This window comes from Ailuropoda melanoleuca, chromosome 14 (assembly GCF_002007445.2).
Source record: "Ailuropoda melanoleuca isolate Jingjing chromosome 14, ASM200744v2, whole genome shotgun sequence".
NCBI lineage: Eukaryota > Metazoa > Chordata > Mammalia > Carnivora > Ursidae > Ailuropoda > Ailuropoda melanoleuca.
Genome location: NC_048231.1, coordinates 79437230 through 79558420, shown reverse-complemented (window position 1 = coordinate 79558420; position 121191 = coordinate 79437230). Strand labels below are relative to the sequence as shown.

General features: G+C 42.2%; 1 protein-coding gene and 1 pseudogene across 9 annotated transcripts; one reads left to right on the top strand and one right to left on the bottom strand.

Moving 5' to 3' along the window:
• Window positions 1-621: 621 nt before the first annotated feature.
• Window positions 622-100016, bottom strand: C14H18orf25 (chromosome 14 C18orf25 homolog). 9 transcript variants are annotated; one of them, XM_034643211.1, is made up of 8 exons: window positions 99238-99787; window positions 96154-96229; window positions 64230-65014; window positions 43733-43915; window positions 33749-33875; window positions 24757-24929; window positions 1892-1982; window positions 622-966 (listed from the first exon to the last, which is right to left on the bottom strand). In XM_034643211.1, the coding sequence occupies exons 3-7, from the start codon at window positions 64942-64944 to the stop codon at window positions 1897-1899; spliced, it is 1284 nt and encodes a 427-aa protein (XP_034499102.1). In that variant the 5' UTR covers window positions 64945-65014; window positions 96154-96229; window positions 99238-99787; the 3' UTR covers window positions 622-966; window positions 1892-1896. The 9 variants fall into 9 exon arrangements, 7 of the variants coding, with proteins under 7 accessions (XP_034499102.1, XP_034499103.1, XP_034499101.1 ...); XR_004620477.1 differs by lacking the exon at window positions 96154-96229 and having other exon boundaries at window positions 692-706; window positions 833-966; window positions 99238-99784; XM_034643212.1 differs by lacking the exons at window positions 96154-96229; window positions 99238-99787 and adding an exon at window positions 99850-100016.
• Window positions 100017-119643: 19627 nt separating this feature from the next.
• Window positions 119644-120291, top strand: LOC105237122 (annotated as a pseudogene).
• Window positions 120292-121191: the final 900 nt, after the last annotated feature.

Genomic DNA, 121191 nt, shown 5'->3' with positions numbered 1-121191 from the left:
GGGTGAGGGGGTGGGGGGTGGGGAGAGACTCTGGAAGAAGAATACAAAATGACAGATACAAAATTAGTCCAAACCTGAAAATGTATCTAGAATGAGAAAAAAAAGCATAGCAAATTTACAAATGTTAAAAAGCTAAGAAATACCAAAAATATCACAAAATCCAGGAAAAAAAAATAACAGTTTAATGAATTTGCAACCAAATCCACCTATACTGTACGTTGCTCCTTTTTTTTTTTTTTTTTGGCTGCATACTGTTTGATGACCTCTGCTTGGGACCATTCTGTAATGGTCTTCCACAGAGAAAATGCAAAAATGTTCCAGTCTTTCCTCTAGCATGGTTGATCCAAATTTGTTTGTCTATTACAGATAGTTTGGTAAAGGTTCCCGGTCACACATTATTATTGGTATTGTCACGTAAATGTTTAGGATTGTTGCAAAACTTGGGAAAACTTCTATTAGTTTCTTTTGTATGTGAGCTATGGGAATTCAGGGCATTTTGAGTTTTCTTGTTCAGATCAGCCAGAAATTTAAACACAAAAAATCTGATGAACCCAATTGCACATGATCCCCACTTAAAAAAAAAAGTATAGTGTGTATTATGTTAAAAAAATTATTCATGACACTTGCAAAAGAGGGTAAGGAAAATTTTATTCAAGCGAGTTTCTATAGTGGGGTTTTGTAGTAGAGAAGACAGATCGGGCTCAACCTGGAATGGAACACAAGGAGGAAACGTGGGAATTTCTAGCCAAGGAGCCGGGTGAGGGTCAGTGGGTAGAAAATCATTCACAGGAGCCATCAAAGGTGAGAAAGGACTCTGGCTAAGCTGACTCACAGGACTCTTGCTGAGGGCAGGCCAGCATGTTCAGACATCACCTGGGTGCTGGTGGAGGATGACGGTGACCAGATCTGGAGGCTGGGGCATTCTGGCTCAATTGACTTAGGCAGGATTCTTGCTAAAATTGAACCCTGCAAACACAAACGTGGAAGCCCAACAGTCAGGGCCCAGTTGAGACTGAGTAGATTCCGGGCAAGGAGAGAACTTTGTCAATTACAGGATCGATAGAACCAAAGTTTCTGGGGCGCCTGGGTGGCTTAGCTGGTTAAATGTCTGTCTGCAGCTCAGGTCATGATGGGATTGAGCCCCCCTAGCTCAGTATGGAGTTGGCTTCTCCCTCTCCCTTTGCCCCTCAACCCTGCTCGTGCTCTCTCTCTCTCTCTGTCAAATAAACTCTTTGAAACAAAAACAAAAACAAATCCCCAAAGTTTCTGATTTTATGTATCTGATAACCAGAAGAACCCCTCATTTCAATCCTTATTTCTCCTGCAATACCCACATGTTCCGTAGCCCGGCCTCAGAGGACAGGCTCACGTTGCCCCGGCTGTCCCGATGCTCACAGTGAGCCACAGGAATATTCCCAAAGCCGAAGCCGTTTCTACGCTGATTACAGCTGCAAGTGGCTGCAAACCACATAAAGGGATCCCACTTAACTCTAAATGAACCTTCAACTCCACTTCCCCTTAGCTAGATCCCCAGCTACCCAAAGCCACTCCAACACCATCCATCATGAGAGGAGGTGACAGAGGGGGCCTCGGAAAGGAAAGAAGCAGTGGACTTGACCAATTACATTGATTATTATCTTACTTTTGCAAATTCTATAAAAACATATGGCCATGTGCACACATTGCTAGGGCCTCCCCCAGGACGCCATAACTCCCAAATTTACATTGACTGCAAGAGACCAATGAGACTAGCCCTGGGATCTAGTGTCCTGACCCCAAATTCCCAGGAAGGACTCTGAGTGGTCCAAGGTGGTCCCAGCCCCATCCCTGGCCCAGTCGACACTGGCCTGATGGGCAGATGTGTATGTCCTCATGACTCGTCTTGCTGTACCTGTGTTAGATGGCGGTGGAACAGTTTTCAGAGAAAGGAAAGAGGGGTTCAGCTCCAGCCCGACAGAGGTACAGGCCTGCAGGTGTGGAGCCTGGAAGAGACAGAAGGAAATGCACTCACAAAGCTGACTGAGAGGGATGCCTAGGTGGCTCAGTCGGTTAAGTGTCTGCCATTGGCTCAGGTCATGATCCCAGGGTCCTGGGATCGAGTCCCACATCAGGCTCTGGGCTTAGCGCAGAGCCTGCTTCTCCCTTTTGCTCTGGTGCTCCCCCTGCTTGTCCTCTCTCTCTCTGTCAAATAAATAAATAAATAATCTTTTAAAAAAAAAAGCCAACTGAGAAGGACCTTGCCATTCCCACACTATACTTTGTACCTTACTATTTTTCCATATGGTGGGAATTCCTTCTACCCCATTCCCGCCCTGGGCCTTCCTAGAACTCAAATGCCGTCTCCTCTCTGGTGGCGCCTTTGACTAATTAGTTCCTAATTGTGCCTAAAGGTACTAATTACACCTTTATCTAGGTTCACCTTATAACAGTCTCCTATAAGCACTTTCACTGTTTATAGCTGCGACTCTCTCCCCAGCCAGACTGTCATAGCGTTGAGTTCCTCTAGAGTGAAGCTATGTCTCATCTTTGCAGCTTCAGCTTGGAGCACAATGGCAGCAGGCACATGGTAAACGTTCAGGATATACTTATTGCAATGAAGTAAATAAGTGAATCCCTGTTGATCGTCTGGGGTTCAGTTCCAGCCCTCCTCCCACCGTAGTAACATTCCTGTGACCTGCCAAATGTTTGCTGCGTGCCTTCTGTGCACTCTGCCCTGCGTGGGGTGCTGAAGAAGGACCCCCCAGGGCAACCGCGAAGCAAGCAAACACTATCTTGAAATACCACTGGAAGTTCCATTCTCACCACTCCTACTCCTGAGACTCAGAACCTCTCGCCTGGATGTGGAGGGACCGACTAACTGGCAGTTTTGCCCTCACCTTCTGGTGTGTTCTGCGCTTAGCTCCGCAGAGACCCGGTGGCATCAGGGTGCCCAGCACGGTGTCTGGGGTACAACTAGAGCTTAAGAAATCTTACGCAACTGGATGAATGAATAAGCAAATGAGTGTCTATCCCTTGAATCCCGCCAGTCTCCCTATTCCAACACTGATTTTCCAGGAGTTCTGCAACTTTGATTATTGTATTGTGTCCTCTCATCCCCATAAATATGCTGTTATCTATCAGATTATCAGTCCTGAGTGCGGGTCAGCAAATAAGGTCATTACCATTGCCATTGCAATGACCAAATCAATCTAAACAATTCTGTCTGGCTTTCAAGGCCCTCCACAGTCAACCCCCACCCCTACACACCTGCCTAGACTACCAGTCCCTCCTCCCCACTCCCTACTCTATTGTTTCAGTAAAGAAAAGTATCCTCACACACGCTGGAGACACATTTACTTTACTTTAATATGACATTTACTACATGTTAGAATAAGTCAAATGTAGAAAAGTTGGAAAAATCAAAACAGCCCAAATGGTGAAAAGCGTCTCCCACAGAAGCATTACTATTTTCTTGCTATTACTTTTCAATGAATGTATGCTTAACTGCATACTTCCAACAAAACTGAGAGAACGGCGTTTTGCAACATGCTCATTTCCCTTGGCAATAACTAAAACGCATTTCTTTCTGCCTCCGGGTCTTCAGCTCTAGTTACACGAGTCTCAGAGTGAAAGGAACCACAGGGCCGCAGGGAGTCTCGGTAACTTTCGGAGGAGAACAAGGCTAAGAACCAGCTTCTGCTAGAACCCTCCCCGCGAATGGGAACCTCGCCCTCCCCGGAGCCTGTCCCGTCGGTGGGCGGAGCTACTTGGGGAAGGCTCCTTCCTTCTCAGTGAGCGGTGATTCCCACCGCCTCTCCAGCCTCTGAGCGCTGACTCTGCGCTCTGGAACCCTGCAGGAGAGCCTCCAGTCTCCTGGACAGCCTGTGCACTCCACATAGACTGCACCGACACTTTCTAGGCTCCACAGTCCTGAATTCCTCACCGTCTTAAAGAGCACTCAAATTCTGTTCACACCCGCCTCCTAGCTCATGCTATCAAACTGTGCCAATGGCGTGGGGAGGGGGGGATTACAGGTGTCTCTTAGTTACTTCTTTGTGGTCGTCTCTGTTTTCCAAATTTTCTACCATGAGCTTATGTGACTCCCGTTATTAGGGAAAAAATAATTTAGTGTTTAATGTGACTTCTCTACTATCCTGCTATGAATTGTTTTGCTCTTAATTGGAGGAATCCTTAGGTGCCAACGTGCGCCCTATTGGGCCACCCTCGCCATCATGTGCTTCTCTGGCTCCTCAGTGAAGAGCTAGAGCCCTGGGGGCCTGCCATGGGGATCGGCTCTCCAGGGTGACGTGCATCCTTTCATCCGGCTCCTGGGGAGAAGTACTGCTACAGACCCCACCTAACCATCCACCACCCTGCTCACGTTTCTCTCTCGTGTGCACATGGAGAGCACGGAAAATCTCATTGACTGCCTTGCCAAGATATGCTCTGCTTTTCCTAACATGCTGACAATAAATATGCTGAGTGAATGGGGAAAAAAATCAAAGTCACTGAGAGTTCGGTTTGACATGATTTAATGAACTAATTCCGGAAAAGCCTGGTTCTCTGTAAAGTGCTCCCAAGCCATCTGTCTGATAATTCTAAGACACTGCTGAGCGACATTAAACTTACATCCCAGCGATCATATTCCTCTCCTTTAGAAAATCGGGACACTTTGCTCCCTCTACCTAGTTAGTCCTTCCTCTCTTCTCTAACCCATCCTCCGAGTCCTGTCTCGGGCCATTGGGGACCATTCAATGGGTTCACCCTTTTCTGAACTGTAACCATTCACAAGCAGGCAGAACAGCAGCAACAGTGCCAGCGTCCACCTAGTAGAGCTGGCTCCATGCCAGAGGCGTTGCTGAAGGACTCTACACCCTTCATCGCAACGCATCCTTTAGGGTGTCCGGTGGCTCAGTTGGTTGAGCAACTGCCGTTGGCTCTGGTCATGATCCTGGAGTCCCACATCCGGGCTCCCTTGCTCAGCAGGGAGTCTGCTTCTCCCTCTGACCCTCCCCCTCACATGCTCTCTCTTTCATTCTCTTTCTCTCAAATAAATAAATAAAAATCTTTTTAAAAAACCCACAATGTATCACTGATTTCATCACTGGATCATATATTTGAATCTATATAATTGAAGTTTTAATCACTTGAATAACAGGTGCTATGGTGACCCCCATTTAGCAGATGAGGAAACTGAGTTTTGGAGAGGCTCAGATTCCCGAGTTGCTCACCATCCCTCGGCTGGTGAACAAACCCGGGTTTGTCTGGGTCCGAGCTCTCACTTCCTCACACCCGAGGCTTTAGTGTCCGTGTCATGCAAGTCAGTGGTCCATTCTCCTATTGTTTCTGGGGCTTTCGTCTTAATATTTCTGGTGCCTCTTGGGCAGCACCTAACGTGGCCACAGGCACGCAGTCAGCCTCCTGAGAGGCTAAGTGGTCTTGCTTGAGCCGCCCCTGGTCCTGCCCCTCGCTGGGTGCTGGGTGCTGGCCGCACCCCTCACCCCCACCGCCAGGTGCTGGGACAAGCTGCCTCAGAGGGGCCAGCAGGGGTGCAAAGAGGGCCCAGCTGTGGCCACCCCTCGCAGCAGGATTTAGGAGGGACCACATCACAGAAACAAGAGGGATGCGCCAAACCCCCCGAGACGCCAGGGCAGCGGACACTGTGAAAAGTTTCCATCGTCTTTCTCTCCCACTGAGCCCCTCGGAGCCAGGGCCGCTGCTGACACCTCAGATCATCTAAGTCTCAACAAGGCCCTCCTGGCTGGCAGCTGAATTCTGGGTTTTCCTCCCAACCCAATCAGGGGGGCTTACCCCCCACATCTGCTCGGCAAAACACCGGCCAGGCATCCTGAGACCCTCTTTCGGCTTCCGGGAGCTTCTATTGCCCTTGTCACTGGTACAACACTGACGACAGGAGTGAGTGGCACGCCGGTGACCGCCATCCCTCCCAGGACAGTGCATAAGGAGCAGAGAGGTTAAATGACTCGTCTGCGGTCGCACTAGCCAGGCAGGGCACAGTGGGACTCACGGCCAGAAGGCCGGTGTCCAGAGCCCGGCTTCTTCAGCACTAGATCACAGTCCCTCTAGAACCTTCTGTGGGCATCAGCAACCCCCTCACCCTCCACCCTCCACATTCCCCTCCAACTCATGTGCACTCACAAGCCACCACTGCATTGAAGGTTTCTGCCTACATGACACCACCTCCAGGAAGCTTTCTCAGATGCCCCCCAACTGCCTGCCCAGGTTTGGGTCGGGGCAGCGGTTCCCCTACTTCACTGTACATTGGAATCACCTGGGGATCTTTTTAAAAACCTGTGATGCCTGGCTCCCACGCCCAGACATTGTGGTTAAACTGGTGCCCTCAGATGACTTTCAAGTGTAGCCCTGTCTGGTAGCCACTGGCAGTCATTCTCAAATTGGGTGTGCACCAGCCTTGACAATGGGTTTCTGATTTTATACACCTGGGCTGAGGCCCGAGACTGCCTTTCTAACAAGTCTCCAGCTTCTGCTGCTGCTGCTGGCCTGGGAACCATAACTGGAGAGCTGCTGAGCTAAGGAGTACTCTGGGTACCCATGTGCTCCCAGAGGGCTCAGCGCTAATCATCACCTACGCCCTTGTCACATCTGTTGTAACCATCCGTGTGCTTCTTGGCACCTCTGCCAGGCCCGGGTTATCTTCAGTAACCGGGCCAACATACATTGGATGAGTGAGTCCCTGAGACACCAGGCAGGCTTTGCCCCATGATCGGCACTCTGCAGCAGTCCTTGCTCTGCATGGAAAAGAAGTGGTGATTACAACCCGAGCTGTCTTTTTCTGAGCACAGAGGGGTGGAGCCCAGGCCACAGATGGAAGGAAGGGCAGAGCTGGGATTCTGTGCGGCAGCCTGGCTCCCAAGCCCACACCTTTAACCACTGTACTGCGAGATCCTATTCTAGGTGACCCCAAATCTACCCCCTCTCCCCACCCCACCCCTATCCTCACTCCCCAGGCTTAGACTCCCGGTGGGTTTCAGATTACAGGTCTCCATCTATTGGTGGATGTGAGTAGCATTCTTACAAGACCAAATCTCAGAACTGAACAACCTAGAAATAGGGAGGGCACCCATGTGCTAGGGTTAAGTATTCCTTAGCAAGATAAACACGTGCAAAACCAGTACTGATGTAAAGATGTATGTCCAGCTGTGGGTCATGGTCAATAGTGTCTGTCAAACCCTCGTGTAGAGCCTCCACCAAACCTCCAGGAAGCGAGTTCGCCACTGAGCTGGAGACGGAGAAGAGCTAGGCTGCCCCCTGCTGGGCCCTTCCAGAATAGCACCAGGAGCCCTAAAACTGCCCCTTGGTGAGAGGGTCTGGCCCTTATCTGGGTGCGTGGGTTGGGGGAGGCAGTAGCAATTTCCTCATGACCCATCAAAATACAAAATAATTTTTTCATGAAATATGAATTCATTTTATTTATTTGTTATTTATTTTAAAGATTTTCTTTATTTATTTGACAGAGAGAGAGAGAGCCAGCGAGAGAGGGAACACAAGCAGGGGGAGAGGAAGAAGCAGGCTCCCAGTGGAGGAGCCGGATGTGGGGCTCGATCCCAGGGACCTGGGATCACGCCCTGAGCCGAAGGCAGACGTTTAATGACTGAGCCACCCAGACACCCCCGAATTCATTTTACTCTCCAAACTAAATACAGACCTCGTGGTGAGGGACAGTATGGGTTGCTGACAGATTGACCAGCGCCCTAGAAGGAAGTCGTGGAGGCCCACCAAATGTGTCCCTAATGATTCACCCAGACGAGAATCATTAAGACTCGCATTTTTTTCTTGTTGCAGAAGCAGGGGGATTGTGGCATCTAGAACAGATTAAGTAGCTACTCACGCACGTTTGCATAGATCCTGTTTCATTAAGTCTCTGTTCCTCCCTTCATTCTCCCCACTGTATAGATGGGACCACAGAGCCCGAAGCTCACCAGGCTAACACGCAGCAGCCAGGCCTCCCAACCTCTATGCCGACCCTCAATCCTCTTCCCACTCGAGCCTCTCATTGGCCTCTAGCCTTGCTCTGCCTTTTCACGTCTCCCTACACTGTCCCTGGAAGAGCTAATACCTTGAAGGTGAGACTATGATCTCAGAGAGCGGGGTTTTCAGGGAGTAGCTGCAGTGGGTTTGGGCATATATCGTCGAGGCCCCTACACCCCAACTGCTGAATCTGTAGTCTTCCGGAAAGCAAACTACAACCTTGTTGTCAGAGGCTGAACCTAAGAGGAAGCTCTCTTGTCTACTGTGCACCTCGACGGTTTGGGTGAAGCCTCAGGGCTGCGGAACTCAGGAGGCCTGAGTAAATAGGAGAAGGAAGAGGAAGAACAAGGTGCACACACAACGGCCCGCACGACCCAGACCTGCCCACGAACCAAAGGTTTGCTGTGAGGTGGCTCTGCAGGAGAGAAGGGTGTCACCTCCAAGTTTGAATCCGTGCAGAACAGAGAGCACATGGAGACACAGGAACCAGGAGGCAGAGGCGACCCCAAAACCTAAACCCCAAGTCCACAAACCTCTCGGGAGAGAATTCTGGATCTCCTTAGGCATTCCACAGAGAAGGGGAGCGTCAGCTGGCGTCCCAGGGGAGACTTCAGTGTGACAGTAGCCTTGTGCTCCCCTCTGGAACACACCAGGCCTGGAAAAGGACAAACTTCCCGAGGAGACCGTTCTGGGAGAGCAGAGCAATACAGAACACGGTACAATCCACAGCCATGTACAGTCTCTCATCAAGTAGTTCTTAATAAGCCTCCCGCCCCACACCTCTGCCTTCGAGGGGACCGGCTCCTAAACTTCTAAAGGACAAAAAGGCCCCGAGTTAACCCCTCAACAGGCCACACTCTCTCCCCTACAACGGCCTGTGTAACTGCTCCCACACCTGCCTCCTTCCAGCTTCAGAGGAAGGTCTTCCTTACCTGACCCAAGCTGGGGCCCCTGCGCTCTGGAGTTGGGTAGCACAGACGCCCAGCGGCCCTGTCTACCATCGGTCATCCCTGTCCCTATGTCCCCTGGTTCTCGGTCATCGCACACACACGGTGTTTGGTTTCCCGGGATCTTCCCAAACTCGTCCTCCTCTGTGCTGTTCCTGCCCGCTAGTCCCAGCAGCTCTGCCTTTCCTTCGCCTCCAAGCTCCCGGGAAGGCTCTGTCCTTGTCCTCATAACTGCCTTCCACTCGTGCCTCCCTCCACATCAACTGACTTCTGTCTCTCATGGCTGGCGGAACTGCTGGGCTGAATGAAGGTCCTTGTTGCTGAACTAGTGGCAGTACAGGCCCCGTCTTCCCCGACCCACCGGCAGCACGGACGTGCCTGTCCCTCGGGCCCATGAAACTATGGCCGTCACAGCACCACTCTCTCCCCGTTTTCTTCCTGCCACTTCGGCTGCTCCTTTGCAATCTTCTTAGGACACTTTCTCGCCCTCGTCACTATGGACATTTGGGGCTGGGTCGTTCTTTGTTATGGGGATCTGCCTTGTGCCTTGACCCATACTCACCAGATGCCAGGAGCAGTATCCGTGTCCCCTCTACCCCTCCCCACCCTCCGTTGTGACCACCAAAAATGTCCTCAGGCATTGTCAAATGGGCCCTGGTTGAGAACCACTGCCTTAAAAGGGCGCTTCTCTTCCACTGACCACTTACATATGGGTTTTCCCTGGGCCTGTGATTGTATCTGCCATCCAAGCTAACGTATACTTCTGCATTTCCCAAAGTGTGGCCCCTGCCTGTGTCCTCCTTCCTAGATGCCTCTTCAGCCCGTCAGATGCAGAGTGAACGCAGACTCTACTCCTGTCTTAGTCTGGATTCTCCCAGAAGCAAAGCTGAGATGAGGATTGGGTGCAGGTGTTTTAATCGGGAGGTGGTCTCAGGAAATGGGAACGAGGAACGGACAGTGAGAGAGCAAAAGAGGAAAAGCCAATGTAAGGTCCAGCATCAAAGTCACCACTGTGAGCAGTGGGGGCTCACTTCCACTGGAAATCTCCTGAGAGGCATACAGAATGGCTCCCAGAATTGTGCAACCAGAAGATGTAAGGCGGGGCTTTCGGCCCCTGGCCAGGGCACGTGAAGCGGTGGGGGGGGACATCTAGCCCATGGCTCCCACCCTTCATTGTTGAGGGCTGTCCCGGAGCCATTAAATCCCAAACTTCTGGGCTGCATTGAGCCATGCAAGCCAAACAGACCTCAGTGGCTTTGAAGAAAGTGCTAGAATAGACATGAGAATGACGCACTCCCCGTGCTTCAATGGGGGGTGCTGTCAGGAGTGGAAGCTCACCAACAGTGTCTACGACGGCTGCAGCTGAAATCAGAGGGTGACCAAGGGGATGGGATGCAGGGCACCCAAACGGTCTACCGCCGTCCACCCCTTGCCACCACTCCGACCCAGGTATGCCCCCCATGAAGCCCATACCGTCACGAGTCTTCAGGGCAGTGGCCAGTCTAATCTAGGGAAAACAGTGTGTACAGGAGTCAGTGGGAAGGGCCACAAGCCACTTACTGGGGCAGCAAGTCGAGGCCGAAACTGCTTATCGTTATCTTCCTTCTCCACCACCTGTTCTAGATGTGTCTGTCAGCTAGTCGAGGTTGTCGCCTGACAGGGTGACTCAGACCCACATCCCTGAACGCTCTGAGCTTCAGCGGGCTTGGCCTTGTCAGGCCATGGTTGTTGCAAGGAGACCTTCTCTGACATGGCCAGGCCTGGAACCCTGCATCCCAACCACCTCTCACCTGGTGCAAGTGGAACAGAGAGAGTGACAGAGAGAGGGACCAACCCGCCGTCGACCCTGGACTCCTGCACCCGTGTATTCGCGCAGCCCGGGACACAGCACTGTCGACTGGCTGTATTCTGATGACTGTGCCCGACCTCAGTGTCATCCTCGAGCTGGGACCGTCACGGAGTTTCTGCAAACTGTCCCATCACTCTAGTCGGTCCACGGCGTCCGACCATTTGGTATGTACCAGATCAGCCGGTCCTGCCGTCCTGCACCCGCTGTTGCACTTCGTCATGAAACGGGCCTCTTGAATCAGGCACTCTGTCAACGCTCCGATTAACGCTAGAGTAAGTATCAATCCCCAGGAGGATAGTGGCTCCTTCCAGGGTCAGCGGGGCCAATGTCATCAACTTCCGGCAAGCCGCTGGCTGGTCAAGGGCTCCGGGCCTCTGTGCCCACAGATCAGTCGGCAGTGGAAGTGGCCAGACCGCCTTCGAAAGGGAGCCGGTGCTGTTGGGCCCCTGCCTGGCCTTCACCCGTCACCATGGCTACCCTGTGCACGAGCTCATCACGCAAGCGCGGGGATGGCGGAGGACGAGGCTGACCTCCACGGGGCACCATGTTGTCCACCTGGCTGTGGGGTGCACCCTCTGTGGTGGGTGCATTCTGACAAGCATGAGTGTGAACACAAAGACCCACACCCCCCTGACCAACCATCCAAACCACTGGCCACTGCACAAGATACATATCCTTATAAAAGACACACTTCTCCCTCTGAAAGATGTCGATCTACAGGTGTTCTGCTTGAAGTTCTGCCCACTGGGAGAGGCTCCACGAACCAGTCTCGCAGGGCTACCCTGCCTGGGGCTTTAGTGAAGCCCGCGGTCCATCTCTGGCTCACACCAGCACGTTGAATCAGGCCTAGGACCTGTCTTCCTCCATCAGCGGATCACAAGAAAATGCTTGGCATGAACTGAGAGAGAGTCATCAATGCAACGAGACGGGGGGGGGGGGGGNGGGGGGGGGGGGGGGGGGGGGAGGGGATGACTTGGAGGTCTGGGGAAGAGGCATATGCAGCCAGTCTGTTTGTGCAGCTTACTTGTGCCCCAGGGCCCTGATGACACCTGATTCTAGATGTTGCCACTTTCACCTTCGAGTCAACTGCTTTGGGACCTGCCTGAATTTATAACATGAATGGTACAAAACCCGGCTCATGATGAACAATTCTGAGGTCTCAGTCCACCGATGTCCTGTGGTCAGGGCCCAAGAGCATGCTGGGAGCTGCTTTTCAAATGGGGACTAGAAAGCAAAGTCCTGCCCCCAAGCCTACAGGGTCCATGATACACCTCTCCTCCTGGGGCCTGCCTGAGACTCCATGCTGCACCCTTTGCCACCACGATACCTCTAGCACCACCGGACTTACTGGGCCGCGTGGCCCGCACTCAGCAGCTTGCCTGGTGGCCGAGCTGGCTCCAAGTCACTCGATGAATGGCCTGGATTAGTATTTCCAAATACACTATGCATGTGTCCCAAAGCCAGAGGTCCAGCAAGCGCTCTGTCTCCTTCCTAATAGCAGAGGGTACAAACGGCAATAACTTGTCCTCATCTTAGGGGAGGGTGACATGGGAGACCCCAAAGCCTCTGCTACATTCTCCAGACTTGACCCCTTTCTTGACCCCGTTTTGGCATTTCCTGCTCCGTGGGTACACCCACCTGGGAGCCCCTCCCTTCCTCTTCCTTCCTCACTCACATGCTCTGCACCACCACCCCAACTCTCTGTCACCAAGTCCTGAAGATTCAACCTCTTACGTTGATGTCCTCAGTCAGACCTCTCCTCCCTGTTCTTCCCACCACCTTGATGATGCAGCCTTCTTCATTTATCTGGTCAACCCCGCAGAACCTTCTTAATCCAACTCCCCATTTCCAATCTGGATTCTCTTCTAGTTCATGCACCCATTTTACCACAAGGGTGAGCTGCTTTCCTTCCGCCCCTCCGCACAATGCCTTAGTGCTCCCATCGCTTCAGATACACCTCGACCGCACTGACGCCTCTCACTGCAGGTAGGCTGAGGGGAAGGCACATGTTCTGTTGGTGGAGACCGTACCCAGAGTGTCTGTGGGATGTCAGCGAGGCATTCAAGGCCCTTCCCCGCAGGGCTCCCAACTAGATCTCTGGCTTACTCCCCACCACTCACCCCACTTCTCCCAACTGGCAGCTTCTCTGTTAAGTCGAACTTGCTTTCTCACCTTCATGCTTCATCTGAGCTTTGCGCCTACAACACACACCACACCCTCCACTCTCTACTTCCTCACACCCCACGGTTCCCACCCTCCTGTGAACTTAGCTCAGCCGTCACCTTCTGCAGGAGCTCCTTCCCTGTATGTTCATTCCACCCCGATGCTGGCCTAGGCAGCCTTCCTTCTGTTCCCACTGCACAGAGCTCTGTCTTAGCGCCTGTCAGGCTTTCTGACAATGATTTGTTACACCAGACAGAGCAAAGCTACTTGAGAATGAGGACTGGCTTCCAGTCACCTCCGTGTCTCCAGGGACTGGCACAGTGCCCAGCATACAGTGAGTATTTACTAACTGTTTGCTGAACCAGTGAAATTTGCATGGTATGGGGGTAGCAAACTGGCAGCCTGCAGGCTAAATCAGACCTGCAGGCAAGTTCTCTTTGGCCCACACACTTCCTGGCTGAGTGAGGTCAACTAGGATAGATCCAGGTTACAGGGCTGATGACACGGAATCGGCCTCTATTCCCTTTGGCTGACTGCCTAGCCAACCAGACATGTAGTCAGGCAATACACCAGACCAAGAATGCAAGCGACCACAGCACCCTAGGGTGTCCTGTCCCTTACGGCGGGGGCTCACCCGCAGCTTCAAAGGCTCAGCAACCAGCACAGAATGAGGATCGGAGCACCAGACTTACCCTGGTTCCCTGCTTTTTATCCCATGCGAAAGGACANAGGGGGGGGGGGGGGGGGGGGGGGGGGGGGCAGCACAGGCCCACCTTACTTTTATTTCTTCCTGTACAGATCTACGCAGGTTCTATCTTCAGCAGGTCTGACCATGGCCACACAATAACATACACAGATCAGAAATTTCACACTTGCATTTTAAAAATCCCGATTCCCTTTTTCTCTTGAAAAAAATCCACAGGTCTGGCAACATCAAGCCTGCGTCCTCTCATGCCAAGAGATGCAGCTTTCCCCTTAGACAAGGCACGGGCTCTCTGCACTCTGCCACACCGGCACCGGTCTGGCCCGAGGATTGCTTCCATCACCAGCCCTGCTTCGTTATCATTTGAGTCTAACTTCTAGTGCTTTGAATCATCCTCTGCTATTTTAAGATCTTCTCTGATTGCCCCTCCTCCTCTCCCCACCCCGTTAGGATCCAAAGAGGTGGCTGATGTTGGTAAGTCACACAGCTTGTGAGCAATGAAGGCAGGACTCAAATCCAGACCTTGGGGCTTTTTTTTCTCACCACCCCGTGCCAGTCAGCACACACGCGAACTGTTGCTTGCCTTCTTGAAAGTACTTCACCTGTTTCAAGACTATTGTAAGGATTTAGTCTTGCTGCTGGGAAATTGGTAGCAGCCTACAGCCGAGTTTTATTTGATCTACACGCCTCCTGGTTGAGCTAGCCAAATGACTGGAGCAGGGCTGGCAAGACCAAGGGCACGGCTTGGCCTTCCCTCACTCGCTCCTCATGACAAGCCTGTAAGGGTGGTACTACTGTCCCTACTTTCTGGGTGGCACAGAGAGGTCCGATGAATGCAGGACAGCTCATCTGATTACACACGAGGCTGGTTTGGTTGGTTGTTGAAATGATAACATCCTTCGATTGCTGTTGGCCAGCTGCCCCTGCCCGGAGCCATTCGAGTGCCTTCCCCGCTGCCCCAGTCTCTTCGTCAGGATCTGCAGGTTCGCTGGGACGGGCTAATCCCACACAGGCCGCAGCGGCCTGTGGCAGTCCTACTTCCAGCGCTGACTGGCTCGTGCCTCTGCCGCCAGGACTTGGACGATTTCATCGGAGGGGAGGTTCGCATTTGTAACGTCACAAACTAAGGTACTCTGCCAAGAGTACCTTCTAGCTGATTGCTAGAATTCAGTCGTCCACTTTGGGGTGTAGGAGACTATAAATGGATGAAAGAGGGGGTACTACCCTGCACAGCCTAAAAGCCAAGGTCCCAACACGTTTCCCGCCTCAGCTCTTCTAGGAACACCTGACTCCCAGCCGACTCGCAGTCGGAACAGTGACAGCGACTTGGAGCTCGTCACAACCACGCGGGGTGGGGACCACTGCGGCAGAATCTCACAGGGCAGGCACATGTACGCACGTTGAGAAACCGCCCCGAGCCCGCCCACCGCGACTCACTGCCCAAAGGATGCAGCGAGGGCCACTCAGGCGGGGTGTGGGCTGTCAGAAATGGTCCCCGAAGGTGTCGGCGAATTTATGGGCCAGGGCCATGGGCTGGGGGCATGCACTCGCACTTCAGAGGGGAAGAGCTGGTTTCTTTCACGATAAACTTCACCCCCAGTGGCAGATCTGATCTGCACAGAAACCTCAGGACTTTGCAACTCTCTTCAGAGGGTAGGTCCCCCCCAAAAGCTGCATCTCGGGGACAGGGCAGTCTGCACTGAGAAAGTTGGGCCCGCTTGCCTTCCATTCCTGTCACCTTGGACTCCTGGGTCCCTTTTCATAGCTGGGTTGTAACTTACCTAAACCCAGTTTCTGCAGATTTTATGGCACCCCTTCATGCCAAGAGAGTAACAGCTTAAAAAGCGTGGTCCTCTCAATTCCAAAGGATTTGGTTTTTTTTTTCAAATAACATATTGAAGTACCATACACATACCATAAAATTCACCCTTTTAAAGTGTAATAATTCAGTGGTTTTTAATATATTCAGAGTGGTGTGCCATCACGACTCTAGCATTTTAGAATATTTTCTTCACCCACACAAAGAGAAACTTCTTACCCATTAGCAATCATTCCCTATTTCCGCTTCCCCTCCAGCCCCTGGCAACCACTAATCTACTTTGTTTCTAGAATTTGTCCATTCTGGACATTTCCCATAGATGAAAGAATACGTGGGCTTCTGTAATTGGCATTGGCTATGCCTTCAAGGTTCACCCACTGCTGTACCATCTATCAGTACTTCATGCCCGTCTATGGCTGGATACCCAGCTGCGCGGCTCGATCACGCTGCTTACCCCCTCACCAGCTAAGGGCCACTTGGGTTGTTGCCACCTTTCGGCGACTATGACTAAGGCTGCTATCCTCACTTGGGTCCAAGGTTTTGTGTGGACTTAGGTTTCCATTTCTTTCGGGGGTATACTTAGGATAGGAGTGGCTGAGTCGTATGGTAACAGCCCAACGGTTTTTCAAAGTGGCTGCACCACCTCACATTCCCATCGGCAACGTACGAGGCTCCCGATTTCTCCACTTCCTCACTGACATGTTATCTGACCTTCTGATTCTAGCCATCCTCGTAGTGAATTCACTGTGGCTTTGAGGTGCATTTCCCTGATAACTACATCTTTTCATGTTATTGACCAACCGTATGTCTCTCTTAGAGACATAAATCTACTCAGATCCCTTATCCATTTATTAATTGATTTGTCTTTTTATTATTGACTTGTAAGGGCTCCTTATTTATCCTAGACACAAGTCCCTCACCAGACAAATGTTTGCAAATATTTTCTCCCACTCAGTGAATTGTCTTTTCCCTCTCTTGATGGTGTCCTTTGAAGCACAAAACTTATTCTGATGAAGTCCAACTTACCAGTTTTATTTTTCTGTTGTTGTTTGTGCTTTTGGTGACATATGCAACAAGTGCTGGGGGGTGGGGGGATGTGTCGAGGACATCTAAAAAGAATCAGCTTCAGATCTTACCCAATCCCACTAATATCATCTGGGGAGTCCTAAGGAGCTTTTGTTCTTTCTACTTGAAAGAGGAGAAAAAAATTTTAATTTTATTATGAAATATTTTAGATATATATAAAAGTACAAAGAATAACATACATCTGTGTCCCCACTACTCAACTTAAGAAGTTTTACCCATAAATTTGAAGTCCCTGTTTCCCCTCCTGCCCTACCTCCTCTTCTGGAAGCAACCATTACCCTGAATTTGGTGTTTATTATTCTCATGAATTTCTTTATAGTCTTACTACACATGTATGTATCCTTCATCAATATGTAGTGTTTTGTCCTTTTAAGCTTCATATAGAAGGCATCATGTAACACGTAATCTGAAACTTTCCTTTTTCGACACTGAGATTTATCTATGTTGATAAAACTGCTGTAAGTATATGAATATAGATCTAGCTCATTCATTTCCAGTGGTTAAACATTGTATAAATACACTTTTTATCCACCCCATAAACAGCCATGTTGAAACAGCCAAAAACTGGGGAAAATGACCCTAGATATTTTTGAGAACATAAACTAGTTTCTCTAGAACCACGGCTTTCCTTATCTTTTTGACTGCAACCCACGGTTAAAACAAAATTCGCTTTATATCTTGACCCTTTGCATACATACATACATTTACGTGTAGGTGTGTATCAGCATATAACAAAAGTTTCATGTAACAATACTGTTTTCTGCTGTGTTGTTCTATTCCCTTAAATAGATAAACAAAAGATGGTTTACAGACACTGAAATTTCATGACTTCCCTATATAGGCTACCACGAAAAGTTTAAAACCTGCTCAAGAGTATTATCCCGAGGTGTGGAATTTGTGGGTCATGAGACACCTCAGTCAGCTCAGGACGCCATGGCAAAATACTATTAAGAGTGGGTGGCTTCAACAACAGAGACGGTTCTCTCACTCCATCAGTTCTGGATGCTGGACGTCCAAGACCAGGGTGCCAGCACGGCTGCATTCGGGTAAGAGCCCTCTTCCTGGCATACAGACAGCCTCCTTCTTACTGTCCTCACAGGCAAAGCTCAAGTCTCCTCCTCTTAAGAATACTAACCCTACCACAGGGACTCCCATGTTATCTAAACGTAATTACTGCCCACAGGCCCCACCCTCCAAATATCCTCAGACCGGGGAGCAGGGCTTCAACATATGAATTTGGGGTAGGGCTGGGGGGACACAAACGTTCAGTCCACACATGAGGTAGACACATATTCAGTTTTACTAGACAATTCCACTGTTTTCCGAAGTAGTTGTAGCAAATTACGCTCACACAAAAAGACAAGCAAGTTACCACTGTTCCGCGTCCTGGTTGGATTTAAATGTATTCCTGATCCTGCCTGTGGGAAATGGCATCCTGTAAAGTATGTGTTTCCATAATTAGTAGTGAGTCCAACCAAGCACCTTTCCTATGCTTACTGGCCATCTGTAGTTTCCCGTCCCACAAACTATGAGACAGGGAATCTATCCATGGAAGAAGTTTCCATGGTCACTCTGGAGCCTGCGCTTGGATGTGTACTCAAGCGTGTGGTTCTGATGTTTAAATCTTTGACCACTTACCTAGGAGAAAAGGGAATCAATCAAACATTACATTCTCAGGAAGACTTCCAATTCTTCTCGGGCCAGAGCAAAGTAGAATCAGCAGCAAAAAGAATGCAGGAAAACCAGGTGGAGAAAAGAGGTTTTGTTTTCCTTAAAGCTAAAAAGTCCTAATTTGGACCATAGAAAAAAATCTGTTCCTGCAAAGTCTAGCCACGCAAATCTGGAAAAGTTGTTTTTGTTCTCAGTCTTCCAATCTGCAAAATTAGGATAACAATCTGTACCGCTTCTTACTCCCATGTGGGAATTCTGAAATAAACATTCTTTTAAAACTCTGAAAATAAAGAGATTGTCTAAAGTCAAAGTTCTGTGAGCGTTACTCATCCAATGCCTTCCAAAAGCCTAAGTAAGAGGACAGAACTGTAGTCCTTTGAACAGCTTCCTGGAGTGAGCCGCTCTCCTGAATTCTTGCCTGAAAAGCCTGGCAGTTTTGCAGAACAACAAATGATCCCCTAAAAGAACACAGCCCTATCTTTCAGCCTCAGAAAAGACATCTAAGAGGTTCTTCATTTAACAGGTATAGAAATTAATTCCCTTAGGTGGTCAGATGTTCTTTCTAGGGTCTCCTCACCTCTGGCTCAGGCTTTTTATACACTAGCCACCACACCCTCCCCACTGGTCTAAAGGCCCCCAGTGTTCCATCTTAAGGTCAGACTTGCTTGCTTCAGACTCCATCACAGGTGTGAGGAGTGAACAATACTTCACCTTCCCACTCTTAGGATGGAGTCATCATGGAAAGGAAACAGAAATGACTCCTCTCAGGTGTCAGTTATCAAAAGCATGAAGGAAAAACCTGATATCATATAGCTTCTTTCACCAAAGAATAAGAAGCTGGAGCAATATAATTTACAAGCCAGGGGTATTCCCAACCAGCAGGCCAGGATCTCTGAAATCACATGGGTTGCTGCTGCCACATCTCCCTTCGGAGGTTTGGCTTCACTGCCAGCACTCACGCTGACCCTCACTCACCCACCCCACCAAATGGGATCGGAAGGCTAGGCTGACACAAAGAAACAGTGACTCCTCAGCACACAAAGGGATGCCTGCCTAAAACCACCTCCATCTACAAGGCCTGCGCCCGTGCAGGGCGGCAACACGGCAGCACTGAACTGAACAGGGACACAGCCGCAGCGGCAAACGGGCGGATGCTCTTCTGCAGCTCTGGTGCGCACAATCAGCATCTGTGTCTTTGTCCCAGCTCACTGTTCCTTCTGGTATTTTCTACTGCTTTCTTCTGCTCCAAGCAGATTTTCCCAGCCAAGGCTCCACTGTAGCCCAGACACTTCTCAGACTCTGTGACTCGGTGGTGCTCCCAAACGTGGAGTCAAGGAAGTAAAGAAGATCATACCTACCAATGACCTAGGAAGACCACTCCTTCCAAGATGAGTAACAGAGTTAAAACAACCAAACCTAGGGGCGCCTGGGTGGCTCAGTCGGTTAAGCATCTGCCTTCAGCTCAGGTCATCATCCCAGGGTCCTGGGACTGAGCTCCGCGTGGGACTTCCTGCTCGGCAGGGAGCCTGCTTCTCCTTCTGCCGCTCCCCCTGCTTGTGCTCTCTTTCTCTGTGTTAAATAAATAAAATCTTAAAAAAAAAAAAAAATCAAACCCAGAAGAAATTCTCTTTACTCCAGCTGCAAAATTGGAGCTGAAGAGCTATTTATATATTTGGTCAAGATTTATCTAGAATTTTTCTCAGGAGTAAAGTTATAAATAGCTGTCATCTACCGTGAAAAACACACCAATAAGGCAAGGCGAGGCCAAAGGCCAGCCAAGTGTAGAAGGAGGAAGGTAGAAGGAGATTAAGAACTAGCCACAAATTATTTTACTTACTCATTCTACAAAAGCAGCATCCAAGGGCACAAGGAATCGAAAGCAATCGAAACAGTTTTCTTCTGGAGTCCAAGAAAAGTCGAGTTTCTCACAGGCACTAATATGTCTAGGTCTCAGATACAAGGTGGTACACAGAACCATTCCAGAATGCTGAAAACATTTCCCAACTGTTAACGGTGTATTTCCTCATTGTTAACAGACCCCTTTCCAGTGCAAGCAGAACTAAGAATTCCTGAGGAACATGAAAAGATCCAGGAGCGGTATTTCAGTAAAGACAGGCCTCAATTTCCCCAGTTCCTCGTTCCCCTTTACATGAAGACAAAGTCATGAGATGTTAATATGGTAGTTCCCGTAATTTTTATAGCCAAATAAAACCCTGAAAATAGAACCAAATTAAAGGACAAGTTCTTTGGGCTGTTTTGAAGCACCCTATATGTGATATGACGTTCAACCACGGGCAAAGTGCATGCAGTCAGGCATGTGGTGCTGGTCCCTGGGAAGCAACTATCTGCTGAGTCTTCTGCCCAGGAGCAAAGGCACCTAGCGCTAGGAAGCTTTCTGCTCTCTTTGAAATCTCACTGGTCCTAGCTGGAAAGGGAGGCAGGGGTTATAGGAAAGCCAGTGCAAAGCTACTTTTATCTAGATCTAATACAAACAAAGGCCACAGGCAAAACATCTTGGGAGTACGACACAGCTCTTGCTTGGAAAAAGTCAGTATACCAATAAGATCTGTTAACAAAATATAACTCACTTTCACATCCAAAAGCTAACTTAGAAGCTGCTCCAGGCACCATCTAATTAACTGAAGCAGATAGAAAAAAAATCCTCAGAAATTATCATTGTTTAAATACACTCTATTTTATTTTGTCTTAAAATAGTTTAACCTTTATGCTACAGACTTATTTCAAAAAACAGAAAATCTTATCTTGCACCAAAAAATATATATATAACACTCTGTTTTATTATTTTTTTCTCCAAAGACCATTAAATACTAAATGGAAACAAAAACTAAATAATGAATGTAAAGAAGAACCAAATTTTGTTTTAAAAACTAGAGTTGCACATTTTAAAACATTAATTCTAAGCAATGATTTGTCGTCACTGCATCAAGTCCATGCTCACACTCCAGCAACAGCAGACCTGTTAACCACCAAGTGCATTGGTTCCTAGCCATACAATGGCTAACATTTCATTTTCATGGTAAGAGGAGCAAAAGGCTTCATAGGACCTTTGTACTCTTTAAAAAACAAAACAAAACAACAACAAAAATATTTCCTAGTTATCCAGTGATTTTTCTTTTAAGATCACTACCCTTTAAAATTTGTTAAAAGAATAAGATGTAGTGTTTTAAATAAAATGAAAAATACAACAGCATTGGACTAAAATACGTGATTATTTTAAACAGTGCACAATCTGAGGAAGTTTGGTTAGGGCGCAATCATTTTTATATATACATGGAAGTCACATCATACACATACTGGAAAACAGAAATCAGGGGCTCCTTGCATTTAAAAAAAAGTTTAAACTAAAAGACAAAATTGTGTCCCAAGCTCTTTCAAAAACCTTGTGACACAGTATAAAAAGCAGACAACAAATTCATTTTTAAGTTACCTATGGTGCTAATCTGCTAAAAGTAACAGTGAACAACTGACTAACTGAGCAAATCAGACGGCTCATAGTCACAACTGAGAATCATAAAAGCACAATGTTCAGTTTTAATGAACAATGGAGCCCACTCAGTCTGGCCCCTTCCATCAGAATGAAAAGACAGCTACTGGTGAGCAGCACGTATGCGTTCTAGGGCAGCCTGGAGGATGAGATAGCCAGTTACTGCTCTGTGGTTCAAACTGCAGGGTGGGGAGGGACTTAACCGAATTCGTGCCACAATCCAATCTGTGACCCAAGCGCACCACTTTAGCAAAGATATTACTTTGAACAGTGTTCTGTGAAGCATAAAGAAGTATTTACGCTACCAAATGCAACACTTTGGTTAAGAACAATCCCTCTGAAGGAAATTTCAAATGTCACAGGAGTTGTTTTCCACAGAATATTATCAGTAAAATAACCTTTCCAGAAACCACACCCCCACTCTTCTGGATCTGGCATTGAAAGAAGAGTTGAAACAGAGTCTCTCTACAGTCAGTAGGTGGGAAAATCCCAACCCTGTAGGGGAAAACAGCTGACTGTCTCTACCATCCCGTCCCCTCCCCCTTTTGCATATTAATTTCTAAATCCCTGCTCTGGTGCATCAAGTCAAGTAGTCAGGATGCTGAAACAGGGGCAGGTGCAGGAAAAGTGCAACCTGGTGTAAAAGCAAAAGGCCCCTCAGAAGAGCTTGGTTATGACTCCGCTCGCTGCTCCCAATCCACAGTGCACACAGCACACCCGAAGAAATTCTCTGTAGAGGGCAACTATTAGGGGCTAAAGAAAGTATGTCGTGGGAAATCACCTGCTGTGCGGAACTGGACGAAACACACTATTAATGTAAGAATAGGTAATGCAAAAACATTCTTTAAAATGGGGCTCTGCCCGGATGCTGGGGAAAAAATAAGCTGCAAAAACTTCAAGTCATATAATCCACTCTATTCTTTTCCCAATGATTTTCCTGGAAAACACAGACCAGAAATTGTACATTTCTGCTTTGTCTAGCATTTTAATTCAAGTCAAAAACAACGTGTAACAGTAAAATTCAATAAATTAATCCTAAAGTAAAATATGAAGGTCCAAGGATACACCAGTAGTGAATCTGCAGAAGGTCCTATCTCGCTCTGGCCTCTGGATCTTTGGTTTTTGTCTAGAATTGTGGCCACGTGAGAGACTTGATATATGAGGTGCTAAAACTGGAGGTTCATGATCTTTTAAAAGCCTGATCTAGTAAAAGTAGATTGACAGGAAAATAAAAAGTTGATGAAGAACAGAGGCCAGATCAAATGAGATGCTATCAGAGAAGATCAAAGAACACACACTTATATCCACTCCCATGGAAGAGGTATATGGAAGAACTAAAGCAGCAGGAAGAAGGGTCAAGGACTAAATGAGTCTTTACAAAAAAAGAAGAAGAAGAAGAAAAAAGAAGAAGAAGAAGAAAAGGCCAGGCAGGTAGAGCCAGGCCGACTCTGACGCATGCGCACACAGGGGTATTCCCATTTGTCTTGGTGGTCCCACTGTACCTACCCTGCAAAGTGCCTTATGCAGGACAGGCACTGGTACATGTGTGTCCACTGAATGACAACTAAAAATGGTAGTTCTCGTGCTCTTATGATAAGGAAGAGCCACCAAGGCATTTGGGGAGGGAAGCAAAGGGCCACAGCAATGTTACATGGCAAATATGGAAACAAAAAAAAAAAAGCAAACCAAAACCACGGGAAAACAAAAGACGAGGTCTTCTAAGCCAATAGTACTTCACTCCTCCCTGTGCACAGTACATAGTGTTCTAACTAGGTATTGCTTGTAAAAGAATTCACTAGTAACTACAACATGTTATAGGAAAAAAGGTAGTAACTAATGCCACATAACTCCAACACTGGCATTTCCTGAATTCCCTGAAGCTCCTACCACCCTTTGCTTATTTAGATACTGTAAAACCTACAGTGTCATTTATGTGCTTTGCATCTGGTTTCTTATGGTGCATTTTGATTTTTCCACTTTTAGATGGTAGAGGAGAAAAATACCCAAATATAGCATCAGGTCTATTTCAGCTCAAGTGTTAAACTGTTGTTGTACCCCCTTTATGGAGAGACCAGCTATGAAAGAAGGCACTGTCTTCTCAGACTTGTAAGTGCCCACATCTTAGAGGCGAACACAACTTTTCATATTCTACCTAAGTAATAGGCTTCTGTGTTCTCCCATTATTTGAACAAACCAGGGGAAAAAAAGTTGAGGGAGAGGGATTTTTCTACTGATCTCTCACTACTCTCCTCACATGCCCAGAAAACCTCATGGTGGGTATCTATCTGAAATGCCTCTGCCCCAAAAGCAGACATTTTCCAAAGAGTTATGAATTATTGCGACAAGGAGACCAACTAAGTCACCTTAGCGGTATTTATAAACACAAAGGGCCATATCAGTTATTTGTGTTGTGGGAAGTCAGCCAGGAGCAAAGTCAGGAAACAAGGCAGAAGACTTAAGCTAAAAGAAAAGTAATACTTCTGTCTCCTATTTTTAAGGACAGATTTTCAAATGCACATGCCCTACTAGGTGCCAAGAAGGACCTGACTAAATGTGTGCAAATGCCCTAAGGTAGGAGTGCCAATGGGTGGGCTGACAGTGGTCAAGTCTAGATATTAATTTTATTACACAGAAAAATAAATACAAGATTCAAAAACTGAAATCCATTTTCACCTGGTAATTAAAATATCACTCTACAAGGAAGGCAGAGTTTCCTAAGATCAAAAGTCACCAAGTAAAATGAAGCTGTCTAATAAATTCATCATTCTCACATTCCTACTGAGGGAAAGAAGAAATCCTTTTCTCTGTGCTAAGTTATTTTCCTAAGTGACTTCTTTTAATTAAAAAAAAAAAAAAAGGAAGAGGGGGCAATTTTCCATGAGTTTCGATTATACAAATGCCACAAACAGCTTCTGAGGCTGAAGCTATGACAATGAACTTCCATGTCACAAAGAGGAGGAGGAGGAAGTGGAAGGGAACAGTGCAGAGGAAACACAGTGACATTGTATTACAGTAGGTATTTACGTCTGCTATCCTCATCCAAGGTAAGATCCACAACTTCTGCAGGTGAAGCCCAAGTCTGCTGGGGAGTCACAGCAGTCCATGACTGTGTTTGCCGGGTGCTGACATACTGCGTGCCAGAACCGTGCTTCCACGACGAAACACTCTGAATCACACCTCCTCGAGGATGAACACACCTGCAATTGAGATGGAGAGCAAGAGCACAAGCATGGTTAATCCCACCACAGGAAAAACAGAAGGGAATATGGCTTCAGGAGCACCGACTGATACTTTTACAAAGATAAGTTTACTGTGTGAGTTCACGAGACTCACAACCAATACCCTTCCCTTCTTCCTCCCTCTTTATCTCCCTTCCCGCCTCTCTCAATTTAGCCTAAAAATGGACAAGAGTCTTGTCTCAGTCAGAAATTCCCGAGTTATGTCTAGATCCGTTACTGAAATGGATAGGTAACATTATGTTTCTCTCAACACAATTAAACCTCTGTGGTCTTCAGGACAGGGCAGAATATAAATCCAGAACAAAATTAAGATACCCAAGCAATCTTAGTCTAACCAAATGAAACAGGAAAGAAATACAGGTACAAGCTGTTCTCCCAAATAAGTTCTATGCCATCCTGGGAATAATACCTTCAAAGACAGTAATACTCCTTTACAGACTGGATTTCTAAGTAAGTACTAGGTCACGCACGCATAAAGGATCAATTTTCCTTACCTTGAAGGTCACAACAGAACACCTGGCTCATTCATCTGAACTGCTTATGTGTTTCAGTTCAGGGTAAGTAACAAGGCTGAAGGTGCTCAGTTAAGGTCCTCTAAAAGTATTTTATCAGAGGGACAGAACTGCCTTGCTGATAAATCTCACCGAAAGTTCACTGGAAGAAAACTGTTTCTGAAACACTGACATAATGAGTTCCACATTCCAATCAAATGATAGAACCATGAGCCTCCAGATGAATCACTGAGTGGCTCTGGATTCGGAAGAGAGGAAGGCAGGCTGCTCAAGCTTTCGTTGCTACTTTTGTCCTCACATGTGAATTACTGACCAGATCCTATGTAATGTATGTGACAGAGACAGCTGGCAGGACTCTAGTCGCGTACACTACTACAGTGGGTCTTGAGCAGAGGCTCTAACAGGCTGCGTACAATGAGTGGTGCTGGGTCGCTGGAGAATTCCAGCTCTGACCCACCGCTACCTGCACTACCAGATGCAAAAGAACATTAGGGTAACAATGGACAAGATTCAGTTGCAAAACTGCTGAAGGACTCTTAAGATCCTGCAAAGAGGCCTTGCTCCTACAAAGGTAGCCTGAAGTTACTCCCTTACCAAGAGAGGCGCCAAAAAACAGATCCCCCAGGGCCAGAGCAAGGGGCAGAATGTAGATCTGTTACCATACCAGAAGCCCATCATTTGTTCAGAATGGGCTAAGTAGCTATTAACCCAGAGGCTACTACATTTTCAAAGATTAGCTACTGAAAACCCTAAAGTATGAGACTTATATAAAGTCCAAAGGCTAATCCAGATCTGTCCAATCCATTAAGTACACGCAGATGAAGTGATCTTGTATTCACAGAAGAACGTCAGCCAAAGGAGTCCATTCAACATTTACAGAAATGGTTTTGATGACTGATGGCTCTAGCAAACTGAGTTTCTTAAGCAGTCTCACCTCGTTTGACAATCCCAACAGACCTATGAGGTAGATGTGGAAGTTACTATTCATACTCAACTGAAAGGGAAACTGAGGATTAAAGCGGTTACATGATTTGCCCAGGGTCACACTGCTTGGAAGTGGTGGGCCAAGAAGCTTCAAGCCAGGTCTGATCCTGAGTCCACTGCTTTTCACATCAGGTTGTCGCTTTACAAACGTGTGTATTAAATTAGGTAAGGCAAAACACAGTGAGTGCAAAGCAGAGTGCAAGTGTAGGCTCAGATTAACAATTTAAAAATATAAAGTTCTCCAATAATTCAAAAGCTCATCTGTACAAGGACTAAAGGAGGCTAGAACTTAGCAGAATTCAGAGAATGAATGGCTACAGAGAGAATCCATGTAATCTTTGGCAGAATTCCTAGAAATATCTCCAAAATAAAAGAGGTATTTAGTCCCAACTGTTACTCTGCACTGCTCCCTAAGTAATCATACAAAGGAGTGGCTTTAAAAAGGATCTGATCCAGGGCTCCTGGGTGGCTCAGTCGATTAAACGTTTGCCTGTTGGTTTCAGCTCAGGTCAAGATCTCAAGGTTTTGAGACCAAGCCCAGTGTTGGGCTCCCAGATCAGAGTGGAGTCCGCTTGAGAGTTTCTCTCTCCCTCTGCCCCTCCCTACCCACGCTCGCTCTCAAATGCACTCTCCCTCTAAAATAAATAAACCTTTAAAAAATAAAATAAAAGGGATCAGATCCAATCTGCCCATTTTACAGAAGAGAAAAGCAAGGCCAAAAGACAACTGCACAGGGTCTTAAGCAAGTTAAGCATAGGACCCCAAAAAAGGCCTCCATCGGGGAGTTTATTTTACGGCTAAGCAACTATGCCTTCCTCAGACTGTACCTGAAGCACTATACTATGTCTGATTGTAAGGAGCACTGCCTGGTCCCTGGGAATCATTCAATAAACAGCAGAGCAGATTCTAGAATATACTCACAGTAGGAGAGTAAGAGATGTAGAGACAGTATATACCACTGAGGAATGGTGGACAGAGAGAGGAGAATAAGGAGATGAGGCACTTCAACTATCTGAATTAGATCACTTCTGTAATCATGTTACAAATGATTCCAGTTACTGGAAACCAACTTGGACTACTTTAAGCAAAAAAGAGAATTTATTGGAAAGATACCTGAGCACCTCAAAGAACCTAAGGATGATGGCGTTAACTAGGTCTCATTCATTTGACTCAAGCCTCAACCCTCTCAGTCTGTTTCTCTCATTTCAAAATTTCGGATTCCCTGGATTATGTGATGATCCCATCTTCAGTCAAAAGCTTTCTCAGCTCCTATTTAACTGCAACTGGAAGGTCAATTCCCAAAGAAGGGAGAACCACCATGGAAGAACATGGCTACTTCACCTTGTACAGAGATCGCAAGAGCAAACTAACAACCACAAATCAGTTTATGGAGGGAAGTTTCAGATGATCATTACTACACAACAATCACAGCTACTACCAAATGGAATAAACTGCCTTTAGCTCAAGGAAGTGCTAGGGTATCTGGGTATCTGTCAGGAGTATTACAGAGTATTCTAAGATGACTTCTAAGGTTAGCACTGACTTTAAGATTTTGAACAATACAGGCAAAACTCCTTTTAGAAGGCAGGCTAGTAGTCAGGGGGGGGGGGGGCACAATGGTGGGAAGGTTGTAAATGGAAGATGGCACAGGAGGGACTTCTGTTTCTTGATTGGAGTGCTAGTTACCGGAGTGTAGACAGTCTGCAAAAACTAAAGTGTACGCTGAACACTTTTCTGTGTGTTATAAGCCAATAAAACATTCCAGACATTTTTTGTGATTTAATGATCTCAACTGTCTTGAATAAAATGGTAGCTAAGAGATGGATGAGGCCAGAACAAGGCTTTAACCACATTTCCTTTTAAAGTACAGGGCAAAAAGACTCAAGCTGGTAAACAAAGAGTGCTGGAGAAACATTTCAACTATTTTATAAGACGGTGTACATAACTTATAACAGATTGGGAGGGAAAAAAATTTCAGAAGGAAAAAGGCACCAGAACATTGTCATCAGCCCCACAGAGTTGCCCTATAAAGAAGGATAGGAGAGGCTCAAATTTTTGGTAAGGCCACAAAGTACAGTTTCATGGATTATCACAAACCCCTTTTCTGTATGATGAAAGACCTGGCGTTGAAACATACTCAGCCGTTTTCTAACTGATCCAATCCAATTCTAGTGCAGATGCAGGCTGTGTTTTCACAAAGCATTTAATCTACATATGATGGGCAACCGGCATAAAAAATTACCTAGAGTCATATTTTGAGTCCTATATCCAAGAAAATGCTTAGGACTCACTTCCCCCCCAAAAAAACTATTTTCTAAGTAATAAGTTTTGATAGGATAATTTCCTGCTCTTCATATACTGAGACTAATACAGGAGAGACTTCACAGTGGAAAAGAAAAAACACAGAAAGAGGACAGGTTCTGATGGTCAGCTTTTGATATAGTTAACTTACTATCCTAAGAAAACAACATTAAACATTAATCATTTTTGCTCTCATTTACAGAGCATGAACATGACCTCTTAGATAACATTCCTACTTATTTTTCCTAACTGAAGATGAAATGAATCCTTGGCTTCAGAGAAATGCCTGTCTGTCTCCCTTGCTTTTTTTTTTTTTTTTTTAAGATTTTATTTATTTATTCGACAGAGATAGAGACAGCCAGCGAGAGAGGGAACACAAGCAGAGGGAGTGAGGGAGGAAGAAGCAGGCTCTCAGCAGAGGAGCCTGATGTGGGGGCTCGATCCCATAACGCCGGGATCACGCCCTGAGCCGAAGGCAGATGCTTAACCACTGTGCCACCCAGGCGCCCCTCCCTTGCTTTTTTAAGGTTAATATTTGAAACTGGTTCTAGGAAGCAATCAGTCTTAAATGCAAAAGGCTTCCAGCATGAGTTGTTCTGTTGAGGGATGAACCAACATTAAGACAAATGACCACAAGACCAAAGATTACAGTGAAATGAGGTAAGGATCTGATTATTCCCAAAAGCTTCACGGGACAGGTATCAAAGAAACTGTTCCAACAGTTCCATAACAGAAAGATCTGTTCTATATGCCTTCATTTTCCTAGGGCAATTACCAATGAGGCTGGTAGAAGAAATGGAAAAAGGACAAAGGACAAAGACAAATACTGGCAGAGGGCCATAAATTAAAACTTCTGGCAAAATTAAATGGGTACAGAGGAACTAGAGGTGCTGGAAAAATATGTATCTCATTGGCAAAGAACATCTTGTGAAAATGGGACTGTCCAAAATTAACATCTACAAATGGTAACATTTAGGTAACATCAGGAGTTAATCACAGCAATACAAGGCAGCCATAAAAGATTCATTCAAACCATTAGTTCAGAAGGCATGCTTTCTAGTCTATGACTAGAAGAAACACGGAAACTAAGAGAACATATCAAAATCTAAATTTAAAGAGAAAAGATATTAATGTGCAAAAAAAGAAAAACTGTTTAAAAAAAAAAAAAGACACATCATAACTAGAACTACTGAGCCAATGTGAAACAAAATGCTTCCAATATGGAAAAATGGCAACGCAATTCAAGTCCGAGCAACCACAATCCCAAAGAGAACAACTCAAGAACCAAGTCTGAGTTTTAAAAAAACTCTCAGAAAGCCCACAGCAAGGTAGAATATCAAAAGAAAAAATAAGAACAGGACACTAAATCCAAACAAACATCTCTGCATGCAAATCAAATTAGAACAAAAAGATGTGGATCAAAACCTAAAACCTTTTTCCAAGCGATAACCCTGCCAGAAGCCCATCAATACTTCATAACTGCAACCCTAGACCTGTAAAAGAAATAAATTCCAGATGAGATACAGGCAGCCAAAGCGGTCACTCCGAAGCAACCAACAAGAAAGCTTCTCCCCCCACCTGCTTCTCAGATTTTTAATCTCAAATGTTTGAAAGATTGTCAGGCCTCCTCTAAAGTAAGTACTGGAAAAATGTCCAGAAAGACACAGAAGAGCCAGTGAGACTATTCAGTCCTAGACCAAAAGACCCAAATTCTGTCCCCTCAGAATGACACAGGAGTCAGTTCAAAGTACTCAGACAAAACCTGCCAACAGCACGTTCTATCATACAGGCAGTATTCACCACCATTGAGATTTCATAATCAATTTGTCGCTTCTAAGATAGCATTTCCACAGGATTCAAACCAGAGGGTCAGAGTAAAACACATCTTGATGATTCAGAGCCTGTAAGGAAAAAGTCCTTGAAAGTAACATTACAGCGTGTTGTTTAAAATGTAGCCAGTCACTTGACTTAGCTCAAGAGTGGAACAAACAGGTCTACAGAGTAAAATGACAATCTGGATAAAAGACCTATTAAGTATGGAGACGGGTGTACTACAGATCGAGAGGGAGAGAGGGAAAGAGAGTGAGTGTGTTGGCGGTGGGTAAGAACTTAGAATTTCAATTTCCAAGTTTTAACAGAAATATAATGATAATTTTAACTCCAGATACCAAAATGCTGGTAGAAAAAAAGAAGCTAAAGAGTTTATGATGGAAGAAAAGTTGAACAAAGAAGCTAAGAAGACAGGTGGCTCACTCTGTAACATTTCTAGGCACAAGTAAACAGTAAAGAAGGGAGATCTGATAGAAGTTAATAGAGAACTGGACCAACTAGTATGTCTCAGACAAAGAGATCAGGTAAGCAACACAGGTTATTACCTACTCTTTGCTACTTCAGTAGGAACACATGACTAACAGTAAATTAAAACATGAAATGTAATTCAAGAGGAAGTTGGTGAATGGATAATGTGCTCCTGGCACAACTGAAGATAATTTACATCTATCAATCTGTTAATAGGCAAGATAAGGTTTATAAGTAGGGATTAAATAGATAATTATGTCTTCTATATTGTAAGGAATAGTGAAATAAATAATGGCAAACATATACTAAAATAAAGGAAAAAATCAGAAGCTCTATCCTCTCATCTGAGGGTAAGTCAGCATGCAGGGAATAGATGAAAAAAGAGAACAGGAAAACATTCTTGATTAAAGCAGAAAAAAAAAAAGGAAAAAGAAGGGCATTAAGGAAAGACTGAAGAATGAAAATTCTTTCCCACCAGAATAGGGGAAATAACCATTAAAAACGGTAAAGAAAAAAGGAAGCAGGGGCGCCTGGGTGGCACAGCGGTTAAGCGTCTGCCTTCGGCTCAGGGCGTGATCCCGGCGTTATGGGATTGGGCCCCACATGGCTCCTCTGCTATGAGCCTGCTTCTTCCTCTCCCACTCCCCCTGCTTGTGTTCCCTCTCTCGCTGGCTGTCTCTATCTCTGTCAAATAAATAAATAAAATCTTTAAAAAGAAAAAAAAAAAAAAGAAAAAAGAAAAAAGGAAGCAGCTACGCAATCATACTTATGGCATAAACACAGGACAGAGGAGGAAGTGTTTAAATCTGATAACATCTGAGAACTGGCCACTTTGGGGGAGAAGACATGTTAAACAATGACTTAACTCTACATCCTTAAAGTCCCAACAGGTATGACCTGAAAAATGCTCTCAGAAACTAGGATCACGGGGCGCCTGGGTGGCACAGCGGTTAAGCGTCTGCCTTCGGCTCAGGGCGTGATCCCGGTGTTATGGGTTCGAGCCCCACATCAGGCTCCTCTGCTGTGAGCCTGCTTCTTCCTCTCCCACTCCCCCTGCTTGTGTTCCCTCTCTCGCTAGCTGTCTCTATCTCTGTCAAATAAATAAAAAATCTTTAAAAAAAAAAAAAAAGAAACTAGGATCAGTTCTCATTAAGACTCATTAAATGTAGCCTCAATTTACAGGCCTGTGTATTTTGCCCGCACTCTCCACTCGTAAATTCGCCTTCCATATACATGACAGAAGAAATACTGGTGAAGTTTTATTACCTTCCTAACCAAAGAGTAAAACCAGATCCAAGAGCCAGATGATGTAGATATTGTGTCATATACCTACTTGGGGCAATCAGGAAATCACAACTTGTAGCCCAGGAGAAAAGTTGTTTGCTATGTAGAATACAGATATTACAAAGTCTAAATTTTTGTTCTGTGTGTGTGTGTTAAATGTTCCTGAGGAGTACCTCTGAGAGGGCTATAACTAATTCTTAGGATTATCTTAAAGCAAGAGTCAGTAAATTTTTTTTTCTACAAAGGGGAAGATGGTAAATATCTCGGGCTCTGAGGGCTATAATGTGTCTGTTTAAACTTCTCAACACTGTCACTGGAGTGCAACAACAGCCACAGACAGTATGTAAATGAACAAGTATGGCTCCGTTCCCATTAAATTTTATTTATGAGTAAATGCATTTTACTTGAATTTCTTTTCATATAATTTTCACATGTCACAAAACATTCTTCTTCATTTGAACCCCCCCCCCCCGCGGCTGACCCTTCACTATTTAAAATGTAAACCAGTCTTAACCCAAGGTTCATACAAAAACAGGGAGCAGACCAGATTTTACCCATGGGCTACAGTTTGCTCACCCCTAATCTTTTTTTTTTTTTTTTTAAGATTTTATTTATTTGAGAGATAGAGTGAAAGAGAGAGCACGCGAGGGGGGAGGGTCAGAGGGAGAAGCAAACTCCCCATTTAGCAGCAAGCCCAATGCAGGGCTCGATCCGGGGACTGCGGGATCATTACCTGAGCCAAAGGCAGATGCTCAACCAACTGAGCCACCCAGGCGCCCCTCACCCCTAATCTTAGAGAATGACAAATTTCAAAATTTTTTGTAATACTACACAAAGTTGATATCTTGTGTCTTTTTTTTAATTCTAAAAACAGAACTGCCTGAGTCACATGAACATCACTAGAAATCTAGGTTAGGAACAGACCAAAGGAACTCACAAGTTTTAATGAAAGACAGGAAGAGGTACTTTAGGAAACCAGCAATAGAGGTACGATGTCAGATGTGTATTTCCTAATTGTTTGCTCCCAGTATATTTCCAGATAAAATGAAAGTTAAGAAAATATGAATGGCAGGGGGAAAAGCAGGGTGATACTTATGCCGTAAGAGAAAAATCTGTCAGGCTATCTAGACATTTGCTAAAAATAAAAGAGGAAAACATCAGTTCTATTTCACATATATGTATGGTTGAGAAGTTCTTGATATAAGATATTATGCAACACATTCTGAAGCTCGTATCATGTCTAATCAAAAAGCATTTTTTAAACCAAAAGAAGCTGAGCAATAGCTCTCACCATTCATGCCAGCCGTGCCATGAGGATTACCATTTTCTTCTCACTTGGCTTCTCGTTAAAATCACATTCACATTTAACATATCAGAATGTTCCACTTAATATCCTACCTTGCATGTTCCTGGACTCCCACAATCTCCACTTCACTATCTGAAGAGGCAATATGAATTTCTTCATTGAGAGGTGCATTGCCAGCCAATGTCTTGTCACTTGCTAGGAATCCTGGATCCAAATGACCTGAAGAGAAGGGGGAAAAAATAAGCTCTATAGTTCGACTTCTTAGAAGCAGGACGAACAACTCATTGACAGATCTCCCATCAAGGTTTAATCACAGAAACAGAATTGCTGTACAAGACCTCACCAGAGCGAAACAGTCAAGTCTCTCACTCTCTATTCCTTTGGAAGAAGGAAAAAAAAAAAAAACTCTGAGTACTTCAGTAAATAGGTATATATAAACTGTGATAACACTCTATTATATTTTATTCCACAATGCTTTTTGCATTCAACTCCTGTCTGCTTTTAAATGACCTGTATAACAGGTTTGTCACGACCTACAGGGCAATGGCGTTCTCTACTGCTTACCGGTGAATTTTAATAAACAAAATTCTAAACCAGAAACGTTCACAGGCATAAATGGAATAAATAACAGAAATCCTCATTAATATCATATTTATACTGGAATGCTTTATGAAGATTTAACAATTTTCTTTAAATTTTAAATAATTTTAACAGTTTTTCTCAAAAGGAATGTAGAGTTGACAAAATCTAAACCCAAAACCACATCTAAAAGAAAAGGCTAGAGGCAGATCACAGTTTTTGTTCTGAGCAACTGAAATATAACCTGTACGTTGCTGACAGTTCTTACTACAGAAAGAAACCGCATACTCTGGAAAAGCACAATTTGCGGCACTGGGGCATGTAAGAACTTTTTCACAAGGGGCCTCACAAAGCATCTATTACACGGTGCAGTAAAACACACTCTCTACCTCACTGAAATCATGAGCTTCATAGAACTCTCTCTCAATAAAGGCTAAGAGCATAGCATCAAAGTACACAGCAATACAAGCAATTCTAACAAGAGTTAAAATAATTCAGCCTATGTACCCAGCTCTTAAATGTACTGGCCTTTATGAAACTTAGAATATCTAGGAGTTATGAAATAAACTGAGTTGCAACAGGTACAAATTTTTAATTACTCTTTAAAAGGTAATTTTATTTAAATATATTGTCATCTGACACAGTATTGTGTCTCTATAATTAAAAAAGAATCCTTGGTGATACCTCATATAAACTAAGCCACGATCAGTAAGATTTTACATACACAACTCTCCTTTCCCCCTCCTTCATCCCTTCACATCACTCACTCAAATGCTTCAAGGTCACTGTGAAACCTTGTACTTTCATACTCCTGTGAACTTTTAGTATAACCCTTTTGGAAAGTTATAGACGGTCCTAAAGCAAAAGCCGCCTAATTTTTTATCTTTTGAACTTGGTAGTTCCATCTCTGAGAATTTAGCCTAAGGGAAAAAACCTTAAATAAGCAAAATGCAATGATGTCCAAAGATAGTGATTGCAGTCTATGTAGAAACTTGGAAAAGTGTATGCATAACACAAAAAGGGTCACATATGACACTATAAAAATATTTTGGTGCTGGGTGAAAGCAAGTAAAGAGTAATCAAGCTTGAATATAACTGTGGGTCTTTTTTTTTTATCAATTCTTTATTATTTTTTTTCTTCAGTTGTTTATGATACATATGAGAAAACAGGACCACAAAGCTTAAAATGGCTTCTAGATAGAAGTGGCGATTGAGATATTACAGTCTGCAAGGGCTAACTTTCTGTATTAAAGAACAGCAAAAATAGGATTCTAAATATTGGCCGTGAGTAACTTTGAATCCAATGAGCATATGAAAGGCGGCATTCACCAGACAAAACCCAGTTTTGTTACATCTGGGGTGGTTGCTTAAATGGGAGTATGTATGGTTAAGACTTGATTTGGTAAACTCAGATTCTTGCTCTGACCCTAATACCTTGCTCGTGGCGAAGTCTTTTGTCCAATTTCTAGTTCAATGTTGAAGTTACAACTATTATCACACACACTGTTCCTACTGCACTGCTAGGAAAGAATATAAATTGATAGTCTTTTTTCAAACCTTCAACTTGTCCACATTCAATCTTCTGAGCAGCCTGGATTTGTGCAACTATAACAATTGACCTCATCTATTTGTTCCTACAATAAATACTTGTTTATGACAGGCTATGTACTAGGTGCTAGGAATACTATGGAGAACACAGACAGGAGGTAGATGGTGTCTACCCTCAATGAACTCACGATATACTCAGGGATTATAAAAAGCAGTCCATGACACTATGACTTGAAAACTGCTCTGTTAGAGAGGTAAGGAGTGCGTTTAAAGACACAGAAAAGGGAAATTTCCCAGACTTGGGAAAAATCAAGGACACTGCACTCTTACAGAAGAGTAGGAACAGGTGAGGGGAAGTAGCAATAAGGAACACTGTGTTGTCCTTTAGGATATAAAAGTTCAGCGAAACGGGTAATGAAGTAAAAACAGTAATGGGAAAGGAGACTGGCAAAGTCAGCAAAGCTCAGATCATGGTAAGGAGTCTGGACTTGACCTTGAGAAGTAGGAAACCACTGAAGTATTTAAGCAGTGGCATGATGTGGTTTTCCATTTTTAAAAATTTCCTTTTGGAGTGTACAAATGGAACTAATATCAGAGCAGGGAATATGAGAGGCAAGAAAACCAGTTAGATGGCTATAGTTTCCTGGGTAAGAAATGACTACGGCTGAACTAATAAACAAAATGGGGGGATACTCAGTGTACATGTATATACAGAGGCTTAGTAATGCTGGGAATCAGGCAAATCAACAAACAAACTTAGGAAAAAATAATGGCTAGGTTTCTGCTTTAGGTAACTGGATAGTTCCAGCGCTTCAGGGCACCCATGAACAGATGAGGGTAGTTGCTCAGGACATGATGATGGCGTGCCTCTAAGATGTCCAACAGGCAGCCGAGGTGCTATTCTAAAGCCCAGGACAGAGGTCTAGGGAGGAAAGAGTCCTCGGCAGTAGGTGGGAAGGGAAAGGGCAGCAGAGGCATGAAGGAGGCCTAGAAGAGAACCCTGACAAACACCAATAATTAAGGATGAGCAGATGAAGGGGAGCTCACCAAGTTAAGTGAGAGGCAGGAAGAAAACCTTAAAATATGAAGCCAGGACACCATGGAATGAGCATTTCTAGGAAGAAGTGCTTATCCATGCCCAACACAGAGGTCCAGTGAGAAGAGGGACTAGGTGGAGTCCACTAGAATCAGCAATAAGATGACCATACATATAGCTTGGCAAGAAGAGCCTCAGAGGAGTGATAGGCCTACAGCCAATGTAGCAAAGCAAGCTGAAGAATAATAGAAAGGAAGGAAGAACAGACACATTTTAAATAGTCTGGCTATGAAGAAAAAGGCAATAGGATAGTACTGAGAAAGGAAAATGGGTTTGAGGGAAAGGCATGTATATGTATAAAGAACTTTAAAAGATGGGAGAGACCCGGCCATATTTGGAAAAAAGGCAGAGAAGAAACAGGCATGACGGCAGAAGGCTGAGGCAACATGTATCTGTGAAGAATGTGGCAAGCCCACGTGCAGAGCACAGGTGTGGGTGGGTAGCAGGGTGGGGGTTCAGAAAAGTGAATGAGACAGAACTGCCTAAGGAAAGATGGGATCTGCTGGGCAGCACTGAGAGCCAGGGTGAGGCTGCCGATTAGGAAGCTAACTCCACCCTCGATTCTGCCGCCATTTGATTTTCTCCAGCTATGCTAAGCAGAGTGATACAGGTTCCAAGTGTGCGCAGGGATCGGACTTGGCCAGCTGGGTGCAAGAGGAAACCCCGCTGTACAGGGAGATGGGCTTAAACGTGCTGGAGCGGGGAAGAAGTGACGCTAGCAGGGGGGCTGGCAAAGGGCCAGGTGATGGGTCAGTGAGGCAGAAAAACAGTATAAGGGGAGTAACAGCCTGAGAGTATACAAGAGCACCCGTGGAAAAGGAGAAAGCAAGAGGAAGAGGTAGGAGGAAAACCAGTGATTATGAGAAGTAAAACATTGTAATTCCATCCTCTTGGCCACCCACCAACACAAGCCTCTGGGACCCATCCACTGCTCTCCTGTCTCATCCTCCACTCTGTTGTTATTCTCCTTTGCTCCAGCCACCCACTATTTACCTTCCTACAACTTTTCCACTGCCCCCTGGAATGCCAGATCCATGGAAAACTGCACTGCACTTTTCACCTCCCTGTGGAAACCGGACTCTCCTGAAAATGCCACCTACCCTGGAGTCCTCAGAAGCTGCTCCTGCGCCTCAGCTGGGGGACCAGAATCACTTACGAATATTGCCCTCCATCCTCATGTACAACACCAGCAACACCCACCTTCCAGAGCACTTCCAAATACTAACTACGGGGCAGTTTCACCCCTCCATGGAACATCACTGGCACCGGGCTTAGTTTCTCTCTCTTTCCACTTTAAGTCCAGCTACCATGATTACTTATACTATAGGAGTGCTCGTTATTTATGTGGACAACCAGCCCCAAATTCTCCATGCCTACTCTCTAAGGAGCCAAGCCTCAAGAGGCACTTAACACTCCCTGGGGTAGACTCATAACAAGGGGCTCAGCCCTTACCATCCTAAAAATAAACAACATAACTGAATTAAACCAAACTAAAAAGGCAGATTGTAGTAATCATGGTTGCTACAAACTATTCCTCCTTGATTACTCAAATCTTTTAAACAGTAATTAAGAAAATATGACAAGAATATGACACAATTAATTCTTAATATTTCTGTGCCCAGTTCTATCTCCATAGTTCTAATTTTTTTAATTAACTTTTCTATTTGAGGGTAGCCTGCAGTTCTAATTTGTAATTCCAACTTATGAAATGTTCTGTCTCAGTCATCAATATTTCTGAATAACCAGTCTTTACTCATTAGGCCCCTCATCCTGACCCTGTCACCCACAGAGCCTCATTTCAGATCTGGAAATATCACTTTGCCTTTGTTTAAAGAAAGGGGAAGAAGAAAATAATAATAAAGGGGAAGAAATGAAAAATTACTATGCTACTTTTGCTCACAATTTTACTACAGTGTCTTAAGAAAAACACAGTAACTACCGTCAATATTTAAGATTCTTCTAACTTTATTCATCCATTATAGATCCAGAAACTAGTAATTTACATACCACCTTCACATAATTACATCAATCCAAACCATTTTGGTAGCATGATCTGGGCCATAAAAATTGTAATCCCAACCTACTGGCATTTACAGAACTTGTGTGATGTTCTAAAAATGATCACTTAAAATCAGGATCTGTTCTTGCAGCCAGTCTAAAAATCAGTATAAAATAAAATAAGGGACACTGAGGTCAAGTGAGGGGAATAAATACAAATTTCCTGGTGAACGTTAACTCAGGAGACTAATGGTTGTGAGAGTTTTGCCAACATTTCTTGTCAGAGCCATTAGATAAAATGTGCCACTAAGATAACAAGTCAGCTGAGACCCCACCAAGTTTATGGGATGCCATGTTCTACAAGAGACACCAAGGCTTCCTCCAAGAATATATGCCCTCTTTGGTCTATTTCAGAGCCAGGGCAATTAGTCCTTTTCTCTCAATGTAACCCTCTTCAGTACGTCATATATTCCTTTGGGAGCTCCTACATACAGCTTCACCTTCTCTGGCCTTTGGGCCATCCTCCACTGTCATCCCTCCAACCCTGACCTCATAGGAATCCAGTGACAGAGCAAAGGCTGAAGTATACACAAAACTGAGTCTCAAAGATGCTCTGGGATCCTCAAATACTGTCAGTGGCAATAATCTTTCCTGTTCCAGGACAAGAATAAGCCCTGTAGAAAAAGGGTAATACCACAATTATCATATATTAAACTGAAAATAAATCAGAGCACTTATATTTAACTATTGGGGCAGCCGGCTGTCTCTGTGTAACTCTTTGCCTGTGTAGCTCTTCGGAAAGATAACTTCTTTCACTCTATCAGAAAATTCTAAATTTTTGTCCTCTCACTAAAGACCTTTTCGACACACAAGTCAGAAAGAAAACAGCATAAAAAAATATTAACTAAATTATCACGGCAAACATTTTCTTTTTGTCTTCCAAAGAAATAATGTAGCTACTTTTAAAATCACAAATCTACTGGGTAAGAACTGGTCCAAAGCCAATTTGCAGCACATTAAAGGAAATTATTACATACTGGATGACAGCGACATATTAGGTATAAAAAAGGTTAATATCTCAAGCCATTATTCATTTAGCTTGAAAACAAGTAAATTATTACCTTGTATTTAGTTTTTTCAGTAAGAATGTGAGAAACAACTTTAGAAACAACTTTAAAAGTAGGGGAAGAGAAGATCAGAAAACTAAAATCTTAAGTTCGTAAGAACTGTAAAAACAAGCGAAGCCTGACCAAATTTGATCTCCTTCACAAGACTGATACATTGACTTCAAAGTACTATTAATAGAAAGATGGCCATTCTGGTCTGATTATAAAAAGCCCTAGGCTAAGAACAGGAAACCCAAGATTTGTTTCTCTGCACTATAACTAGTATTCTGGACAATCAAGATCATCATCCCTATTTTAAGGATGGAAACATGTTCACAGGCTACCTTCTTGATAAGAAGGCTGATGGAAAAAACATATCATTCCTGTAGAAGTTTTAATTTCCTGGGGGGAGACGACACTCTAAATAAATTTAGTTTACCACAATTATAAGCCTTCCCTACCAAGAGTACTTCAGATTTCTGCTTGTCTTAACCTCATCTACATTTACGTTTACAGTGAGCAATAAGTAAAAATTAAGCCATTTTCCTATTTACTGATACAGTTTCCTCAACATATCCACACAAGAGCTACGTGGGAGTGATTACTAAAAACAGATTTTCCAGACCCCATACCAGATCTACTTACAGAATCCTCATGGAGAAATTCAGGACTCTGAATTTTTATAAGCACCCTAGGTAATAGAGCCCCATATCAGGCTCCCTGCTCAGCTGGGAGTCTGCTTCTCCCTTTCCCACTTTCCTTGCTCATTCTCTCTCTCTCTCCCTCTCAAATAAATAAATCTTAAAAAAAAAAAAAAGATCATTGTCTAATTGCCTGGAAAAAGAGGTAAGCTACTCTATCTTCAAGGATTGCTTACAGCATCCTAAAAGGAGTGGGGCTGCACACCTGGTCTGAGATGCTGCTACTGATTAACCCCTGAATAGTCTGTTCAGTGACTGGGCTTTTATTTTGTTGGGAGGGAGAGTAGGACAACTCAAATTAACCATTTGAACATTTATCTTAAGGGGCACTTGGATGGCTCAGTTGGTTAAATGTCTCCCTTTGGCTCAGGTTCTGATCCCAGAGTCCTGGGATCAAGCCCCCCATCAGACTCCCCGCTCAGCAGGGAGCCTGCTTCTCCCTCTCCCTCTGCCCTTCCCCCCACTCATTGTCTCTTTCCCTCCTTCCCTCCCTCCCTCTCTCTTCTTCTCTCCCCCTGAAGTACATAAATAAAATCTTAAAAAACAAAACAAACCATAAGAATGACCATTTCATTGATGCTAATAGTTCAAATCTCAAAACTATAAACTGGTAGGCAAGCATAAATTCTGTTAACGTTTTGCTGTGGCACTGTTAAGTACATTCAAAATTTGTGAGATGGGTTCCCACTATGACAATTATATCAAGACCAGAGTATATTAAGTTTTATTACTCACATACCTGCATTGTCAGATTTAGAAAAAAAGACTTTGAGCCAATATATGGTTTCGTAAGAAAATGTGATGAGGATCTGCTGAACAGTGACGATATACAAAAATCTACACACAATATGTTGCCCAATACACGCATATGTTCTCTACATATTATATCCTAGAGAAATTAATCACATGCATGTACCAAGAGACATGTACAAGAAATAGTAGCATCATTTGGAATAGCATCCTAAATGTCCAATAAAGAGAATGGGTAAGTCAACTGTGATATATTCATACAGTAACTACTAAATAGCAGTGAAAAATGAATGAACTAGAGCTATCCTTATCAACAAGAACACAAAATGTTGAAAAATGCAAGTTACAAAGGATTACCTTCAATGTAATATCAATTAGTATTAAAATATATTTGCTTACAGGTACATAACAAAGGCAGTAAAAATATAAAGAAACACACAGGAATACCAAACATCAAATACCAAATTCAAGACAGCTTTGGAATGGAGAGGGAAAAGGGGAACAGAGTTGAAGCCATGGGTGTTTTCCTTACATATTTTTATAATGTTTCATTTCTTAAGAATTTGTGACTGAAATTTTAAAAAAAATCAAAAATAGAATTAGGTACACAAAGGCTAGTTTAAACAATCAAGGTAACAATTGATTTAAATAATCTTAAAATGTGATGCTATCCCCAACACTGGTAACTTTAAGGGCAATTTAAGACCCCACACCCTTGCACTACTAGGTTGAATTGTCTGAAACTGCTGGGTTTGTTATAGGTCAAAAAGTCAAATATTAAAAATTCCATATGGCTCAAACTAATATTAAAATTCTCTACATGAAAAACAAAAGTAATCATTCATGTTCTCCCCAAGACTTTACTACAGTGATCTACATTTAACAGCAACACTAAGAAATAGGGAAATAAAAAGTAGAAGTAGAATGGATCACTGGTCAACAGAAGAAAAATGAAGATAAACTATCCAGTGTATAGAACAAATCATATAACTTAGAAATACATATTGCACAAAATGTGGTCAAACTACTCTCCTTTGATATAAAATATTACTGCTTAATTTTTAAAAGTACTTATATATATTAATAAATCCTTAAAAGATCCTTGTTGGGCAAAGCAAGTATTTATACATATAAAAATTGGAAGTCCAGAGGAGAAACACCTTGCTCAAGGTCAAATAGATAGTCAGCAGTCAAAACATATCTAAAACTAAAGTCAGGTTCTGCTCCAAAATTAGCTATAATAAATTAAGCAGAAACTCAACAAATAAGAGATTTTTATTTTGTTCCAGATTATGGAAGGAAGAATTAAGGGCAATGATCTGTGGAGCACTGTCTCCTTTTTTATTTCCTAGCTATTTCAATATAAAAAGTTCTAAACCCATTATTATTTTTGTAAAACCCATGAACATAATATTTTAAGGTAGTGATTAAATTATAAGAGTAGCTCATAAAAGCCAATGCAATTTATAATTTAGGAAACTATAATCGTTCTGTAACACTAAGTGAGAAAATACACACTAAAAGCACTCTCTCGATCCCCTCCCCCTCTCTTCTCAAACTTAAGTACTAATGCTTTAAGAAAAAGGTTTAAGTGAGAAAGAATTCTGAAAAAGTGTTGAGGAACACAATTAAGGAGACTTGGAGACAGTGGGCAATGTTTTCAAAAACAATGCAATGGGGTTTTTTTAGTGAATATATATCACTCTTCAGAATCATCACAGAGCCCAGATAAATTATGCAAGATAGGGAGAGAGATTTTCCTGAGATACCAGAACCAGAAACTGAAAGAAAAGGGTTGGCAAAGACAAACTTGAGAGCTACTGTAGAGGAACTGACAGGGACAGGCACACTGAGAAGCGGAAGAAAGTGCAGCCCTGCACAGGAGCAGTCCCCAAGGGCAAGTTTAATCAGCTCCTTCCCCAAACTGCAAGGTAAGGTGGAAGTACAGATTAAGTGAGGGAAGCCCCTGGAGAAGAGGGATGGGGAAGAGTATTAAGGCCATCTGGGTGGTTTTTAACGTGTATATAAAGCATTTTTAACCCAAGAAATAGGTCTACTGGAATCTACCTATGCCTACCATTATTTCTCATGTTTGCTTCCTTCAGATTAGGAAAGATGAATGACACGCTACCCACATCTCCTCTTCAGTGATAAATGGCACCCTGGATAGTCACAATCCTCTAATGCCAGATGTCTCTAGTTGGCCTGCTCTCAACGGCAGGGTCACTACAAGGAAAACAGCTGCCTGGACACATGCACAGTACACCATCAGAGAAGGGGGAGGGGAGGGAGACCAACCTGCCTCCGCATTCAGCTCCTCTAGAAGCCCGCTGGTCCTCCAGGTAGCTCCTGTGTCCTGGCCTCCTACAGAATTACTGCGCTCTTGAACTACTGCAGCCGCCAATAAATTGTCCACATTTACCACTTCTGGGTCAGAGCTGGTGTCAGACATATCATAATGAGCTACAACTGGAGGTCCATCTAGGGAGGAAAGAAAATGTATACTTGTATCTAACTTCTGGGGTGAAAAATACCCTCTAAACGCCAGCTGCCTTTATCTTATTATTCTACCTGGTCAGAAAAGCTGCGCTTTATACATCTAATAGTTTGTACATGATGTGAAGGTGGAAAAGATAACCCAAGCTTATAAAGATGAGGGACACATTTGAAAAGGAGAAAAGGAGGTTATGAAGAACGGAGGACAACAGTATACTGAACAAAGTTACACTGAGTTCTTGTCATATTTCTAAAGAGCAAAAGATTATGAAAAAGGGGACGACTCCACAGATAGAGTAAAACTGATTTTTTAAAGGAAAAAAACTGATGCAAACTATAAAAACTCAATTTATAGTTTTTAAGAGAACAAATCTAGTTCTTTCTCCTAGTAGCTAATACTTAAAAGTCACTAATAGATTCAGAGAAGAAAATCAAATACTTATTTTCCTATTCTAAAGAAATCAGGCTAATACTAACAGCTCTACCTGACTATGTCCAATAAAACCCTTTACAAATGTCAGGGATGTTATACATTTTATAACATTCTACAGAAAGACAATACTCACAAAATCCACCTTCGGGATTTTGCTTTGGATGTCTTGTTAGGGATATTTAAATTTTCTTTTCCCTGAGAAAGACAACCAGCTCACACTCCAAGGCGACGATATACAACCTCATGGGTTATTTTAGAGGAAGATATTAAAGTTCTCACTGGAAAATAAGAGATCCCTTCTACCTCCAAATCACCCTAACAAGCTGAAAAAGGCAGCAGAGTTCCAGAGTAATTAAACTGCAGTGACTCATGCTAAAATAACTCAATATTCATGCTTGTAGAACAGATACATGCTTTAAAATACTAATGCTACCCTTTTCCTAATGCAACAGCGAGAAGCAAAAATACAGTTTTCATTCAATTATGAAACACATCCCTTACTACTATCTCCATTTTAGAATAAAGTAGAAATCAAGGAATGCAGTTTCTCCCCCAACAGCTATTTATGAAGTGCAAGCAAATTACGTATTTCCATAAAGATTTTTTAAGATCAAGACTGTTTAACATTAGACACACCTATTTTATGAAACTCTTGACTATGAATACATATGCCAATGAATCATTAAAATAGAACACAATGAAGGATTAGTTTTAATACAAACATCCATTGTGCAAATTGTCACTGAACGAAAGATGGAACACATTTGGGGTATTTATCCCTTAAAGCAAAGTTCTCAAATCACAGGTTTATGTAGCAACATTTTTAAAATAAAAATGACCAAATAAAAGCAAATGAGTTGTTAAGAGCCACCGTATAAAGAACAGACATGTCACAATATGAAATTCTGACGATTATGACAATTTCTTCAGTTGACTACTTAAAAATTATTTCCAATTCTCCCAAAAGGGTAAATCAAGTTCATAAAATTCAATAGTGTGGCCTCAGTATCAGTTGTTAGTGGATTTTAGCTCAAATAGCAAAAAATCGGTTCATGTTTGATATTTTTCTTTTCTAAAAAAGAAAAGAAAGCTCTATCATTCATGGAGTTCTCGTCAGAGTTCAAAATGATTATTATGGAATCAAGATACTGTGTGATGTCCAAATACTTGGGTGCAGAAGATATGAGGGTCAAGTACAATATTGACTATTTGACCAAATGTTCTATTTTTAAAAGGGCTTTAGTTAAGTATTTTTTACAAAAAATTAGTGATTTATTTTAGATTTTATACCACTAGTACCATTCACAACCTCTTTCTCGCACATCACCCCCCCACAACCACCAAATTGAGGCATCAGGTCAACAGTCAAGTCAAAATTGTACCACTCCTACATGTAGAATCATGCAAAGAGTATAGTTGTATATGTACATGCAGAGTTAACATCACCTACCCATGGCAATAACTTGTCTGAAAGTCTTCATCAGTAGGAAATACAAGCATAAACTTGTTATCTGGCTTCATTCTTGTATCTTCCATATTTCCAAACAGCACACCTTATAGCTTAGCTTAAATTTAGTATTCATCATAAACAAAGACAGTAATATTTTCATATTTTAATTACACTTAAAAGTTAAATTATCAGTGTCATTTCTCATTTTCAATGTATCCAAAATGATGACAATACTATACAAACTATGGTTGCCTTTTTATCTTTCTTCCAACAAGAAACCACAATTAAGAATGTTGTGTTCTAAGGTCATCTTACACTTATCATTAGCAAATCAAGATTAAATAAGTTATGTTTAAAACACTTAGCATCAGGGCTTGGGCTTTAACCATTAAGTATTAGCTAACTGTTGGTGATAATCTGTGATAGTCTTTTAAAAGTGATTCTTGCTACACAGAATTAAGAGACAGGTAAGATCCTGTAGAAATTTTATCTATCTTTTAAAAGAAAGGGGGGAAAAAGCCACTGATGAGGAGCTAGGAAAATTCAGCACATTAATAACAGAAGCAACAATTTGACTCTATGCTTCCAATCTGACTCTAACAATTCATTACAGGATGGAATAAAGATGGAGATACTGTCCTCCCTCCCACGTGATTATTCTTCTATGCTGCTAAAATAAATGCACTGCTACTGAGATTATTTTCCCTTTCAAAAACATCCATAGTCCCTTCAAGCAGTTACACATGGAAACATTTCCAATTTAAAACTTAATCATTAATATAAGTACATTCCATGTTACAATATTTAAGGGTTAGCCAAACTGCACAATCTCCCATCTGCAAACCTTGAAGTCTGTCCCAATCTTAAAACACAAATTTATAATAATGATCTTACTAGCTTTTCTATAATCATTAAAAGCGTATCTCAAAAAGGTATATTTAACACAGTTAGCTGATAACTATTTGGTCTGTGGTTAATCAAAGTGCTGTTTTTCCTCCTGATTGAAATATTTTGAAATTTTTGCTGGTCGTTACGATTAAAAGTCAAGCAATCCATTGCCTTTTTTAAGAACATCAGTTCGTCCGTTTTATGCTAGAAATAGGTTTGTGCCCTCCCACTGACCTCCTAGCCTATAAACACCGTTCTAACTTTTCAAATAATAAAATACAGATGTGTCTGTGTCATCACACATTCCTGATAGAGTGAAGTTTACACTTTTATGGACCTTAAACCTTCTGTACTGTTGTCATCAAGTGTTTAATTTTATGAATTAGTTTTCTCAATCAAATATATTCTTTTTAAAAAATGTTCTCTTAAACCTCACTGAAAGAATATGAATCAAAAATAAAAAGAGGCAAAACAAAACCAACATCCTTTAGTATGTTTATCCCTGACAAACCTTTTTCAAATTTGACAACCCAAAGCACAGAATTTTTAAAATTACATAAGGCAATACATAATTTACCATTCTTGTTTTACAGATGAGAGATTCAAGTCCTACTTAGGTGAAACCAGAATCAATTATATTATAGTTGTTCAGTGTTGAGGGAACTGAGAATGTACAGGAGACTGGACAGCAGCACAGGAAACAGATCTTTGGGCAAACACACAGGTTAAAAGTCCTACCTACTACTACTTAGCTGTAAGACTCAGTTTCTTCACAGGGTTATGGCAAGAGTTAAAGATGACATAACAGCACAATACTGGTCCATTGCCCCATCCTTCCATTATAATTAGCACCTGCCTTACTTTATTATGTTTGTTTATCTTTACATGCAAATTCTGCCCTACAGAGCCTGCAACCGAGCAGCTTTGAGAAAACATCACTGCCTGGATTGGTGCTCATACTGGTCCTAAGATTAACCCAACTTAGGAAGTACATGCTTTGCTAGGATTACTGAGATCACCACAAATGGGACTTTTGTTTTTGTCTGAAGTGTCATGTCAGTTTGGGTGTATTCATATAAAAAGTGTTTAAAAGCCAAATAGAGATCATTTTTTGGATTATTTCATATTTTGCACCATCCTTGCCTACAGAGCCATCCCACTAACACAAGTGTTGTCAGTCTCCCAGTATGAGGTCTAATTAGATCTAGCAGACAGGAATTCCTCTTGTATCCCCAGACATCCTAAAAATGCCATTTCTCCTTCTCTATTGGTTAAGTCTTAGGCCCAAGGAAAGGTGGGGCAATGGCCCAACAGATGCTTTGCTTTGTCCCTTCAACTCCCATTTCTATGACTACAGTAATACACAGTAAAGCTCAGGGGAAATTCCTCCTGTTGTCCCTATTACAGCCAATCTCCTGAAACCCCTCATGAGGAGAGGAAAAATCTATCCTGTTACTGCCAAATGATCCCATACAAGCTCTACTGCCATAGTCATTAAAGGGTGTGGGCCCAGTGCCATTACGCACATCAAGACAACAGTGGAAATCACACTTGGCCTCAATCCAGATAGTCAGATTCAAAACAGTTACACCTGAAAGAAGGGTTCCTAGAAATTACCTACCCAAGCAAGGGGTCAAAGAAGGGAGAATATGTGTGTGTGGTGGCCAGGTGAGGGAATGAGGTGTGAGGGAATAAGGTATGGGTGTGAGGAATCAAGGGAAAGAGCAAACCTCAAGAAGGAAATTTGCATGTTGGCAGAACCTACTCAAGAAAAAGGGCTTTTTCATTATATACCAAAATACTGACCAAAATGAAAATTTATATTTGCAAATGAGAAAAAATACTTGCGAATACTTATGCTATATTTTTATTACTATCAAAGTGTGTACACACACACACACACACACACAATCAGAAGAAACAAAGCGGTCATTTTCAAAGCAGCTCTTGGAAAAGACAAATAATTACATTTACCAGAAAAAAACCAAAAATCTATATAGAAAAGTGCCATTTTTAGAAAAACAGCTTTAAATACCAAAAACTGTGTGTGTATACTTTCTGCAGAATAATTATCAAAAGCTATTTCGGTGAAAAGAAACATGTATGAGAAAACAGGGCTAAATGGAAATGAAATGTGCAGAATGCACTGAAAATTTATGTTTAGGCAGTAAGTCACTTCTATGTTTTAATTAAATTTTTACTTGTTTTTTAAGTAATCTCTTCACCCAAAGTTGGGCTCGAACTCACAAGCCCAAGATCAAGAGTCGCATGTTCCACCAATGGAGCCAGCCAGGCACCTGGCATTAAGTCATTTTCAAAATATAACTGAATCAATGCCTATTTTGTACTTTTTTCATTTTATTAATCTCAATTATTAAAATTTTTGAGATTATAAAGTGTGCAAGGCGGGAATAAAGTTTTAAGCATTACATCTGTCCTCACATCACACTGGTAAATGACAGGTCATTTTGTCCACCCAGAAAAGTTACCTATAATACTGATTAAGAGTTAATTTTGAAAAGATCAAAGAGGTAAAAGCAAATATTCAAGATTATCAAAGTAGTTAGAAAGTTGATCGCAAGAAAGAAAATTTAATTTTAACATTTCACAACTACAAAGCTGGGAAAATTGGGAGGTTATTCACGAGATAACTCCGGTAAATATGTATCTGGATAGTCAAAAAAAACCCTCAAAATATAGAAAACAGGGCATCTGAAGAGGTCACTATCTTTCAATTTTTCTTCCTACTTCAGAAACAAACTCACAACCTAGGCTTTAGTATTCAGATCTACAGAGAACAAAACTAAAATATCTGCACTATGTACATGAAGGACATACAAATTAGGTATGACTTTAGCCACATCTCCATGTCTATGCTCCCTGCTAAAGATACTTCCATTCCTTTCTGATTACTCCTCAAAGTAGTCTCAATTCTGCTATTTTCCAAATATTCCTCAATTTTTAAGAGGATAACTTAGTAGGACACGTAAAGGAAAAGAATCTCAACTTTTGTATTAACATTGGTATTTGTTATTTCCTTTGTCAATACACCAATTACAAAAAACCTGAAAATTATCTCAAAAACATCATGTAAAATCTATTATTAATAATTCTAACTACAAACTAATACCATCATTTCATTATGGAAAAGCAAGCTTCTTGACTCCCAAACACCTAACGTGAATTAACTGGTAAAGAATCACTAATATAACCAATGCTGTCCTCAACAGAGTAACAAGAAACATTTCTTTTTTAAAACTTTTATTTATCTAGATTAGTTATTACACTTCAAATGCAGTTAGGTAAAAGATATAAAGAAAATGTAATAAAATAAAAATCAGTTATTTGATAACATTCTCCCCAAATCTTAAAGTTGTAAGATTTCATTACCAAAGAATATACTTCCTCATAGATTACTATCCCTTCACTTTTTAGGATGTCTTCTATTTTATGTTGTGATAAATTTAATATAAGGTAAGAAGATATACTCAATGCTAGTAAACTAACAGTCTGTTTTCAATTCCCACTAACTTTCCTAAAATTCAGAGAAATTAAAAACAAAAATAAAGAAAAAATGAGAAGTATAGAACCTCGAAAGTTATTCATGTTGTATACAATCTGTTCTTGACAAATTAAGAAGTTTCTTATCTGTACAATGATTATGGACACACACCATTTTTAGAAAGGATTTTGAGAAAAATTTTTTTTCAAGAACAATTTCTATTGAACAGTAAAAAAATTTCAAGTTTAATAAATTTGCAGAAATGGTTTTGATGCTGTATCTTCTAACGTGTGACATTCCACAAAATCTTTTTCATTGTCGCCACCACTGACTGTATCATTTAATTCAAACAGGAAGAGAGGGAAATCAACATGCTAAACAAAATGTAACAGGTACAATTACATTAAAAGGTCACATCTTTAAGACAGCTTGCCTATAATCTGTTATTCTAAACAAATGACAACAAGAAACCTGTTTGCCATCTTTCCTATGACTTCCATGTAGCTTGTACCATTAGGCAAATTCAGCTATATGTTAAAAATTAAAATCATCAGTAATATCAACTTGGGTGCTTTATTTGCAACAAAAAGATTCTCTATAGCATCCCTTTTATTAACAAGCAAATTTAATACACTTAAAATTATTTCATTTCTAATATTCTGACTTACATACAAATTTTAAGTAATAAATCTTAGGTAAATTGAGATATAGTTAGACCCAGAGACCTGGATCTCTGCTGTTAAGTCTGTTAACAGGAGAGAACGACAAAAGCAATGAAGCAAAATTATTTTTTTACTCAGTCTGATAGTGAAATAAACAAGAGGTCAAAAACCTTTACTTGACAATTAAAAGAAAATCCATAAAATAACCTTTTTCTCCAGTTTAATCACCCTAACTAGGCTTGTACGTGGGCAACTCTTTCTTATATACATATAGGAAGCAATGAATGGATATTAATGATGTGAATCCATTAAAATCCCTTTAAGACTATTAGTCATCTGTCTCCAACAACTTGTCAGATAGAACGTTAATAAAAATACAGAAATTATTTCAGAATTCTGCATGGGTGTATGTGTCCACACGCACACACAGGCACACACATCCTTGAGATGAGACTCATTCCTCTCACTTGGTAACAAGAAAACAGGCTTTTTCTTTTGGAGCCCCAAAATGACAGAATCCTTTATTCTACTAAATTAAAAAAACACTTCATGCAAAATATTAAATCTTAACATTTTAATTTCGCTGTGTTGTGTTCTAAATTTAAATTTTATTTGGGCTTCTATTACACTCATTTTTAATATAATGTGAACAAAATACACATCAATACAATTAAGAGAGTTATTATTATCTAACAAGTGGCTCAAATAACCAGATCGTTCTAATCTGCTGGTTAAATGCTGTTAAAATGATTTAAAAATCTAATGTCTTAGAACACTGAATTAGTACAAACTAGGCAGAAAGTAGTCTGTAGACAAAGTATCAGAAACACACTTACCTTTAGCGAGGGGATAGTGCCTCTTTTTAAGGATCACCTAACTTCATATGTACATATTAGAGAAATAACATGTTCAAATATGGGACCTTATTTTTAAAAAGCATTTCAACCATGTCTAGATTAATGTTTTAGGTTGAAAGAAGTTTCTTTCCAGCATTAGTTAGCCCTTTACATACTACAAAAAGGTCCAAACAGAATACATTCCTTATCCTTCGTAAAGTTCTAGAAAAATTAAGGGAATTCAAGAGAAATTAGGTAAGACCACTAGGTACTTCTAAAATAACACCTATGTTAAAATGCACGCATGACCCAAAAGTCATTCCCACTCCTTAGTTGTAGTCCTTTTAAGTACAACAGTCCCCCTTTAACCGTAGTTTCACTTCCAAGGTCTCAGTTACATCGGTCAACAGAGGTCCGGAAGCAGATGATCCTCCTCCTGACAAATGGTCAGAAGGTCAACAGTAGCCTAACAACACGTCATAGCGCCCGTGTCGTTCACCTCACTTCCTCTCATCACAGACCCACTTTATTACCCCACATCATCACGAGGGCAAGTACAGTACAATAAGAGATTTTGAGACTACATTCACATAATTTTTATTACAATATATTATAACTGTTCAATTTTATTACTGTTGTTAATCTCTTACTGTGCCTAGTTTGTAAATTAAACTTTATCACAGGTATGTCTGTATAGGAAAAAACAGCATATGTAGAGTTCAGTACTATCCGTGGTTTCAGGCATCCACGTGGGTCTTGGAACATAATTCCCATAGATGAGGGGGTATAATCTTAGGGATACAGACTATGCCTCACTAAAGGAGAACTGAATAATCCACAACAGCAGTCATATAAAAATAAGTATTAAAACTACTCCAATACTTGATACTTCTTTAAATAAACATAATAAAAAACAAACTTTTTTGAAAGAGAAATTTTTTAACTGTAGAATCTGGACAAGGTGTAATCATTTTAAAGCACAACTCATATAAAAACTTACTGTTTTTCAAAACAATATTCCCTAAGACAGCAACACATTTTCAAGGCACTGTGAGAAACTGAAAATCAGCATGAAATTTGCATGTATGTTTCTGCTACAAAATTATTCTTAAGGTTAAACACTCCAAACCACAAAGTGTCAAATTTTACTTTAGAATAAATTTTAATATTTTGGAATATATTCTATGAATGAAATCAATATATTTTGGTGGTCCTTTTCCTTCTACCAAAACCTCTTTTCACCTCTTTACCCAAAATTATGCAGAAAGGCTTCCCAAAATTATTGTTTAAAACCTTCCCAAATATCCTAAATGTCATTCCTACCTACAATATCAATTTTTAAAACCTATGTTTAATAATTCTATTCCATTGAAATTTTTTCATTTTTCACTTAAAGGCAAAAATGTATCTGTAGACTTTTTGCTCAATTATCTAATAACAAAAACTAGAATATATCCAGTCAATACTAGGAAGAATTTGTGTTATTCTTAAAAGATGAATTCATATTTTCTATTTTAAAAATAAAAAACAGCAGTACATGCTTAATATATCAAATATCAAATCATGGAACAAAAAAGAAACCTGCTAAGTGCTTAAAGCAGTTTATACATACATAGAAAAGTAGCCATGTTAACATGCTGAAATTAAATTAACTTTTTGAATTTATTTTTTTAAGTAGGCTCCATGCCCAATGTGGGGTTTGAATTCATGACTCTGAGATCAAGAGTTGCACGCTCTACCAATACAGCCAGCTAGGCACCCCCCTAAATTAACATTGTTTTATGCCTAAACGTCCATGTCTACTAAAATCTGTGATCCCAGTAAGAAACTGAAGACAGAACAAACTTCCCTGAAAATATCTCAAATTCAAGTAAAGATTACAGATTAGTTAAAATCTAGTCAGTCATCCCAAACCAGTACGTTCTCCCTGTTGATATAAAACTTAATCTAAAAAAAGAAAAATACTAGCTGAAGTTGTTTACAAATGTTGCAGTATCATTTCAGAGAAAAATACATCAGTTATAATAAACTCCTATATAGTTTATGGTGAAAATTCATACTAACATTATGTAAGAGCTTAGCAGTATCATTTCAGAGAAAAATACATCAGTTATAATAAACTCCTACATAGTTTATGGTGAAAATTCATACTAACATTATGTAAGAGCTTAGCTGATGTTACGAAATTTATTGCAAGTTGCACTGGTGTACAAACCTTACCCCTATTTGTCAAATATCAAGTTCAGGAAATCTGACAGTCATTACACAATAAAGAAGAGACTTCTAGCCTTTTTCATCAATTCCTACCATACATTTTTCAAAGAGAATGGAGCACATTAACAAGCCTCCCCCAAAGTTAACTCCCAATTCTCATCCATCAGTTTCTAAAAGAAAAAAAAAAGGAAATCACACAAGTTTATTTTTCACATAATAAAAGCTAGAAAAGAAAAAAAAAATTGACTTGTTCCATTACAGTTAATGTAGAAGTCGCAAATATTTGGATAAAGAACAAAATAGAAAACGTACTGACAATTTTCTAAGTTACTGATAAATTATTAAAATAAAGGTCATCACTGTTATATAAACCATCTATCCTACCTCTTACAAAACAGAAAGTTAAGAGTCTTCCCAAAGTTGCAACTTCACTAAATATTAAAATAATTAACCTTTTTCATATTGAGAAGTTATTAAGTTATAAATTTGAAGGGAAAGACTAATAAATTTTTATTGTAAATAAGTCCAGTATAAAGCAAAATCTTAAACAACAGTGTTTTAGCGAAGTTACATATTCCTACTAAAAAATTTCACCCTAATTAAGCGGTTTCTTACAATAGTCTTACCAACCCAGAAAAGATAAAATACCAATATTTCCCAATCCCCGGCCACACATAAAAACAGCTATTATGTTGCAAGACTTTCAATCCTGTGATATTTTCTCCCCTTTGACATACTATATGGGCCCTTTTACATGCCAAAGGGCCGTTTATTTTCTGTCTGGGGATTAAAAACAAAATTAAATTGGTAGTACATTAGCTAATACACTTAGTCACTAGTAACTTAAAAACCCATTCAATACACACCCTTAATAGAGTGGCCATTTAATCTGTTTCCTCTAGAAGTACCGTGTACATGAGGGTACCAGACAATTTCACTGAATGATGTCTGCCAGGTTACTGCTCAGACACTGAGCTTTAAGTTAATGCTCAAGACAAAAATTCACCTATGTAGCAATGAAAAATTTTCATGCATATAATCGAACTCTGCTCTATTCTGCTTTCTCTACAATATCTTGCATAGGAGGCATAGTATACATTTCCTCAAAAGTTAATTCATTCTTCCTGCATACAAATGTTTTTGAAAGTTATAATTCATTAAAGACTGGCAACAAATGCGTTCATTAAATGACATATGGAAGAATGATAGAAAAATGTTCATGCAGTACATGCACCATTTATGATCTTCAGAGTGGGATTAATTACATGATTCCCTCCTTTGGAACGGAAGGAAGTCAAGTGTTTGTAGAGAATAAATGCTAAGAGATTCTCAAGGAATTAATCACTTACCTATTTGGATTCACTAACATTCCCTATCTTAAATCCTACTTATATTTTTGGCATGAAAAAAGCATAAAGATGAGGATCACTCCTATTATCATCTAAATATGGTTCTATGTTCCAACCATATATAACGAAACACAAGCTAAAATTTATCCAACTCTGTTTTGAATATCTAATTTTTTAAAAAGAAACTGTTTACTATTGTAATTTTTAAAACACCATCAAAAGAAACTTACAATAGGCAAAACTATATTCCTTCTTAATACAATCCAAAAACCAGATCATTAACACAATTGACTTTGTGACAGATTCAAAGGTTGTTCTGTAATATTCCCATTTTTGGCAAAGTTAACTGGAAAACTGTTATAAGTCTTTGGGAATTCTACTGTACTGTCAACATTTCGACACGTCACACAAGAACCAAAGGGCTGCGTGGTAGTTCTTGGAAATCAGGCATCTGCATGTAAGCACCTGACTGGGTGAGAGGGGAAATTCTTTGGCCAACTAGTTGCATTTTAAGTTCCCTGGGTTCCATAGCTGCTTGTTCTCTTCACCAGTGTCAAGGTGAGTTAGCTTTTCCATCCACATGTGAAACTTCTCCTCTGTCTGCCTCTGCATCTTGGAAAAACAGCTCATGGTCTCTTCCAGGACCCTGCCTATGCAGTTCCTATCATACACAGCACCCCTGTCAAGTAATCCTGGAATTTCCCTGGGCACTCCTTCAGATCCCCCAGCATGACCAAAGTCAGCTTTAAAGACATCGAGGCCATTTGATAAAACATCATTAATTCAGAAAACTTATTTTTTATTAAGACATGCTTATTTAGGAAAATGGCTTAAGCATTACTAAAAAGAGCCATATAAAGCATTGATAGGCAAGCACTTAAATTAACAAAAGCAAAGTAATTCCAAGAAAAATAACACACTACCATTTTTCACAGCTTCAATATTATTTGCCTGGCAACTTGTATTCTGTTACTATACAACTAATATTAATCTGTAAGAGCGGTTTTCAACCTTTGCTGAACATAAAAACCTACAGTGGTTGAACAAACATCAAAACCTAGGGTTCCTAGGCACTGAAGGTTTGATTTATTTTGTTTTAAGCTCCCCACGTTGATTTACTTGGTTGAGAACCATTGTATCCCTGAATATTTTCTTTGCTTTGACTTTAAAATTCTAAAAGCTGTTTTCACAGCTGACCCATAATAAATCAGTATACAATGAATTCTCAACTGATTCTTATCAAATGTTCTTTAATTAAGTTAAAAAATATTCCTTACAGGAAACTACATAAAGGAGATATACAATCCATGTATACACCTCTGGGTCAGCTTTTTACAAACCCTGGTCTATGGAAGTGCTAAAAGGTGTGCCTTTAAAAAGGGGGGGGGGTGCCTGGGTGGCACTGTCATTAAGCATCTGCCTTCGGCTCAGGGCATGATCCCAGCGTTCTGGGATCGAGCCCCACATCAGGCTCCACTAGGAGCCTTCTTCTTCCTCTCCCACTCCCCCTGCTTGTGTTCCCTCTCTCGCTGGCTGTCTCTGCCAAATAAATAAATAAAATCTTTAAAAAAAAAAAAAAGGTTTTGTGGTTAAGTTTAGGATATGCTACAAATCATATGCTCCCCCTCTCCAGAGCACATTAAGGGCTCTGACTTGTCCTACAGTAAAGAAACCTGTTTCCACATGGTCCAGCACTTTCCAACAAATGTGTGAACAGTGTACAGCTATTAATATCCAGTAGGAAGTCATCTCATAGGATTCCAGTTTAGGGTATGTTCCTCTATATAGACTGTTTTATCCCTGAACTAGGTAAGATTATCTTTGGTTTGGATTGGATCTCCATAAAACTAATCATGCTGACCTCTTTTCTTCAGGGAGCTATTATTAAAAATGTTACCTCGTCAGACCACTCTTGACTACAGCACTATCTAAAATAGCTTTTCCACCACATTCCTAGTCAATCTTTATCTCTTATATCCTGCTTATTATCCATAGTGTATATTCCTGATAGCATATGATAAATTTTAATCCGTCTCCTCAAAAAAAGATTAAGTTCTATGACAGCAGAGACTTTTCATTCACTGCTGCACTTACATGCTGCATAGTAGGTGCTCAAATATTTGCTGAATAAATGACTGATGGAAATCAATCAATCTAGGCCTTAACCCATCTACCTATACCAAGAAGTCTTATGAAGAACAGCCCTAAGATATGCTCTACTGTATTTATTCCAGGGTATTTCTGAAAATACAGTTTACTTTATCTCACAGTGGCTTTTTATGAAGATGCAAAAAAAAACACTTCCCAGGTCTCAGTATTAAGAATAGCAGTGTTTCTCCTAGATAATGAGAATCGTTGAATCCGTCACACCACCTCTTTTCAATGCCTAAACGGCTATGGAACAAATTTTTGGCTCAAGTCTACTTAGCAAATAAAAACCTCATGGAGTTTATTATTCTCTAAGTTCACATTATTCCTTTTCCCCTGACTACTCCATCTCTTTTCCTCATATTTAAAAAAAAACAAACTCTTGTTTATACAAAAATTTTCTCAATCAGAATATAACTTTCCCCAAAATTTGTGTTTGGTTTATGGAAACACTAAATGAAATTTAAAGAGTATTAAACTTTCTTTAAGCACTTAAGTGTATAGGACAGGAAATTAAGATACCTAGTACTTTGATCTGTTTTAGTTTCTGGTGCTGTTTATTTTTCAGCAGACACTGAAAAATGGCTGAATTCAGAAAACAGTGTAAGAATACTTATGCTAGGAATACTGAGGTAAGTTGCAGCCTCATAGAGATAACTACCAGCAATAAACACTGATAAACAAGACATTTTAAAATATTAAAATCAAGGACCAATTAACTATAAAGTTGTCAAGACCCACAGAACGTACAACACCAAGAGTGAACCCTAATGTAACTATGGACTCTGAGTGATAATGTCGTCAATGTAGGTTCATCACTATCTCTGGTGGGGGGTGCTGATAGTGGGGGAGTCTGCACATATGTAAGGGTAAGGAATATATGGGAAGTCACTGTACCTTCTACTCTATTTTGCTGTAAACCTAAAACTGCCCTAAAAAATAAAGTCTATTAAAAGAACCCAAAAAAAACAGGGACCATATTCTCACCTTAAACACACATATGTCCTTTTATTAATACTAAGATATATCCTACTTTGAGGAAAAAGACTTACTGAAAGCAAAGATTACACTTTTGCATATACAAAGTTAATATAGGCACTCAACTTTAGGAAGTTATGAAAAGCAGGCCAAAAATAATACCTTAGTGCTTTAACACAAGAGATTGCCAAAAGATACCCATCAGTAAGATTGCAAAGCTTCCAAATTTAAGATAACATTATCCAGACATTGTACCATAGAGAAAACCATATTTAAATAAGGCATGCTTTCAAAATAATCACTTAGGTGGAGTAAAAGAAAAAAATGCTTATGCTTGTTAATACAAAACTGTGCTGTGGTTTTTATAACTAATATGATTTTTAAAAACTAGATTCCACTGTTCATAACTTGATACCCATTAGCAGTAACAAACTGAGTCAGACTACCAGTTTCGCAATGATTTTTAGCTATGGGAGACTTAAACATCACTTGACTAAGTAGTAGCTCTCACCCCTGGCTGCTCATTGTAATCAGCTGGGGAGTTTTAAAAATGCATGATCTCACATGTAGGTAAAATCTAAAACAACCAAACTCATAAACATAGAGTAGGTTGTGGCTGAATGGGGATAGGTGAAGGTGATCAATACAAACTTCCAGTTATAAGATGAATAAGTTCTCGGGAGGTAATATACAGCATGGTGACTGCAGTTAACAATGTACTCTATATTTGAAAGTTGCTGAGAGCAGATCTTAAAAGTTCTCAACACACATAACTATGCGAAGTGCTAGAATTGTTAACTAAGCCTATTGTGGTAATCATTTTGCAATGTATACATACATATATCAAATCATCACATTGTACCCCTTCAACTTACATGATGTTATATGTCAACTGTATCTCAAAAAAGCTGGGAAAAAATGATGATGCCTTGGGTGACACCCAGAGATTCTGATTTAATTGGTCTGGAGTGGGGCCTGGGCATCATTAGTTTTAAATGCTCCCAAGTGATTCTAACCCATAGTCAGACTGAAAACTGCATGGATTTTACCTGCCTTGTTTACATTTACTAACCTGAAAATGGGCAGTTTTCACCTGATTACTATGTCTTAGTGTTTTGTTATCGATGTATTTGGTGAGTCTCCTAAATAGCTACCAAAATACAGTAAGATTACAAGATGCTTAAAATGGGAAGGTGGAGCTTTTAGCCACTTCATATTCAATCTAGGAAAAAAATTTATAGGACTGCTGATGTGGGCTTGGGGTCTTCTCCCATGAATTCCCACTGCTCAATACAAAAATTTTTCAAGTAATTCAATCCCCAACAGGCTAAGAACCCTCACAAATCAGTAAGAAAAACAAAGTGGCAGGAGGAAAATGTGCAAAGAATGTGAACAGAATGTTTACCAAAATAACAAATGGCCAAACATGATTTTTCAGCTTCACTAGTGATAAAAGAAATGCTAAGTAACACTAAGATACAATTCTTCCATCAAATCAGCAAGACTTTTTAAAAATATAAATATTCAATAGAAAGAATACATTGCAATGAATACACAAACTCCTGGATGCGATAAAATTAATATATTTTAAAAAGCAGTTTGACAGTATGTGTCAAGAGCCTTAAAGTATTCATAGCCTTTTCTCCTAATAGCAAAAACTAAAAACAGCCCAAAGGCCCAAGATTGGGGAATTTTTCTTATAGTTAGCTAAGTAATTCAAAATCCTTATTTTAGGGAGAATATTGTGTTTTGTTAAAATATTCAAAGCGCAACGTTAAGAGGGAAAGAAGACAGAAGTATACATAGGGTGATAAATTTTGTTACATATTATGAAAGGCAACATACTCAAATGTTAACAAAAGCAGGATTGTGAGTGATTTTAATTTTCTACTTCACATTTTTCTATTTTCAAAATTTTCTACAAAGCATTTACTACTTAAAAAATTATTTTTCATTTTCAAACAATAATTAATTGATGAAGCATAGTAAGTCTCTGCCTCAGAAACACTGTGAGGTAAGATAATAGCTTATCAGGATGCATTTCAGTGCATAAATGTGTATGGTGAGTAAGGGGTATTGGGATTCTGGCTTCAGTGGGGCTGAACCTGGCCACACGGACTGAGAATTAGGTGATCTTAGACAGCTGTCCTCAACAGCCTCCCTGACATTCTCCGAAATAGAGCTTTTCTAAATGCAAAATGAGATTTTCTAAATGCAAACCCACCAAGAAAACTGACCCTTACCTACAAAGGTGGATACTATTTTTGGAACCTCAATCTGAAGAGGCATTTATATGGTGGACTATTAAACCACACAAAGCAGGTCATTATAGCCAAGACAAGATGAAGCCACCCTAAGGTTTACTCTATGTTAAATATTTATCAAAAACAACAGTTATGGGTGCCTGGGTGGCTCAGTTGGTTAAGCCTCTGCTTTCAGCTTAGGTTACGATCCTGGGGTCCATACCAGGCTCCCTGCTCAGTGGGTAGTCTGCATCTCCCTTTCCTTCTGCCCCCCCGCCCCGCTCTCTCGCTATCTCAAATAAATACATAAAATCTTTAAAAAAAAAAAGTTACTGAAAAAACTTCTCCCTGTTGCCCATGTACACTGATGGACGTAACTGAGTCTGTTCAGAGGACTAATTTCTTGAACTAAATGAAGTCTGATGTCCATTAATCATATTCACTAAAATCAAAATTCTCTTCAAGAGCGGACTTTACAGAACTAGTTTCAACTTAAAGTGATTTTACAGAGGAGTGATGTCCCACCATAAAACTGCAAAGAGTGATTAAAAGTACAAAAAGGTCATCTATAATAAAAGAGATATTTGATTAAAAGCCTTAAATACTCAAGACCACTACAAAGTATTTTCACATTAATATTCACTACAAAATACTCTATTTTTGCTCACCTCTAAGTCCTCTAAATGCAAGAACTGCCAGAATTATCTCGATATGATATCTCCAAACAGATTCTTAAAACAGCAATATAGTCTCAAAAACCTCATGGAGACAATGATTTAGTGTGGATAATAAGTTGTCTGTCAGTTAACTGTTAACTAAAAAACACTCTTCATAAACATCTGTTTCCAGATATCGAACTCAATTAAGCATGGTCATGCACTATAGAATATAGAAGTCTTGGGGCGCCTGGGTGGCACAGCGGTTAAGCGTCTGCCTTCGGCTCAGGGCGTGATCCCAGAGTTATGGGATCGAGCCCCACATCAGGCTCCTCTGCTATGAGCCTGCTTCTTCCTCTCCCACTCCCCCTGCTTGTGTTCCCTCTCTCGCTGGCTGTCTCTATCTCTGTCAAATAAATAAAAATAAAAAAATAAAAAAATAAAATAAAAAAAAAAGAAATCTGGGAAAAAAAAAGAAGTCTCTATCATTTTCACTCTTTAAAAGAAAATGCATTAAAAAATAAAAATGAAAAAAAGAAAAAAGAAAAGAAAATGCATTAATTGTAAATTTGGCATAAGAGAACATCTAATTACTTCAATGTTTATGCTGCTGACAAAGCTTATAAATGAAGCATTTTCTGAATTACTAAATTAGTTGTACCTTGATGAAAAAGTATAGCAAGAATCTCGGTTTTTACTTTTCCTCTTGATTTCCATTCTGTATAAACAGCTTGATTCAAATGTCAACATCCAAGAGATTCTGTCAGGCACATCCAGTTTAAGTTCACCTGAATGTCCATGTTGCTGCACTCAAGTCAGTTCATAACTTATCCAATCTTTACAATTTATACAACTTTTCAACAATTGCCCTTGCTATTAGGTTGAGTGTATCCCCTTCCCTGAAGTCATAATGTGACTCAGGAAACTGACATATACATAACGATTACATTAAAAATGCACGATGTCACAATTTTTTAGGGGTAGCAATATGGACAGTTGAAATGAACTTCCTAATATTTAAACTTAGGCTGTTCCATCTTTGCTGCTTTGCACACCCACTTACATGAACAGCACCTCCTGAAACTGTGAAGCGTGTGCACAGTCTAGGCAGTCATATATGGTGGCCTGGCACCTTACCTACCATTTGATTCTCCAGGATTACTTTAGAAACTCTACAAACTTTCAAAAGCCACAATCTTACTAAGTGCTGTGAACAAGAGAAATTAAATCACAGATTCAGATTAATTTACTTTGGTGTTTTGATTTGTATACAATTCAGAATAGACAAGAAACAGACCACCAGTGTTTTAGAAGTTTTAAACACTGGTGAAAGTAGTCAATTAGCAAGGAGGTTTGGATAATATAAACAAAGCACACCTAACTATGTAAGCCAAACAGGAGAGTGCCCACAAACACGCTTCTCATGCCACCTCTATAACTGGGTCTATTTTGTTCACCCACCTTCCTTTCCCTTTCCATAAGGAGACAAAATATTGGGGTGGTTATATAAAAATCTGTTTAGTGAGTGAAATAAAGCACTGTGTCATTATGATCTTAATTAACAGATCAGAACACAGGACATAAGGAACGAACAAACAATTTTACAGGTGTTAACCAAGGTTTTTTAAAAATATTACTAAATGCAAAACTGAAATATACCTAGAACCTGCCTGAGAACAACCCCAAAGTCTGCTTCTCTCATGCATTCAACTGATGAACTTCAAATAAACCCCCTCCCCAGCAATTTTAACACAAGGAACTACCAAATGAATTCAACAGATATTAAAACAGTAAGCATTTCTAACTGTTAAAAAGTCATATTTATTTAATATATGGATGAGACTTTTATTATTATAAGATGAACACCTATAGGATTGTTCTTGTTACTGAGTTTATGTAAGTTTGGTTGGCTACAGGTTTAATTAACCAATATGATTTTTCTTGAAATATTCTTTGTATATCAGCAATATGCTGTCTTCACGTGTAGAAACAAACTTTTCAGAAAACTAGGAGGAAAGAACAGCCACCCATAAAATTTTATAAACCAAAACCTCCACCTCTTTAATGTAGCAATAAACAATCCTGTCATATCTATTAAATGCCATGTAGTTTATAAAATGTTCCTAATCATAAGAGTGTCTTCAATAATGAGAATTTACCAATTAAGAACCGTTCAGACCTCATGTTTCTTCCACCTTGAAATCTCAAGACTGCCTTTGTAGTACACAGTACCAGTCATGATAATACGGAGAAAGCAGATATGTCAAACATGTAATAAATTACACACCCTTACACCAATGAGAGCTAGAATAAACAGATTTCTATCAAACTTCTTAAAGCTTGGGGGAGTAAAGGGAAAATACTGCAAAAAAGCATTCTTTCCAATGCAAGTGACAACTTAGAAAAATGCACAAGGATAACTACCTTATCATGCACTGAACGGGGAGGAAACTCATAAAACTACTGTTTTAGGAGGTACAGTTACTAGAAAACTTTAACGGAAGATAGAACATGTCATTTCAGACACCATAAGCTCGAGTACAGTGGCTATATAATAAAGCAAAGTGCCTATTCCTGAGGAGAATTTACTTAGTAATAATGCTGAACAGTGAGTATTAAATCTAAGCAGTGCTAAAAAGGCAATGATGGGAGTTCAGGTAATGTGTTACACAGAGAGAGACTTGTGAGAAATTCCATTACTTAAAAATAATTTTGTCCCTATCATTAACCATTTAAATTTTTTTTTTCCTGCTGACATGCTAAAGTGCTCTCTTTGGAAGTTTTTAAAATTGGCCATGTCTTGTTAACACACTGCAGTCTTCAAATTTACACAGAGCTGCAGGTCTCCTGGATTTTTTCAAGTGTCACTCATCTAACTGAGCCTGACAGCTTAGAAATGCCATCGGTTGCTCTACAGTCAGTTTAAAAAACATCCTCTACCTGGTATCTCTGCAGTGATTGTCTTGCTGCTCCCTGAAACCTCTTCATCATCATCTGATGAGCTCGTGCTTGAGTCACAAGTCAGGTCACTATCACTGGTACTACTGTCCTGCAATAGGTTATACTTCTTCCTCGCAGCAGCCTCCCTTTTCTGTCTCAGTAGCCTGATTCTCTCCTTGTGCTTTTGGCTCCGATGACCTTTAACCTTGGCGACTCGGCCATTCTGTTTATCACTGGATTGCCGGTTTTTCTTGGCAGCCATAGTAGATGTTTCACTTTCAGATCGGGAACGCCGAGACTTGCGCCCGACTGTGGCACCAGACACTCCAGAAGGGTCTCCTTCCACGGCTGTTTCTGCCTGGGAGGGTTCATTCTCTTCTGCAGAGGACAACGTATCTGAATCAGCCAGGTGACCACTAGAGGAAGGGGAAAGCATGCAGTGATTAGAGGAGTCGCTCTCATAAACTCGGCCAGTGGTCGGCTTGTCACTCTCTGTGGATGCTAACTGAGACTCAGAAGAGTCCCTTCTCAGTTCCATCAATAGGCAGGGCATTGAAGAAAGAACTGTAGAATCCACTACCCCATCTTTCTGAACTTGAGATTCCAGTTCTACAGATCCATCTTCCTCCTTAGCTGTCTCTTGTTCAGATGTTTTTGCTGGGACTTCAGACTCAATGAGTTCTTCGACTTTTCCCACTGCCTCCTCCATCTTCATTTCAGACTTTCAAGTTAAATCATGGAGCAGAGTCTAGGAAACTAGGTCAAAGATGCAACAGGAAAGCAACCTGTACAAAAACACACAAAATCAATAAACAGAAATGGTAGATTATTTTAATCAACACAACATGCCTACCTTTCTAAATGAGTAGCAAAAGTTACTATCACACAGGCCTTTAAAATATATCTGTCCTATGCTTAACAGTCAAATTCAAAGGACTTAGTACTATCAAAATACCAGCATACACAACTATTAGAAATGGCAAAATAGTAATCCTCAATTATTGAACTTGCAAGCCCAGCAAGGAACCAAACAAGGATTTTCAATTTTAAAACTTAAATTGTTCAAGAAAGGGATCCTCAAAACTCTGACAGAGTTAAATGTGTATGTTCTGACTTTAACATAAATGAAAAAGAATGCTTCAAAAAGCCTAGTCTCAGAAAGTTAACTAGAATGATCACTTTTATACTCAAATCCTCAAAGAGAGGAAGTTACAGTGGAGTAACATCAAATGAACATACTTATATTTAAAAAAAACAAAACAACAACTTCCAATTACATGCATTTGGCAAATGAGCACCCGAAGTAATTGTATGCACCAAACCTATCCGCTATTCGTCTCAGGAGGAGATGCTCTACAGGGGTATCAAGAGGCCAGGCCTGACTCTGCTGTTTCCTCACAGTCCTTCCTAGTTTCCACATACCTCTGATCAGGCTGAATGTGAGCCTAGTTTTCAACAAGTTTTGTTTCATAAACAGCCACTAAATACTTCGTGAACTCAGAAAACCTAGTACACTCCAGTCTATGAATGACTTAAGGAGTTTAAGAGAAAACACCCTACATACATTTTCCACCTTATATGCTAACTTTTTTAAAGATTTTATTTGAGAGAGAGCATGAATGGGAAGAGGGGTAGAGGAGGAGGGAGAGGGAAAGGGAGAGAATCTCAAGCAGACTGCTCGCTGAGCTCAGGGCTGGATCCCAAGACCCTGAGATCATGACCTGAGCAGAAACCAAGAGTTGGATGCTCAACTGACCAAGCCACCCAGATGCCCCTATATGCTAACTTTAGAACCTAACACCCTTCCCCTACTCAGTGTGCTACAACTCTGCTTAATCATGGAGAAACAGGACATAATCTTTAACCACAAGAGTTGTGACTTATACAGAGCAAACTTCATTAACTGGTGGTTTGGCTTTAAAAGGATGGTGATAAGAATGTGCAAAGCAAGTAAATACCTCACTCTGTACACGTATGTTATAGAAGGCAGTTAGCATGATGTCCCACTGGTAACAGACACAAACACTGAGCTAGATGGTGTGCTAATCAGGTGCCACAGACATCTTCATCACTTCACTCTAACAATTCTATTACTTGTCAGTGTAATACATGGTAGGCGGCAACTAGAAGATACTCAGAAAATCCTTTTATTGATCTAACATGCCAAGCCTACTTTTTGCTTACTATGAACATGAATACTCTATATTCCTATTTTTTGTTTTTCATGGCCTTGATCTCAGCTGCTGATCAAACAGACGTTCTGATGAAGGCTCCTCAACACATTCATGAAAACCAGACATTCGCGGCCACTGGAAACATTCACTAATGTAAAACAATCCCATATGTAGCTTATTTCAAAAGCGTATTTACATCATTATTAATTTTTTACTTAAATGAAAATAAGCATAAATGTTATTCCTAACACCACTCCAAAAGGAATGTAACACCTCTGAAAGCCAACAGAGGGAGTAAAAGTTAAAACAGCAAACGGCCAGTGAAGCATGCTGGCAATACAAACAGGAAATAAAATATTCAGATATGAAATACTCCAAATATGAAGAATAAACCAAGATTTTCTAACTAAATAAAAACGAGAGCTGATTCTTCTGTAGAGAATGATGTTATATATTCCAGAATAAAAATGTTTCTTACAGCTGAAATACTTAAGAAATATATTCAAATAAAATTAATGTCAGCCATAAAGCACAAGAATCAAAAGTCTCGAATTAATTTTTGAAAGCAGGAGGCACTGGACCCTTTTGAAGTACGCAATACAACATCAGGTGGAAAAGTAAATATGTTAATATGACCATAAAACTCCTGTTTGTTCAGTAAATAAATTGTGTGGGTAGGACAAATAAATCTAGACTGCTTTTCTTTGTAAGAAAACATGACATTATCATTGTCTTTCAGTATGACAACTCAATTAACTTTCATTTCAAGATCCTTATATTAAGAGTTTACTGAGATCTACAATGACCTCCGCTGCCTAAAAAAAGCAGTTTTAATCACAAACACCAGCATCAACCATAAGCAGGACACCAGTTACCTAATAGTGATATGTCCATACAACGTGGTCATAAAGGATGAAAAGGTTAATACACTAATATGGAGCAAATTTCAACACATAATGTTAAATGAATAAAAAAGATACATTATACCATTTGTGTAAATAAAGAACAAAATTATACATATAAGTGAGTTCCTCTGTAATGTACAGAATCTCTGGGAGGATACTTAAGAAAATAGTTAACGCCAGCTACTTTGGCAAGGAAAGAAAGCAAATGAGAGAACAGGAATCAAAAGATCTTTTTACTGTACGTAGTTTTTACCTCTTGATTCTACTGCCATGTACAAGTATTACCTATTCAAAACCCCAAACATAAAAGTCTACTGAAAAGTCTTCTGAAAAAAGGGGAGTTGTACGCTTCTGCTCATGACACCAACTACTCTTCAGGTCAAATTTAGTCAGTTAAGTCTATTACAGTCTCCCTTCTGTAGTATAGAATTTTGTCGTAATTCATAAAACACACACACATATACACACAAAGTCACAGGAAGTGAAAATACAAGCTCTGACAAAATTCCCTGCAGTGGAATAAAAATAAAGTACCCTAAACACACGGGGGAAGGATGTCATGTATGCAGAGTAATCTTCCCCCAAAACCAGAGTATTTACTGCATATATTATTTTAGTCTGGGGAAAAAACATGGATTTTCCTGGTAGAGGTAATCAGAAGTAGCTGGCAGTAGAAAAAGATACAACTATCAAATGATAGTTGCATCTTATAAATGGAATAAAAGGCTCTCAACCACGTGGTTTAACAGTAAATTCACAATGTAGTAGTAAATATATAACATATAGCATTTATTTTCGTAGAACAGCATTTTCCACCATGCTGTTCTTCCCTCCAGTCTAAAGGTGGTCCCCTTCTACATGGATATTACAGTTAATCCCCCCTTCATTTCCCTAGAGCCTAATGATTATTCTTTGGCATTCATCAACTTTTCACACTTAAACAGATCATCCATCCGTTTACTCATTCATTTGAAAAAATTCTCCCTTCTACTTAGCACCGCAACCTCACATCTCCTCCAGAAATCACTCTCTTCTTTCACAATCTCATTGAGAGAGCTGTCTAAATTCCATGCCTCTATTCCTGACCTCTCATACTCCTCCAACCCAATCCCATCTGACATCTGCTTTTACTAAACCTGTAGAACAGTTCTTACTAGGGTCATTAATGACCCCGGTATATCTAAAGCCAACCAACAGTTTGGCTCTTATCTTCATGTCTGAGCAGCATTCTATGTTTAACCACTCCCCTTTCCTCTTTAAGCTAATGTTTTTCTTTGGCTTCCAGGTTTCCCTTCTTCTGGTTGCTCCTTCTCAGCCTACTTTATATAGACTTAACTTCCTCTACCAAACCTCGGGCATTATTAGTCCTAGGACTAGGTCCTTTTCACGCCCATCAAAGTAACCCTCGTCTACATGCAGTTTCCAATACCATCCCTATACTAGTAATTCTGTCTTTCCATCTCAGCTCTTCTCCAAGCTCTATACCAGTCTACCCAAACAGCCATTTGACATCTGCATTTAGATTTCACAAAGGCACCACAATCTCTTCATGTCCACAACCAAATTACTCATCTCTGAATTACTCTGCTCCACTCTGCTCCTTCTCTAGCCTTCCCTAGCTCAGTAAAAACAGCACCACTATGAGGCACCCGGTGGCACAGTCGGTTGAGCATCTGACTCTTGGTTTCAGCTCAAGTTCTGATCTCAGGGTCATGAGACTGAGCCCCACATCGGGCTGCGTGCTGACTGCAGAATGTGCTTAAGAGTCTCTTGCCCTCTCCCTCTGTTCCTCCGACACTGCATGCAAGCTCGTGCGCATGCTGTCTCTCTCTCTATATTTTTTAAATAAATAAATAAATCTTAAAAAAAATAACACCACTCTTACTTCAGTTGCTCATGTCAGAAACGTGAGGGTTATCCTTGACAATGCCTTCTCCTTTACTCAATGCATCCCATCATTCACTCATTCCTATCAATCTTACCTCATATTTCTAGCCTACCACTCTCCATCTCCACTGTCAACCACTCTAAACACAACCTCCATACTTTATTTTTCAATGGAACAACCAACAATCATCATCTCCTCTCTATATTCGGTGTTGCTCCTGCCCACCCACCTGTGCTCTACACAGCAGGCAGAACAATATTTTACAAGGCAAATATAACATGTCTCTAGAAAGGGTTTTTTTAGATTCCACATAAACAAAGTATTTTATAAACGTTTTACAAGAGTAGGGGGATGACCAAGAGGAGAGTAGTTCGAGGCAACCTGAGTCTTATCTGAGTTTCTCTCTCCTCTTTAAAAAAGATTATATGCAATAATTTTAAAAATCAGGCTGTCAGGGGTGCCTGGGTAGCTCAGTCAGTTAAGAACTGTTGTCTTCGGAGCGCCTGGGTGGCACAGCGGTTAAGCGTCTGCCTTCGGCTCAGGGCGTGATCCCGGCGTTATGGGATCGAGCCCCACATCAGGCTCCTCTGCTATGAGCCTGCTTCTTCCTCTCCCACTCCCCCTGTTTGTGTTCCCTCTCTCACTGGTTGTCTCTCTCTCTGTCAAATAAATAAATAAAATCTTAAAAAAAAAAAAAAAAGAACTGTTGTCTTCATTTGGGCTCAGGTCATGATCTCATGGGTGGTAAGATCAAGCCCTGAGCTCAGTGGGAGTCTGCTTGAAGGGTCTGGCCCTCTGCCCTTCCCCCACTCACTCTCTCCAGCGTTTGCACTCTTTCGTGCTCTCTAAAATAAATCAATCTTTTTTAAAAAAATAAAAACAAAGGGGTGCCTGGGTGGCTTAGTCAGTTAAGCATCTGCCTTCAGCTCAGGTCATGATCCCAGGGTCCTCGGATTGAGCCTCACATCAGGCTCCCTGCTCGACAGGGAGTCTGCTTCTCCCTCTCCCCCTGACCCCTCTACCGCCCCACTCGTGTGTGTGTGTGTGTGTGTGTGTGTGTGTGTGTGTGTGTGTGTGTTCTCTCTCAAATAAATAAAGTCTTTTAAAAAATAAATAAAAATAAATTAAAAACAGGTTGTCCAGGGGCGCCTGGGTGGCACAGCGGTTAAACGTCTGCCTTCGGCTCAGGGCATGATCCCGGCGTTATGGGATCGAGCCCCACATCAGGCTCTTCCACTATGAGCCTGCTTCTTCCTCTCCCACTCCCCCTGCTTGTGTTCCCTCTCTCGCTGGCTGTCTCTATCTCTGTTGAATAAATAAATAAAATCTTTAAAAAAAAAAAAAAACCAGGTTGTCGGTTCTGGACAATCAAAATGCAGCATTTGTGTTATGAGTCCTGTGTTCATTAAGAAACTAAGATGACAAAAGATGAGGACAGGTAGGAGAGCTAAACCATGGAAAGGAAGCAATATACCGCCTCTCTGAGACAGAGAAGTAGAAAGCACTAACTGAAAAGAAGTGGAAAGTACAAAGTATAAGGCTAAATGAGGCTACTGTGAAAATCTGGAGGGAGTTTCTCTCATATCAGACCTCATTCTTAGTCAGCAAAGTTTTGCTGTATTAAGTTTAATACAAGGTGAAAAGAGCAGGTTTGGAGTTTTGTGAAAATGGAAAAGGATTGTAACACTTGCTACAGAAAATGTGAGAATAAAACTGCTAAGCACAATAATTTACATAGACTCAAAAAGAATAATTTGCAATACTACTCAATTTCCACACTAGGTAGGAACCATTAACACAAACTTAAGGGGAGAAGGCAGTGTGTGATTGCTCTTCCCTGCTCAAAACCTCTGCCCACATCTCCAGTTTCATCTTGGGCCACTCACACCCTAACTCCTTCCAGATACAAAGAATGTATCGTGAACAGCTTTTTCAGATCTCTGGCCTTTCACATTCATTTTGTGCCTGCCCCCCTCTTGCTGTCTACTCTGCACAGGTATCAGAATAAGTATCATTTGCTTGGGGTAGCCTTTGGCACCTTACTAATAGGATCCCTGTTAGGTACAGATTATACACCTATTTTCTTTCACAGCACTTTGCATAATTACAGTTAATTGTGTTATTGTTTAATGTCCATCTACCATACACAGGGACTTATAAGGATTTAAAGAAATAAAAAATTATATAAATGAAAAACCACATAATCCCCCAGCTTATTTATCTCTATGATTAATAGGCAAAACAGACCTTAAGACAGAAATTGTCAAGACAAAAGGTATCAATCTAATTTTCATGCCCCAATGATAAACATAAAAGGAATCTATGTAAGTTTCCTCTGACTACAAATTTTTCAAGAAAGTAGAAAGCAAGGTCATCATTAAGAGTGAGGATGAATGAGGTGGTGTTGAGGCTGATCAGAAGACCGGGTGTGAAAAAGTATTGTGAAAGTGAAGACACTAGAGAAGGACAATATATGATTTTCAGACAATAATAAGGGCCCACTTTAAGGGTTGTAGCATGAACTTCAAGTGAGACTGGCACACACAGGTATGTTCTTCTCCTCTGAAATTCAGCTGTGTAAGTCTAAGCACAGAGGAGGAAGAAGTTGGGTTTAACCAGAATTCTAGTTTTACCAAGCAACTAGATCAGTGCAAGAAAGAAACAAAAGTGTATACAAGGAAATGACTGTAACGATCCCATCCAGAAGGTACAGGGCAAGTGAAAATGTCTAATGGAATGGACATCTCAGTGGAGTGAACTGGGATGAGTGAACTGCAAAGAGAAGGTGGTAGTCCAAGAGCACTGTGAATGAAACAGATTACAGAAAGGTTGCATTTATTGGTAACTGATGAGATCTAAAATAGTGCCACTCAAAGTGGTGTTCTTAAAGGACCGTCTGAAGTGAGAGAAGTACAGAAATTAAGAAAATTGATTAGAGATTTACAGCAATTTGGTATTGTCATGACAACCAAACAGCATTTCAACTTCCTAGTAATTAATTGTATTTTTTAAAAGATTTTATTTATTTATTCATGAGAGACAGAGAGAGAGAGAGAGAGGCAGAGACAGAGGGTGAAGCAGGGGGTGCCAGATGTGGGACTCGATCCCAGGACCCTGGGACTATGAGCCGAAGGCACTTAACCAACCGAGCCACCCACACACTCTAATTAATTGTATTTTAACAAACAAAAAATCCACCAATGATGTATTGGAAATGAAAATATACTAGTCCTGGGGAACCTGGGTGACTCAGCTGGTTAAGTGTCTGCCTTCAGCTCAGGTCATGATCTCAGGGTCCTGAGATCAAGCCCTATGTCAGGCTCCCTGCTCAGGGGAGAATCTGCTTCTCCCTCTCCCCCCAACTCATGTGCACATGCAAGTTCTCTCTTTCTCACTAATAAATAAATAAAAATCTTTTAAATGTGTATACACACACACACACACACACACACACACACACACACTAGTCCTTCACAACAGATAGTTCGAGAAACACTGGTTAGTGTATGACTGTGGGAATAACTGGCTGAGGTAGAGAACAAAATCATTATGAGAGAGTTCACAGAACCAGATGGGAAGTGTAAGAAGGATCATCTGTGTATACTGAAATCACGAACAATTAAGAGTAATAATGGACAAAATGACACTAAGCAAGGAACAAAAATCACCACAATCAGTGGTCAAAAGAGGACAGCAATATGGGGGTTAATGGAAGACGAAAATTATCTGAAAAGTGGCAACGAGGAACAAAGAAATTCAGGCCAGAGGATAAGGACTGCAAGAGAAAAAAAAAAGCACAGTTACCCCTCGCAAGGTGAAGCTGTGCCCTCAGTGGAAAGTCACAGTGCTACTAGGGCAAGAAGGTGAAGGGGAAGTTCAGACAGGAAGTTAAGAATATTGGTGATTTTGCTGATGATGAACCAAAGTAGAAAAGAGGTGGAGAAGGAGGGCAGGGAAAAGAACAGGGGATGTACGGTGCTTTCTGAAGATTAGAGTGCAGAAAATAAGGGGTGACTTTGGAGTCTGGAGCTTCCTGTGGTTATATTCGTGAGACAGAAACTTATGTAAAGCACTCAGATATTTTTTCATTCTATATATTTAAAAAATTTAGTGTTGGTCATGACTCAGTCAATTGATTTCACAACCCAATAGGTGGTGACCTAAAAGCTTGAAAAACACTGTCTAGAGAAACACATGTGTCATAGCAGCACTGTTTCTGTGATAGACAAAACAAAAACAAAACATCTACTAACAAACAGTGGCATGGAAAAATAAGATGTGGTACATTCCTACAATAAAGGAACATATAGCAGTGGAACAGACAACTATATCAACATGGATAAAACAATAAAAACAGCGGTAAGCAAAAACAAAACAAAAAGCAAATTGCAAAAAAAAAAACAAACAAACAAACAAGATCCACCCCCATATCATTCAATGTATATAATGTTCAAACCAAGACAAAATGAAATGACGTAATATATATGGATACTTAGTTGTGCTGTAAAACTACTTTAAAAAGCTCAGGAAAGGTTACCAAAATGTCAGGATAGTGGTTACCTCAGCGTGAAGAACAGGTGATAGATTATGAGAGTATGTAGGCTTTCATAAGTATCGGTAAGGCTATGAGCCTTGCTCTGGCTATGAGCAACGGAAAGGGTTAGCAAATATTCCCAAGATGTACTTATAAAGCAAGACAAAATTAATCAAAACAACCACTTCAGGGGTGCCAGTTGGTTGGATGCCTGACTCTTGATTTCAGCTCAGGTCATGACCTCAGGGTCCCTGCATCTGGGACCCCCCCAAGCCCCCTTCCAGTCGGGCTCCCCACTGGGCACAGTCGGCTTGAGATTCTCTCTCCTCCCTCCCACTTGTGTGCACATACTCTCTCTCTTTCAAATAAATAAATAAACCTTGGGGGAAAAAAAGCCACCACTTCAAAGCTCTGGAAATCTATCAAACGCATACACAAAGAGAAGTACTGATGCTTAAAAACCTGCAGGACTGGGCAACCTGGGTGGCTCAGTCAGTTAAGTGTCTGCCTTCACCTCAGGTCATAATCTCAGGGTCCTGGGATGGAGCCCCCGTCAAGCTCCCTGCTCTCTGCTTCTCCTTCCCTCTCTGCCCCTCCCCCTGCTTATGCACACTACTTACGCTTTCTCAAACAAATAAATAAAATCTTAGACAAACAAAAACAAAAAAAACCACTGCAGGTTTGGGGCCCCTGAGAGGCATAGTCAGTTAAGCGGCAGTTTCTTGGTTTTGGCTCAGGTCATGATTCAGAGTCCTGGGATTGAGCATGTTAGGCTCCCAATTCATAGGGGAGCCCGGTTCAGGACTCTCTCCCCCTCTACCCCTCCCCCTGCTTGCGAGCTCACGCTCTCTCAAATAAATAATTAAATCCTAAAAAATAAAAACCTGCAGGACTTTTATTAAGAACAATGGCGTCCTACCTGGGGCCACTCCCATTTCCCCCCCACCTCCCGGTTCAATAGGTTCTGCCTAATTAGGGGGGACAGGCCTGCAAGATCTGTGTTTGCATTTACAAAGGGGCCTCACTCAATCTGGTACAGTTGGCCACACCTACACCCAGGGGCATTACAGGTGCAAGTGACAATCTCAGCAGCAGGCAGGCAGGGAAATCAAGGGTTCCACTAGCCTGAGGATGTGATCATGAATGGGTCAAACATATTCTTGGCTGAAGCTACAGGATCAGGCAGAGGAGATGCCAAAAATCTTTACTGGTGGGAGGTATTTAAGCACAATTTCTGGCCAAGTATTGGCTGACCAGTAAACTATGCTGGAAAGGACAAGAGCAAAGAATAGGAAGCCAGGTTTAAAAGTTAAAATAGAGGGGCGCCTAGGTGGTGCAGTCGTTAAGCGCAGGGCGTGATCCCGGCGTTATGGGATCGAGCCCCACATCAGGCTCCTCCGCTATGAGCCTACTTCTTCCTCTCCCACTCCCCCTGCTTGTGTTCCCTCTCTTGCTGGCTGTCTCTATCTCTGTCAAATAAATAAAAATGAAATCTTTTTTAAAAATAAAAAAATAAAAGTTAAAAGAGAAAAAATAAAAAACTGAGCAGAGATTAAGCAACAACACACTGCAGGACAGACAGATTTCAGATTTATCCCAGTCACTTAAACAAAAACAAAGCAACACTTTCAAAGGGAAAAACGGTAAGAATCCAAAGCTGCTGCAACATATTATCTAAAGTGTCCAGTTTTCAATAAAAAATTAAGAAACCTTTGAAAAAATAGGAAATGTGACTCATACACAGGAGATAAAAAGCAGTCACCAGAAAAACAATGTTCTCAGATGATGGACTTCACAAAGACATCAAAAGAGCTATTTTAATTTTTTAAAATATTTTATTTATTTACTTGTCAGAGAGAGAGAGAGAGAGAGAGTGGGTGAGTGCGCAAGCGTGCAGCAGCGCACAAGCGGGGGGGGGGGGGGGGGGGGGGGGGGGGGGGGGGGGGGGGGGGGGGGGGGGGGGGGCAGAGGGAGAAGCGGGCTCCCTGCTGAGCAAGGAGCCCAAGGTGGGACTCAAACCCAGGACTCTGGAATTATGACCTGAGCTGAAGGTAGATGCTTAACCGACTGAGCCACCCAGGCATCCCAAAAGAGCTATTTTAAATATGTTCAAAGTACTAAAGGAATATACATTTTAAAAAATAAAGAGAAGTATGATAACAATGAATCCACAAGTAGAGAATCTCAATAAGGAAACAAATTATTAACAGAGGAACAAATGGACATTCCGCAGTTGGAAAGTTAAAAAATTGAAAAGAAATTTCATGAAAAGGGCTCAACAACAGGTTCAAGATGGCAGAATAAAGAAATCAGTGAAAAAAATAAGTCAATAAAACTGTGAATCTAAAGAATACAGAGAAAAAGATTAAAGAAAAATGAATAGGGCCTCTGAAACACAAGGGACAATGTCAAGAATATCAACATGTGTATAATAGGAATCCTAGAAATAGAGAAAGAGGTAGAAAAAAATACCTGAAAAAATAATGGCCCCAAACATCCTCTAAACTGATGGAAAACATCAATCCACACTCAAGAAGCTCAACAAATCTGAAAGCAGACTTCAATAAAGATTCACATAGATACATCATAGCCAAACAAGTGAAAGACAATGGGAAAAATCTTGAAATGAAATGAAATGTAAAAGAAAAGAAAAAAGAAAATTCCTAGATAAGCAGACTAAGAAATTTCATTGGTAGCAGACCTGCTTTGCAAGAATTAATAAAGGAAATTTTTTAGACTAAAAGGAAAGAATTTGTGACTCAAATCCACAAAATGAAACGCAAACAACAAAAAGCAGTAAATATGTATGTTAACATAAAAGACCCTATAAATGATTCTTATTTCTTTTCTTATCTTCTTTTAAAAAACAGAAGACTGCAAAAAGCAGTAAGTACAGCACTATAATGTGAGATTTATAATATACAAATGTCACATATATAAAAGTAACACTATAAAAAGGAGGGAGGAGATGGAGCTCTTCCCTATTGGTGCAATGGTTCTACATTTTATTGAAATTAAGTAAATATTAATTTGAAGAAGACTGTGATAAACGAAGATATAGATGTAATTCCTAGGGCAATCATTTAAAAAAAAGAGAAAAACCTCAAAAAATACAGTTAAAAAACTAACCCCTCCAAAAAAGACAGTAAAGGTACAGAGGAACAATAACAAATGAGACATTAAAAAATAAAGTGGTAAGTGTAAATCCAACCAATATTAATAACTGTAATAAATACAAATGGCCTAAACACAACCAAAAAGCAAAATATTGTCAGAACGGTTAAAAAAGATCCAATTGTATATAGTCTAAGAAACATACCTTAGGTTCAAAGATAGAACAGATTGAGAGAAAATGGAAAAAGATGTATTATGCAAAGAGCAACCATAGGAGAGCTAAAATGTTTATATCAACGTCAGACAAAATAAACCTTAAGAAATATTACTAGAGACAAGGGACATTTCATAATGATACAAAGCTTAATATATCAGGAAAATCTAAAAATCAAAATATATGAAGCAAAAGCTAACAAAATGGAAAGGGGAGAGAGAATTCAACACCAATAGTTGCAGACTTCCAGCCCTCATTGTAAACAGATAAAACAAGACAGAAAGTTAAGAATTGAGAAGACTTTCAACCAATTCAACCCATATGACAATATGGAACACCCCACTCCTGGGTGGTCGCTGGCATTTACAACTGGGTACGGGGTAACCCCAAATTAAGATGTGGACTACTGGAGGGCGCCTGGGAGGCTCAGTCGGCTATGTGTCTGACTCGGCTCAGGTCATGATCTCAGGGTTGTGAGACTGAGCCCCACATCCGTCACTGCACTGGACATGGAGTCTGCTTAAGATTCTCTTTCTCCCTCTACCCCACCCCTCTTTTTCTTTCTCTTCCCCTCTTAAAAAAACAAAAAAACGATGTGAACTACTGGAAAAGTAAACAGAGAAATAATCAACTTTAATTTGAACTACCAAATGCTTAGGAACATAGGTCTTGAAGAAAAAAATACAGAAATACAGATTTGGACATTATCAATGTAAGGAGAGGTGCTAAATGAATATATCAACTAACCCAGGGAGAAAGCGTAAAATAAAGAGGAGAAACTTGAAACAGATTTTTTTTTTAAATGTGAATCTGTTGTTTTAGTATATTGGAGAAAAAAAAAGATATGAAAGTATCAATAAAACACACAGAAGAAAGTCTTCCCTCTCACAATATATTCTTAGATGTTCAACAACTTCTTATGAACTTAGAATTGTGAGAATGGACCATGACTGATGGGGTCTTATCTAAGGCCAACCACTAGAAGAAACCCTCCTGAGAGTTTTGACATAGCAGTATATATAAAATCATTAAGCACTCATTTTAAGAAAGGTTTGCCTTTTATGCTGTTCAATTTTACTCCTAATGAGCAACTAACCATCCTTTAACACCATTATAATGACATAAAATGAATGAATAAACTGAAACTGTACTGTCCTTCCTAATGTGACAAAATGCAAACTCAAGTCATTTGCTGTTAGAAGTTTACTGTTGCTACAGGCAATTTTCCGTTGAAACCACAAGTTGACACAAGCACAGCCCATTAAGTGAAACTGCTTCTAGGTAAAATTTTGCTCTACAGTCATGTAAAATGGGGCATTCTAACTGCTAGCACTCTTATATCTGTTTATTTCATATCACCACCCCAGACCTGTAAGAAATATAAGCAGCTAATGCTTCAGACAATCTATATGAACTCACTAACTTACACTGCTTCTCCACATGTACAAGCCACAGTATTAGATAATTCATGAATTCCAATATTGCTCTTACACAAAACAATGCACTAAATATGGCTATTTTAGACAAAAAAGCAACTTTAAAGAGGGTCAATGTTTTAATGAAAAAACAACACTTCTGACCACTACAGTAGTAGATATAGTATTTCCTCTGCCACAAAAATTTAAGTCAAAAAAACCCTTACAAGTGATCCTATTTCCTTGCAATAAAGTGGGATTGTTCCAAACAGGAAACCTTCTACTGTTTTATCTAATCTAGTGTCAAATACCAAGTGATAGGGGCTTACACCAACCACCCCTGGCAGAACACTGTTTCAAACAGAATTTATAACATAGTTTTTTCTCAAGATTTAGTCTACCTTGGTATTTCATTCTGTTTAAAACTGATTCTAAAAAAAAATTCTGTCTATATCTGTGACCAAAAACTACCTAACATAAAAACAATCTACAAGGAACACCAAAACCTTTAATGTGAGTCTGCTCTTATCCTCAATATTTAAATCCCTTACGTACTTTCCTCCCCCAAAAAAATCTATACCCACAAAATTTCAAAGCTACTAAGTAGGTGTTGGACCACTAAAACACAAATTTGGATACAAGTTTTCTGCTCTTTAATCAAAACAGTCAGACTCTTAAGTTTTTTTTTAAGAAATATTGAAAATACTACCAAAGAGAGATAGACACATCAAGTGTACAATTTGATAATTTTTATAAAATGAACATACCCATGTAATGACCACACAGATAGAGCATTCCCCAAACCCCAGAAGCCTCCCCCATGCCATCTCTAGTCATTACCTGATCTCTCCCAAAAGTAACCATTTTTCAGACTTTATTACCACAGACCAATGTTGTCTACTCTTTTTTTTTTTTTAAGATTTTATTTATTTATTCGACAGAGATAGAGACAGCCAGAGAGAGAGGGAACACAAGCAGGGGGAGTGGGAGAGGAAGAAGCAGGTTCCCAGCAGAGGAGCCTGATGTGGGGCTCGATCCCATAACGCCGGGATCACGCCCTGAGCCGAAGGCAGATGCTTAACTGCTGTGCCACCCAGGCGCCCCCAATGTTGTCTACTCTTAACCTTCAAGTGTTATAAACAAACAGTGGAATAGTCTACATTCACGGACTGAAGACTCATTATTGTTGAGATGTCAATTTTTCTCAACCTGATCCAATGATTCAGTGTATTCCCAATCAAAACCCCAAGCTACCTTGCAGGTATTGACATATAGTTCCTAAAGTAAGCTACCTTGTAGATATTGACATACAGATCCTAAAGTTTATATGGAAAGGCAAAAGATCCAGAATAGTCAACACAATACTGAAGATTAAAAGGACTGACATTACCCAACTTCAAGACTTACTATAAAAGCTACAGTAATCAAGACAGTATAGTATTAGCCAAAGAACAAATAACACAGATCAATGGAACAGAATATAGTGAGCCCAGATACGGATCCACGCAAACACATTTAACTGATTGTTGACAAAAGAACAAGAAAAGCAATCTGGTGCATAAAGTCTATTGAACAAATGGTACTGGAACAACTGGACATTCACATGAAAAAAAAAAATCTAAACACAGACCTTACACCTTTCACAAAAACTAACTCAAAATGGATGAGAAACATGAATGTAAAATGCAAATCTATAAAACTGCTAATGGGAACCAGGAGAAAATTTAAGTGAACTTAGATTTGGCAATGAATTATTAAATATAATACCAAAAACACAACCCATAAAAAAGACTTCATTTTATTAAAAATTTCTGCTCTGCAGACACTGACAAGAGAATGAAAAGTTTGAAAGGTATGTCCAAGTCTCACCTTTAAAAAAACGCTTAAAAAAAAAAAAAGATTTTATTTTTGACACAGTGAGCATGACAAGGGTGAGGGGCAGAGAGAGAACCTGAAGCAGACATCCCGCTGAGCACAGAGCCCGATGCAGGGCTTGATCTCACAACCCTGAGATCATGACCTGAGCCAACACCAAGAGTCCAATGCTTAACCTAACTGACTGAGCCACCCAAGCACTCCCAAAAGCACACATCTTTCTTTCTCTTTCACTTCAACTATCAAACTTCAGGATCTATCAGCATCTCTTAATTCCTTATCTTCCACTGTTTAACCCACTGTAATCTAATCTCTGTTCCCATCATTCCACCTAAAGTTTGCTAAAACTACCTTTATTTCAAAGTCAAGCAGAGAAAGACAATTATCATATGGTTTCACTCATTTATGGAACCTAAGAAATAGGAAGATCGGTAGGAGAAGGAAGGGAAGAATGAAGGGGGGGTAAACAGAAGGGGGAATGAACCATGAGAGACAGTGGACTCTGGGAAACAAACTGAGGGCTTCAGAGGGGAAGAGGGTGGGGAATTGGGATAGGCCAGTGATGGGTGTTAAGGAGGGCACATATTGCATGGTGCACTGGGTGTTACACGCAAATAATGAATCATGGAATATTGCATCAAAAGCTGGGGGATGTACTGTATGGTGACTAATACAACAAAATAAAAATTATTAAAAAAAAAAAACTTTATTTCAAGTCACTAAACCCAAGAGACATTTTGTCTTCATCCCTTACCTATCAAAGATGGGATTTCACAGTTTCACGAGATAACGGAGTTGATCAGATTAAGGGAGGGGTCTATTTTAGCAAAGACAATAATCCTGCATAACCAAAACTGCTCTCAGTCCCTTTTCATCAATGTTACTCTCAGCACTCATACAGTATGGTAATAGCCCTAATACAATATGGTGGTAACAATGAGATATGGTGATCTAACACCTTTCAAACAAGAAAACAAAGTTCACAAAAACACCAGTCCTGACACTAGAAAAGAAAGGGAATTTGAAGTGCTGTGTGTCCCACTGACAAATTGTTGATGTTCTCTAAGCCTCAATTTCCTTGTTTGTAAAACTTCAGTCCTTGGTAGGATGAAATGAGTAACACATTCAAAGTACCTAATACATAACCACCACAAAGTCAAATTTCAAGAAACAGTATTTTTTTTGTCTTTCTATTCTCTCTTCTTCCTCTAATGTGTCACTTCTCTACAATGTTATCTGAATACATTCATGTATTCAGCACATATTTATTGAGTACCTGGTGTCAGCTACTGTGCCAGGCACTGGGAAATATACAGTACCTCCCTAACAGTACTTACAGTTGAAGGAAGAGACAAATGAATAATCACACAACTGAATAATTGTGTAACAAATATAAAACTTACTACTGTGGTATTACAAAGAGAAGATATACTGGCATCATAAAAAGAAAAGGAAGAGGAATGTAACATAGCCTAAAAGATGCAGGAAGGCTTCCCTGAAAAATAAATAGGAACCCACTGTTTTAAAGAGAGGAAGGAGACACAGATTCAAGCTGATTTGTACTTCAAAAAGAGCACTCTGGCAGCACAGCAGACAGGATGGAAAAGAAGACAAATAAATGTCAACAACAATTCGAAAGCAAGGCAAAAATTACAGTAGCTCTAGACTGATGGTACTGGCAACAGAGAGATGTGTACGGATAGGGGATCACAGAACACATATGTGGAGTGAGAAAGGCAGGTGTCAAGGACAAGTCTTTGGTTTCTGGATTCTGCAACTAGTCTGACAGTAGAACCAACCACTAAGGGAACGTGAAAGGACCTGTGTAGTGAATGGAGGGGAAAAGAACATCAAGAGTTTGATTTTAGGCTTAGGGATTTTAAAGCGCCTTTGAGACATCCAAAGAAATGTTGGAGAAGCACTAAGTAATATTCAGGTCTAAAACTCAGCAGAATAAATAAATAAAATCTTTTAAAAAATATTAAAAAGGGATGCCTGGGTGGCTTAGATAGTTAAGCCTCTGCCTATGGCTCAGGTCATAATCCCAGAGTCCTGGGATCAAGCCCTGCATCAGGCTCTCTGCTTAGCAGGGAGCCTGCTTTCTCCCTCTCCCTGCCACCTTGCTTGTTCATTCTAGTATTTAAATAAAATCTTTAAAAAAAGAGAGAGAGAAAAGAAAAATTCAAATTTTTGAGAATCAGTTACCATTTTCTCTATTTGTCTGTACCTGACTCTCACTTTATTGTAAAAGTAATGACATGAAAAAGAAAGACAGCAAAGTAGAGAAAGAAAAAATTTAGGTAGGATTCAGAAACTTGGGTTCTAACCTTAGCTCTGCCACTAACTGTGTAACCTAAGATGAGTCTCTACCTCTGTTCTTCAGTTCCTTATCTGTAAAACTTAAAAAGTTGAGTAAGGAATGGAAATACGGATTTTGCAGGTTAAGAGAAACCAACATGTATTTATCAAACAATGTAAGAATGCTTTAAAAAGTGTAAAGCATCACAGACATGTACTGCTCAACACACTATTTAGACACTTCTCAATACTTACCATGTATGTAGGAAAGACAGTTATTTTAGTATTTTAGTGCTAATCTTACATTTTAGTAAAAATAACTGCAATAATCCACCTTTGGCATGACTGCACAGAACTGTTTGATGCCCAAGAATACGCTACATCTGTTTATATAAATAATAACATTATTAAAATCAAGCACTCTTGGGGTGTCTGAGTGGCTCAGTCGGTTCAGCTTCTGGCTTCGGCTCAGGTCATGATCTCAGGGTCCTGGGGTTGAGTCCCACGCTCAGCGGGGAGTCTACCTGTCTCTCTGCCCCTCCCTCCGTTTGGATGCGCACACACTCCTGCTCTCTCGCAAATAAATAAAATCTTTTAAAAAATAAAATAAAATAAAATAGGGGAGCGTGGGTGGCTCAGGTCCAAGCCCCACCATTGGGCTCCCTGCTCAGCAGAGAGCCTGCTTCTCCCTCTCCCTCTGCTGCTCCCCCTGCTTGTGCTCTCTCACTCTGTCAAATAAATAAGTAAAAAATCTTTAAAATAAAACAAAGCACTCTTTAACCTCCAGAAATTCAGCTAAGCATTTACTTTGCATTTACTTTGTTTTAAAGATTTTGTTTATTTATTGGACAGAGAGAGAGACAGCCAGAGAGAGAGGGAACACAAGCAGGGGGAGTGGGAGAGGAAGAAGCAGGGAACCTGATGTCAGCTGGATCCCAGGACCCTGGGATCACTCCTGGGATCACGCCCTGAGCCGAGGGCAGACGCTTAAAGACTGAGCCACCCAGGCGCCCCTCAGCTAAGCATTTAAACGTATAACCCACCCCCAACAACTCCATAAGGCAAATACTATCACCCTATTTTACAGTCAGGGGCAAAGTTAAGGAATTTGCGCAAACTCAATACTGCAGTTGGGATTTTCAGGGAAGCAACTCCAGAGTCCCGAGTTCTTTATCACTTATCACTCCACAGTATATCCCACCTAGCACCATACCTTAAAATAAGGAGATGCTCAGTAAATATTTACTATTGATAATCCTCAATCCTATTTTTTAAAAAATAATTAGGTGGTAGTTTTGTTAAACCAAAGTGTAAGGGCTTTGAAGTTAGAGAACCAAATTGAGATTATACAGAGGAGTTTATATAGAGAATCTGCAGATTTTGAAACACTTAAATACAACCCTTAACTGGTGCTTCCTCCCCCCAAAAAATGTTAGGATAAAGTTAAGAGAGAGTAAAGTGCCATGCAAAACCCACAAGATTTACAGTAAAATGACTTTAATTTTTTATCTGGCACATATGTGACTTTGGACAAGTCACACAACTTCTCTGAGCCTATTTTCCAGCTACAAAATGACACTACAGAAACCTCAGAATGTTGTTTTTTTTTTATGATTTTATTTATTAGGCGGGGAGGGAAAGGGGGAGTCTCAAGCACACTCCCTATTGAGCATGGAGCTGGAAGTGGGGCTCAATCTCACCACCCTGGGATCATGACCTGAGCTGAAACCAAGAGTCAGACACTTAACCAACTGAGCCACCAAGGCATCCCCCTTGGAACGTTATTTTGAGTTTTAATTTCACTAATGTGTGAGAAAATATTTTGTAAACCCCTGAATGCTAGATTAACAATGGAGAAACATTTAATTCGCATTTTACTGTTTTTAAAACAGACCTGTTCTTGTTTAGTCTAAGAGAAAAAGTTCGTCTAACACTTGGCATCTTTTGAAAAACTAATAATAAATTCTTACACCAGTGTGGGCGAAGACACATAAATATTTGCTATTGATAACACTAATAAAGTCAAGAAAAAGAATGCTTTCAATATTGTGATTTTCAGTCAAAAGTGCTAAAGCATATACGGTCAAAAACTGGAAGCCACCAAGATGTCCTTCAGCAAGTAACCATTCAAGTAAACTGTGGTACAACCAGACAATGGAATATTATTCAGTGTTAAAAAGAAATGAGCTATGGGGCACCCATGTGGCACAGTCAATTAAGGGTCCAGTCTGACTCTTGATTTTGCCTCAAGTCCTGACCTCAGGGTAGTGAGATCGAGCCCCTGGTCAAGCTCTGAGCTCAGTGGGGCATCAGCTTGAGATTCTTTCCCTTTCTCTTTGCCCCTCCCACTGCCTGTGCATGCTCTATCCCTCTCGAAAATAAATAAATCTTTAAAAAAAAAAAAAGAGCCATTAAGCCATGAAAAAAACTTAAATGCATATTAATTACTAAGTAAAAGAAACCAATTTGAAAGGCTACATACTCTATAATTCAAACTGTATGACATTCCTGAAAAGGCAAAACTATGGAGAGAGACAGTAAAAAGATCTGTGGTTGCCAGAGCTTGGAGGAGGGGAAGATGAACAGGTGGAACACAGAGGATTTTTAGGGCATGAAACTATTCTGTGTAATACTACAGTGGCGTATATATATTATAAATTTGTCCAAACCCAAAAATTGTACAACACCAAGAGTGAGCTCTAACGTTAACTATGGACCCTGGGTGATGATGTCAATGTAGGTTCGTCAGTTGCTAGAAATGTACCACTCTTGACAGTGGATGATGGATAATGGGGGCAGACAATGCATGTGTGGAAGCAAGGGGTATATGGAAAATCTCTGTACCTTCCATTCGATTTTGCTGTAAACAAACTACCTAAGAAGAAAAATAAAGTCTATTAAATAAATTGTCAAAAAAAATCCATGGTTGCCAAGGAGAAACGGAGAAGGGGCAGGACTGATAAGTGAGGCAAAAAAGATCTCTAGGGCAGTTAAACTATTTCACTGGATACCATCATGATGGACAGGCATTAGCCATTTGTCAAAATCCACAGAACTGTTATTCCGTGTTATGGTATCTCTATTCTTCAGCACAAAAACTGAGACCTGGAGGTTTGTAATGTATCAATATTAGCTCATAATTGTTAACAAATGTACCAAATTAACACAAGATGTTAATGCTAGGGAAACTGAAGAAGAGGTATATAGGAACTCTGTTTTCAATTTTTCAGCAAACCTAAAACTGCTCTAAAATATAAAGTCTATTAATTTTTATAGGAAACTGTAAGCTTGGAGCTGCTGGAAAGCCAACTTTGCCCTCATGAGAGGAAAGCCTGACTGAAAACGAAGCCCACGAAGAAAAGCAGTAGAGACCAAGTATACAAAGAGAAAAACAGTGCCCAGATATCAAATGAGTTTTCTAGCTCCAACTAGGTTAGAGGCCAGTTGCACACTGGATTTATCAAAGCTAAATGAACCTATTAAATCTCATTTTTGCTTTTTAAAAAATGCATGTGATGCTACAATATACATATGTTACAGTCATCTTCTGCATAATGTTTTTGTAAGAGCTAGGGTCACTGCTCACAGAAAACCACCACAGTTAACAGATTTACTTGTAGACTTCATTGGAAAGTCGCCATGACAGCAATCTACATTGCCCTGGCCTCTGCTTCTCAGCATCAGAAAACTAGTGCCTGTAAGCACTACTACTGAAGACTACTGTCAATTTTAGATACAACATAAAACTCAACCATGAATTAGCCAAGACCTCAATGTTTCAAAACTTTCAAGGGTTATTTTATTTTTAAAGATTTATTTATTGGGGCGCCTGGGTGGCTCAGCTGGTTTCAGGTCACGCGTCGGTTCAGGTCATGATCCGGGAGTCCTGGGATCGAGCCCCACACAGGGCTCCCTGATCAGTGGGGAGTCTGCTTCTCCCCCTGCCCCTCACCCTGCTCATGCTCTCTCTCTCTTGCTCTCTCAAATAAAAAAAATAAAATCTTTAAAAGAAATAAACAAGGATTTGTGTGAGAGAGAGAGAGAAAAAGGGCACGCACACGTGGAGGAAGAAGTAGAGGGAGAGGATCCCAAGCAGACACCCTGTTGAGGGCATAGCCCAACTGAGGGCTCCATCTCACCGCTTATGAGATTAGATCATGACCTGAGCTGAAATCACAAGCCGGATGCCCAACTGACTGAGCCACTAGGCGCCCCTCAAGGAATATTTTTAAAAGCAAAAAAGACCACTTTTCCAATGAAGACATACAAATGGCTAACAGACACATGAAAAAATGTTCAAAATCATTAGCCATCAGGGAAATTCAAAACAAAACCACACTGAGATACCACCTTACGCCAGTTAGAATGGCAAAAATAGACAAGGCAAGAAACAACAATTGTTGGAGAGGATGTGGAGAAAGGGGATCCCTCCTACATTGTTGGTGGGCATGAAAGTTGGTACAGCCACTCTGGAAAACAATGTAGAGGTCCCTGAAAAAGTTAAAAATTGAGCTACCCTATGACCCAGCCATTGCACTACTGGGTATTTACCCCAAAGATACAGACGTAGCGAAGAGAAGGGCCATATGCACCCTAATGTTCATAGCAGCATTGTCCTCAATAGCTAAATCATGGAAGGATCCGAGATGCCCCTCAACAGACGACTGGATTAAGAAGTTGTGGTCCATATATACAATGGAATATTACTCAGCTATCAGAAAGAACGAATTCTCAACATCAATAGCTAAATCATGGAAGGATCCGAGATGCCCCTCAACAGACGACTGGATTAAGAAGTTGTGGTCCATATATACAATGGAATATTACTCAGCTATCAGAAAGAACGAATTCTCAACATTTGCTGCAACATGGACGGCACTGGAGGAGATAATGCTAAGTGAAATAAGTCAAGCAGAGAAAGACAATTATATGATTTCTCTCATCTATGGAACATAAGAACTAGGATGATCGGTAGGGGAAGGATGGGTAGTAAGGAGGGCACGTATTGCATGGTGCACTGGGTGTTATACGCAACTAATTAATCATCGAACTTTACACTGGAAACCGGGGACGAACTGTATGGTGACTAACATAATAAAAAAATCATTAAATAAATAAATAAAAATAAAATATATATATAAATAAAGAAAAGCAAAAAAGACAGGTGATTTCAAATGAAAAGCCTACTAAAAGAATGCTTCAGTCACTATTTTTAAAAACTGGTGACTGTTTTATTGCCTACTTGTAGGTTTTTTATAAAGCTATAATTTAAAAAGATACACACAATAAGTGGTCTATCTACACTGTCAACTACCTAAACAATTCCATTTAGGTTTCCAGAACATTTTAATTATTTTTATTAATTATTGCTCATAGTTAACCTGAAATATATAATCCTCATTTCTAAGAAAAGAATATGTAGGTCAATGGCCAAGATATATTTAGATAGATTTAGATAGATATATTTAGAACAGTTTCTGAATTTCCAACCTGCTTCTTAGCTAAGACTAGATTGTGCTACGCAAGTAGCCTCCTTTAACCAAATGAAAGTTCTGAACATCTGGATCTTTACAAAAGATCATTTAGGTTTTACATTTTAAAGATAAGGCTCTCATACAGACTCCTTTAAAATAAGCTTTCCTAATATATTTGAGGCTTGATATTTAAAATTTGGGTTTTGCCCATAAATATACAAGAATATCTCTTCTGTGTGAATCAAGGTACATCTACCTGTACACTGAAGAAGGTAAACAAGACGACTCCTTGCCTAGACCTACAGTTTCTCTATATACGTCTCCTTACTTTTTTTTTTTTTTTTTTTTTTTTTTTTTTTTTTTTTTTTATTTATTTGACAGAGAGAGAGAGACAGCCAGCGAGAGAGGGAACAGAAGCAGGGGGAGTGGGAGAGGAAGAAGCAGGCTCCCAGCGGAGCAGGGAGCCTGATGCGGGGCTCAACACCCCAAGCCGAAGGCAAACGCTTAATGAATGAGCCACCCAGGTGCCCCCCTTACATTTTTTTAATGCCTACAAGGCATGTGTTGCTCAAGTCTCACTTCAGCATCACTTTGCTTCAGTAGGCTCCAAATTCTTCAACATGCTAAGATCTTTTCTGATTCAGGGGATTTCGCACTTGCTGTTCCCACTACCAGGAAAGCACTCCCCATCGCTCTTTTGAAAGTTGGCTCGCTCTTTTATTTCAGATCTCAATTCAAACTCACCTTTAAAAGACTTCTATAAATATACTAAATATATATACTAAGTATATAAATATATTAAAACACCTCCTCTCTCACCCATACCCCATTATTCTCTATTTTTCAAAAGGAGTCTAAAATTACCTTGCTCATTTGTGTTTATAGTTTATTGTCTGTCTGCTTCATAGAATATGAGATACAAGAGGGCAGGGGATTTGTCCCATTGATTACTGTATCTGCAGCATCTATAAAAATACCCAAAACCTTCAGGCACTTAATATTTGTTTAACAACATATTTATATTCAGTATTTATTAAGGAAAAGATTTTGCTGTGGCCTGTGGATACCATTTTTTAAAAATAAGTTTCAGGGGTGCCTGGGTGGCTCAGTCATTAAGTGTCTACCTTCGGCTCAGGGCATGATCCCAGGTCCCTGGGATCAAGCCTCACATGGGGCTCCCTACTCCACTGGGAGCCTGCTTCTTCCTCAACCACTCCCCCTGCTTCTGTTCCCTTTCTCACTGGCTGTCTCTCTCTGTGTCAAATAAATAAATAAAATCTTAATAAATAAATAAATAAATAAAAAGTTTCATTAAAATAGAATCCTGAGGACATTTTGCTTTTTCAAACATTGACATTTTAAAATCCCTTATTTTTAAATAATTTCCCAATCATTTAAAAATTTTAAGGACAAACTCTGCAACAAGTGCGGTTACCCTTTACTTCAGCACTAACTTTATTTACAAATGCATCATATTAGCTTAACACATGCCTTTCAGATATATACAATGATAAAGGCTTAAGTAACAATTTTTTCTTAATAGCAGCTATAGGAAATGCAAATGACATGCCATTTTTTCCTTACTTAAATCTATGGCTCAATTAATATAAGCTATTAATGCTTAAATAAATACTAAGCCACTTCACGGTTTGGTTCTACCCACAATTTTCACAATTACACCAGAATACGTCTTTTGTGGGGCACCTGGCTGGTTTAGCTGGAAGAATGTGCAATTTTTTTTTTTTAAGATTTTATTTATCTGACAGAGAGCATGCACTCAATCAGGGGGAGGGCCTGGCAGAGAGAGAGGGAGAAGCAGGTGGGGGGGCTCCCCCCAGAACCCTGGGATCATGACCTGAGCCAAAGGCAGATACTTAACTGACTGAGCCACCCAGGCACCCTGAGTGTACAACTCTTGATCTTGGGGTCATGGGTTCAAGTCCCATGTTGGCTGTAAAGTTTACTAAAAAAATAAATCAACATTAACAACAAAAAATCTTTTGTATAAATCAAAATATATCTAAATTTTACACTTAAGAAGGTAAACAAGGTTACTCCTTTGATAACTTTCCCTAAAAACAAATATCCATTGTTTTTATTCACTTTATAGAAACCACACAACCACCATCTCTTTGGTATCTTTATATCTGAAAAAAGCAGTATACTTTTCCATACTGCAAAGGGGGGGGGGTCTCTGCTCAGCAGGGAGTCTGCTCTCCCACTCTCTAATAAAAATAAAATCTTTAAAAAAGAAAAAAAGTAAAAACTATGCCATATAAAGAAGGGAAGGAGTTATTAAGCAAGGGAAGTGCAGTCCAAATAGCCTCACAGCAGTCTAGCAAATTTTTTAAAGTTATTTTTTTCATTGGTTTAGCTTTGAAATCCGAAAACTGTTAGCTGCCTTACAGTTTAAATATTCAGTTATATGTATTCGTTCAGGTTTTTATTTGTTTGGGGTTTTTTTAAGGACTTTTTATTTTGGGGGCAACCACGTAGCTCAGTTGGTTAAGCATCCAACTCCTGATTTCAGCTCAGGTCATGATCTCAGGGTTTTGAGATGAGACCCATGTGGGCTCCGTGCTGGGTAAGAAGGTTCTCTCTCTCTCTCCCTCCGCCCCTTCCCCCCTAAAAAAAAAAAAAAATCAATAAAAGAGGCTCTTCTATTTAAAAAAATAATAATTTTTAAGTAATCTCTATACCCAACGTGGGGTTCTAACTTATAACCCTGAGATCAAGTCACACGCTCTACTGAATGAGCCAGCCAGGCACCCCTCAACTATGCATTTATCACTCAATCTATGATCCAAAAATGATGCACTCTCCTAGCACTAAAACTCAAAGCAACTGGACTTTTACACTGTTGTAATAACACTTCTTATATGAATGAAACTTAAAAAAAAATAATAATAAATGAGACCACCAACAACAATGTAGCTTAATTCTAGGAGAGTAGAAACTTCTGCCTCCAAGACAGTTAAGATACAAAATAGATTACAGCTTGCATATTCTACTGACTCACTTTAAGTAGTAGTTAACTTTCCTAATAATTGAGACCAAGGTTTCAAAAAAACAAAATCCATGAAAATCAATTATGAGTCCTTAAAACCACTTTCTAAGCTCTTTGCCAAACCTCGCCCACCCTACACCTAAAAGCTTAAAAAAAAAAAAAAGCAAGCCCACGTTAAGGTGTTTTGAAGCTTCCCATTGTTTTACTTTTTAAAATATAAACATAACAGAAGACAGAGACCAAGAGACAAACTGCAACCCAAGAAGATAAAACTAGAATGAAGCAGGGCTTTCAAAATGTTTTCTATGCCTACTTCCTGCTGGTGTGGGCAACTGTCAAAAGATTATAAAGTGACTCTACAGTGTCAGACAAGCTGGATATCAGAACAGATAATATGACAATCTAACGGTGGGAGAGAATCATAATAATATCCAAAAAAATTAGCACCTTATAATTATTACCTGTTTTTTCTGACTGGCACACAACGCATACACTGCTAGGAGAGTGGTTTTTAAAGCAAACACACACACACCAAAGACTGAGAAAATTTAAGCCCAAGAAATTAAGAGTTAATCTTAAACATGGGGGAGGAGGGAAACAGCACATTATGAAGAAAGCAATAAAAAGAAACCAGTTACTTGTGCAAATGTTTTTACTCACCCCCCTATAGCCCCGTTATACTGCAATCTCCTTTGAAAACGGGGATTATGTTCCTCGTCTTCGGTTCACTCAGTTCCTAATAAATAATGTTTTCCCCTAATACATAATATTTAATAAATGTTTGTTAAACTGATGAACAGAATCATTTTTAAAAATCACCAAGACCACTAATGAAACCCCTTGTTTGCTTAACAGCACTATCAACTTGTATATAAAAATGTATTCCATTACATAGAGTCAACATGATTTCTGACAGCATAACTCTCATCTTTCCACATAAAAACATAAGACAAAAAGAGACACCACTAATAGCCTCGTAAATCTGTTTCCTTAGTTAGAATACTGTATATAAATTTGTAAACTTATGCATAAAGATGCAAAAAGCAGACACTACGAAACTAAATTTCTCAGGCAACATAACACAAATATGGTAAAAGCAGCATTATCTTACTAAAAATTAAAACAAAGCCCCCTCTCCCCAGATGTTCAGTGCTAGGAAGAGAGTCCATTATATCTCTAACAGTGATGTTGCCAAATCTTTTAAAATAGAAAAATTAACTTTTTTTTTTTAAAGATTTTATTTATTTATGTGACAGAGAGACAGCCAGCAAGAGAGGGAAAACAGCAGGGGAGTGGGAGAGAAAGAAGCAGGCTCCCAGCGGAGGAGCCCGACGTGGGACTCCATCCCCAAACGCCGGGATCACGCCCTGAGCCGAAGGCAGACGCTTAACCGCTGTGCCACCCAGGAGCCCCCATTTTTTTAAATTTTTAAAAGATTTTATTTATTTATTTTTGAGAGAGAGCGCGTATGCGAGCATGAGTGGAGGAGAGGGGCAGAGGGAGAAGCAGACTCCCCGCTGTGCAGGGAGCCCGATGCAGGACTCAATCCCAGGACCCTGGAATCATGACCCGAGGCAACAGCAGTCGCTTAACCAACTGAGCCACTCAGGCGCCCACTAACTTACTTTAACAACAGCACTCTTAGTAAGCACCAACATCTCAAATTTTGCTCCCAAAGGACATCTTTTGAATATTTGTTGGATTTGGGGTTAGTTTCCCACTGAGAGGTCGTAGGTAGCATGGATAATATGAACACTGCAGGAACCAAAGATCAGGACTGAAATAAAAACCCCTACAATATTACAATGTAGCAGAAATAGCCCTCTTCTCCAGAGCAACTCATCCCTTCCCTTAGCTCTCAAAAGGAAGAGGCTGAAGAGGCTATAAACAAGGTACAGCATAAAAGCCTCAGAACTGAGAATGATGAAAGGCATTTAGAGCGAGGAATTAGGAGTAATTAAGTAATACAGCTCAGCAATGAGTATCAACAGCTGCTAACACCACAGAGAACCAAACATTATGTGCCTCCTGATGCAACTACTCAACATCATCTATAAGGTATATTTTTGCCCCTTCAAAGAAAAAGAAGAAACAAACAAGAAAAACAAGAAAAAGGAGAAACAATATACATTACAGAGGCACCTGAGTGGCTCAGTCAGTTAAGTGTCTGCCTTCAGCTTGGGTCACGATCCCAGGGTCCTGTGACCGAGCCCCACATCAGGCTCCCTGCTCAGTAAGGAGCCTGCTTCTCCCTCTCCTGCTCCCCCTGCTTGTGTGTGTGTGCTCTGTGAAATAAATAAATAAAATCTTAAAAAACAACAACATGTATTACAGAAACTGAATCTGATCAAGCCTCTAAACCTAATACCAAATAATAAGAGACCAATCGGACAGAGGAACATTTTTAAAACCATCAGAGGAATGTAACAGACAAATTTGAATGGGGAAAACTGTTTCTTCAACAAATAATTTGCCAGGGGAAAAAATGTAGGGGGAACCTTTAGATTACCAAACAATACACAGACCTCATTTGACTCAGTCTGAATAAGTATAAAATACATTTACGAGACAATGGAGCAATCTGAACACTAAATATCACAGGATAGTAAGGAATTATTGCTAATTATTTTCAGTGTGAGAATATTTAGGTTTTTTCCTTTATGAGTGAAGTTGACAAACTGCAGTGCTAAAAGACTGGAGTACAGAAAAGGAACACTAAAAATTAATGCAGCTGAATGGATTTGGCCCACCCAGACTGAAATACAAATTGTGAAACTGCAACCACGGGAAGAGAGCAGCTTTGCTTGCTTGCCAGCCAACCTTTTCTCCACTGATACAAGTTCTATAAATAGGCCAAGAGTGATAATGGCTGCTCAAATCACTTCATGTTGCAGATACTACTACTACTGACATGTACTGGCCCAGCCCCAGGCTGTGAATAAACCAGCATCAAGAGACAAGGAAGTTACCAAATGCAAAGAATGCACCATGGCTAATATGAGACCCTCTAAGTACTCAAAAGCACCATCAGTGTAAATCAAGAATACTTTAAAACAGTGGTTCTAGATTTCCTCCAAGATCGCTGCTTTGGCCATTTCTATCTCCCTCAGGATATGGTACACATAAAGATGGGATAAAGATGGGTCACCACATGCTAGGACCTGAGGTCCCCAAGATAAATGGTGCCAAAACCTACCATAGCAATTATTTGACGGACTGTAGAGTTAAATAATGGGAAACCCTTGATGGTAAAGCACTGATGTAAGAATAAACTATGCTTCTATGCTAGGTTAAAACTAGGGCAGACAGGATACCACTTAAAATCTTAACCACATGAGGTTTTTGTTCTTAATACAGAAAGGAAAACAGTCCTGTTTTCCCAGAGTTTTAGTCCACACCCAACTTCCCTATCCCCAACAATACCTTTCTCTAATTATAAGGCACCTAGCAAAATGCTGACTCAGAACACCATAAAAGTTATTTTTTTTAAACCAGACAACTCAGTATAAAATAACTTCTGGACACTCTGGTCAGTACCTTGTTTCCCTAATGTTTACCATGGTAATGAAAACTTAAAATTCTAGATTACCTAAGCACGAGCCTAGTTTATCCACATTCTTAGGAATGAGTGCTTTGCGTTTTAAAAGATTTAACTTTGTTGCTCTTTGAACAATCAAAACTAATTTACTAATACATGGACTTGAATTCCAGGCAGAGGAAAAAGTATTTTGTAAATGAACTCTGTACAAACAAGAACACTCAAGTCTCCAATCATTTTCTTTCACACTTAGAGACCTATTTAAGAAAAATGTCATATGGGGGGGTTGTCATTCTCAAATACCTTATTTAAAATGATTTTATAAAGACTAACTCCATACTACACTTTGCTATACAGTACTTTTTCTGCTAGACCCTACTTTTCTTCACATTTTAGGGCAGGAAAGAAACTTAGAGGTCATCTGGTTCACTAGATTTGGGTACCTTACAAAGAAATTGTTTCTTTCATCTTTCTACCTGTCCCCACCTGGCACCTAAGTACTCAGTAAATGGGCTTCTGATTTAACCAGATATAAACACTCCCACATACAAATAAGTCAGTTCCGGGGTAGGTTTCTACTTTTAATTAATCTAAAGAGAAAATACCCACCCAAGTAGTTTTAAAATTGAATCAAGTCAAATTAATAATTTTGGGGTTTATAACATCTTTCTTTCAGGTACTAAGTGACAGAATCGGAGGTTCTTGTTTTGAGTAAAGACATGAAAGAGAACAGAAACAAAACTCAAAATGAACACTATAAAGCCACAAATCCTAAACAGGACAATCATCAAATCTGAGTCATAGTGGTTACTTTATGTTATTTTTAAATCACATTCACTATTATCATCTGCTACTAATATGTTACGAAAAATATGTATAATATATTTAACACACATTTCCTCCCTTAGCCCAGATGTATAGAAGGAATATAAAATACTTCTTAGTTTCACCCTGCTCCTTCCTTTTACCACAAGGACCTGTAGGCTGAGTGTGAAAACTGACTGAACATCAATCCCATTTGTGCTGAGAGGCTGCCCACACAGAATCAGAAAACACTGTTTATTTCCCCTATTATGAGCCCTGAAAGAGTAAGGAATGTAGGTGCAATTAAAGATAAACCCTAAAAGGATTTAGAAAAGTTTCACAACAATCAAATTTAAATTTAAGACTGGAATTTAAAAACTAAAGAAAAATAACTATCAAATTAGTCTGACAAATAAGAATCAACCCAAAATAAAAAATGAAAAGCGGTGGGGCACATGGGTGACTCAGTAGATTGAGTGTCTGACTCTTGATTTAGGCTCAGGTCATGATCTCAGGGTCCTAGATTAAGCCCAGCGTTAGGCTCCACACTGAGTATGGAGCCTGCTTAAGATTCTCTCTCTCCCCTTCTCCCTCTGCCCCTCTCCGCTCGCTTGCTCACTCACTCGCTTGCTCCCTCTAAAACAGTAATAATAATAAAATTAAACCAGTAACATTTCTACTCACTGAACGTAAGGATGAAGAAAATCTTTCAAAAGGAATGCCTATCACATCCTTCATATTCCACCTGAGCTTTTTTCCCCTAAAAGAAGAAAATAACACTTTAGCACACTAAGGTACCTTCACATCTATCCCTCTGTAAACTCAAGGCACTGGCCACACTTAACCAGTCAGGATTAATACTCATGACTTGGGGTAAGCTGTTGCCTAGCCTGGAATGCCCACCTGAAAACTCATCTCAAACTCAGGTTTAAATGTTTAAGTTCTTTAGCATCAGGACCTTGTCAGTCCTATTCCCCAGTATTATCTCTAGCAACTAGAGCACTGGTGGCACACAGTAAGCAATCACTAAATTAGTGTTGTGAGAATAAAGAGGTTCCACCTGAATGTGTTGTCCTCTGTTTTCTCAAAGTTTTCAATAGCTCTTCCCCAATTATTAATATGTCTATGTCATTTTTACTACAGCTATCCAAGAAAATTTATTTGGCCCCAGGTTCTTTCCTAAAATAACAGAGAATACTATAATCAGTATAGTTCAAAAGAAAACACATTAACAGCACATTTTGAGGGGCACCTGGCTGGCTCAATCCATAGGGCATGTGACTCTTGATCTCGGGATCATGAGTTTGAGCCCCACGTTGGGTGTAACATTTACTTAAAAAATAAAAATTTTAAAAGTAGAACATTTTTAATCTTTTATAGGTTTTCTCAAGTACTGTCGATTTTAAGCATATAAACATGAATATACATTTGTTTTCACATCCCTAGTTACATACAGGAAAATTGGGAAAGCCTAAGATGATTAGCCAAAATTACAAACGTACAGTTTGGGTCTCTAGTATATACCAAATCCAAACTTTAAAAAGAAAGAACAAAACCATTCTAATTGCACATACATCAAGTTTACTCATGCAGACGTCAGAACAAAACCGTAGGATTGAAGATACCAGCAAAACAACTCCTTGAATAATGAGTTTACAAGTTACACAGGCTAGAAGTTACTAGTCAGATAGTAAGGAGACTTGAAGTACCAATGTCACTTATAAAATAACATACACTCAGCACTCAGTTCCAACAAAACTGCACTAAAATTTAAGCTGAATTTATCTTTAATATACAGATCCTGGATTAATCACGAAGAGCATAAGACAAAGAGCATTAGGACACTTTCATAAATGCATTTAAGAGTAATATAACTAAATTAGTAATGTAACAACTACACTGTGAAGGTAATATGAAGCTAGCACTGGGGAAAGCTTCCAACTCCACTCCTTTTTCACAAAAAGGAGTCAGAAAAAATGCTGTCACTAAGAAATCATTTAGCTGATGCTTTAGGTATAATTACCTTGAAGTTTCTCTCTGCCTCTCATGTTGTATACACTTGTATACACTTGTATTGAAGTTTACATCTACAAAACGTTAACGTTATGAAAACTTAACATGGTTTGAGGTTTTAAGAGTACAGTGATACTAAAAAGCACTCTAATTTAAAAATGGCTAAAAATATTTTTATTTCTCAATGGAACTCATGAAATTTCACTAAGATTCTTTTTAAAGCAGCATAGGTCATTGCAGTAAACTCCATCTTTGTTTCCTGAATTAAAATTTAACTCAATTTTATATTTACTGGGCACCTACTGTGCACAAAGGACTAAACTAAGCACTGTATTGGCCAGATTAGACGGCCAAAATATTACACTTACCACTAACAAACGGTTAGCGTTGTGACTCCTCAGGACATCAGGTAATAACTATCAATTGTAGGCCTCTAAAAATGCTTGTTAAACCAAAAGGCAATGCTCTTACTGGAGGAATCCAGATTGTCTGGATCAGCAAAACTACATTAGAAAGTTAATAGCCTCCATCCTTAAAATATCCCAGGAGAAGAAAGGGAGTGATTCAAACTGTTAGCATGTGCCCAACGACACTACACAATAATAGCCTAAGCAAAACTGCCAGATGTATTGTAATTAAGAGGTCCAACCTTGACAAAGCATCATCAGTGGGATTTTCATCCTACTGGGTGGATGCATTCAGAAAGCAAAAGCTCAGTCAAGAAATGAAAAGCAGATCTAAGCATAAACTGCTCAGGCGGTTCGATCTGGAAGAACAAGTAGAGAGAGGTTCATTCCTTCAACCTGCGAGCCTCTATTCTGCGACAGCGGAGAAGAGGACTTAAAAGAATGGATGACCTACGGTTTCTCGTGGGGGCTACGGCCCCAACAATAAACTGAGGTCGGTGCCAAAACAAAGAAATTACGAAGCATAAAGTGCTACCTGGGGAGAAGTGAAAACTCCCCGAGAAGAGTCAAAGAAGACAATGATCTTTAATTGGGGCCCGTCAGTTTACATCTGCGCCGATTTTCTACAAAAAGTTGACAAACTCTCCAGAAGAGGTCAATTTTGGAGGCTGACACATCCCTCCCCATCAACTGGCGGCGTCTGCCGACCGTAGGTAATAGAAGCGCCGAGAGACAGGCGGCGCCAGCCAAAGGAAGCCTTTTCTCCCTCTTCCTAGGCCACAGCAACCGCGGCGCTGGGGCGCCCGCCCGTGCTCCCGCGAGCAGGGGCAGGTTTCGGCGCCAGATCCCAGCTCGCGGAGCTGGCAGAGTTGGCAGGGCTACCGCCGCCGCTTCTCCCACGGGCCGGGGCGCCGGAAAGTTGCGTGAAGATAACTCCGGGGCCGAAAAGCCGCTCCCCTGCACGGCGGCACCTCCAGCCTCCTCAGCCCCCAAGGAGAGAGACCCGCGCGGCCCGGGGAAAGGGAGAGGCAGCTCCGCCCGGCAGCTCCGCCCGCCAGCTCGGCCGCGCCGGGAGGACCCGAGGGTCACCGGCGGGCGGACGAACAAGGCGTCCAGTGATTCCGCTTGTCGGGAGCCCCCACCCGGGCCGTGCCTCCCGCCAAGTCCGGGCGAGAACACTCTGCGCCCGCCGGCCGGGCCCGTCACGACCCCGGCGCCCGGGCGCCGCGGAGCCCACACCCGCGGCCCGCACCCATCCGACCCAAACCCGACCCCTCCCCGGGACGCAGCCTGGTCCCACCGCTTGACCGGCAGCCGGGCCCCAGCCCTGCGCACCTTCCCGGCTCACCTGCGCTCCGCGGCAGCTCTGCACCTCCTCGCCCGCTCCGCGCGCCCCGTCGGGGCACGCACCGACCCCCCGGCCGGGACTCCCCCGGCCGCGGTGACTAGGGACGCGACGGCCACCGCCGCCTTCTCCTCCTCAGCACAAGCCCCGGCGGCGAGCAGAGGGTCGCGGTCAAAGCCACGCCGAGGCTAAAGCGAATCTCGCCACCTCCAAAGCCTCCACCACCAAGTCCCTTCACTCGTCCGCGCCGCCCGGAGAAAATGTCACCAGAGGCCGTTCCGCTCGGCGCCTCACTTCCGCCCGGAACCACAGAGCCCGCACGGGTCGGCTAGAGCGGCCGCTGCGGCGGCACCCTCCAGGGACTGGAGCGGGAAGCCGAGGGAAAGCCAGAGAGCGCCATCTGGCGGAAGGGAATAGGCGCTCCTCCCGCTGCAGCGCTCCGGGGGCGCAGGCACCAGCTTCCCGGGCTTCTTTCCCGCGCTCCATCCATCTGATCAGGCAGCTCCCTTCCAGAAATGTCCTTCCCAGAGGGTCGGAGATCATTCAATGCAAGCCAAGGACAATGCCCTAAGAGAAGGACAACACTCCCTTTTTCGTGCGCTTCTCAGTACTCACCCCTTCTGAAGCCTTCCCGAATGAAGCTCGTAGTGTTTGAATCCTTGAGTGACTCCAGCAGGGAGTCCGCTCTCTTCTCTCCCCACTTTTTCGCGGATGCCGACAGCTCGGCTCGAGGAGACTGGGCTGTGCTCCTCTTTCGCAGTGGCATCAACATCCCGTTCAAGTTTCTGGCTGGGAACCTCGCAAGCCTGGAAGATAGACCGCCACCTGCTGGTGAGACAGGGTCAGCCGGGGAGAGCCCGCTCCGCCCCTGCGCGCGTTGCAGACGCCCCAAATTCAACCTCTGCAGAGTCACTCCTCTCATTTGCACTTCACCGTGGGAAGGGTGACGCACCGGGGTACTCTGAGTTTTCGAGGCCCTTCCTTCAGGTCTGTGATTGAAAGAAACATGCTGTACGCGGGACCTGGAGGAAAGGGGAAGTGGGCGCCGGCCACCTGGCTGGTACAGGGCTCAGAACGTACGGAGAACAAAACGCAGCTCTAGATCTAGCCAAGGGCCGGCCCTCCCAAAGTCAGGGTTTTGAGAAGTAAAGGAATAAATAAAAGCTTGAGAAGAAAATGTAAAAGGTCTTTACTTTTTCAGGAGCCATGCTGGCACCTGGAGTGACACTACCCAGGGGGAGATTATGGAAATCCGCTGGCCCCAAGTTCCCCTTGACATCAGTCTCCCCTTTAGATCATACGCTTCAGCTCCCCCAGTTCACTCACTTATGCTGACTGCCCACAAGCATGGGAATTTTCCATCCATGATTAAACGAATAAATTGATAAAATAATTTTATATTAATAGCTAACTTTTTTTTTTAAGATTTTATTTATTTATTTGACATAGACAGAGACAGCCAGCGAGAGAGGGAACACAGCAGGGGGAGTGGGAGAGGAAGAAGCAGGCTCATAGCAGAGGAGCCTGATGTGGGGCTCGATCCCAGAACGCCGGGATCACGCCCTGAGCCGAAGGCAGATGCTTAACCGCTGTGCCACCCAGGTGCCCCAATAGCTAACTTTTTTTGAATGCCCACTATGTGCCAGGCATTGTAGCATGTGTTTAAATGGATTCATTCATTTAATCCGCATAACAACCGTATAAGCTCGGTACCATTACCAGCTCCAGGTGACAAAAATGGAAACTGAGGCCCGGAATGTTTAAAGTGACCCACCCAGGGTCACACATCAGTAAGTGGCAGGACTCCAACACAAACAGTCCAACTCTAGGGCTTGCTCTCCCAACCTCTACCACCACCTACCGCTTTGAGACTCACTGAGAACATACCGGGTGCCGGAGGAACATTCTGTGTATATTGCACTCACTTGTTCATCCCTTTGTTCATTTATTTCCCTGCTACCTTAGTCCTCAAGGAATTTGAGAAGTTGTGGGCCAGTGATAAGAGCCCAAGCTCTTTCAGAAGAAAAAGAGAAAATCTCACTACAAAGATCACACCTGTCAGTCTTGAAGTGAAAGAATAAATGTAGACTAATACCTTTGGTTTTAAAACAACTCCTTGACGATCTTATCAATGTTGTAGAGATACTGAACTGTCTCCCAGAATCTCACGTTGGTCACATGCTCAGCTCTCCAAGCTCCTGAAATCCCATCTCCATAAAACCAGCCCTGCCCAACCCCCTTCCCCCCCATCTACATCACTAGCAACCCCCTCCATCCCATTGTCTCTACCAGAAATTGATCATGATCCCTTTGTTCACAGACACCGTCCTACAAACACGTCCATCCCTTGACCTACCTGCAGTGTTACTACTGAATCGTAGCAGTGGTTTTCCTCTCAACTTCGGTCCTAAGTCTTGGAGGCCAAAGCCAGACCTGTCTGAATCACTCTCTGGCATCGTTGCTTACACCTGGTGTACTACCAGCGCTGGGGCTGGGCCTGCAGCAGGTGCCTGGTAGAAACGGTGGCCTGAGCAGTAAGTAGCATCAGTGTGTGGCTGGCCTTTGCTTCGACAATAGCCCCTTCCCTCCTGACCAAGCAGGTTACTTCTGCCATTTCCTTCTGTAAGGTGGATGTTACTATTAGGACCACTCTTTAGGTGAGGAAAATGGGAGATCAGAGAGACAGAACCCTTATCTGTGGGCTCAGGACTGTCCCTCTCTTTCTTCTCAGATTGCTAAGAACCAGGCTACCCCTACCTTGGCGTAACCACCCACCCCTCTACCCTCCCACCCCAGCATGACCAGCATTCACTACAATCTCCCAGTACGGGCTGTGAGGGGAAGTGTTGAGCCTCTGCACTGCACTGGCCACAGAACCCCAGACAAGTCACCGCTTCCAGAGTTAACACTACCCACTTTGCCTCAGAGCATTAGTCCATAGAATTAAATTATGTCCTCCATGTGGAAGGTCATCCAGAACAGTCTAAGGATTCCAAGCAGCAGAGGGTCACATGGTCATCACCACTAGGGGCTCTGGAATCTGACGGATCTGAATTTGGAACAGTTCTGCCTCCCTCTAGCAGTGACCCCCTGGGCAGTTCAGTAACCCTGCCAAGCATAAGGGTCCTCACCTGTTCAACAAAGGTAACTGCTGACACTACCTGGCAGGCTCAGAGTGAAGTGACGTATATGTAAAGCTGTCAGCACAATCCTTGGCTCAGAGAGAACATTCCATATACGGGGCCTTGTTCTGATGGCAACCCTCCAGGCAAGCACCTCCCTCAGGCACCCAGACTCACGCTGGTTAAGTACAGTGATGCTGCCAACTCGACTCCCAAGTTCACCTGGAACCAGAACGGAACAGGGCAGAAGAGGCCATGAAAGTGGAGCCAGTCGTGGCTGAGGGTGGCTCGGAGGGGACACCTCTCTTAGCATCCCTGTGCTCTGGGGTGGCTGAGTGAGTTTCTCTGTCTTAGGCTCCCTGTCCCTCTTTCCAATCAGGTGGCCCCCATGACATCCCCTCTATATGGCAAGTCCATGACGTGTATTAAAACATGGAAATAAATGCAATGGACAGTTTCAAATTTTCAGCAAGGGTGTGTTGTCCTCTCATTTTTCAATGTAAGGAACAGCTCTTTATGACGCAGGACCCGACCTTGTGTGACCTCCAGGGTGGGAGGAGCAAGGGGTTCCTCGGACATGCCATCAGACTAGCATTCCACTGCCCACCTCAGGTTGTTTGTTCCCTTCCTAACATCTGCCCTCCTGCGTACCCGTTGGGCGCGTTCTTCCTCCTCACCCACCTGACTCACTGGAGAGCGCAGCGGGGCACTGTTCCATGGCTGACACGAGAACGCGGGGGTGAATGGAGAAAGTCCGTCTGTGCCTCTAGCTGGGGAGACACAGAAACCCGACGGGATGTCAGGACAAGGAAGTGGTGCCAGATGCCAAGTGGGTGAGAGGCTGGGAGGAGGTAGGCCTGTAGTTGAGGGCAGTGAGGGATGCCTCAGGGAAGGCCCGGAGCCTGCCTGACCATTGTTACAAAGGAGGGAGAGAGGCAGTGCCCTGAGGGCAGAGCTCATGCCTCCTTCCCCTGAGCTCCCTTGGTGTCCAGCACAGAGCACGGCAGACAGGGCGATCCGATAAATGTTTGTGACTGATGGAAAAGTATGAAGAGAAGCTGACCTTGGGGGAAAGGGGGCAAGAGGTGGAAAAGCCCCTGTGGCTGGACAGCAGAGGAATGAGGAGATGGACAGCCGGAAGGGAGGTGGGGGGCTGCAGGTGAGCGAGGGGAGTCTGGGCTGTGTTCCTTCAGCGCTAATAGCGAAGCAGGGTGTGACGTCTCCCCCTCTGTTGAGTGTTCTGATCAAGACCTCAGACAGCAGATCCTCCCATCCCGCAAATAGCCCGGCAAGGAATTGACCCCACACGGACCACACCAGGGGGTAGGGAGAGCTCTGGGAGGGGAAAGGCTCAATCTGGTTGCTGTTGAAGGCGAAGGATAGAAAGCATCAGAAAAGAAGGGAAGGGCTTGCAACCCTAAGGAACCTTCCTTGTTGGGGGTGGATAGGATAGTTCCGAAGACACACTGGAATTGGACAGAAAAGATTCAAGGGCTTCGGAGCCACAGAAACACCAGACTTATGGAGAAGGTCCCCAGTCCCCCACTTTCCCCTTTCCAGCTCTGAAAACTGTGATATTTAAGTAAGAACAACATCAGGGGATCTGTGGCATAATTAAAACTGTGGTCTTTGTCCTCTTCCTGGCACAGGACTCCTAAAAGCCTTGGAATTTCCGAAGTGATAAGAGTGCCTTTTGTCATTCTTAGGAAAGCCCTTTCAACCGCACCTGATCTTATGCTAATGAGGGTTCTCTGGGTGGGCCCACAGGTAGCTTCGGGATGGGGGCCGGTTCCTGGAGAAGTCAGCCTGGGAGGAGCTCGCTCTGGGCTGAGGAGAAGGGCTGGAGCTTGAGTCCAGTCACCAATGGCCACTGATTTAATTAGTCATGACTAATCTGTATGAAACATCAATAAAACCCCCTGAACGATAGGGTTCACAGAGACCACATGCTGGTGAGCACATTGAGAGGCTGGGAGGGTGGCGCTCTCAGGGAGGGTGTGGAAGCTCTGCGCCAACCTCCAACCCCCTTCCACCATGTTTCTTTGCCATTTGGCTGTTCCTGAGTTGTATCCTTTGAAATAAGCCAGTAATCCTAGGTAACATACTCTCCTGAGTTCTGTGAGACATTCTAGTGAATTATCGAACTTAGGGGAGAGTCATAGGAACCCCCAAATCTATAGTCTGCCAGGCATAAGTGTGGGTAGCCTGGGGACCCCTCCTGCTCCTGGCATCTGAAGTGAGAGCACTCTTCTGGGGTCTGCGCTAACTCAGGGAAATTCATGTCAGAATGGACCCGAATTGTTGGAACATGCAACTGTAGTCAGAGAATTGGTGCGATGGTAAAAAACTTCGACTGAAAATTAACATACTTGGTTTTAAATAAATGTTATGTTAAGCAAGACCAGTCCTACTAAACCTCTCCTTAGACTCCTCACCTCCCTGCCCTGTGGTGTCTCCACCTTTTCACTGGCGGTCAATGCTGTCAGCACCCAACCCCTGGGGAGGTAGAGTGCCTTCACGCTTTGCCTCTCCCAGTGGTACTGAAACAGAAAGGAGTGCCTTTGAGGAGGATTCACCTTTCCTGGTGATATTTCGGGTACCAAATCCTGTGTAGAGATGGTCCCAAAGTTCCTCATTTGCACCTACAAGTGGGCACCTCCTCTATTTGTGTCTTAGGAGAGCCCACCGAAGTTTGCCTGCATGCCCCTCAATTTTATTTAAAAGGCAGCTATTGAAAGCCTACCCAGTAAAAGCAAGGCACACTGTGTTGGGCCCTTGATATGTGGTATCTCATTCATCCTCCCCACAGTCAGCAAGGGCAAGGTAGGTTTTACAGAAGAGGAAACTGAGGCTCAGAGAAGGCAGCGTGCTTGAGCAAGGTCCCATGAGATGAAGGGGCAGAGCCAGGCTTCCTGGAAAAGAACACCTCTTGCCTCCTTCCAGAACACTGCTATCTGTCTGGTAACAGGGCTCAATCTAGAAACAAATCACAGTAGTTCATAGGAGGGACACGGTGATCCCCAAAGCAGGGGAAGGACATGTGGGAGGAAGAAATGAATGCCCAAGAGCAAGAAGGACTTTGTGGAAGAGGAAGTTTTTGACTAGAGCATTGGAGAAAGCAGGGTTTCCAAGAACAGAAATGAAAAGAAGGGTATGCCAGGCAAAGTCCGGCTTGAGGAAAGGCTGGGCTCCCAAAGTACAGGGCACAGCCAGACAGCCCGGAAGAGGTGTATTTCTTGTACAAGTGATGTATGGAGTGCTGTGGTTTGGGCCCTCTTCCCCCACCCCTCCAGTTTTGTTTTAAGCTTTTTGCTGATGAATGCCAACAACACAAGTGTGTTTTGGAGTTTACCTAGAACACTTCATAACAATTTCGTTAGCTCTTCTAGTCAGGAAAGGTAGCAAGAGCAGACATTGTTAACATTTAGCAGAGAGTGGCGCCTGGGTGGCTCAGTCGGTTAAGCTCCTGCCTTCCGCTTAGGTCATGATCCCGGGGTCCTGGCCCCGCATTGGGCTCCCTGCTCAGTAGGGAGTCTGCTTCTCCCTCTGCCCCTCCCCCTGCTCATTCTCTCACTCTCTCTCTCTCTCAAATAAATAAATAAAATCTTAAAAAAAAAACATTTTGCTGAGATTATATGACTGATACAAGGAGATACTGAATAAATACTTACTGGATGGATGAATGAATGAATGAATGAATGGACTTGCCCAAGGTCACCAGCACTGAACAGGAGAGTCAGGGCCAAACCCAGCTCTGCTGCCCCTACATCCCAGACTCTTCACTACCGTGCATATCTGGGGGACTTAGCAATGCCATTGTGTGTGTGTGTGTGTGTGTGTGTGTGTATGTGTTGGGGGGGTGGGAATTAGACTCATTATTGTGTTTTATAATGTGCTGATCATTTGAAAAAGGCTCCAGCCTGAGAACAATACAAGCATTCATTAAAGTACTTCAATAGACCGACAGCAGCAACAATAACCTAAAATTAAATGAAGCAGGGTATCTCATGTGACTCCTCTCTTGAGGAGTGAGTGCAAAGGCACCAGGCTTTGGGAAACAGGATGGGGCCCCTGGGAAAAAGACAAAGCAGAGATTTACAGAACCCGTGTGGGGGCAGCAGGCTGTGGGGGGGCCCTCGCCAGCCAGGCCGGGGAACACCAGGCAGCTTCCAAAGGCCTCCCTCCTCTAGAGTTCCTGTCATTTACTGAAAACCAGGAGTAACCATCAGGCCGAGAAGGGGGCCTTAGAGGCAGCCCTTTTACTTTGCAGAAATAATGTTTTTGTTTGGCTAGTTTTGCTTGTTTGGAGAAATATGTCCCTTAAAGCACCCAGTAGAGCTGCTCTAGCTTTTTAATCCTGCGTGTGGTTTTTGCTGTGAGTCGTTCAAGTCACCAGAAGGGCAAAAGACCAGCTAGATGATGGGGAGGACTCATGGACTGATGTGTGTGTGCAAAGCTGGCTCCATTCTGTCACCCAAGAGAAGACACACGTATGCACTGCGGGTCAGTCTGGGGAATGTATGAAATGTATAATGCCCGGTCTCTGCCCTCAGAGAACTAAGACCTTGTTCATGGGAGGTACACTTTGGCCTTACCTAAGGCAAAACTGTAAAATCACTTTCTCTTTGTGTGTCTGTGCTCACTACATCTAGGACCCTCCTTGACCCAGTCAGTGCTACCACTGTCACCACTCAAGCCCCCAGGACTTTAGACTTCTTTGCCTCTCTTCCCCACCTCTGACAACCAAAACATCCTGGCCTAGGACTCAATCTCTAAGCTTCTAGTCTTCACATCTTAACAACAATTAATTAAGGAAACCAATTCTTGCTAGAGTGATAGCTGACTAACACATGATGTCTCCCAGGCAATGGCATTTTGTCCAACTAAAATAAAGGCTTCTCCAGAAGCCATCCAGGAATGACATAAAAGATAGGAATCACAGACAGCAAGGCAGGTCAGCTGGGAGGAGGGAGGTATTTTTGGTTAACCAGGCTTTTCAGAATTCTTGAATCACAACAATCTGACAGCCAGGAGGTCCTTAGGAGGACCAGTCTAACACACATCCATCTATACACTCTTACTGAGCCCCAACCCCAACTGTTTTGCAGTTCTGGTGTACTGGGAACCAAGAAACGCTGGAATTTACTATTAAAGAAGACAAGAATAACTCAAAGGAAAAGAACATTAAGAAGACAGTTGAGAGGGGTGCCTGGGTGGCTCAGTCGGTTAAGTGTCTGCCTTTGGCTCAGGTCATGATCCCAGGGTCCTGGGATTGAGCCCCACCTTGGGCTCCCTGCTCAGCAGGGAGCCTGCTTCTCCCTCTGCCTGCTGCTCCCCCTGCTTGTGCTCTCTCTCTTTCTGTCAAATAAATAAATAAATCAAATCTAAAAAAAAAAAAAAAAAAGAGGACAGTTGAGAGATCAATCTGGGCTATTGATTATTAGCAGTATGATAATACATCAGAGAAGGAAAGGTCAGTGCTGTGTGGGTAGAGTCCTACTCTATGGTGGGAGAAGCCTGGGTCTACAGTGTAGATAGAATACAAATATGGAATGTTCCAGGCCTTTCTAAACTTCAGAAGCTTCAAGAGCTTATCTCCTCAAATCTGCCCAACACTGAGGGTTTGGAGTAGGGGTGGCAACCATGCCCCAAACTGGATTTCCCATTGCCACAAGGACTGCAGGAAGCTCGCTTCCATTCCAGCAGGTCATGGTCATGACCCTTTAGTATAACCATATGCCATCAGTCTGCCTCTTGGGAGAGGTGTGTTTTCAGCCAGAACCCCTAGGTCAACGTTGTTGAACTAGAAGAGCCGGAAACACTAAGGAGACAGTGTAACTTCCTGGAAGGCCCAAAAGAGATTGCTCCTGGCTACCAGGCCGTGGGGACATACCATCACTGCCAAGGCTCCCCTGTGCCTGCCAGAGTCTGGTAGCAGACAAGGCGATGACACCGAGGGCTCACCCCAGCCGGTTCTAGGAGCTCTGCGGAGGGTCCCCAGCAGCCACTGTGCTGCCTCTGCTGGGCTTGTCGCTCTCCCCCAAACAGGAACTATTCGTGTTCATCTTGTCCACCCCAGCCCGTGGCACCCGCCCTCTTTGCCTTCCTCTCTCTCCCTTCTTTTGCTGCATCTTCTGCTTCAGCCTCTGCTCCTGCGCTGTGCCCTAGCTGCCTGTGTGCCACCGTCACCTGCCCTGGGGCCTCCCTTCTGCAGCAGACCATCGACTCTGGTCTAGAACCTGGAAGAAGTAATCAATAGCCCGCAGGGTGACACTCAGCCGGCAGAGGCCAGAGCTAGCGGATCAATGACCCTCCTTCTTTCCCTCAGGTGGACAACTCTGTGGCCCTGCTGTAGTGCTCCTCAGAGGCAACCAGCAGAACCATGTCCCACTCAGCCTCCACGGAGACCAGAGTGGTAGCATTCTCCCGGAATGGCTCTCCCTCCTTCCTCGGGCCACTCTTCCCAGTCCCTCCCTCCTGTTCCCAAGGAGCTTCCCAAATTAACTACCTGTGTGCCAGATCTTGTCTCAGACTCTGTTTTTTGGGGGCACCCAAACCCAAGCTCTCCTTCCTCTCTTCTGTCCCCTCCTGCCCAGTCCCCACTTGGCCTCGCCTCTTGTCTTTGCTGGTCTGCTCTCCTCCTCTCAACGTATATTCTCCTCCCCGGTCTACCTCAGAGACACATGGTGTGTCCCTGGGCTTACTGAGGGTGAGGAAGTCGACATTCTTTCACCACACCATCCCTTGGGAGCTTTGGCTCTGCACCAAGGTAGAGGGGGGCAGCAGGGACAAGAGAGGGGCTAAAGATGGAAGAGAGATGTTTGTGGTTTCTAAGAGGTCTTAACTGCAGTAGAGCTGACTAGCTGGGCCTGAGAGAGAGAGAGAGAGAGAGAGAGAGAGCCCTATTGATCTCATGGCATTCTTGGGCACCTTGCTCCCGTGGCCCAGTGTTGGCTAGAGGGATCCTTCCTGTCTGACATAGTCTCACCCCCACCCCTTACCCGCCTGGGTTCAGTTCCCTGCAGAGCTTCTTCTCTGGCCTCCTTGGGTGCCTCACCCTCCCGTGCACGTGCCTTGACCTTGAGCAGCACCTCTACTCTCCATCCTCATTGAAGTAAGGATATAATTTTCCTTTACTGGGACCTTTAATCTCTGGAAGGGAACATCCAATGGCTGAAGGACTCACCTTCTGGGGCTGCCCAGAAGTCTTGAGAATGATAAAACCCTCCCTCAAATTGCCACACTCTAGACAACAGTCGAGGGGACAAATGAGGGGATAAATTTTGGACCAGTTCAGATCTTGGCAAAATTTCTGAGTCAGAAGAGGGGGAAAGGGAGAAGCATTTCAGGACTTAGAGGATCCAGAATTCATTTCTAGTGGATGATAATCTAGTCCTCCCAATTTAAGTATGCAAGAAACATCACTTTCTTTATGTCCTAGAAATCTATTTAATTTCTACTCCAAGGCCCCCACCTGGCAGGAAAGTCCATGTCAGTCATTGCTGAATTTTTTAAGATTTTGAGAGAGAGAGGGAGAGGGAGAAGCAGACTCCCCGGTGAACAGAGAGCCCAGTGTGGCCCCATCCCAGGACCCTGGGATCATGACCTAAGCCGAAGGCAGATGCTTAACGGACTGAGCCACCCAGGCTCCCCAAGTCATTGCTGAATTTTCATTTCCCTTCCTCACTTAGGACTCCAGATCTTAAGTGCCCAGAAAGGTGGGGTGGGGGTCTTGGCTTCCACCAATGCAGATACATGATTTGCTAAAGCCCAGTGATGGGTGGCAGCTGGCTCTGTTTCCATGTCATTTTGGGGAGCAGAAATCTTTGCTCCCGCCCCATAAAGGAGGACTGGCCACCTCCATCATGGGTGGCTGTGCAAGGGTGAGGGCACCCACACCTCTCTCCCCTTCTAGGCCTTCATGATTTCTTCTCTCTCAAAAGCCATCCCCCTTCTTTACTCCTACCCTTCCCCCACAACACACACACACACACACACACACACACACACACACACACACACACCAAACCCAGTGAGTTTAGATTTTTTCAAAGGACAGGAAGTCATTGAACTCAGGCTCCTCTGCTTTACACCAACTCCAAATGAAGGAATTACCAACCAGCCAGTCCACTTGAAATGGAAGGGGTGGGGTGGAAAACTATGAGAAACACACAGACTAATATATCAAAATGTCATCCTGCCACTCATTCATACTCCAGCACTTTATGGACACCTGCTTTGGAGCCAAGCACCAAGAACTGGGGACACAGATGTGACCAGAAGAAATCCTTCCAGGCGCAGTGCTCAACCTATCTGTCCTAGTGGAGAACACAGACAGGACGGTATGACAGAATAATAGGAATATGTACCCAGAGTCATAGGAGCTGACATGAGGAAGCTGCAAGCATGACCTGGGCCCCAAGGAGGACTCAGGTAGGAGGAGACCTCTGAGCCAAGACCTGAAGAATGAAGAGAATTTTGCAGCATAGAGGAGAGGAAAGGTGTAATAGGTGGGGTTCCCAGTGGAATCTAAGAGCCAGGCCACCCTGGGAATGAGTGGGCCTGGATGTAGAGAGCTCACTTGGGAGTGGTGAGGGAACCACTGAGAGAGGGGTTTAATATGTAACATGGGCTATGGTGCTTTTTCCTTTTCTTTCTGGGGTGGGGGTGGAGGTGCGGTAAATAACCCCGCCTCTTCTCCTCCTCTAGGTTGGGACCAATTGAGAAATAAGACACAAGAAATCGGTGAACGTTAAATGTCAACTTTATGGCAGATACAAACTAGATTGGAGGACACGGTACACATGCGCCATCCCTAGGGACTTCCTAGTATGTCCCGGCCACTGCAGACGGACATTCACCTGGCAGCAGACAGACCTGGACAGACTCAGCCCTCCCCCCAAAGCAGGTTTGGTGCATGACGAGAGGCTCTGGATATACATCCTCTGGAGGCAGGCAAGTCCTAAAGAGAAGAGTGTATTAGTTCACGAGGGCGGGCATGGTAAAGTACCACAGACAGGGGCTTAACCAACAGAAAGTTATTTCCTCACAGTGCTGGAGGCTGGAAGTCCAAGGTCAAGGTGTCAGCAAGGTTAGTTTCTTCTAAGGTCTCCTTGGTTTGCAGATGGCCTCCTTCCTACTGTGTCTGCACGTGGCCTCTCTTCAGTCTGTGTGGTCTGTGTCCTAACCTCCTAAGGACACAGACCATGGTGGACTGGGACGCACCCTAACCACTCCATTTTAACTTAATCCCCTCTTTAAGGGCCCTGTCTCCGAATACAGCCACATTCTGAGGTATTGGGGGTTAGGGCTTCAACATGTGAACTTGGGAAGCTGGTCTTAGTGCAGCATGCTCAGTTCCTTCCGTCCAAGTTTCCAACCAGATGTCTTTCTTCCAGAGAAAGAGAGAGGCCAGAGAGACTCCAGGAACGGGGCTCAATGGAGCCACCTCCACGTGGACACACGAGGAGAAGGGAATAGAGGTTCCATGTCACACCTCACGCCCACTCTGTGGGTGCTCACACTACTACTGATTTTCTGGATTAAAGGACGACCTTACACTTTTGTGGAAATCAAACTTGTCGCAGCACTTGCCCGTCCATGAAACAAAGCAAAGAAAGAAAGGTAGGAGAGTTTCCAGGAATCACCCAATCCCCCTCCCTCCTTTACAGGTGAAGGAAGCCAGGTCCAGAAGTTCAAGACCCCGGCCACTCAACTAATTAGTGGCCACCTGTCTTCCAGCCATTACAAGTTCACTTGATGTTAAGGTCCCCAACACAAAATTCTCCTCCGTCCTTACAGGCTCTCCGGCGAAGTGTCCATGGTGAAGATCAGCATGACTGTTCGAAAAGGGAATTGAAGTAAACCATTCTGAGAGGGGCTAGCTGCTCGGAAGGGGCTGGAGCTGCCTGGCCTGGGCAGTGTGCTTGTTTATACTGCATCCCCAGTGACCAGCAGAGAGGCCGGTCCACAGTGGGTCCTCAGTTCATGCTTCCCATCTGTGCACATCATGGCTGAAGAGCCAGAAGACGGTACAGTCATTTTTTCAGACTGGGTGAGGAGGGATTCTTCAAACGATAGAGCCATGAGCTTGGCATTGATCTGAGGCCTCTGCTGGGCTTGTCTGCTGGCATGTCTCTCCATCCTCCAGGGATCTTTCAAGGTCATCTTGAGCACTTTCCTCTCCTTTGTCCTCGTATTAAATTGGTTTCCAAGTCCTCTCACATCTCCTTCTTTTCCATTTCTGTTGCCACATCCTGGCCTAGGCCCTTATCACTTCATGCTGGTCTGGACTCATGTGTCAGGCAGGGCTGAGCACAGAGGCCTGGGAGGCAGATCAGAGGCTATCTTGCCGATCAAGCTGCAGGGTGCCCTTGTTTTTATCTCCCCTCCCCCTCCATGGCCTGTGTCTTCTGTCTTATCAGTCCCCCTCACACGGACCCCCTGCCTCCTCCTTCCACCAGCTCCTAGCTCCTCACCCAGCCAGTCGCGCTGCCCACCTGCTCACCACCTTGCCGGCGCCTACCCCTCCCCCACCCCCTACTTCAGGTTTCAATTAACTAGCTGCCCATAGAAAGATTCCAGCAAATTTATTCTCCCTGAAATAGAAGTGACCCATAACAAGGCTTAATGAGATCATCCCCTAAGGAATTTAATAAGGGACAATCGCTTTAGCCAGTCAAACGAGCCCGTCAGCTGTGTCTGAGGGAGTATTTGGGGGAGGCAAGACTGAGAATTGATGCGCCACCTCTGGGACATGTTAGTGGTCTGGGGCCCCTGTGACAGGCGAGAGGGGTGTGGAAAGTAAGGGGACATGATGGATTGGCCTGGTGGGAGAACACACAGGCACAACCTCCTACTTCCAAGTTTGCCGAGAGCTCACAGGAAACCTGATGCCCTCCCTGACTCAGCTACCCGTGAGTTCCCCAGGTCAGTTCCTGAGGTCGCCAGCCCAAACACTTTATGTGTCTGGAGATGAAGAGTGGGAGAGGGGATCTCTTGCCTCTTGCTAAACTGACAGAGATGGGGGCGAGTGCCCAGTGTGGTGAAGCTTCCCTTACACAGCATGGAAAAGAGGATGCTTGTTTTTCCTGCTTCTGAAAGATGATCGCTCCTGCAGCCAGGAGCAATGCCAGCTGTGGTCAGCGTCCAGCCAGGCAGCCGGGTCACTGGGGACTCAGGGTGAGTCCTCAGTTGCCTGCATTTTTCCTGCTTGTGCAGCAGAAGCCTCAGTGGCTCACCTCCTTGGCATCCACAGCCCCTTCCCCGCATCTGCTCACGCATGAAGAAAATCGTTCTCCCTCCTCCCAACACCAAAGCACCCAGGATCTGCCCTGTATATGCAGTCCTCAGAGCCAGAGCTGGAAAGACATCTAGGAGCCACCAACCACTGCCCCACTTTGCAGATGAACAACCGGAGCCCAGGGAGGTTAAGGGATGTGTCCAATGTGCTGATTCTCTATATAGCATAACCAATGACCACAATCTAGTGGATTAAAACAACACACACTTATTATAATGCTCGATTTTCATGGATCAGGATTCTGGGTTTGGCTTAGCTGCGTTCACCGTTTCCCAGTTTTGCTATGCTGGAATCCAGGTATCAGTTGAGGCTGCTGTCTCATCAGAGTCTCAAGTGGGGAAAGATCTGTTTCCAGGCCCCCTCAGGCTGTTGGCAGAATTCCCTTGTGCGCAGAATTCATCTTCTCATGATTGCCCGGCTGAGGTCCTGGTTTCTTGCTGGTGGTCAGCTGGATAGTCTCCGTTACTAAAGGCCCATAGTTCCTTGCCACATGGCCCTCTCCAGAGACCCACTTACAGCATGGCAGCTTCTTCAAAGCCAACATCTGAGAGTCTCTGACCTCAGGGAGGGCCTAGTCCCTCTTTAAAACACACACACACACACACACACAGACACACACAGACACACACACACAAAAATTACTTATTTGAGAGAGAGAGAGAGGGGCAGGAAGGGGCAGAGGGAGAGAATCTTAAGCACACTCCCTGCTGAGCTCAGAGTCCAACCTGGGGCATGATCTCACAACCTTAAGCCATAAATCAAGTCAGACACTTAATGGACTGAGCCACCCAGGTGCCCTAACCTAGTCCCTCTTTTAAAGGCTTTTACCTGATTAACTCAGACTCACTCAGGATAATTTTCCCTTTGATTAAATAAAAATCCATTGATTTGAGATTTTAATTATATCTTTAAAATCTCTTCACCTTTGCCATATTCTATTACTTAGAAGCAAGTCACAAGTCCTTCCCACACTCAAAGGGAGTGGATTATACAGGGCATGCATAATGCAGGCCACCCTAGGGTCTGTCCACCATATCTAATATCACATAGCTAGATAATAGGAAAGATAAGATATAGAACCTAGATTTCATTTAAAAACAGGTCCTAGGGGCCAGTTATGTTTCAGAATTCAGAATCTTTGATTTTAGAAAGACAAGCAGGTGCTTACACCATAGACTCAACGACTCACACAGTGGAGTCTGGGACCACACCCTGTGACCAAGCACTGTAGATTTCTGCAGTGGAATACATGAGTACTCACACCAAGTGGTACACATAGACCATCATGGTTCAGGTGAGGTTTTGCTGCCAAATGAATTCAGGTCAGATTAGTTTTGCCAAATGAATTATGAAAGACCTTGCGTTTTTAGAGCTTGGGAGATTCCAGAAAGGAATTGTAGACATAGAATAACTAACACTCATCAGGTTTTTGCCCTATGTTAGTCTTGGGCTAAGTCTCGTGCAGTCTCACAACCCTGTGGAAGGGTCAGATTAGTTTTGCCAAATGAATTCAGGTCAGATTAGTTTTGCCAAATGAATTATGAAAGACCTTGCGTTTTTAGAGCTTGGGAGATTCCAGAAAGGAATTGTAGACATAGAATAACTAACACTCATCAGGTTTTTGCCCTATGTTAGTCTTGGGCTAAGTCTCGTGCAGTCTCACAACCCTGTGGAAGGGTCAGATTAGTTTTGCCAAATGAATTCAGGTCAGATTAGTTTTGCCAAATGAATTATGAAAGACCTTGCGTTTTTAGAGCTTGGGAGATTCCAGAAAGGAATTGTAGACATAGAATAACTAACACTCATCAGGTTTTTGCCCTATGTTAGTCTTGGGCTAAGTCTCGTGCAGTCTCACAACCCTGTGGAAGGGTCAGATTAGTTTTGCCAAATGAATTCAGGTCAGATTAGTTTTGCCAAATGAATTATGAAAGACCTTGCGTTTTTAGAGCTTGGGAGATTCCAGAAAAGGAATTGTAGACATAGAATAACTAACACTCATCAGGTTTTTGCCCTATGTTAGTCTTGGGCTAAGTCTCGTGCAGTCTCACAACCCTGTGGAAGGAGAATATTTTTGAGATACTAATCATTTTCCTCCCTTTCCCTCTTCTCGTTCAGGCGGGCCCTGCGGTTGTCGATGTGGGGGTGGGAGGAGTCTGGGTAGGAAGGAGGCTGAAAGTCTCTGTTGCTTATGTGTCCCCAAAGCTGCTCAAGCCCCAGATTGGGAAGGGGTGTGGGGCTCTGACAAAACACCTTAGACAAGCAAAAGGCAAAAGAAAACAAAACAAACTGGAAATAGATCCCTCATTCTAGGCTAGGAAAGAGAAGGACTGGGCTTTCTGGAAGCACCACCTTCACTGGCAGGACCCCAAGGGTCAGTGCTTCATAGTACATCTGGAGAAGCTATTGTCTTGGGTGGCCTCCTGTACGCTTCCCCTGGAACCGAGGGAAGGCACACCCTAACCCGAGGCTCTTTGCCTTGGGGCTGTCCTTACTGCTCTCTCATAATGTTGTGCAGGCAACGCCCCTCTCTGTAGCCAGAACAAGTCTGTTTCACCCCTTCCCATACAGGGCTGGTTGTTGAGGAGATCCGGCTCCATAAATGCTCACTGACTGACTTTCCTCAGTAAGGACTTGAAAGGAGGTGGGTGTGTGGGTGCCCTAGGCCCCTCCCTGTGGGGGTGCCTATGCAATTAACTTCTTCTAAAGTGTTTGGTTTGGGAGACCCTCTAATCTACTTCATTACGGTCCATGTCAGTTTCCATGACATCATCCTCCACTCAAGGGCCTTGTGATAAATTGGTGGGATCCCCAGGCCTGAAGTGGGAGAGTCGTTTGGGTGCTGGGCTATGTCTCCGTTGGAGAGAATCCCACCATGGGGATCGGAGAGCCCCGGATCCCAGGGGATAGCTTTTCAAGGAATTGGGTTTGTCCTTTCTTCCCCTATGAAAGTGTTTTTTACATGTGACTGCCCTCTGGTGGCTAAAATTATACATGTAAATGTCCCGTGCCTTCAAGCAAAATTCAGACCTGTGATTGGTAGTCACGGAAATGAGAGAGTTTGCAGGACCGAGCTACTGAGTTTGGGATTTGGGTGTGAGGGTGGGAAGTAACTCCCCTTCCTGCATTTTTTGGCACAAATGCCAGATTTCAGGCACTGAACTGGATCTGGATCATTTTGGCTATAAGCTTCTTGAGGGCTGGAACCACTTCTGTTTTGGCTCAGTGTTCTGAGTGCCTAGCAGACGGTCTGGCACACAATAAGTGCTCAGAAATACTCACTGAATGAAGGGATCAGCTGCAGACATGGCTCAAAGAGAGCAAACATAACCTCGTTCATTTTTATCTTATTTTGATGCCTCTTCAACAGATGCTGAAAAGTCCTTTGAGAAAATACACCATCTATTATTTACTTATTTATTTTTAATTTTAATTTTAATTTTTCTTAAGTAGGCTCCGACTGAGCCATCCAGGCACCTCTTTTATTTATTTATTTATTTATTTATTTATTTATTTATTTATTTATTTATTATTTTCCTATTATTTATTTTTTTAAAAACTTAATAAAATCAGAATAGGGGAACTTCTTTGACATGATAAATAAATAAATTGGAACTGAGGCTTAAAGGTAAAATACCCTTAGAGGGAGAATTTCTATTCAACTCAGGAACACAGTAAGGCCGTTCCCTTTGGTAGACTGTATGTTCTAAAGTGGGCCTCAAGGATATCTTCTATCCCACATGCTTTTCTTAGAATGTAATACTGACAATCCAACCACTGGGTAAGGAGTCTGTGTTTCTTCCCTGCCCTTGACTCTGTGGGTGGTCTTTTGCGAATCTGCTTGGATAGATATAGTATGGTGTAAGTGATGCTTTGTGACTTTTAAGGTTAGATCATAACAATGCAATACACTTCTGCCTTGCTCTGTTGAGAAGTTCACTCTTAAAAGCCAGCTACCATGTTGGGAAGGAGCCTAAACTAGCCATCATGGAGCAATTACTCGGAGAGGTCATGTGTAAATGTGCTGGCCAGAGCCTGACAGCCTGAGACCAGCACAACTATCGGCCATGTTGAATGAGGACATCAATGATTCCAACCAGCAGCCAGTGAATCATCCCCAGACTTGAAATCTTACCAACCTGAGACACCAGAGAGCAAGGAGCAAGGATAAGTCATGCCCACTGTGCCCTGTCCAGACGCCCCATCTACAGAATCCATGGTTGTTTTATGTCAGTGTAGGGGTAGTTTGTTACACAGCAATAATGACTAAAACACTGACTGTTACCACCATCACCACTTTGGTATTACCATAACATGAGAGTACCTCCTAAGAAAAAAAATGAGAAGAACCAAAAGTGATAAGGAGGAAGTTAATTTACCATTATTTGCCGTGAAATAATTACATAACTGGAAAAGCCAAGAAAACCAACTGAAAAAGTATTAGAACAATAATTCAATAAGGGGCTGGGTTCAAAATGAAATTTATTCCCATTTTTTACTTGCATTAATGACCAATGAAAGTTGTGACTCCCATTGTCAACATATCCATAACCTTGGAATCAATTCTCTTTTAGAGACACCACAAGGGGAGAATACACACTGGTGGCCAGTTTAGCAAATAAAAATAAAATAAAATACAAGACGCCCAGTTAAGTTTGAATTTCAGATAAACAGCAAAGAAAGCCCCCTGTCATACCCGGCTTCATACATTTTTCTAAGAAATCCACTTTATCCAAACAGATACTGTTGCTCAGAGACCAGGTCTAGACTTCCCTCTGAAATTTTTTCCTTGGGCAATGACTTTATTAGATGAACCAAGGGCTTAGAGCTTTTCCCACAACATTTGCATCTACCTGGTGTTGAACTGAATGCGTGTGTTGGCACTTCTGTCCCATGTGAATAAACGAAAGGAGAGAAGAGAGATGAATTACAATGTTTGCACTTTAAAAAAAAATATTTATTTATTTTTTAAACTAAGCTCTGCAACCAAGGTGGGGCTTGAACTCACAACCCCAAGATCAAGAGTTGCATTGCTCGACGATGCTCTAGCCAGGTGCCCCTACGATGTTTGCACTTTATATGTCCAGAGTTGCAGAGGTCTGTAAGCCAGTTACAAACATATGATCGATTGATATCAGGTTTGTGAGATGATATTTGCTTCCAGGAAAAAGGATGTGAACTGAAGTATAAATTTCAGACCAGATGGGGTGGTACAGAGAAATCTACACTAAAGTATAAAAGTGGGAGGATTAATCCTTTTGCTGAGAACAACTGGAAAGGCTAGAAAAATGGAGAAGGAAAATTCTGTTTGAAGGCATCGGAGAGCTGCCCAGGCAGCCAGCACTCCAGGAGCCAAGATTCCAGAGAGAAGGGAAATTCTAAGAACCGAGTGTTTTAGGGGTCAAAAGCAGGCCCCCCACCAAGATGGGCTGTTTTGGCATGGAAATTATTGAGTTAAAAAGCAATCAAAACCCAGCAAATTCAGGGAAAGCTCTTTACCTCCCCTACAACTGCCTAAAAGAATTCATAGAGGACCTGCTCCAGGAAAAGAGATACTACCATAACTACATTATGATATGAACTAGTTATGGTGGACAGGGAAGAACATAGCAAGGCCTGTTTGATCAAACTCCTCTCTACGTGCCATTGTTTTATAGTGGCCCAGCAAACATTCATTTACCAAACATTTACTTTTTTCATCGTCTTGTAAATTGCGTGTTTTCCTTTTGAAGTCCCAGATCTCTACCCCCTTTTCCTTGGTTCAAACTGACATATATACTTATTTTGCCTGTCTTTGGAATTTCCATGTCTGTGAGGATTCCACGTATGCAGGAAAATTTTACTTTCTCCTGTTAATCTGTCTCATATCAATTTGATTCTTAGTCTGGCTGATTCTTCCTTTCCCAAAAGGGACAGGAAATTCTTGCTACCTGACCATATCTTTCCCCTTTGAGAAATGTGCTGAATCATAAATGGCGTGGGAGAGGAATGCCGAAAAGCTTGGCAGTAATACAACAGAAGTGTCTCACAAGGTTCCTTTTTTGCCGCATCTACTGTGAGAGTGAGGACTGTTCTCATCAGACTGTTGACGTTCCAGAAAATGTCGACATCCCTCTGAAGGGATGCACTGTTACTGTGAAGGGCCCCAGAGGAACCCTGTGGAGGACTTTCAAACACATCAGTGTAGATCTCAGTCTCCTTGGAAAGAAAAAGAAGAGGCTCCAAGTTGACAAATGGCAGAGAAATAGAAAGGAACTGGCCACCATTCACACTATGCGTAGTCATGTACAGAACATGATCAAGGGTGTTACACTGGGCTTCTGTTACAAGATGTGGTCTGCGTATGCTCACTTCACTATCAATGTTGTTATTCAGAAGAATGGTTCTCTTATTGAAATCCAAAATTTCTTGGGTGAAGAATACATCCATGGGGTTCAGATGAGGCCTAGCATCACTTGTTCAGTATCTTGACCCCAGAAATGTGAGTTAATTCTTAAAGGAAACGACATTGAACTTGTACCAAATTCAGCTGTTTTGATTCAGTAAATTAAAAACAAGGATATCAAAAAATTTTTGGATGGTATCTATATTTCTGAAAAAGGAATGCAGTTCAGTGGGCTGATGAATGAGAGCTAAGTTGCCCAGCTACAAAAACAGCAAGATGCCAGATGATTCCTCAGACTTATTCGTGATATTTTAAAGATACAATAAAAGCTGTGTCTTGATTTTGGGTGGTGAGGGGAGGAAGTGTCTAACAGCAGCACATTAACAAGAAGATTAGTAATCTGGAAGATATTGGTACAAATATCCAGACTCAAGAGGGAAAAAAGAAAAAACTGAGAGGAGGGAGGTTAAGATGGCGGAGGAGTAGGGGACCCCTTTTTCAGCCGGTCCCCTGAGTTGAGCTGGATAGGTACCACCAGCAGGAATATCCACGGAATCAGCCTGAGACGCAGGAAGATACATCTGGATCTCTACAAATGAACATCTCCAGCGCTGAGTATCGAGGTACGAAGCGGGGAGCCGTGAAACCGCGCACAGATATCGGAAGCTAAACAGAAGGGGGAGGGAGCCGCCGTGTCAGGGCGCCGGGAAGCGGTAGCCACCTGCAAGGGGGAGCGGACAGACCGCGGACCCGCACGCTTGAGACAGCAGGCTGAGAAGGGAGCTCCGGGAGCGCACGCGGGACGGCTGGCGGTTGGCGGGCCACCTGCACGGGGGAGCAGGCGGACTCGCGGACGGCACCCGCGAGACAGCAGACTTAGAACGCGAGCTCCAGGAGAGCGCGCGCAGGGCGGCTGGCGGGCCACCTGCACCGGGGAGCGGGCGGACCGCGGACCCGCACTCTGGAAACAGCAGACTGAGTCCGTGAGCCGGGAGCGTGCGCCACCAAGCATCCCACGGAGCTCCGGAGCTCCGGTGTGCTCACTGGATCGAGGCTGAGACTGGGAGCTCTGGGAGCGTCCGCGGAGCGGCTGGCGGCTGGCGGCTGGAGGGCCACCTGCACGGGGGAGCAGGCGGACTCGCGGTCAGCAC

What these genes read in the sequence shown, in the direction of transcription:
- C14H18orf25 (XM_034643212.1), bottom strand. Translation starts at nt 64,944, where the DNA reads ATGAAGATGGAGGAGGCAGTGGGAAAAGTCGAAGAACTCATTGAGTCT. An exon ending in AATCACTGCAGAGATACCAG is followed by an intron (nt 43,916 to 64,229) that starts GTAGAGGATGTT and finishes TTTCCTCCCTAG; the next exon opens with ATGGACCTCCAGTTGTAGCT. An exon ending in CTTGGATGAGGATAGCAGAC is followed by an intron (nt 1,983 to 24,756) that starts GTAAATACCTAC and finishes TGTCTCTTCCAG; the next exon opens with GCTCCACACCTGCAGGCCTG.